The sequence below is a fragment of the Oncorhynchus clarkii genome, chromosome 13 (assembly GCF_045791955.1).
Source record: "Oncorhynchus clarkii lewisi isolate Uvic-CL-2024 chromosome 13, UVic_Ocla_1.0, whole genome shotgun sequence".
Lineage (NCBI taxonomy): Eukaryota > Metazoa > Chordata > Actinopteri > Salmoniformes > Salmonidae > Oncorhynchus > Oncorhynchus clarkii.
Genome location: NC_092159.1, coordinates 25,857,153 through 25,979,048, shown reverse-complemented (window position 1 = coordinate 25,979,048; position 121,896 = coordinate 25,857,153). Strand labels below are relative to the sequence as shown.

The following is a 121,896-nucleotide window of genomic DNA, read 5'->3' as shown; positions in this document are numbered from 1 at the left end:
TTACACCTGCATCTCTAGCTGTGAATAGCCACCGGAAAACGATATGAGGGGGAAAAAGTCAGTCACTCACCCACTCCTCCAATGGCATGACATCCTCCTAGCAGCTAGCTATCTAGATAATCCTGCCTATTAGTCACGTTATGACTGACTTGTGATCATTGCCCTTGCTAGTTTGATTGATGGGGTATTGACATTCCCAACCTTGGTTACATTCGTCCGTTTTTGTCCAGAATATTGAGTCATTGAAACTGAAACAGTGCTTCCCGAATGGATGCAGCAAACCATGTACCAGGCCAGCAATATTTTTTGGACAACCAAGAAATGTATTGGCTTAGTGTATGTTATAGGTTCTATTTAACTAAATTTTTAACCTCTTATAAAGTTGATTTTGTAGCATAAACTGGGAATTTTATATTTTTGACTGATATTATGATTGTCTGTTTCATATCCGCAAAGTAGTTAAAACGCTGTAAATACCACTTTAAACTTTAGGTCACCGGTTACAATGTATTTTTGCAATGGGATGTAATAGATGTTAATATAAAAACATTTTTAAACCACATCAATGTGATTTGATGGGCCTGTCATGGCCTGGTTTCTCTGTGGGTGGGCCTCTCCACCCAGGCCCATCCATGTCTCCGCCCCTGATGACAATTGCGCATCACAAATAGACTACTAACCAACATTTCGGACTAAACTTTTGCAATACCTGGTTTGCATAGCCATTGTTGCCTTAGTTAGCATTTACTGGTAGATAACATGAACTGAAACGTCTTTCTTACCCTACCGATGTTAAAACCAGTCGAGAGCTGCACACTTGCTGCCTGCGGATTGATTATATTCCGCTGAACTAGACTATGGGAATATATTTCACGCGCTTTGCGATTGTGTAGGCTACTTTGTGCATGATTTCACAATTGTACTACGTAAATGGTAAATCGTATACCTCCACCACGCTACTTTGATACGCATCAGTAGGGATTAAGAAGTGAGTATAAGCAATGACCACTGAAAAAAATGTGGGTGTAAGGCTTCAGGGCTCCCGAGTGGCGCATCGGTCTAAGGCACTGCACTGTTTCGATTCCAGGCTATATCACAACCGGCCGTGATTGGGCGGCGCACAATATAGCCCAGCGTCGTCCGTTTTAGGGTTTGGCCGGGGTAGGCCGTTATTGTAAATAAGAATTTGTTCTTAACTGACCTGCCTCGTTAAATAACAAATATATACCTGCGTATACCCTCCAATAGATTGGTGCGCTGGTATTACGGTTGCTGTCCTTTCAGAATCTCGAACCTGTCACACACTGAAGGCCTATAGGTTCGCCACTGCGCAAGCATGTCTAATATATTTAAAGACTTTTAAAATGTTCATGTTTCAAGAAAGGAGTATGTATATTGGGCCTGGCGAAATTATGAGGCCTCACTGTCCGAGACTAAATGTATCCGACACGGAGCCAGTCAATATGTGGTCTCAAGACGACAACACTGGGCAGAGGCAGTAGAAACACTCGCATACAGTGTCACATTTATTTTTGAAATAACTTCAATACCTACACAAATATATTTCATTGACAATCAGCTTGAATATTGTTCTTTATCAATATCACAAAAATTAACAATAGTTTTTAAAGGATTCATGTTCAGCATTCTACAAAGAAAACAACAGGAGTACAGCCCTCCTTCGCCCGTAGTGTGGTGGTATAAACTTGTATGACACCTAAACAGTAGTGCCTGGCATATGTGTATTGTGTACACTCGAGTTGTGTGTAGCAAGCTAGCTAGCTACTTGGATGTGGAAACGTTTCATACAATCGTCGGGCGCCCACGTTACGATTGGTGAAAGGTACTAGACGTCAAATGCGACGGTTAAGAGGATAGCTAGCTACCTTTCCCGGTTTTGCCAAATTCAACAGCCACTTCCTGTATCACATCTGGCGGGTTTTGACCGCAGTCCAGCAGTTAGCTAGCGTTAGCAAACTAGCTACAAGTAGCTATCTAGCTAATACGTCTACAATTAAGCGAGGATTTAAACAACTTTAATTCTAGAATATAGCTAGATGTTTTGTCGTGTGTATTTTTTGCATGTATTGTAAGACTACCTTGCGTACTATTTAACGTTAGAACGTTGTTGCAGTGGCTAGCTTTTTTTTGTCCTTTCCAGTGTCGGCCACGATCGTCACAAAGGCAGTTTTAAAAGATTGCCCCAACAATCGCAGCCTCATCCTGCCATGAGATCGCCCTAACAATAAATAGTGGGGTGAAGATGGCTGCAGAGCTCTTTTCCACCAAGAAGCTGGGCCCGGCAACCTCAACCAACACAGTTGTGCAGCAATACCAGCAGCAGAACCGGAATAACAACAACACCATTCACAGCTGCAACTGGCAAGGGCTCTATCCTACCATCCGAGAGAGGTAGGTGACCCTAGTAAGCAGTAGTTAAACTGGGAATCTAATGCCTTTTGAGGAGAGACGATGTGTACATTTGAATAGATTTAAAATGGCTCATACGTGCAGATACTAAAGTCTGAATGTGATGCCATCGACACTGTTTGCTAATCATATGACTCATGCTTTCACAGGAATTCAGTCATGTTCAACAATGAGTTGATGGCAGATGTTCACTTTGTCGTTGGCCCCCCAGGAGGGACTCAGCAAGTACCTGGGCACAAGGTATTGTCACCTTTAAACCTGTCCAATGTATGTGAGTAATTAACTGAGCAAGACCAGGCACAACATGTACAGACAGATTTATCTGTTGCATCTGCTAAATGACCAAAATGTAAAATAAAATACAATAGGCTGATATTTCTCCACACCCGCCTCTTTATGCTAAATCCTTTTGCAAATCTCTACATTTCTTACATAATTCATGTGTAAATGTATATTCTCTCCACCTTCTGTCCCTTATCCGTCCTCCCACTATAACTTGCTCCTATTCTTTTTATCATGTGACTCCCTATCTTCCATGTTGTCCCTCAGTATGTGCTGGCTGTGGGGAGTTCTGTGTTCCACGCCATGTTTTACGGTGAACTGGCAGAGGACAAGGAAGAGATCCGTATCCCTGATGTGGAGCCTCCCTCGTTCCTAGCCATGCTGAAGTAAGTGGACGGCGCCTCCTGACGTCTCATTAGATGCAGTCCGAGTGTTCATTGTACATTTCAGAATGACGTATTCAGGTTAGCATGTCTTCCTTTGACTAGTCAGCAGACAATACAAGGGCATGTGAAATTATAAAGTTAGCCTTCCCATAAATGAGAAGTTGAAGTGAACTTGTCGAGCCCTCATCTGACTCTCCCCACTCTGTTCTGGCAGGTACATCTACTGCGACGAGATTGACCTGTGTGCCGACACGGTCCTGGCTACGCTCTACGCCGCCAAGAAGTACATTGTGCCCCACCTGGCTCGGGCCTGCGTCAACTTCCTGGAGACGAGCCTGAGTGCCAAGAACGCTTGTGTGCTGCTATCCCAGAGCTGCCTGTTTGAGGAGCCTGACCTAATGCAGCGCTGCTGGGAGGTGATCGACGCCCAAGCCGAGCTGGCGCTGCGCTCCGAGGGCTTCACAGACATCGACTCGGTGACCCTGGAGAGTATCTTGCGCCGCGAGACGCTCAACGCCAAGGAGATGGTGGTGTTCGAGGCGGCATTGAGCTGGGCCGAAGCCGAATGCCAGCGCCAGGACCTGACGCCCACCATTGAGAACAAACGGCTGGCGCTGGGCAAGGCCATCTACCTGATCCGCATCCCCACCATGACGTTGGATGACTTCGCCAACGGTGCGGCACAGTCGGGTGTACTGACTCTCAACGAGACCAATGACATCTTCCTGTGGTACACGGCCGCCAAGAAGCCTGAGCTGCTGTTCGCCAGCAAGCCGCGCAAGGGCCTGGCGCCACAGCGTTGCCACCGCTTCCAGTCGTGCGCCTACCGGAGCAACCAGTGGCGCTACCGGGGCCGTTGCGACAGCATCCAGTTCGCCGTGGACAAGCGAGTGTTCATCGCCGGCTTCGGCCTGTACGGCTCCAGCTGTGGCTCAGCAGAGTACAGCGCCAAGATTGAACTCAAAAGGCAGGGCGTGCCGCTGGGCCAGAGCCTCATCAAGTACTTTTCAGACGGCTCCAGCAGCACATTCCCAGTGTGGTTTGAATACCCTGTGCAGATCGAGCCCGACACATTCTACACGGCCAGCGTAGTGCTGGACGGCAACGAGCTCAGCTACTTTGGCCAGGAGGGCATGACTGAGGTGCAGTGTGGCAAGGTCACTTTCCAGTTCCAGTGCTCTTCAGACAGCACCAACGGGACAGGTGTGCAGGGGGGGCAAATCCCTGAGCTCATCTTTTACGCTTGAGGTGTCGAACGTGAAGGAAACGTAACACTACTTCTTTACGGTCACAGTAAATGCACCCCTCCGGATGTTCAGAAAGCATCATCTCTTAACTATGGCTTTAAAAGTGTACCTGGTTTGGAAAAAAACAAACATCCAATTTAGTTCAATATTCAATTGCCTTATGAGTATGCCGGACCTAGTGTAGGACTGGGTTGAAGTGACCAAAAATGTTCTTATTTTAAATTAAGGATAGGCATTTGTTCACATTTAACTGTTTACTCATTTGTTTTACTGTTCTCATTTAACAAGATTATTAGTATGTTGTAGGTAGCTTTTTTTGTTGTTTTTACTTCAAACATTCATATAATTTTAAGGAAAACACCAACTTCAATATAGGATATTTCAACCTGTGCAAAAATCGACGTTGATGTAGAGGATACTTAGGGTATAATCAAATATTTTTGTACTTTGTAACTTGATAAATAGTTTAAACATTTTTGATGGTGCAATTTCTAAGATTTTGTATGGTTAATATTGTTACCTCCAAGTTTCCCCTTGGGTTTTCTGTGAGATTAATAAACTGAGAATAGACATCAAACGGAAATGTAAACCTGTGCTGAGGTTTAAAATACTTGATGTATGTTGCTGTCTCAGTGTCGGCCCTTGTGTGTATATAGCTAACTTTTGTTTGCACTACTATTGTTCCTCTTTTCAAAATGGGACTGCCTTTTTGTATCTTGCTTCCTTGTATACACTTTATTTTTGACCTTGTTTTCTCTGAAAATCAGTATAAAGTGTCGCCGTGCTGTGAGTTTGACAGTGTCAATGGACCTATGAATGTGTACTGTTGTTGAATATCAAAAATAAAATGAACCAGTTCTGTAAAATTGTGTGAAGTGTCTTTTAATATATAAGTATTTTTAAGGGCTCAGACTGGGGCTATAGAGCAGGTTTGTATAATTTAGCGCAAGAGTAAAAAATACTATTCAGAGATCCATGAAACCACCATTTACTGTTGGCAGTCCCCCAGAACATGTTTTATACAAGTGTCTCAATGTTAATTAGCATATTACACATTCAAACTATCTTCAACTTCGTGTTCCTGATTAGGCCTCTTGTAGAGTGATAGTTCAAAATAAAAGTGGGCAAGGCTTGTCTCAGGCCTCTCTCACACACACACACACACACATACACACACACACACACACACACCAACAGTCGCTTCAACACAAAGAGATAGCGTAAGGCTGCAGTCTATAGCTTTTCACCCAGAAACGTAGTCCCCAATAGTCCAGTTAGAAATGCCTACATTGTCTTCTGTTTCTTTCGTGCTTGAAACTGCTCTGTTTTGTTCTTAATAGACTTGATAAGCATGGACAGTCCGGGGTCCATTTTCTTGGTGGCTTCAGCCACCGCCTGGCCACTGGCAATTGGTTCCTGTGTGGGCGGGGCCTGTGAGCTCCTGAGTGCCTTGTCCTGGTCGTGCTGGCGCTCCTCCCTGAGGCGCTGCTTCTCGACCTGGATGCTCTGGGTGGCCTTGGTCTTCTTGTAGCCCGGGTCGGACGGGTCTAAGTTGTAGAGGTGGGAGGTAAACATGGCCTGGAAACGAGGGTCCTTCACGTCCACCTGTCAGTCAGAGAGAAGGGATTGGGGGGGGTTGAGATTTCATTGAAGTCTACAAAAAAGCCTTGACCGTAAAACCAATTGTGCCACAGAAAAATGGTACGCAAAGTTGTATGTGTACCAATTCCACCTTATTCAACCTAAATCCCATATCAATATCAATGTGTAATCATGAAGCTTCTGATTTGAGACTTTTACGAAATCATTCATTGATGTCAATGGGAAACAAGTCAAAATACAAGCTATTTCTTTGCCATGAAAAGAAACCAAAAGGTTGCTCCGACCTGGAAGTCGTCCTCCTCCAGACTCGTGTTGTCCTTCTTCAGAAGCTTCTTCCTCTTCTTTTTGCTCAGGTTCTGCTCCTCTACGATCTTGTCGTAGTTGAAGTGTTTGTGCTTGTCGTCGTCCTCGTCGTCCATGAGCAGGGCCATCTCAGCCTGTGGGTTCATTTTGATTAGCTTACTCACAAACCGTGTCTAGACATCTTCTCACAAAATGTAATGTGCAGAGTTCTGAATACCAGTAACAGTATTAAGTCCATTGCATTAGTGTAAAAGAATCCTTTCAATAACACGTCATTGACACCTACCTTTTGTTTCTCCAACTCCTCCTTCTCTTCAGGTGTCCTCTCCTCCACCTTTTTGTTTTTCTTGCTCTTTGCTTTCTTTTTCAGATCTGGGAGATTAGGAAAAAAACAAGTCATGGTCAAATCATGCATAAAAGCATATTGTGATACATTTTACCGGTGCACTTGAGTAAATGTGGCAACTGATTGAGTATGATTCATGACACAACTCACCTGTAGAACCAAGCTCTTCAGCAAAGAAGGGGTCATCAAAGTCAACGTCTGGAGGAAGCGCATCGTCACTGAGGTCCGAATCATCTGATTCCTGAAGGAAAGAAAAGTCTGTCACTCTCCAGTACAGTGTGTGTGAGACATTTAACAATCTTTAATCTAGTGATCTCACCTGCTTTCCTTTGGTCATCTTCTGCTTTTTCTTGTCCTTTTTCTTCTCAATGAACTCTTCCCAGGGTGTCAGCTTGTCCTTCCCTTCTAGCTTCTTCTTCACCAACTGTTCAGTTGTCTCCTTCAGTCCTGAGGTGAGGAAAATGGTGGCATTATGAGGCTGCACTGCCATAATGGAAAGTTGCACCACTGACAATGAAAAAGTCGATCTGACACAGGGAAAAATATATATTTTGGCCCTACCTGGCACCCATGTGATCTCCATCTCCATGCCCTTGTCCTCCTCCTTCTTCTTGTCTTTCTCCTGGATGCTCTTCAGCATCTCTCTGTATTTCTCTATCTGCTTGCCGCTGCTCTGCTTCCCTTTCCTGGCCTCCTTCTCCACCTCCTTGCTGGCCTCTTCTGGCTGTTTAACTAGGTGACCAAAGGGAAGATAAAAGTCAATGCAACAAACATATAAAATATACATAAAAACAAGTTAAATAACATCTCTCCTTTAAATTACAGTAATAGTGATTTTCCTCAGGGGCAATAATCTACCAGCACAAAGAAAAATAACCTTTAAGTGAGGTTTTGTTCTTCAGGTATACAGTTAGAAGGGTATTCTATAAAAGCAATTCAAAATCACTTCAATCACTTCACTTTTTCTTCTTACCCTCTGGAAGCTCCTCTTCCTTCTCCATCTCCACTCCATCCTCATCATCATCGTCGTCGCTAGAGGAGGCCAGGTAGGCGTTAAAATCCATCTGCAGCAGCTCGTCCTTGTTGAACTTCCTGTTCATGGCAGTGACACGCTCGTGGTCCGTCTCGTCCCAGGTCAACTCCACCTGGGGTGGAAAACACACAATAACTCAGAATGTAAACATCCTGAAATAACTATAGAGTCCTTTCTCAAGTAAAGAAGCTGATAGGACTTGGGGGAAATGTACGAGATCCCAAAATTCTGCACAAAAAAAATTATCTACTAATTTCAATCTGAACAATTCATACTTATTTATTCCGAACAAAAATATAAAACGCAACATCTAAAGTGTTGGTCCCATGTTTCATGAGCTGAAAAAAAAATCCCAGAATGTTCCATATGCACAAAAAGCTTATTTCACTAACATTTTTGGCAAAAATGTGTTTACATACTTGTTAGTGAGCATTTCTACTTTGCCAAGATAATCCATCCACCTGACACGTGGTAAGCCTGGGACCGACCATGGAGGAATTAATGCTGTGACCATAAGAGTTTATAAGACGAAGTGTGCCTAACCTTTGACGTGGCTGCTGCTGTGGAGGTGAAGAGCTTGGGGGTGTAGGCAGACAGGTCCACGTCTGTGGCCAAGTCCTTTGGCTCCTCGTCAAACGTCACATCATCAGGGATAAACCTGTTCCCACGGAAGGGAGGAGGGACCACCACAACAGTTAGCATGGGAGTATAGCATCATCCTAATGTTTAGAATGAACCAGCAGCACAGATAATGGTATCATGCTAAGTAGTTAGCATGTACAATACCTTGATGTACAATTATATACTGGCAATATATTAAGCAAGGATGAGATTCATCACTATGTATTAGAGGTCGACCGATTAATCGGAATGGCCGATTAATTAGGGCCGATTTCAAGTTTTCATAACAATCGGAAATCGGTATTTTTGGACACCAATTTGGCCGAACATTTTTTTTTACACCTTTATTTAATATATATTTAACTAGGCAACTCAGTTAAGAACACATTCTTATTTTCAACGATGGCCTAGGAACGAATGGTGGGTTAACTGCCTCGTTCAGGGGCAGAACGACGGATTTTTACCTTGTCAGCTCAGGGGATTCAATATTGCAACCTTACAGTTAACTAGTCCAACGCTCTAACCACCTGATTACATTGCACTCCACGAGGAGCCTGCCTGTTACGCGAATGCAGTAAGCCAAGGTAAGTTGCTAGCTAGCATTAAACTTCTTATAAAAAAAAAAATCAATCATAATCACTAGATAACTACACATGGTTGATGATATTACTAGCTTATCTAGTGTCCTGCGTTGCATATAATCGATGCGGATCGTTGCTGCAATGTGTACCTAACCATAAACATCAATGCCTTTCTTAAAATCAATACAAGGAAGTATATATTTTTAAACCTGCATATTTAGCTAAAATAAATCCAGGTTAGCAGGCAATATTAACCAGGTGAAATTGTGTCACTTCTCTTGCGTTCATTGCACGAAGAGTCAGTGTATATGCAACAGTTTGGGCCGCCTAATTTGCCAGAAATGTACGTACTTATGACATAACATTGAAGGTTGTGCAATGTAACAGGAATATTTAGACTTATGGATGGATGCCAGCCGTTAGATAAAATACAGAACGGTTCCGTATTTCACTGAAATAATAAACGTCTTGTTTTCGAGATGATAGTTTCCGGATTCGACCATATTAAATGACCTAAGGCTCGTATTTCTGTGTGTTATTATGTTATAACTAAGTCTATGATTTGATAGAGCAGTCTGACTGAGCGGTGGTAGGCAGCAGCAGGCTCGTAAGCATTCATTCAAACAGCACTTTCGTGTATTTTGCCAGCAGCTCTTCGCTGTGCTTCAAGCATTGCGCTGTTTATGACTTCAAGCCTATCAACTCCCGAGATTAGGCTGGTGTAACCGATGTGAAATGGATAGCTAGTTAGCGGGGTGCGCGCTAATAGCGTTTCAAAGGTCACTCGCTCAGAGACTTGGAGTAGTTGTTCCCCTTGCTCTGCATGGGTAATGCTGCTTCGAGGGTGGCTGTTGTCGATGTGTTCCTGGTTCGAGCCCAGGTAGGAGCGAGGAGAAGGACGGAAGCTATACTGTTACACTGGCAATACTAAAGTGCCTATAAGAACATCCAATAGTCAAAGGTTAATGAAATACAAATGGTATAGAGAGAAATAGTCCTATAATTCCTATAATAACTACAACCTAAAACTTCTTACCTGGGAATATTGAAGACTCATGTTAAAAGGAACCACCAGCTTTCATATGTTCTCATGTTCTGAGCAAGGAACTTAAACTTCAGCTTTCTTACATAGCACATATTGCACTTTTACTTTCTTCTCCAACACTTTGTTTTTGCATTATTTAAACCAAATTGAACATGTTTCATTATTTATTTGAGGCTAAATTGATTTTAATTGATGTATTATATTAAGTTAAAATAAGTGTTCATTCAGTATTGTTATAATTGTCATTATTACAAATAAATAAAAAATATAAAAAAATTGTCAGATTAATCGGTATCGGCTTTTTTTGGTCATCCAATAATCGGTATTGAAAAATCATAATCGGTCGACCTCAACTATGTATGCTATTATTTTATTCTATGTATTGATAAGTTGTTGTGTTCATCCACCTCTCTTTTGAGGACATCTCCATTACCATGCTTTACGTTATCAAGTTATACAGTACATTCTATTACACTTTCATTGAACACATTTTCCTCCAGTGTACACTTCAGTATAAACGAGTGTCTGTCTATTTCCTCACCGGAGGTCCAGGATAGAGCAGCTGCTCTCGTACTCAAAGCCGTCACACTCCTGGTAGATTTTAGCGGCTGTGTCGAGCGATTCGCACTCCACCACCGCATAGTAGTACTTTAGCCGCTTGAACTGGTAGTCCCGCATCTTCTCTCTGTAAATCCTTCAATACACACACAAACACACACACACCAATTATCTGGTTCATTTTTGGTTGAACAATACAGGGAGGATAGGGAAGTGTTAATGGCGTAGCTAGATCATACTTCTCCTCCTCTGTGTCTTTGTCCGGATCCTCCGGCAGGGCCATCAGCTCCAGGGGACCCTGGGTCTGTTCCTGCTGAACCCGTTCCTTCCCAAACTCTGAGGGGTAGATCTAAACAAACACACAGTGTTAAACATACACAACATTTGTGACTTGGTCTGGGGAAGCAGTGTCACATCCATCATAATTGAGTGACAGCCAGCAGACAAATTAATGGAGCCTTACCTTCACAGAGAGCACAACCCCTCCTTTAGGCTTGAAGGAGTTAAACAGAGCCAGCAGGTCCTTGGCTTTCATCCGGTCCCAATCCATGTTACACACGGCAAGCCTTTGGGTTACCTGTTGTAGAAAAAAAAACGACAACATTGTAACATGCAATTTCTTATGCCATTTTAGATGATGAAATGAAATGAGTAGAAGAAGTCCCTCTGGACAATTGAGACACAGCCTTAGAACTCACCTCCTCGCTCCGCGGCGCATCCTTGCACAGCTCGCCCCAGTCGTGCTGGATCTCCTCCTCCTCGCATTTCAAGATGGCCTCCACGTCATCATCGTCGTCCTCGTCTGAGCTGGTCTCCACATTGCCTTTCCCCCTGGCCAGATCTGGCCCGCTGCCGTCACTGTCCTCGTCTAACTCTGAACCGGACTCGTCCTCGGAGCCGCTCTCCATGTCACTCTCCACATCTGCTTCATCTTCGTCATCATCTTCGTCATCCTCACTGCCGTCTGAGATGCTGGCCGCCTGGTCCACATCGTCCCCCTCAATGTGAGGCACCTTGTCATCTTCCTCTTCGTCATCTGTAAAAACAGCATGTATTGATGGCAGCAACAAACTTCAAAACAATGCATAGATTGTATGAGCATATACTGTATATAAAAATAAGGTGTTTCTGTTTTGTTTTTTATACATTCGCAACAATTTCTGAAAACCTGTTTTCACTTTGTCATTATGGGGAATTTTATGTAGATTGATGAGGATTTTTTATTTAATCCATTTTAAGAATAAGGCTGTAACGTAACAAAATGTGGAAAAAGGGAAGGGGTGTGAATACTTTCCGAATTAACTGTATAAAGTCTCCACTTGGCTGCAGCAGCAGCAGCTTTGCTAGGACTGAGCAAGCAGGTCAAAGGAAAAACCATCATCATCATCCTCTCTAGAGCTATATCTTAATGCAGGTCTTCAATCCAACTCATCGCCCAATGTTAATAAATGTTTTTGTACTGACTACGCACACTCACAGGACTATACATACTCACACTCCAACACACATACCTTATTTGCTCACACAAACATAACACGCACACACCTTCATACTGACTCACATACAATCATCATATTCGCTGCTTCTGCTACTCTGTTATTCATATATCCTAATGCCTAGTCCCCTTATATCTATACATAGACCCTTTTCTAGTACATGACGCATTGATGTCACGGACAGGTGCGCGCGGCAGCCATCGCCATCTGCTCCCACTCAACATAGCTTAGATTTACGTATTCTTAACTAAATAACTTTTTGGGGTTCTCATACTCTTACAATGATGTTTTGATTATTGCATGAACATTCACTAAGATTATATTTGGTTGTGTTCTTTGGAAAATAACAATTTGGGATGCAGCAGTTGTTTGCTAGAATGCTAAGGCTCATTGATATAGGCTGTAGCAACAGCTAGCCAAAGAGCCATTTTACTAGTTGAAGTCTTTTTTTAAAGTATAATGCAGTTGATTTGCGATGATGACACAAACATTATATTAAGAGGGACGTTCATACAAGCCTTAAAATCCAATTACAATCCAAAAGTAGTGTGAAATGCACTCATAAGCAACATGTAAATAGAGTTTTTTTTGCTGGTGTTCAATAAGAGCTCCCCCTTGTTCTGCCACCAACTTGCACGCATCGTCCTCCTGCGGCAATGTTTGTAAACACAGAAAGGGATCTATATTTACCCCTGGACATTGTAAATATGGTATTGGCACTTACCCTGTATATGTATATATATATATATATTACTTTCTTGTACTCTTCTTCTTATTTCTTGTGTGCTTTTGTTCTACTTTACTTTATAGTGCAACTGATATTGATTACTGCATTGTTGGGAAAGAGCTTTCAAGAAAGGCATTTCACTGTACATGTGCACGTGACAATAAAACTTGAAACATTTGTTTTTAACGCATTTGCTTTAGCAGGGGCCCTAAGGTGTAATTGATGTTATGGGTCATAAGGTCAGACAATAAGGTCCCCTCTTCTACTTTACCCTCCTCACACAGTCTGACTCCTCTGATAGGCTGGTCTCCTTTAGGTCCACTCTTAATGGACTGTGAAGGCTTTTTGGGCTCATCCACTACCTTATCCTCTCTCTCCCCAGTGTCCAACTTTGCTTGTGTCTTCTTTTTCTTCTCTTTATCCTTTCCATCCTCCTTTTCCTCCTCAGAGTCAGAGAGATTGTAGAAACGTTTCAGGTCCTCGGAGGAGGTGTGGTTGACGGGTCGGCCGCGTTTGTCGACCGTGTACTTGAGCTTGAAGCGATCGTCGTGGAACATGGACTGGAAGCGCTTGTCAATCTTGATTTTGTGCTCTTTCTCTGGCATTTCCCAGAAGCGTGGGTCCTTTTTCACTTTTTGGAAGCGGTCATCGGCGCTTTGGCCCTTTTTGGAATCCATGATGACTAAGTCGTCGGAGGAGTATCTGTAAAGAGGACAGACAGTTTGTCAATGGAAGTTATTAGATAACATGGAAGGTAATGTTGCACAAGATTAGAGATTAAGAAAAAAAACATGAGTTATTATCCTTTCTACATACACACTACTCTCTTACTTACTAATACTATCATACTTGTCGTAACAACCAAGAACAGCCTACCTCACATGTAAGCTTATTAGAGCAATTCTTGTGCTCAGTACTCAATTCTGATTATGCAGATCTGTTGATGTCCAAACTGAACTGAATAGAAGTATTCAATATTGCAGATCAGATGCTAGTAATGCAGTCTACCGCTATTTACTTTTGAAGCGCATAAATGTTAAATCTCTAGCGAGCTACTCTAACTACAGTAAGAGGTGGTAGATTTGCTCCAGTCTATTGATATCCACCAAAAAAAATATGAAAGTAACTAGCTAGGGACAATTCCATGGTAACAGAATTATGCAGTCTCCCATTTTTCACTTTAAAGTGTATGCTAAACAAAAAAACATTGATTTCAAAGCATAAACTATGCACAATGACTACTTTGAACAATTTACACAATAAAAAAATAAAAACATTTACTGAAAACATTTTGCAGATGCAAAGTTTGGTAACAGAATTGCATTAATGTCAAAATGACCTTTTGGCCACTAGAGGCCTCTATCATTCTTTATGTGCACTACAGGGACTGTAGTGACGCAACCTGCACTGAGATGCAGTGCCTTTAATTTAATTAATTCTATGTAATTTATAATGACATAGGGCAAAGAAAACCACATTTTGAATTGCCTCGTTTTTCTCTACATTGTACAGCAGCAAGTGAACGCCCTACATTATAGCATCTGTGACAGGGCCATTGTAACATGTCTTATTTAACTAAGCTAGTCAGTTAAGGACAAATTTTTATTTACAATGACGGCCTACCTGGGAACAGTGGGTTAACTGCCTTGTTCAGGAGCATGAAAGATTTTTACCTTGTCAGCTCAGGGATTTGATCCAGCAACCTTTCCAGTTACTGGCCCAATGCGCTAACCACTAGGCTACCTGCCACCCCATGAGGTCATCTCAACTTTAAAAAGGTCAAATTTCTTCTCCACGATTGGCTGAGTCCTTCTGATGACGCAGTTGAACATGCCTCCAACCGGATCATCAGGAGGGATCAGCCAATGAAGTTGGAAGTCCCACCCAGTTGACTACATTAAAATGGTGGAAGCCCTCAACGGTGCTTCCCATGCTAAAAATGACCTTTTGGCCACTAGAGGCCTCTATCATTCTTTATGTGCACTACAGGGACTGTAGTGACGCAACCTGCACAGAGATGCAGTGCCTTAGACCGCTGCGCCACTCGGGACATAAGCTAATTCCTACTCTCTATTAGTCGTAGTAGGTACACTGCACCACAGTGCAATATTGCCCTGGGCGCATACTATTCTAACAAGTGAGTGTTTTTTTGCATGGGTTAGTAAGCAAGCTAACACGTTAGATACATGAGTCAGACATGTAAACAACACTTGAGGAGGGCCATTCCAAGAGCTGCAGTTAGCATAAAGTACACAATTCAAAGCGTAAACAAATAAATATTTGGCAGAGATAAAGCGTGCAAAAATATTTTGGTGAATAGAGCCTTACCAAAACAACTTTTCCGATTAAATTGTACCGCTATCCACGTGTTCTCCCAACATGCACCACTTTCGTGACCTTTTTCTTGTCCCACCCCTTTTTGCATACGGCAAGCCAGGCAGTACCAAACCACAGTTCAGTCCATATTCAATACGTAAGGCAAGCCAGGCAGTACAAAACCACAATTCAGTCCATATTCAATACATCATGTATTCAAATTCAATAAATACATTTACCAATATAAATTTATCATTTGAGCTTTAAAATTAAATCCGCACTATATGCATTAGCCTTTACAACAAGAAGAGGCGGTAAAACGAGTGAACAGACTGAAATCCAGTTCCACATTTTCTATCAAACGAGGAAAAAACAGTTCCATGTTTTATGTTTGTCCACTGTGTCGAGGTCATTCAATGTGGATGACTGGAAGAACACACCAAACATTTATTTGTTATGCAATGGTTTGCAACATATTAGCGCGATAGTCGGTTAACAATTTGTAAAAATGAACAATGCAATAGGTAGTCGTTTTCTCAATGGTAGTTGTGTCTGCCGGAGAGTCTTGAAAAAAGGCAGCGTTAGATTGCTGGTCCCTCAACAACATGATCCAGCTCATTCGCAAAGAAATGTCATGACAGCTCATTCAATGTTTCTACCGGTGAGAGAGTTGTCTTCTAAAATTCGGTGTTCTCAATGGACTGAAATTCAGAGGCAGTTGTCAGGCAGGGCTGGAGGTACAATGAATGTATTTGACAGGACTATGAAGAGGAGACAGAAGAAATGGGCTGCATCGCTACAAGACAGTGACAAATATGACTATCTGAGAGATGAGGTATACTGTAGCTGTATTTGTATGACATATTTAGTCTTATCCTAGCTCTCTTTTATCCAAGGAAATGTATGTGTTCTGGTACTGTTCATATTCATTTGCAGGTTGGAAGCAGAGTTGCAGACAGGGTCTATGACATTGCAAGGTAAGGCAACAGAAGTTGTGATGCATAGACATAGTGTATGATAATTGTCACATTCATGGCACTGTTGTTGAAATTAAAGTTTATATTTGTGCATGTGAGGGTGTGCATTTTGCTGACATTTTGGACTTATTTTCACAGGACATTTCCTTTGGCATTGGACATTGGCTGTGGGAAAAGTCACATTGCTGAGCATTTGCACAAGGTAGCCTTCAATGGTTGTTCATAAACAGGCGGGGAGCATTTTAAACAATAACAGCATTCCCCACACGTTTCGGTAGAAAGTTGGAGGCTGTAGAAATTTAACCACTCTCAAATTCATAGACAGAGCTATGCAATATATCCATGATATCAAAATTATAGTTTTAACCATGTTTTAAGGCTATATCATGTTTGTTTACATTTACTTTGTTGACAAACATTATAGTAAAATAAGCTTTTAAATGTTTTGGGTTCTGATGGGGTACAACAGAACAAAGCTTATGCTATATTTGTCAAGAATCAATGGGTACATAACATACATTTATAAGTCCAAAATGGATGTAGATTGCCCCTTTAAGGTAGGGAAAACATCAACTCACAAGATGTATGGCTTTCTGAATATTGAATTGTGCTTCCACTTTCAGGAAGTAGTTGAGCAGCTCTTCTTAACTGATATCTCAGAAAAGTCTTTGGTGAGTTATATCCAATTAAATTACTAATAGGAATTTATAATATGTAATTCTGTTAGAACACCCATAGTCTAAGTGGAATGATTGTGTTTATGAGCAGAGACCACTAACTATAGATCAATAGATTGATGGAATATTCTGTAAAATCAGAGGCATGTTATGGAGGGACTTCTGTTTTTTTTTCTGGATGATCTAACGCTCTTCTCGCTCCTCAGAGAAACACAAGACAAAGTGAGATCCCTACCCACTGTGTCATGGCCGATGAAGAGTTTCTGCCCTTTAAAGAAAACACATTTGATCTGGTGGTCAGCAGCTTGAGGTGATTTGGCCCTGTAGATGAATCTGACATAATATTAAATTTGAGCCCTCCGAGTCATATTCCCCAGGGTTTAGTATGGCTTGCTTGCAACACAAAATGATCTAGTACTGTATGTTTCTCCTGTTTAGCCTACACTGGATCAATGATCTCCCTGGAGCCTTGAGACAGGTAACTGACAGACTCATATTATTCTTTTTTACATCTGTACTTTGTCTATTGCCTTTTGCCGGCTGTTTTTCCAAATACGTTACCTTCTTATAACATCACAATTACACATAGGATTCAGGATTACAACAATCCTGGTTCTTCCGTCTGTATCACTGTGCTGTCATTATAATCCCTCTCCCTTCCCAAAGATCAACCAGGTCCTGAAGCCAGATGGGGTGTTCATTGGGGCCATGGTGGGCGGGGAGACCTTGTATGAGCTGCGCTGCTCCCTGCAGCTGGCTGAGCTCGAGCGGGAAGGGGGGTTCTCCCCCCACGTGTCTCCCTACACGGCCGTCACAGACCTGGGCAACTTGCTGGGCCAGGCAGGCTTCAGTATGCTCACAGTGGTGAGGCCTTGGGTGTCCATGGCCATAGATTTACAATATAGTCTAATATGAGTGTTCTATTTAATTCTGTGGTTCTGGCTGTGAATCTAGCGATTAGCTAGAAATTATAATGATGCCGCAATATTTGTGTTTGAGGCAAGCGATTTATATTACATTTTGTTTTCTGTAGGACATTGATGAAATTCAAGTGCACTATCCTGGAATACTTGAGGTCATGAGTGACCTGCAAGGTAGGCCTACTGTATACCGCAGTTATACTGTTGTAGATCTGTGCTTTTTGTTCATACTGAGTTTTTATAGTTTAATTGTTTCTATTCATCTTCTCATAGGAATAGGCTCCTAGGACAGGCAGTTGAATAATATTTAGTGCCTGAATGCTGAGTTTTCACCGTTGTCTCAACTCTCCAGGTATGGGGGAGAGCAACTGCGCTTGGAACAGGAAGTCCATGTTGCACAGAGACACCATTTTAGCTGCAGCTGCAATCTACCAAGGTGAGCTACATGGTAGATAAATACATACTTGAAATGAAACCGTCTTATACTATTATTATCATCCATACATACTGTTCCGGACTGGGAGCATTCTGGATCATTGCTACTCTAACTTCCGCAATGCATACAAAGCCCTCCCTCGCCCTCCTTTCGGCAAATCTGACCATGATTCCATTTTGTTGCTCCCAGCCTATAGACAGAAACTAAAACAAGAAACGCCCGTGCTTAGGTCTGTTCAACACTGGTCCAACCAATCGGATTCCACGCTTCAAGATTGCTTCGATCACGTGGACTGGGATATGTTCCGGATAGCCTCAGGCAACAGTATTGATGTACAGTTGTGGCCAAAAGTTTTAAGAATGACACAAATATTAATTTCCACAATGTTTGCTGCTTCAGTATCTTTAGATATTTTTGTCAGATGTTACTATGGAATACTGAAGTATAGTTACAAGAATTTCATAAGTGTCAAAGGCTTTTATTGACAATTACATGAAGTTGATGCAAAGAGTCTATATTTGCAGTGTTGACCCTTCTTTTTCAAGACCTCTGCAATCCGCCTTGGCATGCTGTCAATTAACTTCTGGGCCACATCCTGACTGTCGGCAGCCCATTCTTGCATAATCAAGAATGGGAATTTATGGGTTTTTATTTGTCCACCCGCCTCTTGAAAATTGACCACAAGTTCTCAATGGGATTAAGGTCTGGGGAGTTTCCTGGCAATGGACCCAAAATATTGATGTTTTGTTCCCCGAGCCACTTAGTTATCACTTTTGCCTTATGGCAAGGTGCTCCATCATGCTGGAAAAGGCATTGTTCGTCACCAAACTGTTCCTGAATGGTTGGGAGAAGTTGCTCTCGGAGGATGTGTTGGTACCATTCTTTATTCATGGCAATGTTCTTAGGCAAAATTGTGAGTGAGCCCACTCCCTTGGCTGAGAAGCAACCCCACACATGAATGGTCTCAGGATGCTTTACTGTTAGCATGACACAGGACTGATGTTAGCGCTCACCTTGTCTTCTCTGGACAAGCTTTTTTTCCGGATGCCCCAAACAATCGGAAAGAGGATTCATCAGAGAAAATGACTTTACCCCAGTCCTCAGCAGTCCAATCCCTGTACCTTTCGCAGAATATCAGTCTGTCCATGATGTTTTTCCTGAAGAGAAGTGGCTTCTTTGCTGCCCTTCTTGACACCAGGCCATCCTCCAAAATACTTCGCCTCAATGTGCGTGCAGATGCACTCACACCTGCCTGCTGCCATTCCTGAGCAAGCTCTGTACTGGTGGTGCCCAGATCCCGCAGCTGAAGCAACTTTAGGAGACGGTCCTGGCGCTTGCTGGACTTTCTTGGGGCGCCCTGAAGCCTTTTTCACAACATTTGAACCGCTCTCCTTGAAGTTCTTGATGATCCGATAAATGGTTGATTTAGGTGCAATCTTACTGGCAGCAATATCCTTGCCTGTGAAGTCATTTTTGTGCAAAGCAATGACAGCACGTGTTTCCTTGCAGGTAACCATGTTTGACAGAGGAAGAACAATGATTCCAAGCACCACCCTCCTTTTGAAGTTTCCAGTCTGTTATTCTTAACTCAATCAGCATGACAGAGTGATCTCCAGCCTTGTCCTCATCAACATTCACACCTGTGTTAACAAGAGAATCACTGACATGTCAGCTGGTCCTTTTGTGGCAGGGCTGAAATGCAGTGGAAATGTTTTTTAGGGATTCAGTTCATTTGCATGGCAAAGAGGGACTTTGCAATTCATCTGATCACTCTTTATGACATTCTGGAGTATATGCAAACTGCCATCATACAAACTGAGGCAGCAGACTTTGTGAAAATTCATTTGTCATTCTCAAAACTTTTGGCCACGACTGTATACGCTGATTCAGTGAGCGAGTTTGAGCAAGTGCATCGGAGATGTACCCACGGTGACTATTAAAACCTTCCCCAACCAGAAACCGTGGATTGATGGCAGCATTCGCGCAAAACTGAAAGCGCGAACCACTGCTTTTAATCATGACAAGGCGACCGGAAACATGACCGAATACAAACAGTGTAGCTATTCCCTCCGCAAGGCAATCAAACAAGCGTCAGTATAGAGACAAAGTAGATTCGCAATTCAACGGCTCAGACACGAGACGTATGTGGCAGTGTCTACAGTCAATCACGGATTACAAAAAGAAAACTAGCCCCTTCGCGGACATGGACGTCTTGCTCCCAGACACATTAAACAACTTCTTTGCTCGCTTTGAGGACAATACAGTGCCACTGACACAGCCCGCTACCAGATCCTGCGGGCTCTCCTTCACCGCGGCCAACGTGAGTAAAACGTTTAAACGTGTTAACCCTCACAAGGCTGCAGGCCCAGACGGCATCCCTAATTGCATCCTCAGAGCATGCGCAGACCAGCTGGCTGGTGTGTTTATGGACATATTCAATCAATCCTTATCCCAGTCTGCTGTTCCCACATGCTTCAAGAGGGCCACCATTGTTCCTGTTCCCAAGAAACCCAAGGTAATTGAGCTAAACGACTATCGCCCCGTAGCACTCACTTCCGTCATCATGAAGTGCTTTGAGAAACTAGTCAAGGATCATATCACCTCCACCCTACCTGACACGCTAGACCCACTCCAATTTGCTTAACGCCCCAATAAGTCCACAGACGACACAATCACACTGCCCTAATCCATCTGGACAAGAGGAATACCTATGTAAGAATGCTGTTCATCGATTACAGCTCAGCATTTGACACCATACCACCCTCAACTCGTCATTAAGCTCAAGATCCTGGGTCTCGACCCCACCCTGTGTAACTGGGTCCTGGACTTTGACGGGCCGCCCCCAGGTGGTGAAGGTAGGAAACATCTCCACCCCGCTGATCCTCAATATTGGGGCCCCACAAGGGTGCGTTCTCAGCCCTCTCCTGTACTCCCTGTTCACCCATGACAGCGTGGCCATGCACGCCTCCAACTCAATCATCAAGTTTGCAGATGACACTACAGTGGTAGGCTTGATTACCAAAAACAACGAGACGGCCTACAGGGTGCGCCGCTGGGCCAATTGTGCGCCACCCTATGGCCGGTTGTGACACAGCCTGGGATCGAACCCGGGTCTGTAATGATGCCACAAGCACTGCGATGCTGTGCCTTAGACCACTGCGCCACTCGGGGGCTGTTCATCTTTCCCTCGATCCTGACTAGACTCCCAGTCCCTGCCACTGAAAAACATCCCCACAGCATGATGCTGTCACTACCATGCTTCACCGTAGGCATGGTGCCAGGTTTCCTCCAGACACCATGCTTGACATTCAGGCCAAAGAGTTCAATCTTGGTTTTATCAGACCAGAGAATCTTGTTTCTCATGGTTTGAGAGTCTTTTGGTGCCTTTAGGCAAACTCCAAGTGGACTGTCATGTGCCTTTTACTGAGGAGTAGCTTCCTTCTGGCCACTCTACTATAAAGGCCTGATTGGTGGAGTGCTGCAAAGATGATTATCCTTCTGGAAGGTTCTCCCATCTCCACAGAGGAACTCGAGCTCTGTCGAAGTGACCATCGGGTTCTTGGTCACCTTAGCGTCCGTCAGGTTCTTGCTCAGTTTGGCCGGCCGGCCAGCCAGCTCCAGGAAAAGTCTTGGTGGTTCCAAACTTCTTCCATTTAAGAATGATGGAGGCCAATGTGTTCTTGGACCTTCAATGCTGCAGAAATGTTTTGGTTCCCTTCTCCAGATCTGTGCCTCGGCACAATCCTGTCTCGGAGCTCTACGGACAATTCCTTCAACCTCATAGCTTTGTTTTTGCTCTGACATGCACTGTCAACTGTAGGACCTTATATAGACAGGTGTGTGCCTTTCCAAATCAATTGAATTTACCACAGGTGGACTCCAAGTTGTACAAACATTTAAAGGATAATCAATGAACACAGGATGCACCTGAGCTCAATTTTGAGTCATAGCAAAGGGTCTGAATACTTATGTAAATAAGGAATTTCACTTTATGTATAATGTACAAAAATGTATAAAATCCTGTTTTCACTTTGTCATTATGGGGTATTGTGTGTAGATTGGAGTTAAAAAAAACAATTAAAAAAAAAAACATTTTAGAACAAGGCTGTAATGAAACAATATGGAAAAGGGAAGGTTTCGGAATACTTCCCAAATGCACTGATTTTATATATATCACACACTACATGACCAAAAGTATGTGGACACCCCTTAAATTAGTGCATTACGCTTTTTCAGCCACACCCGTTGCTGACAGGTGTATCAAATCGAGCACACAGCCATGCAATCGCCATAGACAAATATTGGCAGTAGAATGGCCCTTCCTTAAGAGCTATATGACTTTCAACGTCATAGGATGCCACCTTTCCAACAAGTCAGTTCGTCACATTTCTACCCTGCTAGAGCTGTCCCCGACAACTGTAAGTGCTGATATTGTGAAGTGGAAACGTCTAGAAGCAACAGCGGCTCTGCCGCAAAGTGATAGGACACAAGCTCAATGGGACCCCAGAGTGCATAAGTGCTCACAGCGAATTGGATTCTGGAACAGTTGAAATGCGTTCTCTGTAGTGATGAATCACGCTTCACCATCTGGCAGTTCGACGGACGAATCTGGGTTTGGCGGATGCCAGGAAAAAGCTACCTGCCTGAATGCATAGTGCCAACTGTAAAGTTTGGTGGAGGAGGAATACTGGTCTGGCTGTTTTTCATGGTTCGGGCTAGGCCCCTTAGTTACAGTGAAGGGAAATCTGAACGTTACAGCATACAGTGACATTCTAGACAATTCTGTCTTTCCAAATTTGTGGCAACAGTTTGGGGAAGGTCCTTTCTTGTTTCAGCATGATAATGCGCCCATGCACAAAGCAAGGTCCATACAGAAGTGATATATCGGCTTGAACTCAACCACCTTTGGGATGAATTGGAACACCAACTCTAAGCCAGGATCGCCCAACATCAGTGCCCGATCTCGGTAATGCGCTTGTGGCTGAATGGAAGCAAATCCTCACAGCAATGTTCCAACATCTAGCCAAATCTAGCCAAATACATTTAAACTCAGTTTTTCACAATTCCTGACATTTAATCCTTGTAAAAATTCCCTGTCTTAGGTCAGTTAGGATCACCACTTTATTTTAAGAATGTGAAATGTCAGAGAAATAGTAGAATGATTTATTTCAGCTTTTATTTCTTTCATCGCATTCCCAGTACGTCAAACGTTTACATACACTCAATTAGTATTTGGTAGCTTTGCTTTTACATTGTTTAACTTGGTTCAAGTAGCCTTCCACAAGCTTCCCACAATAAGTTGGGTGAATTTTGGCCCATTCCTCCTGACAGAGCTGGTGTTTGTAGGCCTCCTTGCTCGCACACGCTTTTTCAGCCCACAAATGTTCTATAGGATTGAGGTCAGGGCTTTGTGATGACTACTCCAATACCTTGACTTTGTTGTCCTTAAGCCATTTTGCCACAACTTTGGGGTCATTGTCCATTTGGAAGACCCATTTGCGACCAAGCTTTTAACTTCCTGACTGATGTCTTGAGATGTTGCTTCAATATATCCACATAATATTCCTCCTCATGATGCCATCTATTTTGTGAAGTGCACCAGTCAGTTTGTTCCATCAGACCAGAGGACATTTCTCCAAAAAAGTACAATATTTGTCCCCATATGCAGTTGCAAACTGTATTCTGGCTTTTTTATGGCGTCTTCTTCCTTGCTGAGCTGCCTTTCGGGTTATGTCAATATAGGACTCGTTTTACTGTGGATATAGATACTTTTGTACCTGTTTTCTCCAGCATCTTCACAAGGTCATTTGCTGTTCTGGGATTGATTTGCACTTTTCGCACCAAGGTACGTTCATCTCTAGGAGACAGAACGTGTCTCCTTCCTGAGCGGAATGACGGCTGCGTGGTCCCATGGTGTCTATACTTGCGTACTGTTTGTACAGATGAACGTGGTACCTTCAGGCGTTTGGAAACTGCTTCCAAGGATGGTCTAGGCTGATTTCTTTTGATTTTCCCATTATTTTAAGCAAAGAGGCACTGAGTTTGAAGGTAGGCCTTGAAATACATCCACAGGTACACCTGCAATTGACTCAAATTATGTCAATTAGCTTATCAGAAGCTTCTAAAGCCATGACATACATTCTGGGAATTTTCTAAGCTGTTTAAAGGCACAGTCAACTTAGTGTATGTAAACTACTGACCCACTGGAATTGTGATACAGTGAAATCTGTCTGTAAACAATTGTTGGAAAAATTACTTGTGTCATGCACAAAGTATAGATGTCCAAACCGACTTGCCAAGACTATAGTTTGTTAACAAGAAATGTGTGGAGTGGTTGAAAAACCATTTTTGACTCCAACCTAAGTGTATGTAAACTTCCAACTTCAACTGTGTGTGTGTGTATACAGTGGGGCAAAAAAGTATTTAGTCAGCCACCAATTGTGCAAGTACTCCCACTTAAAAAGATGAGGCCTGTAATTTTCATCATAGGTACACTTCAACTATGACAGACAAAATGAGAAAAAAAATTATGGTGGTAAATAAGTATTTGGTCAATGACAAAAGTTTATCTCAATACTGTTATACTGTTATATACCCTTTGTTGGCAATGACAGAGGTCAAACGTTTTCTGTAAGTCTTCACAAGGTTTTCACACACTGTTGCTGCTGGTATTTTGCTCCATTCCTCCATGCAGATCTCCTCTAGAGCAGTGATGTTTTGGGGCTGTTGCTGGGCAACACGGACTTTCAACTCCCTCCAAAGATGTTCTATGGGCTTGAGATCTGGAGACTGGCTAGGCCACTCCAGGACCTTGAAATGCTTCTTACGAAGCCACTCCTTCATTCCCCGGGCGGTGTGTTTGGGATCATTGTCATGCTGAAAGACCCAGCCACGTTTCATCTTCAATGCCCTTGCTGATGGAAGGAGGTTTTCACTCAAAATCTCATGATACATGGCTCCATTCATTCTTTCCTTTACACGGATCAGTCGTGCTGGTCCCTTTGCAGAAAAACAGCCCCAAAGCATGATGTTTCCACCCCCATGCTTCACAGTAGGTATGGTGTTCTTTGGATGCAACTCAGCATTCTTTGTCCTCCAAACACGACGAGTTGAGTTTTTACCAAAAAGTTATATTTTGGTTTCATCTGACATTCTCCCAATCTTCTTCTGGATCATCCAAATGCTCTCTAGCAAACTTCAGACGGGCCTGGACATGTACTGGCTTAAGCAGGAGGACACGTCTGGCACTGCAGGATTTGAGTCCCTGGCGGCGTAGTGTGTTACTGATGGTAGGCTTTGTTACTTTGGTCCCAGCTCTCTGCAGGTCATTCACTAGGTCCCCCCGTGTGGTTCTGGGATTTTTGCTCACCGTTCTTGTGATCATTTTGACCCCATGGGGTGAGATCTTGCGTGGAGCCCCAGATCGAGGGAGATTATCAGTGGTCTTGTATGTCTTCCATTTCCTAATAATTGCTCCCACAGTTGATTTCTTCAAACCAAGCTGCTTACCTATTGCAGATTCAGTCTTCCCAGCCTGGTGCAGGTCTACAATTTTGTTTCTGGTGTCCTTTGACAGCTCTTTGGTCTTGGCCATAGTGGAGTTTGGAGTGTGACTGTTTGAGGTTGTGGACAGGTGTGTTTTACACTGATAACAAGTTCAAACAGGTGCCATTAATACAGGTAACGAGTGGAGGACAGAGGAGCCTCTTAAAGAAGAAGTTACAGGTCTGTGAGAGCCAGAAATCTTGCTTGTTTGTAGGTGACCAAATACTTATTTTCACCATCATTTTCAAATAAATTCATAAAAAATCCTACAATGTGATTTTCTGGATTTTTTTTTTCTCATTTTGTCTGTCATAGTTGAATTGTACCTATGATGAAAATTACAGGCCTCATCTTTTTAAGTGGGAGGACTTGCACAATTGGTGGCTGACTAAATACTTTTTTGCCCCACTGTATGTAATGCCAAAACCCTGTTTATAGATTGGGTTATTTTCTTCAAAATCTTAATCTAACAAGGTAAAAAGCCTATGATTTTTTCCATTTACTTTAATAACAAGTATGTCATACCTTCTCATACCTCAATTCGAGTCGTTGTTTTAACTTAACACCCCTTCACTGACACGGATGGGTGGAGGAATTGACCAACAAATCTAGTAATAGCAGCCAATATCCTAATTTTGTCCATCACAGGTAGGCCTCCCAATTATTTCTTAAATAGGAATAAATAGGCTCCAACACAAAGCCCTGTTAGTGAAGTGTAAATAAAATGAAGACGTTGAAATGAATTGCGCCTACTCGAATTTGCCTATTTTCATCACCTTGAGCTGTCCATTTCCGATTAATAGTACCCCGGCTGCTGCTTCAAATTTCAGCACCACGATGTAGGTTACTCGTACCTGGCTTATTGTGAGGGCGATAACTCTGATAAATAGGCCTACATTATGGGCAAGAAACATTTTATTTTTAATAAAGTCAATTATAGAATTATCAGTTGAACTCCGGTTCTCCTTTTATATACACCTTCCCAGCAGCTCTCTGTTTCTGTGCTTTTCGAGAATGCTCTTCGTAGCCTATAGGCTATGGATTATTTGATTGATACCGTACTAAATAGCCTGTAGGCGCACTTGATATTGCGCACCCAGCAGAGAATCAGAGATGAGGGGTGGCATCGGGCACACATTGATATATAGCCTAATACTCCACTGATTCTAAAACCCTGAGAAATATTGACATTTCATCAATTACATTACCCTCCCCTGGACTAGTAAAAAACAAAAAAAAAAAATAAACCCTCCCCTTGACTGAAATTGAAAAAGCATGACCCTCCCCCATTTTCCTCTAGGTACCCATTCTGTACATTTCTATCCATCCCTAAGTAGAAGTAACTGTTATCACACTTCTGCTTTAGAGAAGTGATCACCAACTCTGGTCCTGGAAAGCTACTGGGTGTAGTGTTTGCTCCAGCCCAGCACAAACACACCTGATTCAACACATCTCGAGCAGATGAATCGGGTGTGTTTAGCGCAGGCTTGGAACAAAACCATGCACAATCAGCAGCTCTCCAGTGCCAGTTGTAAACCCAGTCTGTCCCCTGCTTTAGATGCTGATACTCTATTTGATTTGATTTCCCTCAGAGATGTATGGGAGTGAGAATGGGTCTGTTCCTGCAACATTTGAGATCCTCTACATGATTGGTTGGAAGCCTCATGACTCACAGGTGTGTGATCTTCGCAAATGACATTTGCAGAAAAATAATGTAAATGGCAATGGTGAAGATGTTGAATGCTGTTTTGTTCTTGGCAGGCGAAACCAGCTAGAAGAGGCTCTGCGAATGTGTCTTTTGGGGACCTCTCGAAGATCGGCCAGCCATCAACTAAAGACAAGTCGTAGAAAAAAAACATCGGCAGCCATTGCATAAAAAAAATTATAGTATGGGGTAAGTTCCCCAATGAAGGTATTGGCGAACGACTAAAGTAGATAGGTGACTGGTTCCCGAGAGATGTCCACTCAATGACATGTCAGACGTCACTTTTTCACTGATACGAAACGACACAGATTCAGTGTAAGCCAGACAGTGATTGAGAAAGGCTACAACACTGTGTGTTTTAAGTGACTGATATGCATGCTGTATGACAGAATTAGTTTCTCACCCATTAATAGCAAATGCATACAGTTCTACATTACATTTATTATTTTGTGTCTTGTGTTCCTGTCTTACCATGCTTCATGTTCTTAAAATAAATGCAATGATATAAATCTCCACTTTGTCTGATGATGAACTGTATGTATACTGTTTATACAGTATTTACATCTGAAGGTAATGCTGTTTGTCAGAAGTGGAATTCAAAATATTAACATATTGGACTCAAATGCCAAACCCACTACTGGTGTGCGTGGTCAAAGAGCTATATTTTCATGTCATCTGACCATAGCACCGCCTGGAGTTTGATAAACAGCATTGGTATTTGGACCAGTGAGAGCATCCTGACCCGTTGCATCACAGCCTGGTATGGCAACTGCTGGGCATCCGACCGTAAGGCGCTACAGAGAGTAGTGTGTACAGCCCAGTACATCACAAGGGCCAAGCTTCCTGCCATCCAGGACATATATACTAGGCAGTGTCAGATGAAGGCACAAAAAATTGTCAAAGACTCCAGTTACCCAAGTCATAGACTGGTCTCTCTGCTACCGCAGGGCCAGCGGTACTGGAGCGCCAAGTCTAGATCCAAAAGGCTCCTTAACAGCTTCTACCCCCAAGCCATAAGCCTGCTGAACAATTAATCAAATGCCCACCCAGACTATTTACATTGCTGCTACTCACCGTTTATCTATGCATAGTCACTTTAACCCTACCTACATGTACAAATTACCTCGACTAACCTGTACCCCAGCACATTGACTCGGTACCGGTACCCCCTGTATATAGCCTCGTTATTATTTTGTGCTACTTTTACTTTAGTAAATCTTTTCTTAACTATTCTTGAACTGCATTGTTGGTAAGCATTGCACGGTAAGGTCTACCCCTGTTGTATTCGGCGCATGTGACATAAGATTTGATTGCAACCGGTGCTATGGTCAGATGGTATGAAAATAGAGCTCTTTGGCCACACACACCAGTTGTGGGTTTGGCGTTGAAAAACAGAAGTATATGCCATACCTGCGGAAAATATGGTGGTGCATTTTGATGTTATGGGGCTATTCTGCTACCACTGGTCCGGAGGCCCTTGTTTAAGGTCTACGGCATCATGAACTGTACCAGGACATTTTACCCAAAACCTTGCCTCTGCCAGGAGGCTCATACTTGGGAGTGTATCTTCAAGCAAGACAATAACCCCAAGCACACATCGAACCCAATTGAAAACATATGGTTTGAATCAGATTTCCGAAACTAGGGTACGCGCAATGCCGTTGGGGGTACGCCCCAAACAATATTTAAAAATATACACTGCTCAAAAAAATAAAGGGAACACTTAAACAACACAATGTAACTCCAAGTCAATCACACTTCTGTGAAATCAAACTGTCCACTTAGGAAGCAACACTGATTGAAAATAAATGTCACATGCTGTTGTGCAAATGGAATAGACAACAGTTGGAAATTATAGGCATTTAGCAAGACACCCCCAATAAAGGAGTGGTTCTGCAGGTGGGACCACAGACCACTTCTCAGTCCCTATGCTTCCTGGCTGATGTTTTGGTCACTTTTGAATGCTGGCGGTGCTTTCACTCTAGTGGTAGCATGAGACAGAGTCTACAACCCACACAACTGGCTCAGGTAATGCAGCTCATCCAGGATGGCACATCACTGTGAGATGTGGCAAGAAGGTTTGCTGTGTCTGTCAGCGTAGTGTCCAGAGCATGGAGGCGCTACCAGGAGACAGACTGTTAAAGGAATTAAATAGCTCTATGTTTTAATACCCAATTAAAATTAAACACTGTCAATTCATAAGGATTTGTAATTATATAATGATAGACAGAGCCCAGTCATAAAATCAGACAGCAGAGTTTATTCAAGAGACTACTCCCACAATACAGGTTTACCACAGGTTATAAACTGAAAATGACATCCTTAGTTCCAGCCCCAATCCGTGCCATCTCCGTTCCAGTACAAAGGCTGTCTCTCCAGCCTTCCCACATCCGCCTCCCTACCAATTTAATATAATTTATGACTCAAGGCCTTCTCGAGTAGATAAGCATTCAAATAGCAGTCTGAAGATTTGTACCAAGGAACAGACAGTCATTGTTCTAACTTTTGCCCACGTTCACACATTATTTTCAGTACTGGGGATCAAGAAAGAAAACTCATACATATATAGGATAGTATTCGGATTAGTACATATACAGTAACATAATAGTATTCGGATTAGTACATATATAGTAACATACTAGTATTCTGATTAGTCAGTCCTGATTTAAATGTATACTTAATTAGTCATTGATAAAAATTCCCTTAACATATCCACCCTTTGATTAAATATTATACATCCAATCACACATGTAGTTATATTGTAATATTAAAAAGCCTATTTCTATTTTTATTAGAGATATTTCTTGTCATCAAAACATCACCTAAACATAACCCAATACTTGCATTCGCCATATATGTGGCGAATGCAGGCCTACATCAGAATCATAACTCTTCTTATCAGGGTTTTCGTTACAATCTTCATAAAAAAGTATATTATTGAAACGGGATACAACCTAGCCTCCCTAAACATCAAAAATGGTCTCCTCAAACATAAATTCCCTGCAAATGAAGGATCCAGATTCGTCCACTTGTTCTGTAGACATACATTCAGCACTCCACGGGTCAGAACCTGGAATCCACTGGTACCTCACCATCTATTGTCATCAATTTCTCCAGAGTCCTGGAAATAAGGCCTCATACACAGGGAATTAGACAACAGCCCCTTAAAACTAAAACAGTCACACAGGTGAATGCAGCCCACAATACAGTGATCATAATATTTTTTCCATTTTCCGAACATACTATCAAAACAATTAGTCAGAGAAGTATCCACCCCAGAGTTTTCTGCCAAACCGTGAGCCAGGGTGGTCAAACCAGCTGAGGCTTCGGGCACTGATTCGTCCGGAGATGTGTTATTTGGGGTGTAAGCACAAACATGGTCCCGATAATCATGCATACTTCTCCCTTTTCAGCCAATAACATGTCTAATGCAATTCTATTCTGCCAAGCCATCAGACTGGTTGCTTCAGTCTGTTCTGCAAAACCTTTAATAGCATCTCTGGTATAATTGTTAAAGCGCTGTTGATTATAATAAATATAATTAATCCAGTCCACGTTCTTATTGAGAGTAGACCACCCGGAAATGCTTAACTCTAATCCTGCTAGGATCTGATTTCTTGCTTTGAACTCATCTGGCACCCCCCGTGGAACCCCAATGTTATCAATGTATACTTTGTCATCAAGAGACCCGGATGGAGTAGCTCTTTTCTCCCATTTGGCTAAACTTCATGTCTTGGTGTTGAATGAGTGTGAAAGGCATTCCCAAATGTACAAGGGAGCATAATTCTGTCCAATCTGCCTGGTAAAACCTCGCCCTGACATCATTTCCCAAGAGTACTGTACCAGGCCAAACGGTAATAATCTCCTCCGGTCACTGTAAAGGGAGGAACCTGTGGATATAAATTGTGCAAGTCAATGCAACTATCATTATCTGGCATTCCTGCTTTCGTGAACAGCTTTACCATACTGGCCTAAACTCCTCTACCCAGAACCGTACTAGGGTGTCGACCAAGACCTGGTCATATCCATCATACCACAACCCTAGAACCTCCTTCATTTCTGTTTAAAGGGTTAGGCGTATCTTTATGCAATTACATCCCTCTCTCCGGAGTACAATCAAAAACTCTCACCTTCACCATACTCCACCTCCTTCCATACTGGGTGAGTGGATTCATATAGCCCTCTCTCTCCAAATGAGCTATGACCTGTGTCCACGATCAATATGGGAACCTGCACTGATATATGCCATAATGGCTCAGAGTCCTAGACTGCCATGTAGTTAGAGACCCCATTTGGTCTACATAAAACCCCATTGAGAGATCCTTCCCAACCTCTACTCTAACTTCCTGTCTACCCAGATCTAGGAATCTCTTATGCTTGTTTTTGGAACGAAATCCTCATCGTCTAAACCATGGGTCAAATTACCACTCTCCGCATACTCAAGTAGGACGTGCTGTATCAGGAATATGGCACCCACGATAAGACAGCTCAGACGAACAGCTTCCATGTGAAGCCCCACCCTCTCCCCGAGAACACATCACTAGCAAGAGCCAGACACACCTTCACTTCTATGAACAAAAACAGGGGTGATAGGACAGGGAGGATTACTTCATTCGAGAGATGGCCCCCGGAATTCTGTTAATTCCAGTTCTCCTCTCGAACACTGTTTATTGTTCGACAGTGTCAGTGTGTCTTACCCTCCCGCCGTGCGATATGAATCCGGGTAGCTCTTTCAGCTAGCTGTCACCAGGAGTCCTTGGTATGGTCCCCCCAACAAGCCTCAGGGACTGGATTGAGTGACTTCACCTGTAGTTCACCTGTAATGCATAAAATCCTGGACATACAGGCTTGGTTAACAAACAGTTTCTCATATGTTTTATCTAATTATATCTTTAACTTCTATGCCTATTTCTTAGCTAAACATTTTTTTTAATTATTAGTTTCTTATCCAATAGGCCACTAACTTACCCACCCCCCTTTTTGATACCTGGCTCTGCCCAGGTAACAACCTTATATACCCTAAATAATGACTTAGGTAGGATTAGTAAATTATCCTTATTTTCTGACATTATCATGTAAGTCCAATTCTCCCTTGGGCATCCATTCATCCCAATCCTGTATCAATTCTCTGTCCAGTGTCTTATCTGGTTTAAGAAGTATCTGTGCTATTTATATATGTTCTTAAATATATATATATTTACCGATTTAAACAGTAATTCCTTTCTCTCCTATCTCTCAAAATGCCACTAAGCGTCTCACTGTTTGACTATCTAAAATCATTGATTTTAGAAAAAAAACATGTCTATAAGTGGCCATCTCTAAAGTCCTTACATTTCCTTAATCAATCTATCTTAATCCTTACAATAATCCTAAATCACCACAGATGTCCTATATTCCTGTTAAATGTAATAATGTTTAAAAAACCTCCTAATAGTTAACCAGAGCCTAAACAAATGCTAACCATATCGAAATCCTTCCTACACTTTACAAGCTCTTTCCTTCAGGGATCCTCAGTATTCTATCTGACAATAACATGAATTTAATATATGTTGCATAGTGTGGAATACCTTATCTACAGTAATTTATCGCCCCTATTTATTCTCAATAAATATAAATAAATAAATAAATAAATAAAACTATTTTCTGTTGTAATCAAATCCATAATAGCCAATTCAAAAACTTCACAGCTAATATTGTAAATCAGAATCCTGAAAACACTTTCTCTTCAGTGATTCAAACAATAATTCTAAACCCCAAACTAAAACTCCATTATAACTAATTTACCTTAAAATTAGTAACCCAACTGGCCACAATTCATTATACAAATGGCTCTCCCCCGGGGCTGATCAGACCCCAAAAGATAGCCATGATAAGGTCAATAGGTCATACCACCCTTTTATGGTCATGTTCCATCCTACATTAGACATATTAAAGAACCCTTTATCCTCAAGAAAAAAAACAACTTGCCCCTGTTACAGATGTCTACGTATCAGGGGAAAAGCTCAAATAACCAAATTCAAACTAGCTAATTTCCCGAAACATATGCAATTATGTTTTTCTATAGAGGTTGCTTTTCAACATTAGACATATTAAAGAACCCTAACATGGTTCCACACAATGGAAACTGCTCAAATTCACTGGTGTTACATAAACAATCAAACCCGGAATCGACAACCATCAGAATCCATTATCCCGATGTTTTACGATACAGACATCCAGTCTCCCTTTCTCATAGCCTAATACAATCCAAATAAACGCCATAAGTCTATGATGCCCACCTAGCGTATCAGCTGCTAGTTTTTAGCATCTTTCCTGACTATCCTGGCGACTCTCAAATTACTTTTAAAAATGTATTTTGTAATTTTTATCAACTTCTGAAAAGTGACTCAAAACAATAATGCACACATGTTCCTTCTAAAAGACAAACAATTTTCTCCGTTACCCCCCCAGTCACAACATAATTTCCGTGGCGACCAAAAGTGCTTTGCGAGTGACGTCATCAACAAGCGCTCAACCTCGGCCCAATCCGTAACGACTTTCAATGAATTGTAAATAATTGTTGGTTGTTTGCAACAGTAGGGTTCGACAAACCAAACCTAATTTATCACATCTGTTCAAATCTTGAATTATAATTTACAACACCAACCAATATCTCTAAATTCGCTAATTTTATAAAACATTTCGATAGGCATAAATCGTAATTGTCTCTTCGTTATTTTTTAGAATTCATTTTGATTTAAATAACTGTCTCGTCTTTGACTATTCCCAATACGTTATTCACTTGTCTAATTAAAACTCATAATAATCCATATGTGAGTGTACCCCTTTAAAATACCTTGTCTCTGGGAACAGGGAAATCCCCTTAACCCAAACTTTTACTACAACGACGAAACCTAATAATTCTGATAATCCTTTCACATCATTTGTTTCAAATCTCTCGATGTTTCATGTAACTCATTCAGTCTATCTTCAAATTGTCGTCCCAAAATATTTTATACACTGCCATACACTCAAACCACTGTGATAAACGTGCACTGTCCCTTTAAGATAAGACATTAACTTGCTCCCCGTAATGAAAAACAGATAGTATTTTTAGAATACGTTAACTTCTTGTTCGAATTCACTGGCGTTACCTAACCAAAAATCAATACTCGGGAAAACAATCACAACTTTTTACGATTAAACTATTCTTACCTATTTTATAGTCCAAAGCGTTGCACTATATAGCCCCATTGAATGCCTAGCAATTCCGTTGCTAGCTGTAGCATCTTTTCAGACTATCTTTACGACATTTCTCCTTTTTTTTAAAAATGTATTTGGAACTTTTAGCCACTTTTGAAAAGTAATTCTAAGCTATAATGCACGCATTTTCCCTCTAAATGCCACAACCCATTTTCTCTGTTTAAATTTGTAACTCCGGCCTCTGGACAACAGAAAATAGCCCTAATTTAACGACCCAAAGTTTTCCCTCAATTAGGATTCTCCTTAATCTCGCTCTCTTTGTATCTGACCCTTCCTTTTTTTTTACCCGATTGTCGCCTCTGATTTTCCCCTCAGTTAAATTACAACCTTGTTGACGACGTTTGCAGGGAGTGTTACACTCCCGGGCGAAATGTCCAATTTCGTTACAATTAAAACATTTTATATTTTTCTTTTGACTCACCTTATCCACTTTTCTTGACTTTATTCCCTTCTCTAACTCCATTATACCTCCCTCGGCTTCAGCGGGACCCACATACATGGGTGGTAATTTCACAGGTAGCTCCTGCAGCCGTATTCTTACAACCACTATTTCGTCGACTGGATTACCTCTGTATTCTTGGTATAATTGAGAAGGATACAGTTTGTTACCCTCACCTCCACCCAATTGGTTAACTTTTTCATCTGCGGGAGCGGAGGGCAGCGCCTCTTGACTCTTGTTAGATTTTTTTTTTTAATTCTGCGCCTCCAACTCTCTTTTTTGCTTCTGAAAGCCAAACTCCGGCTGTGTATAACCCCCGTTTATTCTGATTTTTCACAGTATTTCCACATTCCTTATGTATCTGTTTTATAAGTGATTCCAGCTTTTCTACATTTAGACGGCCATCAAAATCGTATATCTTTCTCCATCTTAGACCGAAATCAATGTTTCTCTTGTCTCTCTGTTCCATATAACGCTCGTCTCCCGTTAGTTCCGGCACTTCTTTTGAGGCATTTCCAACCATTCTTAATCCTTACTAGTAGCTATGGTATTCAATCACTTATCTATGCCTTTCTATATTTAATTTTTAATTCTATGTGCGTGTATTTCTATGAATTTGCAATTTACCGTTACTTAGTTACTTTAGTTCCTTTTCTGTCTGACTATGTGTGCGTCTCTTTAAAGATTATCAGTATGTATTTTCCTTCCTGTGAACCACGTCTATAGATGACTTTTGATAGGACATTACATTTCACCCGTAGGATATTCTCCTTGACTTTCAACGTTAATATCTCATATCTCACTACTCTAGACTAAGTTAACCTCTCCTTTTGGATATTAATTTATTTCAGCATCGTACAGGTTCAATTATTCTGTTCGCCTAGAATTACCCTGCCTTCTCACCAAGCCTAATTTATCCTCACCTGTTTTATATATATATATATATATCTTATCTGCTACTTCTTGATAGTCAGACTACTTCCCATATACAGATAGACTACTCAGGTTCAAACTTTATTTAGGTATGTTTTTTTGAATTAATGGCTATCCTATTTGTACGGAACAAGCGTCCTAATTCTCCAATGCGTACTATATCCCTCCTTAATAACCTTCTGGCTTGCAAAACCAGGATTTATTAAGCTCTAGTTTATTTATGGTAGTGCACCTTACAACAGGTCAATTTCAGACCTGTTTCCTTCCTATCGATTTTGGTTAAAACCCAAGGTAGAAACCCATTGTATTTGTTCAGAATATTCAAGCACCTATTATTGATCAAATCCAACTCCTTTATAACATTTAACCAATAAATATCCTAAACAATCCCTCCCAAATTCGAGAATAAAGGCTACTGACCTGCTGCCGACTGGGAAAAGCACTGTTCGTTTGGATCTGTCACCTCCCTGTCAGCTGAGGTGTATACCGGCCTGTTTTTAACCTCAATCCAGAAGCCAGGTCTTAATAACGGGCCCAGACCAGGTCGTGCACGATTTTTCAAACAAAACATGACAATTTGAAAAATAAGCCACAGGAGTTTGAGCGATAATAATGACAACTTTTGAGTAGTAAGACATGTATAAAAACAACAGATACCATTAATAAGAAGGGGCTAGAAGCGTCTTATATGGTGAGCTACCGAGTGGCTAGGACAGGCAAGCCCCATACTATTGTGGAGGACTTCATTCTTCCTGCTGCCGTGGATATGGCTGGGACAATGCTGGGGGAAAAGGACCCAAAAAACTATACAGACAATGCCTTCATCAAAACAACACTGTTTCACAACGCATCAGTGACATGTTTTGAAACAATTACTGCTTCGCATACAAGCCAGTGAATTATATGCATTACAGCTGGATGAGTCAGACGTGGCGGGCCTGGCACAGCTCCTGGTATATGTCCGTTACGTTTATGGAGGGGTCAATTAAGGAAGACATCTTCTGCAAACCAGGACAACATGAGAGGATATTTTTTTAAGTACTGGACAGCTTTGTGACATCAAATGGACTTTGGTGGCCAAGATGTGTTGGTATCTGTACTGATGGTGCAAAAGCCATGACAGGGAGACATAATGGAGTGGTAACTCGCATGCTCCCGACGCCACTTGGGTACACTGCAGCATCCACCAACAGGCTCTTGCTGCCAAGGGAATGCCTGACAGCTTGAAAGACTTGTTGGACACTACAGTGAAAATGGTTAACTTTGTTAAAGCAAGGCCATTGAACTCGTGTATTTTCTGCATTATGCAATGATATGGGCAGCGACCATGTAACGCTTTTACAACATGCAGAAGTGAGCTGGTTATCAAGGGGCAAAGTATTGGCACGTTGTTTTGAATTGAGAGACGAGCTTAAAGTTCTCTTTACTTGTCTGACCGCTTGCACAATAATGAGTTTCTCACACGACTGGCCTTTCTGGGTGCTGTTTTATCCTCGCCTGAATGATCTGAATCTAGGATTACAGGGACTCGCAACTATATTCAATGTGCGGGACCAAATTGAGGCAATGCTTAAGAAGTTGGAGCTCTTTTCTGTCTGCATTAACAAGGACAACACACAGGTCTTTCCATCATGGTATGATTTTTTTTGTGTGCAAATGAACTCAAGCTGACGGACAATGTCAAACGTGATATAGTGCACCGGAGTGAGCTGGGTGCGCAACTACGCAGGTACTTTCCCGAAACGGACAACTGGATTCGTTATCCCTTTCATGCCCTGCCTCCAGTCCACTTCCCGATATCTGAACAAGAGAGCTTCATCGAAATTGCAACAAGCGGTTCTGTGAAAATTGAATTGAATCAGAAGCCACTGCCAGATTTCGGGATAGGACTGCGCTCAGTTTTTTGCCTTTGCAAATCGCGCTATTAAGACACTGATGCCCTTTGCAACCACGTACCTGTGTGAGAGTGGATTCTCGGCCCTCAATAGCATGAAAACTAAATACAGGCACAGACTATGTGTGGAAAATGATTTACGACAGACTCTCTCCAATACAACACAGCATTGCAGAGGTATGTTCATCCTTTCAAGCACACCCTTCTCAATCTGTGGTGAGTTATTCACCATTTTTTATGAACAAATAAGGTTTTAATGTAAGATGGCTAAATGAAAGAGCAAAATTATTGATTATTATATTATAATTTGTGCCCTGGTCCTATAAGAGGTTGTGACAAAAACACACTCATTCTTATGTTTAATAAGTGTCTTGTATAGTGTGTGTGTGGCAGGCTTACAATGATGGCAAAAAAAAATACATTTGAGAGTGTACACAGCTGGAGGTTAACTGTTTGAAGGGGTATGGGACTATAAAAATTTTGGGAACCACTGGTTTGAATTGAAGAGGGCAGTCCATAAGCACAGACAAATGATACCAAGGATCTGGAAAGATTGCATGCATGAATGGTCTAAGATCCCTCCCCAATGTGTTCTCCAATCTCATTAAACATTTTAGAAAAAGGCTGTGTCGTTATCCTCGCAAATGGTAGGGTGCTGGAGTACTGAAAATGGATGCCAATATATATATATTTTTAGATTGAGTCATTAGAAGACAAAAAGGATCCAAACGCATATGGTGTGTCATGGTCATCTCTGACTTGTGGCCAGACTCGCTCAGGTGGAACAAACTTGCAAATTTTTTCAATGCTGAATTGAATGTCATTGATACAACAGAAAGGTGCCAATATATATTTGTTCGCCAACATCCTTTGTGAATTTCAAAGTAATCCCAGAGATAATCATCTAGTTGTTTTTTTTTTTATCTAAAACTTTCTTGTCCTTGGGTATTTCTGCAATGCCTATTCTGCGAAGTACATTTTGAATTAAGTTCAGAGGCCATGTCCATCTTTGACGTTGTGGTGCGTGAAAGTATTAAGCTGTGGTGTTATCGCTAGCTCAGTATTTGGAGTAAACTACACAATTGTCCACCATCTATTGTTGTATCCTTACATCTAGACTCGAGATACAGAAGTAATTCTTAATTAATGTTCCTTGTGAGAGATAATGAAGCAAGAGGACAGTGCCTGAGAAGAATGCAGCTACCCTGAGCTTGTAATCACCCTGTGGGGAGTAAGGTAACATGGAACAGAGAAATAGATGGAAAAAAGGTAGACATTCCTACTGTTCAAGATGAAGTCTATGTCAAACACATTACTGATCCATGCAAACATGGTTCAACAACAGACAAAGGCATTGGTTATCGTTAGAGTGAAAACCCCAGACTCCGGTACATACTAATGCGATAGGCAACTAATAGCAGATCTAAGAGTGACATAAAAATCTGCAAAAGAGGTCCCAACCTACCCCACCACAAAGAGTGGAACCAATATGAATGTACAAAGCAGAACAAGAAAGTAGAAGGCCAACAACCTCCCATAGCCCATTGGAAAGTGTGTGTTGCTTTGTCCAGTGGTTCCCAAACTCTTTATAGTCCCGTACCCCTTCAAAACATTCAACCTCCAGCTGCGTACCCCCTCTAGCACCGGGGTCAGCGCACTCTGAAATTTTGTTTTTTGCCATCATTGTAAGCCTGCCACACACTATACGATACATTTAAACATAAGAATGAGTGTGAGTTAGTCACTTCCCACGAGTCAGATTGTGACAAAGAGCTCTTATAGTACCAGGGCACAAATAATAATCAATAATATATCTTTATTTAACCATCTTACATATAAACCCTTATTTGTTCATAAAAAATTGTGAATAACTCACCATAGGTTAATGAGAAAGGTGTGCTTGAAAGGATGCACATAACTCTGCAATATTGGGTTGTATTGGAGAGTCTCAGTCTTAAATCATTTTCCACACTGTGCCTGTATTTAGTTTTCATGCTAGTGAGGGCCGAGAATCCACTCTCACATAAACCACAATTCAAAAGTTTGGGGACACTTAGAAATGTCCTTGTTTTTGAAAGAAAAGCAAAATTTTAGGTCCATTAAAATAACATCAAATTGATCAGAAATACAGTGTAGACATTGTTAATGTTGTAAATGACTATTGTAGCTGGAAACAGCAGATTTTTTTAATGGAATATCTACATAGGCTTACAGAGGCTCATTACCAGCAACCATATGTTCCAATGGCACCTTGTGTTAGCCAAGTTTATCAGTTTAAAAAGCTAGTTGATCATTAGAAAACCCTTTTGCAATTAAGTTAGCACAGCTGAAAACTGTTGTCCTGATAAAGAAGCAGTAAAACTGGCCTTCTTTACTGGTTGAGTATCTGGAGATCAGCATTTGTGGGTTCAAATACAGGCAAAAAAAATGGCCAGAAACAAAGAACTTTCTTCTAAAACTCAGTCTATTCTTGTTCTGAGAAGTGAAGGCTATTCCATGCAAGAAATTGCCAAGAAACTGAAGATCTCATACAACGCTGTGTACTACTCCCTTCACAGAACAGCGCAAACTGTCTCTAACCAGAATAGAAAGAGGAGTGGGAGGCCCCGGTTGCACAACTGAGCAAGACGACAAGTACATAAGAGTGTCTAGTTTGAGAAACGGACACCTCACAAGTCTTTAACTGGCTGCTTCATTAAATAGTACAGGCAAAATACCAGTCTCAACATCAACAGTGAAGAGTTGACTCCGGGATGCTGGCATGCTTTAATCAATGATTTTGGAGTGCTTGTGAACGATAATGATTATCTTCATATTGAGATATTGGTCAAAAAGGAGAGCTGCAGCCATTGGTGAAACTGCTATTGAGGACATCAAGATGTGGCCCTGAAGAGGTCATGACCACCTTGGTAATTGTATTATCTTGGTCAATTTCAAGATTGTTAGTTGTTGTATAAATGAATAATCCCTTGTTTATGTTAGAATATGAAAACGATAAGAAAAGATTACACACGAGCTAGCCTCGTCTGCCCCTCGATATTGTGCGCCAAATTGCAACGTGGCATTTCTTCAACTTGATATGTGCTGCGTCCAATTACATTTTCTTGTACTAATACTACAGTGCATTCGAAAGTATTCAGACCTCTTGACTTTTTCCACTTTGTTAAATTACAGCTTTATTCTAAAATTGATTAAATAGTTTTTACCCCTCATCAATCTACACCCCATAACAGCAAAACAAAAACAGGTTTGTAAACGGAATACCTGCTTCAGATCACTCAGGACCTCAGACTGGGGCGAAGGTTCACCTTCCAACAGGACAAGACCCTAAGCACACAGCCAAAACAACGCAGGAGTGGCTTTGGGACAAGTCTCAATGTCCTTGAGTGGCCCAGCCAGAGCCTGGACTTGAACCAGATCGAACATCTCTTGATAGACCTGAAAATAGCTGTGCATCAACACTCCCCTTTCAACTTGACAGAGCTTGAGAGGATCTACAGAGAAGAATGGGAGAAACTCCCCAAATAGAGGCATGCCAAGTTTGAAGCGTCATACCCAAGAAGACTCAAGACTGTAATCGCTGCCAAAGGTGCTTTAACAAAGTACTGAATAATGGGTCTGAATACTTATGTAAAATGTGATATTTCAGTTTTGTATTTTGAATACATTTGCTAAAATGTCTAAAAACCTAGTTTTTCTTTGTCATTATGGGGTATTTTGTGTAGATTGATGAGGGGAAAAAACTATTTAATCAATTTTAGAATACAGCTGTAACATAATGTAGAAAAAAAAGTCAAGGGGTCTGAATACCTTCCGAATGCACTGTAATTCATAATTCTAAGTATTAAAGATCACACCCATTTGAACATGAGTTATGCAAGAATTGTTTCACCTCCCACACGTGGTCTAAATAATGTCTCTAGAGACAAAACCTCTCATCGTCACTCAATGCCTAGGTTTACCTTCACTGTATTCACATCCTTGTCTGTACATTATGCCTTGAATCTATTCTTCCGCGCCCAGAAACCTGTTCCTTTTACTCTCTGTTCTGAACGCATTAGACGACCAGTTCTTATAGCCTTTAGCCGTACCCTTATCCTACTCCTCCCTAACTATAACATCTTCCGACAAGATAGAACTGCCAAAGGGAGCGGAGTTGCAATCTCCTGAAGAGACAGCCTGCAGAGCTCTGTCATACCATCCAAGTCTGTGCCCAAACAATTCGAGCTACTTCTAAAAATCCACCTTTCCAGAAACAAGTCTCTCACTGTTGCTACTTATTATAACCACCTTCTGCCCCCAGCTGTGCCCTGGAGACCATATGTGAACTGATTGCTCCCCATCTATCTTCAGAGCTCATACTGTTAGGTGACCTAAACTGGGACATGCTTAACACCCTGACCGTCCTACAATCTAAGCTAGATGCCCTCAATCTCACACAAATTATCAATGAATCTACCAGGTACAACCCCAAATCTGTAAACACAGGCACCCTCATAGATATCATCCTGACCAACCTGCCCTCTAAATACACCTCTGATGTCTTCAACCAGGATCTCAGCGATCACTGCCTCATTGCCTACGTCCGTAATGGGTCTGCGGTCAAAGACCACCCCTCATCACTGTCAAACGCTCCCTAAAACACTTCAGCGAGCAGGCCCAGTTATTCTGGAAGGATATTGACCTCATCCCGTCAGTAGAAGATGCCTGGTTATTCTTTAAAAAGTGCTTTCCTCACCATCTTAAATAAGCATGCCCCATTCAAGAAATGTAGAACCAGGAACAGATATAGCCCTTGGTTCACACCAGACCTGACTGCCAGTGACCAGCACAACAACATCCTGTGGCGTAGTGCATTAGCATCGAATAGCGTCCGCGATATGCAACTTTTCAGGGAAGTTAGGAACCAATATACACGGGCAGTTAGGAAAGCAAAGGCTAGCTTTTTCAAACAGAAATTTGCATCCTGTAGCACAAACTCAAAAAAGTTCACCCAAATTCAGATAGCTGATGTTCTGAAAGAGTTGCAAAATCTGGACCCCTACAAATCAGCTGGGCTAGACAATCTGGACCCTCGCTTTCTAAAATTAACCTCCGCAATTGTTGCAACCCCTATTACTAGCCTGTTCAACCTCTTCTGTATCGTCTGAGATCCCCAAAGATTGGAAAGCTGCTGCGGTCATCCTCCTATTCAAAGGGGGAAACACTCTAGACCCAAACTGTCACAGACCTCTATCCTATCCTGCCTTTCTAAGGTCTTCGAAAGCCAAGTTAACAAAAAGATCACCGACCATTTCGAATCCCACCATACCTTCTCCGTGATGCAATCTGGTTTCCGAGCTGGTCATGGGTGCACCTCAGCCACGCTCAAGGTCCTAAAATTATATCATAACCGCCATTGATAAAAGACAGTATTGTGCAGCTGTCTACAACGACCTGACCAAGGCTTAGGACTCTGTCAATCACCACATTCTTATCGCCAGCCACAAAAGCCTTGGTTTCTCAAATGACTGCCTCGCCTGGTTCACCAACTACTTCTCAGACAGAGTTCAGTGTGTCAAATCGGAGGGCCTGTTGTCCGGGCCTCTGGCAGTCTATGGGGGTGCCAGAGGGTTCAATTCTCGGGCTGACTCTTGTCGCTCTTGCTGCTGGTGTTTCTCTGATCCACCTCTACGCAGATGACACCATTCTGTATACATCTGGCCTTTCTTTGGACACTGTTAACTAACCTCCAAACGAGCTTCAATGACATACAACTCTCCTTCTGTGGCCTCCAACTGCTCTTAAATGCAGTAAAAGTAAAAGTAAAACTAACTGCATGCTCTTCAACCGATCGCTGCCCGCACCACTACTCTGGACGGTTCTGACTTAGAATATGTGGACAATTACAAATACCTAGGTGTCTGGTTAGACTGTAAACTCTCCATTCAGACACACATTAAGCATCTCCAATCCAAAATCAAATCTAGAATAGTCTTTCTATTTCACAACAAAGCCTCCTTCACTCATGCTGCCAAGCATACCCTCGTAAAACTGACAATCCTACCGATCCTCGACTTCGGCGATGTCATTTATAAAATAGCCTCCAACACTCTACTCAGCAAATTGGATGCAGTCTATCACAGTGCCATACGTTTTGTCACCAAAGCCCCATATACTACCCACCACTGCTCTCGTTGGCTGGCCCTCGCTTCATATTCGTCGCCAAACCCACTTGCTCCAGGTCATCTATAAGTCTTTGCTAGGTAAAGCCCCACCTTATCTCAGCTCACTGGTCACCATAGCAGCACCCACCCGTAGCACACACTCCAGCAAGTATATTTCACTGGTCACCCCCAAAGCCTTTTCCTACTTTGGCCACCTTTCCTTCCAGTTCTCTGCTGCCAATGACTGGAATGAATTGCAAAAAAAATCCCTGAAGCTGTAGACTCATATCTCCCTCACCAACTTTAAGCATCAGCTGTCAGAGCAGCTCACAGATCACTGCACATAGCCCATCTCTACTTGCACATTCATCTTCTGCACATCTATCACTCCAGTGTTTATTGCTAAATTGTAATTACTTCGCCACTACGGCCTATTTATTGCCTTAGCGTCCTAATCTTACCTCATTTGCACATATATAGATTTTTTATATTGTGTTATTGACTGTATGTTTGTTTATTCCATGTGTAACTCTGTGGTGTTTGTGTTGCACTGCTTTGCTTTATCTTGGCCAGGTCGCAGTTGTAAATGAGAACTTGTTCTCAACTGGCCTACCTGGTAAAATAAAGGTGGAATAATTTTTTTTTTTTTAATTAAAAAATAGTTTGATATGCTTGCTGTGTATTACACCAGTAAGTGTATTTCTCCTGTAAGATATTCAAGAGGTCATAAACTGTCCCTATTGTTTTTTTTTTACATGCGCTGCATCCATGTTATACACACAATGCCACAGCAAAATATTTTGCAGGAGTTTTATCAAATGTATTGATTTTGTAAATGTGTCAGTTACAACTTCAATAAAATGGTACAACTAATCCATTTCTTGCTGTACATTATTTTGCAGATAGCCAAGTGTTTTTACAGGACATAAATACACATAAATGTCAGTTATGAAAATCAATATAATCCTAATTATATTCCAGTTCTAAAAAATTATATAAAACAAACAAAAAAAAAGTTTACTACAGTACTTCCATATGACTGACTTTCAATCCCTCAACTTGGAGTCTCAAAATGGACACCAGTAAAGCAAACTGGTCCTCCTCTTACATCATTACGATATCAAAGCCTTTGAAAGCGAAATCAGTTATAATATACAATCCCTTTTATGACATTCAATGTCAATAGTTTACATTGCGTGTGTACAAGCACTTCGTGTAGAAAACTATGCACATAAACATTCAAATATACATTATATGTATACAATATGCTTTACAAAGGGAGTGATTAAAGATCTTGCACTATGCTACATTTAATGTGAAACTGTAGTATATTTGTACCACCTTATTACTTATTTCAGAAATAATTATATTTTGTTACAGATTTACAAAGACATAGTAAGTCTAACCCCAAGTAAACTGTTTGACATCCACAACACAAGTATTAGCACAGTATGTCCAGTTATGAAAGTGTTTTGTCAAGTGTTGAATCCGCAACCGTGATTGTATTAAGTGTGAAACTTGGAAGACATGTGGTCAACAAAAGTGTAACTCTATTACCCAGTCAGAAACATGGAGAACAACACTGTCTTTCAGGACCAGTAGGCACACCAACTGCCTAGGCCCAAACATACCCAATTAAGTGTTGACGTCTTGAGAGATGTGCCACACTTAGTTCAACAATTATTCTCACAATCCTGAATACTATGATTCAACCTGCACAAATGCCATATGTGACATCAGCTTGACTTTTTTTTTTTTACTGTAGTAGCTACCATTAAAGGTGAAGTCAAAGACTATTACTTCGACAGCTCACCAAAATGACTAAACTCAACATTTCTCTGAAAATTGGGAGTGATCATGAGTCCTTGTTATTGCACTCAAAAGTGCCTCTCCTCAGACTATTTTCAACTGATACATTGTACAATAATGAGACATGATATCAACATTAAAAGGGGAAGTTCAGTTTTTTGGTTTCTAACCAAGAAAGTAATCTATGGGCTAGAAGAAATATAACCCATGGTTGGGTTAGTCTACTTTTAGGATCAGTAACCGTCTAACATTAAGTCATAAAATACTGAACATCCCCTTTAAGCAAGTTTGAGAAGCCATGACCCATACAATACAGAAACAGCCCACCCTTATCAACACTACAGGTAGTGAAGAGTAATTCCTTCATGGTCAGTTCCCATAGATACAGCACATGTCAGTCTCAATTACATATCACCAGAAATGGTAGAAACTAGAGTTGCCATCGAAATTATAGCTGCATAAAAAATTGTTTTTTTGTAAAGCCTCCCTTCAGAACATTATGTCTGAGTAAACTGTGGTGAACAGGAAGAGAGCAGAGTAGATGACTTAGCAAGTCACTAATGCCAGGACTTTGCAATGTCTTCTAGATTGGCAGCGGTTGCATTGCCTTTCTGCGAGGCCCGCTTAAGAACCATTTTGTGTCACTGTAATAGCAAATATTCTACACCTGTTGTCATTACATTACTTACTTGACTTATAAGATAAGACTATTTCTCATGCGTTTGGTCCTCATAAAAAAGTACCATTTCCAAATGCACTGGCCTAACAAGAAAGGAAGGAACGTGAGTAGGAAGGGAAGAGAGTGAGTAGGAAAACAGGAGAGCTAGAAGATGAAAAAGTAGTAAGGTGAGTAGTAAGTTAGATATCTGTTCCTTGGTGCCCCTGATAACTTGGTTGTACAGAGGTCAATACACACTTTGGTTTTGGGATTAAAGATGCTCCATCGTAGCCTGGTCACAGATCTGCTGGCGCTGTCTTGTCAACTCCAATGGTCAATGCATGACAATGACTGTAGGAAATGGCAAAACAGCAGAAAAATATCCAGGGCCAGACTAGCTCCAACCCGTCCTCATCCAAAATGTTTTCAACCAGTTCCGTGGCTGCTGTAGTCAAAGACGCCCTTCTTAAAGAACGGGGAGAAGTCACAGATGGCGTGCTTGGACAGCTGCAGACCACCCTCAGAGTCTGAATCAGTGCGGAGTGGAGAGCCCGAGGAGGGCGACATCATAACCCTGAAGAAGTTTTTCAGATATTTCTGGAGGAGCAAAAAAATTGAGCAAAAAATGTAAGCACATGCAACATTAACCTAATAAAAACAGTTCTGTAGGAATGAGGTTTGTGCACTAATACATTATCACAACATATTGGCTATGCTTGGCCTTCTCAGACTATATTATATTTCAAAACTTGAGCTTTGATAACAAAATAGATCAGTTGTTGTATCACTTGCAAGGCACAGCTGAGTATGAATTGAATAATTTGCAACTAATTAACTTTTGTATTTTACTATACTGATGCTACCTGCATCTGATGGTCAGTCTCAGCGGAGGGAGAGAGCAGCAGAGGGTCTGCCCTCTCAAGTTCCCTGCTCTCCCTGCTCGCTAAAATATCAAACTTTGCTTTGGGGTCGTTGAAGCTGCAGGCACAGTGATTTGAGCTATCCGATTGGCCAGCGCAGTAGGCACACTTGATATAGCTCTCTTGGCCTGCAGGGTAGGCAGAGTATGTCCCTTCAGACAAATGAAATGGTTCAAAATGAGAACACTAATACAAAATAAATGGGCTTTTCTACAGAAATGTTTGGTGATCGACTAGGAACGCCTTTGCTATCGACAGTTTGGCGACTACTGCGTTACATGTATGACAAGGAACAAATAGGTCTCTGAACTGACGGATGAGAATGACAAACCTTCAGACTTTTGTCACCGACAAGACTTCGATAACCCTGTCCAATCATTACAACTTAAATTATACTACTGTTAAGAAACGCAATAGTATGTGTCAATGCCAGCACCCACCTCCAAGTGACTCTGCCGCTCAGCAACCATTCTCTCATCTCGGTTTCCAAAGAGTTTTTTGGGAGGGAATTCTAAAGCTGCAAGCTGGTATGGAAGGAGGTCATTAAGATTGTACCAATTCTATGACTATTATCTACAATTAGGAGAGGATGTGTAGTATGTGGTAATTCCTAGTTCAAAAGTATTTTACCTCTGGGAATTTCATCTTGAGAGTTTTGTGCATTTCCCGAAAGCGGCTGTATCTCCTGAAGACTGTCCACGTTTCATCCATTACAGTGATCTAAAGAGAGAGAGGGAAATAGTGAGTACAAGACTGATACAACTAACTCAACAATGGAGAAGGGATATGGACCTGTCAGACATGTATTCAAGACCAGAGGCAGCAAAGCCATGATGCTGGATCTTGAGAGGTACTTAACAAGAGAAGCTTACCTTGACTTCAAACTCAAAGTGCTCATCTTTCCCTTGCCCTCTGAGAACGTAGCGAGGAATGCTAATTTTAACAGGGTCCTTTAGGCAGTCGGAGTTGGTCCCAAGAGGGACAGAGACAAATCGATGCTGGGAAAGACATGGGTGGAATGAAAGGAAAACGGGAGAGAGAGAGAGAAACATGGACAGGAAGGTGTGGTCTTATTTATATGACAACAGTGAATAGGTACGAAACAGAACAGCTAGATACAACCAGGCAACAACGTGTTCTGTGTAAGCCTATCTTTATTTTTTTGTTGAAACAATTAACCATCTTTTATTAACATTATTGCAGTGATCATAGTCAAGTCATATTATACTTCAGACATTCTTCATATTACTATTCATACATATTCCTCAAAATCATATTGCACATTACCATATGATGAATATGCATAAACGTATACACAAACATATTGAAGAAAACACATTCTACCAGCCATAAATGATTGATGTGAGCATTCATGTAAGAACAGAGAGGGAGAGCTAAGCTGACTAAACAAAAGGTCACTCTATTCCCTGTAGTAGGAAAGAAAATCTATGAAATGTCCAATTAATTAACTACACCAATACAAAACACTTAGGTTTGTGAGTAAAATTGTTCTTAAAAGTGACAATTAAGGATTGACTAGGATTTGATTAAGGTGTACCACAATGGCAGTATGTTAAGAAGAGAAGCATTCAAATATACTATAAAATACTTTAAAATCAATAGCAGCCATTGGAGTTAGACCTTTAGATTTTAGTATTTGATCTATATTTATAATATGGACATGTATTTTCTTATAACACAATATTCATGAGGATCCTGTAGAAGTTTCAATAAAATGTTTACTGACATTATGGACATGCATTAACAATTACAAAAGGCCATGTTACAAGAATAATGTTTTTTTGGAATATGATTTTCAACTAATCAAACAAATCATTTAAACTTAAATACACATTGGAAGTGGTAGGATGGTACCGTCATGCTCAAACAAAAAAAGATTTACAAGTGAAATCTTTACACCAATGTTGCTCAACTCTTGTAGTAATGCAAACCCTAATGTTATCAGACTAGCTATCTGAATACTATACTCAGAAATGCAGTTGGCTGACAATACCGAATGTAGCTAGCTAGCCAACTCACCATGGCTTTCTTGCTCAAGTGCAATACAGAAAGAAAACAAGAGGAGTTCAGCGGGACGGCACAGTCATTACGCTTCAGGCTTGCAGTGGCCGTTAAACTCCGTTCCATTTATTACCTATTAGCATTACATCCTTTTATGACCTGTAAGCACAGCCTCAAATCAGGTTGACAGGTGATTCATTAGGATTGCTGCATCCGAGGTAGAGCTGAAAGTTAATTTCCAGGAATCAGCTGGGGGCCTGCAATCAGAAGGTAGAGGGACAATGCCTAAGCCTTTCCTGGTTTTTCTTTTGGTCTCAATCTGCCCTTTGTGAGTCACGGAGAATACGATGTCAAGCACCATACATCTATCGCTGTGTCTCACAAGCACACATCGGATGTCTGAGCGTCTGCGCAGTTCTACTCCCTGAAACTGGGGCTGGATGGGAACCAGAGTTGAGCCTCGAGGTTCCGGGTGGAACACAGCATCCTCTTGCACCAGGCCTATGTGATTGTCGGTGAGAAAGAACTGGCAAAGGACAACTTGGCGCGAGGTGGAATAGTTTTCCACCTTGATGGAAGTGTAGAGAAGAAGGTGTATGTTAGCCAAGGAGGGCTTGTTGGGTCCTTCCATGTTGCCGTGCAGGATGTAGAGCAGATCAGCCATGATCCTCTTAAAGCGTGAGGTAACACAGAGGCCACTATCCAGCAGGAGGTCTGGAACGTGGGACCTCCAGTCCAGAGAGAGGCGCGAGAGGTCTCCACAAAGCAAGGGGTGGGCTCCTGGGCCTTCCTGAACCTCTGCTGGGGCAAGGATCTTCAGCAGGGTACAGCATAACGCCTGGGTAAGCTCTTTGCTGTGGGTGAAGATGACCAAGATGGTGTCTTTAGTGGAGCCCAGGAGTCGTAAATGCTGCCCGGCAAAGCTCACTTGGATCTCTTTGATGTGCAAGAGACTGAAGTGCTGAAAAACTGCCAAAGGTTGGTTGTTACCTAAACCAGTACCAGCGGAGACTGCATAGAGGTCAGTTTCAGATAACAGTAAGCAACTTGGTTGTGGTGTAGGCTGTTTGCAATTGGCAACGCTTAGCCAGTAGATACCCAAAAGGTGGTGGGAAATGGCAGCGATTTTGGGCGTAACACAGTAAAAATGATAGAGCATCTTCTGAAGCGGAAGAGACTGTAATTCAGAAAGGCATATGGGAAACTGTACGAGCGTCTGACAATAAATTACAGGCTCCCCGTCTTTGTATGTAGTCATAGAGCCTTTAGGCCATAATGAAATGTCTGGAATTGGAGACACATTACCTTTCTCAGGTACATTGAAAAGGCAATTGCCTGTCAAATTGGCAAAATGAACTTTATTCTGCCTTGAGTCAGGTTTCATTGAAGGTTCAAGCTGCTTTTTCTGAGCAAGTGGAAGATCTTTTGTAACTATGGTCATGCACTGAGAGAATGTACTAGTCAATGCTGAAGTCTCTCCTGCTCGAACCTGCCGAATGATATCCCGTGTACTCTGCAGATATCGTCCAGCGTCATTGTAAACTCCAGACAGCTTGCCTGCCAAGTATCCAAGGACGTAATTCTGTTTGGCTCCCAGTTCGTTGGTTAATAGATCCGGTTCTGAAGTTCTCGGATTCCTTTGCACCTGCCCATTTACAGACTCTTCAGGGATCTTGTTGAGACCAAAGTAGCCCTCGATGGTGATTTGTCTCTTTGAACTTCGTCTCAGTATGGGGAATTCAGAATTTATCACGGTTGCAGTGTCGTTACTTGTCTTGCTTGTGTTCTGAACTTGGTCCTTAGTTCCTTCTAGAGAGTCAAACTGTGAGAGCAACAGTGGGTTTTCTGTTCTGGTTTCTCTGGACTGATAATAAGATAGACTTTTCGTCTTGTCATCAACAATGTAGCAACTAAAATTGGTTTCTTCCTCATCTGGCCTACATTGGCTGTTATTTCCTTCCTCGCCGACTATGGTGTTTATAGACCTAAATCCACAGTCCTTGGTTTTAAAATCACAGCTACTCTTCTCGAAGTCAGCTTGGTCAACCTTCCCCTTCACTTCCACCCGCCCCCATTTTGCTTTGTCACCCTCTTTATAAGGCATTCTATCATTTTCTGCCAAGACTTTGGTTTCCCTTTCTGGATTGCCAATTTTATCTAATTCAGAGCGGTCTTTGCCGCCTTCTTCTTCTGAACTTGTTGTAGCCCCTTCCAGGTGAGTGCTCGTCTCACGTTCTGGGACACACAGGAAGCTACGCCACAGCAAGGGCATGGAGTCTTTCTGTGTGGACAAGGGGGGATTCCATGACTATAACTTCAAACCAGAGATCACAGCTCTGAATTATAGTCTTTCATGTATTCCTTCTCACCCCAGTAAATTAAGATCTTCCTCCACCAAGTGTAAAAATCCAGTTGTGATTGAACTAAAATCCAGATGAGCAAGATTACAATTTAAAAGGCAATTAAAGAGACTGATGATTGTTATGCAGCATGAATACAAAATGACACATCCCAGACTTCCATGCAATATTGACCTTTCCTTTTTGCTTACAAAACCAGATATCAACCCTGTTTGGTTGGACATTTCTAATTATCCTGTTCTACACTTATGTCGACCTCCTCTGTCAGTGACTGGTTTCCTTTAGCCAATTGAGTATTTTATCCAATTTCCTGCTTCTTTTATATTCTTATGTTTTTGCAATTTCTTTATAAAAGGTCTTACGTTCTTGGTTTAGGAATCTTCTATGTTTATCAGATACAAAGTTGGGATTCATGTGAAGCAGGATGTTCCCTAAAGCGCCTTTTATATAAACAGCATGCATTTTTTCATAGTTGGTGTGGTGGTTAGTGAAGATTCAGAATGATTTCCAGTAAAGTTAAATTATTGTTTAAAAATGTCTGGTTGGTTTCTTCATCACCAACAGAAAAAAACTCAAGCCTTACCTCATATTTCAATTTCCTAGGGTTGACAAGGTTTTGCAGCTTGTCATCATCCTGTAATGAATAAGACCACACTTCTAAGCAATGACTAACAATTCCTAAAAAGATACATTGCAATGTCAAATTCATTTCAAACCAAAATTGCATATGCTGTGGTAAATGGACAACTGCATATGCTGTGGTAAATGGACAACTGCATATGCTGTGGTAAATGGACTGTAAATGCATATGCTGTGGTAAATGGCAAGCAAGAGTTCCTCTCGTATTGGGGAAAAGAAAAGCAAACCAGGCAAAACATCATCCACATACCATTTTTTTTGAGAAAAGTTGGGAAAAGACCCCACTTGATTGGTCCATGTAACCTCAATAGAGAATTATCAGAAATGCATGCAGATTATAGTCCATTCTGTATACCCTGTGTCGAGGACCTGGGCTTACCTCATCTGTTAATCTATCAGAGCTAGATTCATTAACTTCTTTGTCCTCCTGTAGGATTGAAGAACTTCATATAATTTCTATTTTATAGCAATCCTAATATTGCCAGGCAAACAAAACAAGGTATCGCTGATGCTTACCTGCAGAGATTCAGATGAAAGCGAGAGCTCAATGCTTTTGTCACCATTGAAGAGGTTCAGCTTCTGTAACCTTCTCTTAACCTCCTCCTCAATGTATGCATTTATCCTGCCAACGGATAAGGAAACTTATTAGATACTCAACATCGGCAATGGTCAGGTCAACCCTACTGTCCAAAAATAATGCATCTTTATTATGATCTACATTTTGTCATTCTCCTCCACCTACAACACATTTGCCTGTGCTGTTTCTGGCTCATTGTGAATATTACATAGGATGGCACATACAGTGCCTTCAGAAAGTATTCACACACATTTACTTTCTCCACATTTTGTTGTGTTACAAAGTCAGATTAAAATTGATTTGCCAACGATCTACACAAAATGTCAAAGTGGAAGAAATGTTCTAACATTTGTAAAAAAAATAATAATAATTAAACCCACATGATTAGATAGGTATCCAATAAATGCTAGAATCCTGATTACAGCGGTGAGTCTTTCTGGGTAAATCTCTAAGAGCTTTCCACACATTTTCCCATTATTCTTTTCAAAATTCTTCAAGCTCTGTCACATTGGTTGTTGATCATTGCTGGCAACTATTTTTCAGGTCTTGCCACAGATTTAAGTCAAAACTGTAACTCGGCCACTCAGGGACATTCACTGTCTTCTTTGTAAGCAACTCCAGTGTAGATCTGGCCTTTATTGTCCTGCTGAAAGGTGAATTCATCTCCCAGTGTCTGGTGGAAAGCAGACTGTACCAAGTTTTCCTCTAGGAGATTTTGCCTGCGCTTAGCTCAATTTCGTTTCTCACCACTCACCAGTCCTTAACGATTACAAGCATACCCATAACATGATGCGGCCCCTACTATGCTTGAAAATATGGAGAGTGAACTCAGTAATGTGTTGCATTGGACTTGCCCCAAACATTGTGACACTTTGTATTCAGGACAAAAAGTGAATTGCTTTGCCGCAATTTTTTACAGTATTACTTTACTGCCTTGTTGCAAACAGAATGCTTGTTTTGGAATATTGTTTATTCTGTACAGGCTTCTGTCTTTTGACTCTGTCAATTAAGTTAGTTGTGGAGTAACTACAATGTTATTGATTCATTCTCAGTTCTCTCTTAACACAGCCATTAAACCCTGTTTTAAAGTCACCACTGGCCTCATGGTGAAATCCCTGAGTGGTTTCCTTCCTTTCCGGCAACTGAGTTAGGAAGGATGCTTGTATATTTGTAGTGACTGGGTGTATTGATTCACCATCCAATGTGTAATTAATAACTTCACCATGCTCAAAGGGATATTCAAAGTGTGCTTTTTTTTTTTTTTTTATCTACTAATAGGTGCCCTTCTTTGCAAGGCATTGGAAAACTTCCCTGGTCTTTGTGGTTGAAGCTGTTTGAAATTCACTGTCCGCTTGAGGGACCACATAGATAACTGTATGGGCACAGAGATGAGGTAGTCCTTTAAAAATCCTGTTAAATCACTATTATTGCTCACAGTGTGTGCATGCAAACATATATGACATGTTAAGCAAATTCTTACTCCTGAACTCATTTAGGCTTGCCATAACAAAGGGAAAGACCTCCGCCACGGCACAACCCCCCCTTGGGTTGTGCCGTGGCGGAGGTCTTTGTGGGCTATACTCAGCCTTGTCTCAGGATGGTAAGTTGGTGGTTGAAGATATCCCTCTAGTGGTGTGGGGGCTGTGCTTTGGCAAAGTGGGTGGGGTTATATCCTTCCTGTTTGGCCCTGTCCGGGGGTGTCCTCGGATGGGGCCACAGTGTCTCCTGACCCCTCCTGTCTCAGCCTCCAGTATTTATGCTGCAGTAGTTTATGTGTCGGGGGGCTAGGGTCAGTTTGTTATATCTGGAGTACTTCTCCTGTCCTATTCGGTGTCCTGTGTGAATCTAAGTGTGCGTTCTCTAATTCTCTCTTTCTCTCTCTCGGAGGACCTGAGCCCTAGGACCATGCCCCAGGACTACCTGACATGATGACTCCTTGCTGTCACCAGTCCACCTGGCCGTGCTGCTGCTCCAGTTTCTTTCAACTGTTCTGCCTTATTATTATTCGACCATGCTGGTCATTTATGAACATTTGAACATCTTGGCCATGTTCTGTTATAATCTCCACCCGGCACAGCCAGAAGAGGACTGGCCATCCCACATATGCTCTCTCTAATTCTCTCTTTCTTTCTCTCGGAGGACCTGAGCCCTAGGACCATGCCCCAGGAATACCTGACATGATGACTCCTTGCTGTCCCCAGTCCACCTGACTGTGCTGCTGCTCCAGTTTCAACTGTTCTGCCTTATTATTATTCGACCATGCTGGTAATTTATGAACATTTGAACATCTTGACCATGTTCTGTTATAATCTCCACCCGGCACAGCCAGAAGAGGACTGGCCACCCCACATAGCCTGGTTCCTCTCTAGGTTTCTTCCTAGGTTTTGGCCTTTCTAGGGAGTTTTTCCTAGCCACCATGCTTCTACACCTGCATTGCTTGCTGTTTGTGGTTTTAGGCTGGGTTTCTGTACAGCACTTTGAGATATCAGCTGATGTACGAAGGGCTATATAAATACATTTGATTTGATTTGAATACTTCTTGACTCAAGACATTTCAGCTTTTAATTGTTTTGTTTTTTTGTAAACATTTCTAAAAACAAATTCCACGTGGTATTGTGTGTTGGCCAGTGGCATTAAAAAAATCGCAATTTAATCCATTTGAAATTCAGGCTGTGCAAACAACAAAATGTGGAAAAAGTCAAGGGGTTTGAAAACTTTCTGAAGGCACTGTACCCGTCATCGGTGATCGGCAGCACTGGGGGTAGGCTCTGGATTGGGCTGACAGGGGGGGTGCCGAGACTGGTCTTCTCATCTCCGCTCCCAGTGTGACTCCTTCCACTTCCCTCAGGTTTACTGATCCTCTGCTTCAGCTTCTGGATCTCCCGGTCCACCCTGAGGACGTGGAGAGAAGATGGAGTCGTCATGTGTCTATCGACCCACAGAGTCATGCTAAATACGCTCATTCCGCAAAACTACTTTTTTTTATTTAACTAGGCAAGTCAGTTAAGAACAAATTCTTATTTACAATGACGGCCTACACTGGCCAAAACCAGACGACGCTGGGCCAATTGTGCGCCGCCCTGTGGGACTCCCAATTTACAGTGGGGCAAAAAAGTATTTAGTCAGCCACCAATTGTGCAAGTTCTCCCACTTAAAAAGATGAGAGAGGCCTGTAATTTTCATCATAGGTACACTTCAACTATGACAGACAAAATGAGAAGAAAAAAATCCAGAAAATCACCTTGTAGGATTTTTTATGAATTTATTTGCAAATCATGGTGGAAAACATGTATTTGGTCAATAACAAAAGTTTTTCTCAATACTTTGTCATTGCCAACAAAGGTTATATAACAGAGGTCAAACGTTTTCTGTAAGTCTTCACAAGGTTTTCACACACTGTTGCTGGTATTTTGGCCCATTCCTCCATGCAGATCTCTTCTAGAGCAGTGATGTTTTGGGGCTGTTGCTGGGCAACACAGACTTTCAACTCCCTCCAAAGATTTTCTATGGGGTTGAGATCTGGAGACTGGCTAGGCCACTCCAGGACCTTGAAATGCTTCTTACAAAGCCACTCCTTCGTTGCCCGGGCGGTGTGTTTGGGATCATTGTCATGCTGAAAGATCCAACCACGTTTCATCTTCAATGCCCTTGCTGATGGAAGGAGGTTTTCACTCAAAATCTCACAATACATGGCCCAATTCATTCTTTCCTTTACACGGATCAGTCGTCCTGGTCCCTTTGCAGAAAAACAGCCCCAAAGCATGATGTTTCCACCCCCATGCTTCACAGTAGGTATGGTGTTCTTTGGATGCAACTCAGCATTCTTTGTCCTCCAAACACGACAAGTTGAGTTTTTACCAAAAAGTTATATTTTGGTTTCATCTGACCATATGACATTCTCCCAATCTTTTTCTGGATCATCCAAATGCTCTCTAGCAAACTTCAGACTGGCCTGGACATGTACTGGCTTAAGCAGGGGGACACGTCTGGCACTGCAGGATTTGAGTCCCTGGCGGCGTAGTGTGTTACTGATGGTAGGCTTTGTTACTTTGGTCCCAGCTCTCTGCAGGTCATTCACTAGGTCCCCCCGTGTGGTTCTGGGATTTTTAATCACCATTCTTGTGATCATTTTGACCCCACGGGGTGAGAACTTGCGTGGAGCCCCAGATCCAGGGAGATTATCAGTGGTCTTGTATGTCTTCCATTTCCTAATAATTGCTCCCACAGTTGATTTCTTCAAACCAAGCTGCTTACCTATTGCAGATTCAGTCTTCCCAGCCTGGTGCAGGTCTACAATTTTGTTTCTGGTGTCCTTTGACAGCTCTTTGGTCTTGGTCCATAGTGGAGTTGAGTGTGACTGTTTGAGGTTGTGGACAGGTGTCTTTTATACTGATAACAAGTTCAAACAGGTGCCATTAATACAGGTAACGAGCGGAGGACAGAGGAGCCTTTCAAAGAAGAAGTTACAGGTCTGTGAGAGCCAGAAATCTTGCTTGTTTGTAGGTGACCAAATACTTATTTTCCACCATAATTTGCAAATAAATTCATTAAAAATCCTACACGTTGATTTTCTGGATTTTTTTCCCTCATTTTGTCTGTCATAGTTGAAGTGTACCTATGATGAAAATTACAGGCCTGTCTCATCTTTTTAAGTGGGAGAACTTGCACAATTGGTGGCTGACTAAATACCTTTTTGCCCCACTGTACGTCCGGTTGTGATAGAACAATATAATTATAAAAAGGCAGAGTTATTTATTTATCATGTCCATAATCATATTACCAATTGAGGAACACCATTTTAGACAGGAGGGATTGACCAATGTGGTAATACCATCATCACTCATCGACAACACTCATTTACCATCCCTCGTCATCCATCATCTCTTGAAACTTTCTGACATCAGCTTATCTACATTTTCTATAATTATGTGGATAGCAATGGGTCTACTGCACACCTTCTACTAGAGGACAAATGTTGTACTATTCATTGATTCTACAGATGTATCTGTAATGACAGTGAATAACAAGCGTGCGCACCTCTCTTGGTCGAGTTCCCGCGCGGGCCCCAGAACGGAGGCCTTGTGCCTGGATTCCACACTCTCTGGGTCCTGTGAGACACTGCGCCTCAGCGCTGAGTGCCTTCTCTCCAGGCGCGCCACTGCCTGCTCCAGGGACTCACGCTGCTGCTTCTCCCGTGACTCCAGGATCTCCTTTTCCTTGCGCCGCACTTTTTTCTCCTGGCGCGCCACATTGGCCGTGAACTCGTACGTCTCCTGCAGCTTCTGAAGCTGCTCGGCGCTGGCGCAGTGTGAGGTAAGGCGCTCCTCCTTCTCCTCAAGTTCCTTTTCCACCTGGTACAGGGTGTTGTCTAGTCCCAGGGAGATGTTCGAAATGCTGCCAGCGCCAGAGGAGCTTCCGAGTTTCAGCAGCTCCTCAGCCCTCTGCCTTTCCTCAGCCACCGCCGGCAGGAGGCTGTCGGTTAGGCTGGCTAGCCGGCGGTCCTTGAAGAGGAGGCACTGCTCGGCCTGTTGCATCCGCTGCTCCTCCTGGGAGAGTTCTGAGGAGTCCTGTGCCCCCTTCTCCTGGGTCTCTCGCAGCTGTCGCTGCCGCTCCTTGTGGGCGTGGACCAGGACAGCCAGGGCTGCGCGCTCTGACGCCACCTCCTTCTCCAGGCACTCCTTCTGCAGCCGGAGACCCTCCTCCAACTGACCCAGCTCCTCCACCTGCGCTGCCTTGAAGTCCGTGTAACGGACCTGGGCAGCGCGCCCGGCCTCCTCGCCCATTCCGTCGCAGTCAGAGCGCCCGCTGGCCTCCTTGGCGCGGAGCAGGGCGGAGCGGATCTCGGCCAAGGCACGTCGCCCCTCTTCCAGGCGCCGGGTGTCCTCGCGGGTCAGCCGGGCAGCCGCCGCTTCGTGGCGCTCCCTCAGCTGCTCTTCTAGGCGCCCCACCAGGCCTAGCTGCTCCATCTCGCGCTCCTCCAGCCTCCGCCTCTCTGCCTCCAGCCGCACCGCCTGCTCCTCGTGCTCCCGCTTCAGACGCTCCAGCTCGCGGAAGATCTCCGCCTGCTCGGCACGCTCTGCCGCCTCGCTATGGTGTCGCGCCTCCTCGTCCTGCGTCTTCTCATCCTCGTGCTCCTCCTGCTGCTTTCGCCGCTGGCGCCTGTGTAGCTCCAGCTCCTGGGTCTCGCGGTGGCGCTCCTCCTCAAAGCGCTGCTTCTCCGCCAGGAGGTCGCGCAGGCGGCTCTCGATGTCCTGGCTGCGGCAGCGGAGGGTCTCCTCCTGGCGGCGGATGCGCAGCTGCACCTGCTCCGACTCCTTGCGCTGGGACTCCACCTCCTGTTGCAGGCGCTCCAGCTCCGCCTTCTCACACTTCTGCCTGTCTTCCATCTCCTTAATAAGCCTCCTGCAACCCAAGTAAATACAAACAAATCATGAAACACTATGCAATACGCTATGGTCATTCGCCAAACACATGCATAGTAAACAAGGCATTTTTTTTGAACGATTGGTATTAACAATAAGAGTCTACAATAATCATGTGAGGTCAGCATATTTGCTTTTAAAGCACACCATTCCTACAACGTGGTGCATTACAGGTGACTAGTGAGTAAGCATTATTGGCCTTATGTAGTCAAAATATGAGCATGTGTGTGTGCGTCTCCCCTCGCACCTTTTGTGTTCCAGCTTCTCCAGCTCTTCCCGTTGCTGTCTCTCAAATTCCAACCTAGGCAAGTACACCATTATCATTTAGCTGGCTTAATAACAATGACACAGACTGGACACACACACACACACACCAGTATTACTCAACGAGACAGCACGATAACAGAAATGAAGGCTGCAATTGGCACATGGAATGACTGAAGAGCTTCATACAAGGCAATGGATGTCAAAGCTTGATGTCATCATTTTGTGTGAAAACAGTGATTGAAGCAAGCGAGGCGACGTGCAAAATCATAATAAAAACCAAGACGAGACGATGACGGCTTATGTTCAAACATGGTGGTGGCGGGACAAAGTGAAAATGATGTTTCACAAGCACTGTTAAAACAAAGCAGTGAACATTGAACACTCTGGTTGGGTCTACCTGAGATAGATAGGCCCCTTTTCAGTGAAGAGACTGCCGAGGGAGGGGTCAGAGATGCATTAGTTACTGTACTTATAAAATTAGAGACTCAATGAAGAGCAATAATCACACAAAGAGAGTTAAAACAACACAGCCATAACCATTACCAACGTTCACTAAATACGGGCTGTGTATTCCTCAGAATATCCATGGTTGCTCTGGACCTATTAATAATCGGGGGGTTTTGTCTGTGCGTGCATATCTACCTAGTAGATACCTAGTTGGTGATACTAGGTTTTGTTTTGTAAAAAAAAAAAAAAGAATAAAAAAAAAAAAATCAGGTTTAGGTCTAAATAGGAGTAAGTGCTATGGCATCACTTGTTGTACTGTACAAAATGTAAATGAAGACTAGTTGCATCCTCCACAAGGGGTGCTGTACAACAACAAAACAAACGTATTGCTTAGCGGTTCTGTACAAGCAAAATTCATCTCTGGCTCAGATTTGGAGAGTTAGTAATAGAATCAATGAAGGCCATACAGTTTGAGTGATGTGGCATTTGTGACGTGCAGCATGACCAGCTCACATGATTTTGGCTTGAGTCACAGCAATTGCAATGTTACAGACCTCCTCCATTCCAAAGTAAATATTTTCCCCATTTCCACTTTGATCTACACATAAACTACCAGAACACTGATGTATTTGACTGGGCACTGTAACATTGTATTTCAGCCCAATTGTTTGTTGTTGTATTTTTACAACCAATCCACTGCTTCAGTCTGTGGTCACGCGGGTGAGCAGCAACGGACTGAAGCGAATGGAGGAAAAGGAGCGCTTACGAACTCCTGAGAAGGCAAGGGGAACTGCGCAGAGGGAGTTTGGGAGAATCATTCATGCCCTGGAGCATACATTTGACTAATCCCAAACCAGCCCTACTGCCTACTCCCCATGCACTTCTGGAGATCTGAGAGGAATAGATAGCATAAGCAATATGGGAATAGCTTCATCCTTGCCCTCTGATAGGCTAGGTGGAGTTTTCGCCATATTGCCTACACCTATCCAATCCTCTCAGATCTCCACAAGTGCATAGACAGTAGGGGCTAGGGGCCGATCTGGGATTAGGTGATACATACACTCACCCTGGGTTGTAGAGCATTACTGTGGAGAGGTTCTCACATGATTTGTTGAGATCGGTCATGGACAGACTAAAGGAAGAGAGCAGTCCACTCTGGAAAAAATTACCAACACTAAGTTCAACATGATCATTGACCTCATAATGACTCATTGGTCAAGTCGCCTGCATCCTACAACGCTTACAGTAAACGTGCCCTTCCACTAGATGGTTACTTCAAATCAAAGTTTATTGATCACGTACACAGATGTTATCGCCGGTGCAGCGAAATGCTTGGCTACATAATAAGCTATACGAGTCATGACTTACTTGATTTAAACCCATAGGTCATCCACACATAATAATAACAAATTAATAATACCGCCACTAATAAGCTTCTATAAAAGGCCTTCGAGAGGCATAGAGCCTTTGGTGTTACCTTCCTCTTTTCCCTTAGTTTAGCTGCTTCTTTAGGGTGGTTGAAACGGAACATGTTGGTTCTCCCCAGAAGGATAACAGCACCTTTCAAACACAATAGAACGATAAACATGGAATAAAGATAATAAGGGGGAAAAAAATACATAGGAAGGGAAATGCACATGGGTGGGTTTTACTACTGATTGGGCATTCACAGAACAATCATTGTGTTGGCTGGCAGGAACTGGAACACGCTGTCATACATGTCGATCCAAAGCATCCCAAATATGCTCAAAGGGTGACATGTCTGGTGAGTATGCAGCCCATGGAAGAACTGGGTCATTTTCAGCTTCCAGGAATTGTGTAGAGATCCTTGCGACATTGGGCCGGGCATTATCATGCTGAAACATGAGGTTATGGTGGCGGATGAATGGCATGACAATGGGCCTCAGGATCTCATCACGGTATCTCTGTGCATTAAAATTGCCATCGATAAAATGCAATTGTGTCGGTTGTTCATACCATAACCCCGCCCCGGGGCACTCCATCACAACGTTGACATCAGCAATCCGACACCATACACGTGGTCTGCGGTTGTGAGGCCGGCTAGACGTACCGCCAAATTCTCTAAAATAACGTTGTAGGTGGCTTATGGTAGAGAAATCAATATTAAATTCTCTGGCAACTGCTCTGATAGACATTCCTGCAGTCAGCATGCCAATTACACGCTCCCTCAAAACATCTGTGGTATTGTGTGACAACACTGCACATTTTAGAGTGGCCTTTTATTGTCCTCAGCACAAGGTGCACCTTTGTAATGATCATGCTATTTAATCAGCTTCTTGATATGCCACACCCTTATTCTAAACCTAACTCTAACCGTAACCGTAAAAAGCAGTTGCTTATCAACAGTTTGTTGATAGTAGCCTATGACCATCTGTAGAGCATCTACAGATGGAAAATCAAGACAGTCAAAATAACATGCCACCAAAAGCGTATACCTTGGTTTAGTGGGGAGGCTTCTGTCACTTGCACTCCATTCACGGAGCACTGGGCCCCATTGAGTGGAACCAGTGTGACGGTGCCGGTCTGGTTCGCAAACATGCAGTGTTCACTCTCTAGGTCCAGCCCATGGAGAACTAGGGAAGAGAGAGTATGAGAGGGAAAGACAGTGTGTGTGTGTGTATTAGCATTATCAATTGTTTCTTTGTCGTGATTTGTAGCAAAGTACGACAGCGGATAGAGTATGTAACAGAGGCCACTCACCAATGTCCTGAACAGTCGACGCGTCGTCTCGACCAACATTCGTCCTGCCCTCCTAGAAAAACAAATGAAAGCGATAGAAGGTCCATGTACCTTCTATTTAAGTTTAATAGGAGGACAAATGAACTTATGTGAAGCAATCTGAGAAAAAACAACACTAAGTGTAAAAATAACTAAAGAGTCAAATGAATAACCTTTAGATGGTAGAGGATGATGCCAGTACTTAGGAGGTCATCGTCGATACCAATTAGATGAGGCAACTCCGAATCGAGGACGACACCGATTCCCTCTTTCCTCAGGGCAAGGGTTTCTTCCTGTAAAGACGAGATCAATTGTCAGTCATTAGGAATTGATTGATGATTCTGACTTAGGTCAATTAAATTTCACAGCTGACTAGAATATAAAAATGCATATAACCAGAGTGCTTCTGTGAACTAAACTACATTTGACATTTTATACAAATATATACCTACTCACCTTGAGAATGTTCTGAGTTTCATTCCACTTGTTAGTCCACTCCTTGGTTAGCTCCAACACCTATGACAGAAAGTGCAAAAATGAATATCAAAGATGAGGTCACATTATTAACTTGCTGTAACGCTTGACTTGTTTGTTTATGGATTCGAAGAATAGAACACTGCACTTCCAAAGTATAAATAGCTTATTTTGGGTAATCGTGTTCATTTTTACTCGTAAAAGAACCATCCACATGGCCTTACTCGGGCTTCGTTCTGGTGTAGTTTCTCCTCCATGCTCAGAGCGGTGGGTGAGTCAAGAAGTGCAATCTGAGAAGGATGAAAACAAACCAACAATCAATACATTATTGAATCACACATCAATACTCCCTAAGTCAGTGTGACCTAGTTAGATAAGATGGGACATTTAAAAACACAAGGTCATAGGCCAGCAGCTGGAAAGGTGGACATGTTACATTTGAATAAAACATAATGTACTAGTTATGCATTATAAAAAAGTGCTCATAAGTTAACAAAACGCATTTTTGCTATACCCATGTGTGTACTATCACAGTTTTTTTTTTACATAACTTGTAAGGCAGTGTATTGTAGAGCGGTTTTGTTTTTTTAAATAAATAAATAAATAAATAAAAGAGAAAATGTTGTAGTGGACAGGATAGTTGAGTTCCAATGCCCTAAACCAGTGGTCCTCAAACCTGGTCCTGGGGTTTTTGTTTTTGCCCTAGCACTACACACCTGATTCAAATCATCAAAGCCTGACGAGGAGTTGTTGATTTGAATCAGGTGTGTAGTGCTAGGGCAAAAACAAAAATGTCAGTGTGACAAATCCCCACCTGGTTTCCCTGGACCAGAAGGGCCTTCAGTCGGGCAATTTCGGCCCTGAGCTCTCGGATGAGCTTGACGTTGCAGTCCTCATTGATCGTGGGCTTGTTGATGATGTTCTTGGCACGGTTGGCGTAGCGCAGAGTGCTCAGCGTCTCGCCGTAGTTGACGTCAGCAGGTGAAATGGCTGGAGCAAATGAGAGCAAAACATCTTTGAAACCTTTGTCGTACTACAAAACACTTCTACATTTGCAGTGTTTCTAATGCTACATCTTTGACTGTAAACATATCACAGATATTTAATTTATGGCCACTCACCACACTTAAGCCTCATATACATAAAGTCAGCCTTAACAAGGGTTTAGAAAGCCATGTTCACAAATTCTAGCACCAAGTATACTGGACTAGGAACCCAACAATGTCTGCAAAGCACATTCATGATTCCTGCTGTGGTAAAATTGTAAAAAAATTGGGGCCCCTATTGTTTTATGGCTGAAGATCTCTAGGTAACCGTCCCCATCATCCATTTTACCCTGAGCTGGAGAGCCAAAACACAAATGGTTCTGCACATTCTTGGAGTGCCAGAGTTAAATCAGTTAAATTAACTTCGTAATTTTAGTGAGTTGAAAACACACTGAAAACATATTGTACAATGCCATGTAAGAACCATGTTGACTGTAGGTTTCCATCCAATTGGCAACAGATTTTAATGAGAATATTCAAACATTTTCAAAGAAAATTAGCATATTTTCACACCAGTGGTGTGTTTCCACCAAACGGACTTGTTGCAGATTTTTTTTTAAATCAGTGCGTGATGACGTAGTGCACACAAATTTCACTTTTTCGCTTAAGTTTTCATGCACCAACATTTTTTTTCCTAAAACTTAGACTTTCCATCGCATTTTCAAATCTACGGACAGTTTTGTCACAAAACCTGTGGTGTTAAATAGCAAATGTGCCTTCTCTGGTCTTGGCACGTGCGCTCTAGTCAAAAATAGCATGTGATTATTATGGATAAGAGCGAAAATATTTTTAATTGTCAAACGGCAGTCGAGCATGGATCATGTCACCAGAATCAGACCCTTCAACATTCATTTGGAAGGAGCATCAAGCTCATACTGTGCACTTTCACCACGCTTTGAAGTCCATCATAACTTATTTCATTTGTAGCCTAATAAACTGCATGGTTTCCTGAGTTGTAGTGGGAGAACCACACACCATGTCATCGCATGACTCCCAGGTTTACTTCCATATGATGGTTATTATATCAATTAATGACAATCCAGGGTTTCCCATATATACTGAAGTAGACAGGTAAAAACCAGGGTTCCTAGTCCGGTGTATTTGGGGCTTTTCAAGGGAAGGATTGGAAACATTTGATTAAATGCAAGACATTTTCCATTATTAAGGACTTACTAGCGATCATGATGGTCTTGGAGTTGCCTCCGAGGCTGTCCTTGAGGAGCCACGTTAGCACAGAGTCTCTGTAAGGCACAAACACCTGCTTCTTCTTCAGGTTGGTGTTCACTCCGTCCTGGCTCAGGTCCGCTGGACCAAGACAAGGAAAAGATTTCAGATCAATCAATCAATAAGAAAAATAATTGGCACTTCAGGCAGGCTAGAGCAAACACTCAAGAGTATTTGAAAGATTTCAGTAGTATTTGAATCCAGGTCTGATCAATGGGAAAATCAACAGACATTGGAACACTGCTGTGGTTCAAATATTGTAAAGGGGAAAATGTATTATTGTGGCCTGCATATTCAAGCTAAAAGACATTGCCAGATAATGGGTTTCATTCCATACAAAAAAATAATATTATGAGACTTCAACGAATTCGTCTTCATATCTGCTGTCTCAATGATATAACAGTTGGTATAACAGTTACCCACCTAAAGCGGAGATGACATTGCCCAGGGTGACCAGTGACTTGTTGATGTTGCCGCCCTCCTTGAGCCGGACTCCAGTGGCACCGGTGGCGTCCGCTCTCTCGCTGCCCGCCAAGTCCACCAGGTGGATTTTACTGATCGTCTCGCAGGGCATCTCCGCATCAAACTTAGCCTGGAGAGGAGGGAGAAAACACGTAAAAACCCTGAAGGATTTCAAAGAGGCTGAAAGGCTAATATTGTTAAGTTTGATGAAGAACTTTGAGTCGAAACTTTGCACTTAAACTGTGGGTGCAATCAACACTGTATGTATCTAATTTTTCCTAATATGGATAATGGCCATCACAGATGCTATTAGTGGCAACCCCTTTAAGGGTTAACATACAGCATATAATGCAGCATACAGTCTTCCAAAGCCACAGTCCCGCTACTTTTTATTTCTCTCAATCAATGTCATTGATTGGCTAGGAGTCCACTCACTTGGTAACTGAATCAGTCCCTAACTAATAAACAAGGACTACTACACTGCGGCCTTTGTATACTGGAGTTGAGCATTCCTGGAGTAGCAGTACCATAGCTAGCTAGCCTAGCGGTAGCTGTAGCATTAGCTTGCCTAGCAGCCCACCTGGGTAAAGTTGATGGTGAAGATGGCGTGCGAGCGGCTGCTGGTGTCGTTCATGCCCGTGGCGGCAGTGGTACGGTTGATGTTGCCCGCCTCCATCAGCTCCTCCACGTCGTGGTAGTTCTGCACCAGGTGCTTGGACAGATCTGGGGTCAGATTGGATTAACATTTGAGTTTATAATACAGAGCGATATCCACTGTTATAATGAGCTTAGGAGCCACCATTCTGCCTTACAGGACAGGTGTGGGATCGGTCTCAGAATGGAGAAAATACCAAATTAGGTCCCTTATGCGCCTATAATCTCATTCATTATGATCTAAAAAGCATATTGTTGTCTTACCTTCCACGTAGGGTCCATCTTTTGGGTGCTCCCTCACCCTCAGGTTGTAGGTTTGGGTGGACTTCCTCCTGAGCAGGTCCCTGACACGTTCATTGTAGATCTCCAGGTAGCTGATGACATTGAGAGGATATAAAGAGGTCATTCAGAGGTCAAGTTTAGCCTGATGATATCTACCAATTATTATTAAGGGACCCTTTTTGTCATCTCTTGGATGAGGTACGAATTGCTGGATTGTCTACTGATCATGTGCAATCACTTTTTATTACATTTTAAAAAAGGATCATTGAGCCACCATTAAAAAGGAAAGATTATCCAATTTTTTATGTTATATCTTTTTAGTGCATCTCTGAGCAATAATCTATCGATTCCCAGGGTAATTCATGTGTATTGGACTTATTGCCGTTCAAACAGGTAGAAATACAGTCAGTGCATCATATGATGCAAAACGCATCACGCCGGCTGTGAAAATGTGTGTTTGGAAAATTATATAAATCTTGAAAACTTTATTGCTGACATGCACAACATTTTGTCACAGTATCAACAGTGGACTAATGCAACAAATACCAAAAGTACTGTTTTTGAGTGGATTATTCCTTTAAGCTTCTTAATTGAAGCTGGAGACATATCTCCCTCTCTAACTTTAAGCATCAGCTGTCAGAGCAGCTTACCGATCACTGTATCTGTACGCAGCCAATCTGTAAATAGCACACCCAACTACCTCATCCCCCTCATCCCCATGTCATTTATCTTCTTGCTCTTTTGCACCCCAGTATCTCTACTTGCACATCTACCACTCCAGTGTTAATGCTACATTTTTATTATTTCTCCTCTATGGCCTATTTATTGCCGACCTCCCTACATTTACACACAACGCACATATACTTTTTTTCTACTGTGTTATTGACTGTACGTTTGTTTATGTGTAACTCTGTGTTGTTGTTTGTGTCGCACTGCTTTGCTTTATCTTGGCCAGGTCGCAGTTGTAAATGAGAACTTGTTCTCAACTGGCCTTCCTGGTTAAATAAAAACGTTTTTGTTTTAGTTTTTTTTGTTATTCCAGAGAATGACAATGGACAGAGTTCTCTTACCTGACCTCGGTGCGGAAGGAGGCCTCATCCCAACGAGTCATCCCAGCAATCCGGCTGAACAGACCCTCACATATCCGTGGAATGAGACCAGCATCTCCCTGATGAAAAATAAATCCATAGATCAAACACTTAATCAATCGCAGACGATAATTTGACGTTAAACCTGACAATAATTGACCCTGTTCAGTGGAGGACTGGATTGAGGAAACCTGTTGATATGTTACAGAATAGATCTTAAAATGACTCATTACAGGGAAAACTCTAAATATGTCACATGTTTGGCTTTAGTCTTTCTCCAAAACAATCCAATACAAGAGGCCGCAGATAAAACTGACACTGAACTTTGACTTGCACTTTCCCCTAATCACTTTCCCCTAGACTTCCCCTAAACAGGACTGTCAGAGCCCTGCTTCGTCACTGTGATATTTGCTTAGGGTCTCCACGACTGATTGAAGTCCCAATAGTCTGATAATAAAAACAACAGCTCTGTTGAGTAGGCAAATGCTGTGGAAAGTTCCAGAAATGTCATGAACAGAGTAGACCTGATTCCTTATCTCCATGTCAGAGAGGCATGATTGTTGTACGTTATACAGTTCCAGTCAAAGGTTTGGACACACCTACTCATTCAAGGGTTTTTCTTCGCTGCAGAATGCTGTGGTAGCTCTGCTAGTTAAGTGTGCCTTGAATTCTAAACCAATCACCAACAGTGTTACAAGCAAAGCACCCCCACACCTCCTCCATGCTTCACGGTGGGAACCACACATGCTGAGATCATCAGTTCACCTACTCTGTGTCTCACAAAGACATGGCAGTTGGAACAAAAAACATCTCAAATTTGGACTCAGACCAAAGGACAGATTTCCACCGATCTAAATGTCTATTGCTCGTGTTTCTTGGCCCAAGCAAGTCTCTTCTTATTATTGGTGTGCTTTTAGTAGTGGTTTCTTTGCAGCAATTTGACCATGAAGGCCTGATTCAGACGGTCTCCGCTGAACAGTTGATGTAGATGTCTGTTACCTGAACTCTGAAGCATTTATTTGGGCTGCAACCTGAGGTGCAGTTAACTCTAATGAACTTATCCTCTGCAGCAGATGTAACTCTGAGGATTATTTTCCTGTGGCGGTCCACATGAGAGCCAGTTTCATCGTAGCGCTTGATGGTTTTTGCGACTGCACTTGAAGAAACTTTCAAAGTTCTTGAAATTGTCCAGATTGACTGACCTTCATGTCTTAAATGGACTGTCGTTTCTCTTTGCTTATTTGAGCTGTTCTTCTCATAATATGGACATCGTCATTTACCAAATAGGGCTGTCTTTTGTATACCACCCCTACCTTGTCACAACACAACTAATTGGCTCAAATGCATTAAGGAAAGAAATTACACAAATTAACAAGGCACACCTATTCATTGAAATGCATTCCAGGTAACTACCTCATGAAGCTGGTTGAGAGAATGCCAAAAGTGGCTACTTTGAACAATCTCAAATATAAAATACATTGATTTTTTTAACCCTTTTTTGGTTACTACATGATTCCATATGTGTTATTTCATTGTTGTAATGTCTTCACTATTATTCTACAACGTAGAAAATAGTACAAAAATAAAGAAAAACCCTGGAATGAGTAGGCGTGTCCAAACTTTTGACTGGTACTGTACATTTAATCATTCCACAACATTGTGAACTGCTGAACACAGCCCAGTCTTTGATTTGGGCCTGTATTCATAAAGCGTCTCAGAGTAGGATAATTATGAACAAGATTATATAGACAAGGGAGACCTGATCCTAGATCAGCGCTCCTACTCCGATATGTTTTATGACCACAGGCCAAGAAAGGGAATATTTGTCTCACTGGATTTCCCATCATGGTGTAGGACTTCCCCGAGCCGGTCTGGCCATAGGCAAAGATGCAGGCATTGTAGCCTTGGAACGCAGCCTTGAGAACATCTGAGCCCAAGTCTTTGAACACCTGCAAAGAAAGAGGGCAAACATGGGCTTGCTCAATAAGGTGAAATGTTCAGAGCTTTGGCAAATTGGAATGTAATGTAGCTGATACAATTCACAATGACAGGCACTCATTTGTTCCAAACAGTACATTTAGATCTGAATGTTCTGTAAAGTTGCGACCTTCTGAACAGGCCCCAGATCTAACTACCTCAAACAGATCTCACTGTAAGCAGTCAGTGAAAGAAATAATCTAGCCAATACAGTACAAAGTCAAAAATATGGAATTCATGTATGCATAGTTTTAAAACACATTTATAACAATTAGCTCATAGGCTGTGTTACTATTGAAACTGCACTGACATGATGCCAGGGGTGAAAGTAAGCCGGTAAGGTCCAGGACAGAGAACCGTCAAAATAAATAGTGGGGGTACGCTGTACCGGTTGAACATATCACAATAATTAAAACAAAGATTCCAAGAAAACTGTAGACCTCAAAAAAATTATTTATCATTACCGCATGTCATCCACATGAAAAGTTGGCAATTGTGTGAAATACGCTTCAAAATGCGATGTGGTTTGGCGATAACACATTTTGCAAAGGCAGAGGTGAGTGGCTGTGACCCGATGTCACAGGAAGGCCATAAAGATCATCAAGGACAACAACCACCTGAGCCACTGCCTGCTCACCCCGCTATCATCCAGAAGGCGAGGTCAGTACAGGCGCATCAAAGCTGGGACCGAGAGACTGAAAAACAGCTTCTATCTCAAGGCCATCAGACTGTTAAACAGCCACCACTAACATTGAGTGGCTGCTGCCAACACACTGACTCAACTCCAGCCACTTTAATAATGGGAATTGATGGGAAATGATGTAAAATATATCACTAGCCACTTTAAACAATGCTACCTAATATAATGTTACATACCCTACATTATTCATCTCATATGTATATACTGTACTCTATATCATCTACTGCATCTTTATGTAATACATGTATCACTAGCCACTTTAACTATGCCACTTTGTTTACATACTCATCTCATATGCATATACTGCACTCAATACCATCTACTGTATCTTGCCTATGCCGCTCTGTACCATCACTCATTCATATATCTTTATGTACATATTCTTTATCCCCTTACACTTGTGTCTATAAGGTAGTAGTTTTGGAATTGTTAGCTAGATTACTTGTTGGTTATTACTGCATTGTCGGAACTAGAAGCACAAGCATTTCGCTACACTCGCATTAACATCTGCTAATCATGTGTATGTGACAAATAACATTTGATTTGAAGATGCACGTGGACAGTGGACGCATCAATTCAGGTTACAAGTGTAAGCCTAATCAAAAACAAAATCACTGAATGTCATTCATTACACCTCTTGGTGTTTTGTTACTGATGTCTCCTTCCATTCATCAAATGGCGGGTGCACACAGTACGCATTCAGGAATTATTTTATAGTGGAGGAACGTGCGCAAATAGCCAGGCTTGCAGGAGCATTGTCCTCTAATTGTTTGATAATCAGATGAAAGCGTCATGACTGTTTATGTTAATGCCACATTAAAAATGCAATACATTCAAATGAAACAACAAATCTGTACTTTTAGGCCCACAGAGATCTTAACGGGGATTCTAAAGCAATTCTGTTTCAGCCTCCCAAAAAGTGTGTATGTGATAAGGTACTGTACCAGTAAGAAATTACATCTACTTTGACCCCTGTATGATGCAATATTATGATTTTTTTTTAAAGGTTGCGCAACAGTAAGTCATATCTTATGTCAACATTGGGAGTCAACATGTAGACTAGACTATCAGAACATTAGCCAACTGTTTTGACTCAATGAACTTCCATCCATAACAAAATATCCTACAACTAAAAAAATGTAAATGACCGCTGAACAGAGGCAAATGTAAGCTGCTTTGACTATAATCTGATTTGGACAACAACCAAAAAACATTTGAACATTTTTTTTAAACAGAAAGTGTTAGTCCAGATAACATTTTCCGACTGAAATATGACATTTACCTTTTCCTGAGAGATAAAGGTGTTGCTTTTACTGTCGGCGGAGTCATAGGAGAAGTCATAGGTGAAGGTCTTTTTACTCTCCCTCATCGAATCCCCGGTAATGCCATCTGGTATCTAATTAAATACAACAAAATAGGATGAAATATACTGTAACGACAAAGTGGAGTGAAATTGTATTTAACTAGGCAAGTCAGTTAAGAACAAAGTCTTATTTACAATGGCAACCCCGGTCAAACCCTCACCCGGACAACGCTTGATTATTATTGCAATAGAAATGCTGTTTAAAACTTAAAATGACCTTCAAGTTTGTAATGGTGGTCTTGTCCCCTTTCATTTCAATTATGTTTTTGGCAGTCAAGTCCTTCTCCCTGTAAAAATCAAAACATAAAACAGGTTAATACCTCCAAACAACTAACCTTCACCTTCCTTTGAGCCAAACCAGGATGCAACAGAGACAGTGAACCAATGAAGGAGCATCAGAGTAAAAAAAAAATGATTACCAAAATGCAGTACTTTGTGATTCACAAATTGGACCAACAAGAAAGGTACCAGTTACATTAGCAACAAAAGACAACATACATTTACTGTGATTAATTAATCAGAAGACTACATTCTCTCTAAGATCGGGCTAGTGTATGCCGTCTGGGGTCGGGAAGAATGCCAACTGAATCCTCTTAGTTCCGATTTGCTTAATTGATCACTAAAAGTCTGGAGGAAACATCTCTTGGTATGACTATTCCTAGTCTCTCTGTGGAAGTATTCAGTTCAAGCTTTTATTATTAGTGGCCTTTCCAGTTTGACATACTGTAACGAAATAAAACCGTACTTTCTGGTGCCTAACAGATTACCATTAACACAATGCCAACTGGATCAGGTTATACTCTAGGCCAATTGGTATAAAAAAGTGTCAAAGGTCACTTCCTTCAGAATCCTTCCTTGTTTTTCCCCACAGGTTCATTAGTGGATCTTATTTGGAATCTGTACATAATATTTCACACATCTACATTTAACATTTGTATTTTATTTAACTAGGCAAGAACAAATTCTTATTTACAACGACGGCTTAGGAACAGTGGGTTAACTGCCTTGTTCAGGGGCAGAACGACAGATTTTTCATTATCAGCTTGGGGATTTTGATCGTCAACCTTTCGGTTACTGGCCCAACGCTCTAACCACTAGGCTACCTTCCACCCCAGCATAGAGGTGTAGAGTAAGTGGCAGGGTGGTTGTCTTCTATCGTGCAGCTATGTATGCATCCTATTTACTGTAGGAAATAGTTTGTGATTTAAAAAAAATGCCATGCAATTCTTGATAGAGATCAGAAAATGATTAAGGTATCCCATAATCCCTGGGTGGCTGCTAATACTAACTCCCAATACCGGACACAGCACAGCCATGGTAGCTCTAGTTCCTATTCTTCGTGTTTGTTTTGTTGGTTAACCTGTTCACCAGTCACCTTGCCAGCTGTCTGCTACATAAAATAATGTGTGTTTGTGCCAACCTCCAGGCGTTCTTATTGGTAGATTAGCAATGGGGTGTGTGGTGGGCCCGTGCTCCTTTGAGTGGGGTTGGCATTTAAATCCCAAATGTTGTCTCCCTCTAAATTTTGGAAGACCCCGTTGTGGCAACGTCAGTGCTTGTTATGACAAAATATAATACGCAGTGTTACTGCAACATGAGCATTCTAATTAGAATGTGTTAAACTGGTAGACGTTCGAAATGGTTACAATGTATCACAGTGAGCCAGTGTCCAGCCGGGCGCCTCTCTTCAAAGGAAACAATATAACCAGTAACAATAGCATCATTTGGCCGTTTTTGTTTAGCATGTTTTTTTTCTTTACTTACCGTCTGTTCATAGGCCTGAGCCGGACAGCCACCCGCACGGATGCCATTGCACATCCCTGTTTTGTCGGCGTCACCTGCTACTAGATCCAGGTATCCTTGAAAGGAACAACCCAATCGTGAGAAGTACAAATAAATGTGGCTAGCACCCAAAACCAGCTGGCTAAGCGCGATTCGGTATCTTGAGTCTGTTTCCAATTTCCTTTGTACCACCCGACCGGTTACACACAGAGCCAAGTTTACTTTCAAAAGAAGAGGGCTAGCTACTTTATGCGCCTCCCTGAGACTTGAGCGTGCACTTTATATTAGCCTGCTAACATTACCGTCACAGAAAAAAGAATCAAACACACAAAGTGTCATACGATAGTAAATCACAAAGCTGATACGGGTACTCGGTGAGGACAAATTACATTCGTGGGGAAAATAGTTACACTCCTGTACAGACGGTGGCGGTAGAGAACTGTTGATTAACCGAAGAAGAACCATGAACCAGCGCGCACACATTTACTTCCTGTGTTTTCTTGAAAGTGTGTAGAGAGAGGTGAGTGTTTTCACAGTCTCAAGTCAGTTTATCTGCAATCAGGGCTCAGGAAATGCTCTGTTTGCACACATATAGATCTGTTTAATCTGTACATTTGTCTGGTCAGCGGCACCAGCTATCAGTTCGAGGTGATCAAGCTTACTAGAAATGTTAAATAGCTAGCTAATGCTAGTTAGCGTGCCTCACCGCTTCATTCATTGTACTAGCTAGCCAGTAGTAGCTAAAGGTAGCTAGCAAGCTAAAGTACCCCGCTTGTTTTTCATTTATTTCTTTATTTGTTCATTTTGTTTAAAAAAAATAGTGCCCAGCTAATGTGGCTATGTTTTTGTTTTGTTGTTCCAGGTGAAAGAGCGCCAGGGGAAAGTTGTTAATCATGGATATTCGACCAAACCACACCATTTACATCAATAATGTAAATGATAAGATCAAGAAGGATGGTAAGAATCACAGTGCAACTTTGTTCCAAGATCATGTCTCTAGCTACAGCGTTCCTTCAGGAATAGATAGCTATTTATCCTCTTGTATTGGAGCTGTAGTAAGTTTACATATATTCCTTTGTCAGTGTCAATTGTCTATAAGTAACAACAGTTAAGTAACATTTTTTGTTGTTGCCTTCTAGAGCTGAAGCGGTCACTCTATGCCCTGTTCTCTCAGTTTGGGCAAGTCATGGATATTGTTGCCATGAAAACCATGAAGATGAGAGGGCAGGCGTTTGTGGTGTTCAAAGAGCTTGCCTCGGCTACGAACGCACTGCGTCAACTTCAAGGTTTTCCTTTCTACAATAAGCCCATGGTAAGTTACTACTTAGTTTCACAAATGGGAGTAGTACAGGGTGGTATTCATTACCATATATGAGCAAAACTTTTTGCACCGTAGCAGCTAAACTTTTTGCTGTGAAAATGGGGAGTTTCTTAGTGGACAAGTTCAGGCAGTTCCTCAGCTTTTCGTTCTGTTTTCTACCATTTGTTTTCTAGTGAATACGACCCAGGTCTGTGCTAAGCAAAAATCTTATTGTACTTGTCTCTTATTTTCAGCGCATTCAGTATGCTAAGACAGACTCTGAGGTGATCTCCAAAATCAGAGGCACATTTGGGGACAAGGACAAGAAGAAGGACAGGAAGAAGAAGGCTCAAGATCAAGTGGCCAACGTGGCCAAGAAACCAGCACTGGTGAGACTAGTATAGTATATCAAATCACATTTTCAAATGTTATTTGTCACATACGCCGAATATAATAGGTGTAGACCTTGCAGTGAAATGCTTACTTTCAAGCCTTTTAACCAACAATGCAGTTTTAAGACAAGTAAATGTTAAGTGAAAAATAAAAGTAACAAATAATTAAAGTAGTAAAATAACAGTAGCGAGGCTATATACAGGGGGTACCGGTACAGGGTAATGTGCGAGGGTATCAGTTAGGTGAGGTAATTGAGGTAATATGAAGGTAGCGTTTTTAAAGTGACTATGCATAGATAATGAACAGAGAGTAGCAGCAGCATAAAAGAGGGGGCAATGCAAATAGTCTGTGTAACCATTTGATTAAATGTTCAGGAGTCTTATGCCTTTGGGTAGAAGCTGTTAAGAAGCCTTTTGGACCTAGACTTGGCGCTCCAGTACAGCTTGCCGTGCTGTAGCAGAGAGAACAGCTGTAGTGGTAGTGGTGCAGCTGTAGAACCTTTTGAGGATCTGAGGACCCATGACAAATCTTTTCAGTCTCCTGAGGGGGAATAGGTTTTGTCGTGCCCTCTTCACGACTGTCTTGGTGTGTTTGGACCATGATAGTTTGTTGGTGATGTGGACACCAAGGATCTTGAAGCTCTCAACCTGCTCCACTACAGCCCTGTCGATGAGAATGGGGGCGTGCTCGGTCCTCCTTTTCCTGTAGTCCACAATTATCTCCTTTGTCTTGATCACGTTGAGGGAGAGATTGTTTTCCTGGCACCACACAGCCAGGTCTCTGACCTCCTCCCTATAGGCTGTCTCATCGTTGTCTGTGATCAGGCCTACTACTGTTGTGTTAACGTTGGAGTTGTGCCTGGCCATGCACACATGAATGAACCTGGGCTACAGGAGGGGACTAAGCACGCACCCTTGGTGGGCCCCCATGTTGAGGATCAGTGTGGCGGATGTTTTGTTACCTACCCTTACCACCTGTGGGCGGCCTGTCAGGATGTCCAGGATCCAGTTGCAGAGGGAGGTGTTTAGTCCCAGGTTTCTTAGCTTTGTAGGCCCAGGTTTCTTAGCTTTAAGGGCACTGGTGTTGAACGCTGAGCTGTAGTCAGTGAATAGCATTCTCACATAGGTGTTCCTTTTGTCCTGGTGTGAAAGGGTAGTGTGGAGTGCAATAGAGAGTGCATCTTCTGTGGATCTGTTGGGGCGATATACAAATTGGAGTGGGTGTAGGGTTTCAGGGATAATGGTGTTGATGTGAGCCATGACCAGCCTTTCAAAGCACTTCATGGCTACAGACGTAAGTGCTACGGGTCTGTAGTCATTTAGGCAGGTTACCTTAGTGTTCTTGGGCACTGGGACTACGGTGGTCTGCTTGAAACATGTTGATATTAAAGACTCAGTCAGGGACAGGTTGAAAATGTCAATGAAGACACTTGCCAGTTGGTCAGCGCATGCCCAGAGTACACGTCCTGGTAATCCAGCCTTGCAGCCAGATGAATGTTGACCTGTTTAAAGGTCTTACTCACATCGGCTACGGTGAGCGTGATCACACAGTTGTCCAGAACAGCTGATGCTCTCATGCATGTTTCAGTGTTGCTTGCCTCGAAGCGAGCATAGAAGTCATTTAGCTCGTCTGGTAGGCTTGTGTCACTGGGCAGCTCTCGGCTGTGCTTCCCTTTGTAGTCTGTAATAGTTTGCAAGCCCTGCCACATCCGATGAGCGTCAGAGCCGGTGTAGTATGATTAATTCTTAGTCCTGTATTGACGCTTTGTCTGGTTGATGGTTCGTCGTAGGGCATAGTGGGATTACTTTTAAACTACCGGGTTAGAGTCCTGCTCCTTGAAAGCGTCAGCTCTACTCTTTAGCTCAGTGCGGATGTTGCCTGTAATCCATGGCTTCTGGTTGGGGTATGTATGCTACAGTCACTGTGGGGATGACGTCGTCGATGCACTTATTGATGAAGCCAGTGACTAATGTGGTGTACTGTTCAATACCATCGGAAGAATCCCGGAACATATTCCAATCTGTGCTAGCAAAACAGTCCTGTAGCTTAGCATCTGCTTCATCTGACCACTTTTTTTATTGACCGAGTCACTGGTACTTCCTGCTTTAGTTTTTGCTTGTAAGCAGGATTCAGGAGGATAGAATTATGGTCAGATTTGCCAAATGGAGGGCGAGGGAGAGATTTGTATGCATCTCTCTGTGTGGAGTAAAAGTGGTCTTGAGTTTATTTTTATTTTTTTATTTTTTATTTCTTCATTTGATTGCCCATTTAACATGCTGGTAGAAATGAGGTAAAATGGATTTAAGTTTCCCTGCATTAAAGTCCCCAACCACTAGGAGTGCCGCCTCTGGATGAGTGATTTCCTGTTTTCTCATTGAGCACTGTCTTAGTGCCAGCATCGGCACATAGGCTATATGACTGCGTCCCAAATGGCATCCTATTCTCTATACCATATATTATAGTGAATCTTTTTGACCAGAGCCTATAGGGCAGGGGTCGGCAACCTGCTCAACTGCTGGCTTTTTTTGGCCCCATTTGTTTGGGTAAAAAAGACTGTAGAATCACCAGGAATTCAGCTAAAATTCGTTTAATTTAGGAAATATGTTCCCAAGAGACCTACAGTTGAATTCGGAAATGTACATACACTTAGGTGGGAGTCATGAAACAAAGATTATTTCGCTTATAATTCACTGTTTCACAATTCGTGGGTGAAGTCGCCCGATTATGATTTTAACGCCGATACCGATTATTGGAGGACCAAAATAGCCGATAGCCGATGGTTAAAAAAATAAATAATAATAATAAATCAAAGTAAAAAAAATTGTTTGTAATAATGACAATTACAACAATACTGAAATAACGCTTATTTTAACTTAATATAATACATCAATAAAATCAATTTAGCCTCAAGTAGATAATGAAACATGTTCAATTTGGTTTAAATAATGCAAAACAAAGTGTTGGAGAAGAAAGTAAAAGTGCAATATGTGCTATGTAAGAAAGCTAACGGTTCAGTTCCTTGCTCAGAACATGAGAACATATGAAAGCTGGTGGTTCCTTTTAACATGAGTCTTCAATATTCCCAGGTAAGAAGTTTTAGGTTGTAGTTATTATAGGACTATTTCCCTCTATACCATTTGTATTTCATTAACCTTTGACTATTGGATGTTCTTATGGGCACTTTAGTATTGCCAGTGTAGCAGTATAGCTACCGTCCCTCTCCTCGCTCCTCCCTGGGCTCGAACCAACAACACAACGACAACAGCCACCACATCGAAGCAGCGTTACCCACGCAGAGCAAGGGAAACAACCACCCCAAGTCTCAGAGCGAGTGACGTTTGAAACGCTATTAGCGCGCACCCCGCTAACTAGCTAGCCATTTCACTTCGGTCAAACCAGCCTCATCTCGGGAGTTGATAGGTTGGAAGTCATAAACAGCGCAATGCTTGACGCACAACGAAGAGCTGCTGGCAAAACGCATGAAAGTGCTGTTTTAATGAATGTTTACGCGCCTGCTTCTGCCTACCAACGCTCAGTCAGATACTTAGATACTTGTATGTTTATATGCTCAGTCAGATTATATGCAACGCAGGACACGCTAGATAATATCTAGTAATATCATCAACCATGTGTCGTTAACTAGTGATTATGATTGATTGTTTTTTATAAGATAAGTTTAATGCTAGCTAGCAGCTTACCTTAGCTTACTGCATTTGCGTAACAGGCAGTCTCCTTGTGGAGTGCAACGAGAGAGCGGCAGGTCGTTATTGCGTTGGACTAGTTAACTAAGGTTGCAAGATTGGATCCCCCGAGCCGACAAGGTGGAAATCTGTCTTTCTGCCCCTGAACGAGGCAGTTAACCCACCGTTCCTAGGCCGTCATTGAAAATAAGAATGTGTTCTTAACAGACTTGCCTAGTTAAATAAAGATTAAATAAAAATAAAAAAAAATACCGATTTCTGATTGTTATGAAAACTTGAAATCGGCCCTAATTAATCGGCCATTCCGATTAATCGGTCGACCTCTAGTCAGAAGTTTAAATACACTTTGACTGTGCCTTTAAACAGCTTGGAAAACTCAAGAAAATGATGTCATGGCTTTAGAAGCTTCTGATAGGCTAATTGACATATTTTGAGGTGTGCCTGTGGATGTATTTCAAGGCCTACCTTCAAACTCAGTGCCTTTTTGCTTGACATCATGGGAAAATCAAAAGAAATTAGCCTCAGAAAATAAATTGAAGATCTCCACAAGTCTGGTTCATCCTTAGGGAGCAATTTCCAATCGCCTGAAGGTACCACGTTCATCTGTACAAACAATAGTATGCAAGTATTAACATCATGGGACTACACAGCCGTCATTCCGCTCAGAAAGGAGACTCGTTCTGTCTCCTAGAGATGAACGTACTTTGGTACAAAAAGTGCAAATCAATCCCAGAACAACAGCAAAGGACCTTGTGAAGATGCTGGAGGGAACAGGTACAAAAGTATCTATATCCACAGTAAAACAAGTCCTATATCGACATAACCTGAAAGGCTGCTCGGCAAGGAAGAAGCCACTGCTCCAAAACCACCATTAAAAAAAGACAGACTACAGTTTGCAACTGCATATGGGGACAAAGATTGTACTTTTTGGAGAAATGTCCTCTGGTCTGATGGAACAAAAATAGAACTGTTTGGCCATAATGACCATCGTTATGTTTGGAGGAAAAAGGGGGCGGCTTGCAAGCTGAAGAACACCATCCCAACCGTGAAGCACAGGGGTGGCAGCATCATGTTGTGGGGGTGCTTTGCTGCAGGAGGGACTGGTGCACTTCACAAAATAGATGGCATCATAAGGGAGGAAAAATATGTGGATATATATTGAAGCAACATCAAGACATCAGTCAGGAAGTTAAAGCTTGGTCACAAATGGTTCTTACAAATGGACAATGACCCCAAGCATACTTCCAAAGTTGTGGCAAAATGGCTTAAGGACAACAAAGTCAAGGTATTGGAGTGGCCATCATAAAGTCCTGACCTCAATCCTATACACAAATTGTGGGCAGAACTGAAAAAGCATGTGTGAGCAAGAAGGTCTACAAACCTGACTCAGTTACACCAGCTCTGTCAGGAGGAATGGGCCAAAATTCACCCAACTTATTGTGGTAAGCTTGTGGAAGGCTACCCGCCACGTTTGACCCAAGTTAAACAATTTTAAAGGCAATGCTGTATTTAAACTTTTGACCCACTGGGAATGTGATGAAAGAAATTGAAGCTGAAATAAATCAATCTCTCTACTATTATTCTGACATTTCACATTCTTAAAATAAAGTGGTGATCCTAACTGATTTGTCTAAGGTGTATGTAAACTTCCGACTTCGACTGTATGTGATCGTGTCTCAATGTATGACATTTTTCAAGTTTTATTGTCATGTGCACAAGTATAGTGAAATGCCTTTCTTGCCAGCTCTTAACCCAACAATGCAGTAATCAAGATCAATGTAGTACTAAAAATAACATACGTTAGAACAAAAACAGAAATAATATGAACACAGGAAAGTAAGTAAGCTATTTACAGGGTCAGTTCCAATACCATATTTACAATGTGCAGGGATACTGGAGAAATAGGTAGTAGATGTGTTTAGGGGTAAGGTGACTAGGCATCAGGATATATGATAAACAGAGCAGCAGCAGCGTATATGTGTGTACGTGTGTCAGTATAGACGTGTGTATGTGTTATATGTGTTAACAAATGAAGTGTGTGTGTCCGAGTGTCATGGTGCATGAGTGGCGGCAGGTAGCCTACTGGTTAGAGCCAGTAGCCGAAAGGTTGCTAGATCGAATCCCCGAGCAGCTGACAAGGTAAAAATCTGTCATTCTGCCCCTGTTCCTAGGCCGTCATTGTAAATAAGAATTTGTTCTCAACTGACTTGCCTAGTTAAATAAAGGTCAAATAAAAATGAGTGTGTAGAGTCCTGTGAGTGTGCGTAGAGACAGTGCAAAATCAAATAGAAGGCACTACTTAGATTATTATAATTATGCTCTGGCCCCCGACCATCCGCTCTGACAAAATTTGTCCCGGGGCTGAATATCGTTGCCTACCCCTGCCATAGGGCACGAGTATTTGTCAACATATTGCACATAGCCACCCTGTACGCTTTTGAATGTAGTCAGAAATTGTACTCCAACGCTATTTTCATAACTTGTTTATCCTTTCTATTAACAGGGATCAGCCAACACAAACAATGCTCCAACAACCATGCAGGTAAGCCTTTCTAGCCCTATCAAGAATTATAACCTAGTTTGCTGAGTAAACTGTTTGTCCTGTGTAACTGTTCTTTTCCTGCTGCCATCTATCAGTGTTTGATAAAAGATACAATTTTATGTGACGTCTGTCAGATTGCTCTGTGTAATCCACTGTTTTCCAATAGAATATGAAGTTAGTGACTTCGAACATGCGCTATCACGTGATACTTCTATAAATGATTTAATGCTAAATGCTTGTCCTGATTTGTTATAGAGTTGGAATCCATAGTTTTTGATAAGAAATCACATTCTATGCATCCCCTGCCCCCCCCCAAAAAGAATCAGCCGTGCAGTGACGTGGCTGCGCCTTCTCCGTTGACAAACAACGGCTCCCTGGGCGGCGGTCGCGTAAAATGCTGTTTAAAAAAAAGAATAATAAATATGATTTGCACCACCCAAAATAACGTAGTTACACAGGAGAAACATAGGTACAAGTTACACAGTAAAGAATGCATTTTTCACTGATACCGACTGTAATAGGGGGTACACTCCGCCGACACGCGTCGCAACTCAACCCCATTTTGAGATGTATATGGAGTTGTGTTTACTCAGCAAACGTCCCTTGTGTGTGACGGACTAAATCACTAGTGATGATGGACTCTTAATAAGCTCAATGTTGAAGTGACTTGTATTGTTGCAAAAAATCTCTTCTCTCACTACTTAAGGAGCCTTTTACTGTTTTGATACGCCCTGTTTGGATTAACTGTTGGAGGGCTACAGATAGTCTGGTCTGCTTATTGACTAAGCTGCAAAAATGTTCCATGGGAAGGTTTTATGTGACAATCACAGACTGATTTCTTTGTCCTTTTAGGTTCCAGACAATCCACCCAACTACATTTTATTCCTTAATAACCTGCCAGAGGAAACGAATGAAATGATGCTCTCCATGCTGTTCAATCAGTGAGTATTGAATGATCTTGTTGTCAAATGAGTAAACTCGCATAGATGCCTGATTTGCGTTCATTCTTCGGCAGCAATTGTTATTGAGTCTGGCTCGTGAACTTGTGAAATATACAGTAGTTGCTTTATATCAGGGTTTCTTAAAATATGGGTAGGAGCCCTTGGGCATGTGAGAGAGGTAGGTTGTGAGTTATGAGAATACACGTATAATCACACACTATTTCTTCTTAATTTGGGTCGTTGGAGGACGATTTGGGTCACAGGAGGACGGTCAATTTCTCATTTTGGTCTCCGAGCTGTAAAAGTTTCAGAACCTCTGCTTTATATAATTCAGACTTCACCATTGCCAGGTGGGGAAGTCTTTGATATATGATATTTTGAGGAATGGCAACTGGGGCTCTGTTCAAGAGGGTGCAAAACTACAGAACGTTGAGATAGAAATGCATTGTGTCGAACAAACCTGCTTATCTACCATGTAGAAAAGGGAGATCATGTCAGCTCTATTCATTACATTTCTGATTTCTGAACATTTCACCTCTCTCAATATACCCATGATTTCTCTTTCTCCTCATAGATTCCCTGGTTTCAAAGAGGTGCGACTCGTCCCTGGCAAACACGACATCTCCTTTGTAGAGTTTGAGAGCGAGGGCCAGGCGGGAGTGGCCAAAGATGCACTGCAGGGCTTCCGGATTACGGCCCAATGCGCCATGAAGATCACTTATGCCAAGAAGTAGTTCCCACGATGACGTCACTGGACAGGGAACACACATTGGACTCTGGGTTAGAGATGGGTTGGACCCCCTGATTTTTGCTTTGTTTTTTGTATCGGCTGTGGAATCTCCCAGGAGTTTTTTTTTTTTTTTTTTGACTGATTTCTGTGCAGTCGCTGTGAGGTGGACTGTGAAGAGAATCCTCTCTATTTTGTATGGCACAGTAATAAAGAAGTTTTGTGCAACTGTGGTGCCTAAGATGCTTCCTCTGACATGTTCCAAGTTTCTATCCCTGGTCCTGAAGGCCCCAAAAGGACAGATGGTGATTGTAGATTCAAGCCTAATAACATGTAAAAATGTCATGACATCCTTATTCTCTGAAAACATATAAACGTGAAATTTGTTTTCTTTGCAAATTCACATAGTTGGGGATACCAATCATTGGTCCAGTGATGAAGTGTGTAAATTGTCATAGTTCCCATCCCAGTCATATGCTAACAGCCTGAATACAGTTATTACAGCTCAGTTGAAACTTCAGAAACCCCTCTAACCAGTTCTGTTGTTGGGTGAAACATCTGGCCTCTCCTGCAGTCATTAGCCCAAAACAATACTTAAAAGTGGCTGGATTGACTTCCTAAATTTGAATTGGAGGTTAATAGAAAGCTCTGATCAGCATTCCCAGCAATTCACCGCCATTCAGACTATTCGGATCTAGCGCTGTCTGCGTGCCTTCGCAATACTTCAGCATCTCAACAGACAGGCACATCAATAATGTTGTCTACGAGTATATAGTCAGAACACAACATATTGATCAAATGTTTGATGAAAGCTAGTGCAGACAATGGGTTCAGCAATTTCCCAATGAATAATTATAATTTTGGTGTCATCAAGTTGTGTATGGAGCTATGGAGAGAGAGACGGGTAAAATGAGAAACAGATTTATCTCCCAAAGATTTATAAAACGTGATGACATGAGTCCAGATGCTTTCGATTGTCGCATGCCTCGTGAAGATAGGACACATTTTCCATGACGGGGAATCTCTGGTAAATGGTCCAACTGGTTTAAGATCATTTTCATAAAGATCATACTGTATGTCCATGTCCCAAATGGCACCCTATTCTTGTATTTAGTGCCTGTCTTTTGACTAGGGCTCCAGTCAAAAGTAGTGCACTTTTTAACATAATCGGGTGCCATTTAGGACATTGGATATTGATCTGCTCCACTTCTAACTGGTCTGCTTGAGCTGTAGTTATATATTCTGCTCTATATTAGCACTGACTGGCCTCAAAGAGAGTCATTTCCCCAAAGCTAGTCCTCAGGGTCATTTAAACTTTACCAGGCAGGTACCACAAAAACATACACACTCAGTTGTTGGCTCAAAGTGCAGGCCGGGATAGGGTGCAATCACAGTGATTGATGGTATGGGTACCACTGCTTATTCTCATTATAGTGCACTACGTTTTGACCAGGACCCCATAGGTTTCCATTTGGGACACATCCTTTGAATGGGCTTGGAACAATGAATCTGCATGGCTGTCAGTGACAGCGCAAAGAACTGTAGCCTAGTAGAGAAAGATCGACCAAATGGTTAGAGAGACACTGTTACCATCTGAGAAATACCTCATTTATCTTACTTATTCAATTAATAGCAAACTGCGTCGGGCTAAAATGTCTAGCACCCTTTTCACACTACTGAGCCAGGCCATGTTAAACCAACCCAAGTTGTAGGCTACTGTGCCGGCCTGGATACGCAATCCACCAGTTTCAGGAACCGTATTTCAAATAAAAATGTACAAGAAACAGTATGGGTTTATTTGACTATGAAAAGGGTTTTTTTCCAATCAGAATTGTTCTATATACCCAATTAGAATGCTCACACTACTCCTCTGTCAGCCCACCAAGTAAATCTTGTGCCACCTGTCATGAGATATAAGCCGCATGCATAAACATGCGTATGAACAATACTGAAGCTATTTTATTACCCAATGCATAAAAATCTATTGGGTTTTGGTATCAAACGGGACATAATGTGAGGGCAAAATGCATTATTTCAGTCAGCGATGTGTGGCAAAAATGGCCTTTGACAGAATATATTGTATTATAAACCGTGTGGTTCGAGCCCTGAGTGCTGATTGGCTGAAAGCTGTGGGTATGACCACAGGTATGGCAAAAAAAAAGTACTGTTTACTGTTCTAATTACGTTGGTAACCAGTTGATAACCATGTACTACACCCTCTCGTGCCTAATTGCTTAATTATCTCAGTGCTCCAGCCCTGTTTCCTGTGTGGATTGCTAATGACTGAAACTCTTTAGTAGTTCAACTATGAGGAAGATGCTACACTGTATTATTTTTAATTGAAAAGGGTACTTACCTACAACTGACATGCATGCTGTTTTAGTTTGAGTATCCCTTTCAGGTTGGGGTTTCAGGAATTGAATTAGACTCTTAATGGGAAGATGTCCAACTCAAGAAAGTGCAATATACCCTAACACTGATCCATGAGGAAAACGTGTTCATTAGGCATAACATTATTCATTCTTTTAATATCCAATCCAATGTATATACATTTTTTGAAGAAATAAGTTGTTCACTTTATTTATTGTTTATACTTAACGCGAACACTTTCCAAAAATCATTAAAGGGGCAATGCAGTTAAAAACATTAATATTGTTAAATGATATTTCCACACTATGAGGTTGAAATAACACTCTGAAATTGTGAAAATGATTATAATCCCCTTTCTGTGTAAGCTATTTGAAGAGGAAAAAAATGCCTGGAATTTCAGCCTGTTTAGGTGGGATGGAGGGTTTGGCCCGCCACATTACGTCACAAGGCAATCTGATTATAATAGAACAATTACTGTTCCCATGTCCTTGTCACCTCCCTTATTATTTTGTGTATATTGTATAGTACTAGACCGCTAGCTATCTTTTAATTTGTTTTTAGGCCTTTATTAAAGCTTTTTTATTTTAATGATTGCTCTCAATGTAAAGAGCTTTGTGATTTACGTCTGTAAATGAAAAGTGCTCAACAAATGTAATTTATTATTACACTGCTCAAAAAAATTAAGGGAACACTAAAATAACACATCCTAGATCTGAATGACTGAAATATTCTTATTAAATACTTTTTCCTTTACATAGCTGAATGTGCTGACAACAAAATCACACAAAAATGATCAATGGAAATCAAATTTATCAACTCATGGAGGTCTGGATTTGGAGTCACACTCAAAATTAAAGTGGAAAACCACACTACAGGCTGATCCAACTTTGATGAAATGTCCTTAAAACAAGTCAAAAAATGAGGCTCAGTAGTGTGTGTGGCCTCCACGTGCCTGTATGACCTCCCTACAACGCCTGGGCATGCTCCTGATGAGGTGGCGGATGGTCTCCTGAGGGATCACCTCCCAGACCTGGACTAAAGCATCCGCCAACTCCTGGACAGTCTGTGATGCAACGTGGTGGATGGAGCGAGACATGATGTCCCAGATGTGCTCAATTGGATTCAGGTCTGGGGAACGGGCGGGCCAGTCCATAGCATCAATGCCTTCCTCTTGCAGGAACTGCTGACACACTCCAGCCACATGAGGTCTAACATTGTCTTGCATTAGGAGGAACCCAGGGCCAACCGCACCAGCATATGGTCTCACAAGGGGTCTGAGGATCTCATCTCGGTACCTAATGGCAGTCAGGCTACCTCTGGCGAGCACATGGAGGGCTGTGCGGCCCCCCAAAGAAATGCCACCCCACACCATGACTGACCCACCGCCAAACCGGTCATGCTGGAGGATGTTGCAGGCAGCAGAACGTTCTCCACGGCTCAGTGTGAACCTGCTTTCATCTGTGAAGAGCACAGGGCGCCAGTGGCGAATTTGCCAATCTTGGTGTTCTCTGGCAAATGCCAAACGTCCTGCACGGTGTTGGGCTGTAAGCACAACCCCCACCTGTGGACGTAGGGCCCTCATACCACCCTCATGGAGTCTGTTTCTGACCGTTTGAGCAGACACATGCACATTTGTGGCCTGCTGGAGGTCATTTTGCAGGGCTCTGGCAGTGCTCCTCCTGCTCCTCCTTGCACAAAGGTGGAGGTAGCGGTCCTGCTGCTGGGTTGTTGCCCTCCTACGGCCTCCTCCACGTCTCCTGATGTACTGACCTGTCTCCTGGTAGCGCCTCCATGCTCTGGACACTACGCTGACAGACACAGTAAACCTTCTTGCCACAGCTCGCATTGATGTGCCATCCTGGATGAGCTGCACTACCTAAGCCACTTGTGTGGGTTGTAGACTCCGTCTCATGCTACCACTAGAGTGAAAGCACCGCCAGCATTCAAAAGTGACCAAAACATCAGCCAGGAAGCATAGGAGCTGAGAAGTGGTCTGGTCACCACTTGCAGAACCACTCCTTTATTGGGGGTGTCTTGCTAAATGCCTATAATTTCCACCTGATGTCCATTCCATTTGCACAACAGCATGTGAAATTTATTGTCAATCAGTGTTGCTTCCTAAAGTGGACAGCTTGATTTCACAGAAGTGTGATTGACTTGGAGTTACATTGTGTTGTTTAAGTGTTCGCTTTATTTTTTTGAGCAGTGTATAATGTTGTGGAAATTCTTACACAGGGACACTCAAAGTCAATTTTAATATGAATCATTGTTTATTTGCCAGCGCACCGGAGAGGTTCCAACCAACTCAATCCACCATAGTACACATGTCAATCAGGAGCTCTGCTTGGGAAATCCCAGCAGTTGTCCTATATACGGCTATACACAGACAAATTATATTTGCGTGATTTAGCATAATTCATTCATCATTATCGTTTTGTTTCATTCATGTCACCAACCAATACTGGTTCATAACATGTGACAGACCAATACCTCAAGAGGCTTCTTCTCTCTAAGCTGAGACCTTGAAACTGAGATATCTTTCGTTCTCAAAACAAGGTCTGGGCATACTGCCAAATTGCAGCTACTGATAGTGAGGATTCGTTCAGTAATCCACTTGCATCAACACAGAAATCTGTTTATAGAACAGCACATGAATAGAACACAGAAATGAGTTATAAGAAAAGCACATGTACAACATTTCCATCACAATAACTTTGATACAATATGTAATTGGGTAGAGTTGATACAAATGTAGGCTAGCTTTGGGTGAAGGGATAGCTAATTGCCTATGCAGTAGGCTAACTATCTAGATGGTAGCTAAAACTAGATATTGTTCATTTATAGCCCAGGTGTTTTTCACAAAGAATAGACTAGATCACGCATTACAGCTTACCAAATGATGGAAATGATAGAAATAATGTTGTATTGCGTGTGTTTCCCTATTTCCACACTGTTTCACCCAACACATCCAGTACATTGCATGTAGATCACAGTTTGGACTGTACTTTATCATAGGTGCCTGTCATGACTTCCACCGAAGTTGTTCCCTCTCCTTGTTCGGGCGGCGTTCGGTGGTCGATGTCACCGGCTTTCTAGCTGCCACCGATCCACGTTTTATTTTTCCTTTTGTTTTGTCTGTTTACACACCTGGTTCCCATCTCATAATTGTGTTCCTTATTTAACCCTCTGGTTTCCCTATCTGTTTTGTGCGTGATTGTCTTTCGTGTGTTGGAGTTGGAGTCCTGTTTTGTCCTTGTTTTGTAACGGGATTTTTGTTACGTTCTTGGATTGAGTAAATACAGTGTTTTTTTACTCTTAAAATACAGAGCGGTTTTTCCTGTGAACCCTGTGTCGTCTCCTCAGGTTCCACCACTACCTACTGGGATGTCCGCCTCTCCATCATCAGGATCCGGTGGGATTCAGCTCTCACTCCCGCCAAGGGCGTATGATGGGACAGCTGCCTGGTGTTAGGGGTTCCTACTCCAGCTGGAGCTCTACCTGGCATCTGTCCGGCCAGCTCCTTCGGGACGGGAGAAAGTGAGCGCCCTTATCTCCTGTCTGACCGGTAAAGCCCTGGAATGGGTCAACGCCATCTGGGGCAGGGAAGGTCAGACGTTGGATGACTATGAGGAGTTCGCCCGCCGTTTCCGGGCGGTATTCGATCATCCCCCGGAAGGGAGAGCGGCGGGGGAACGCCTATTTCATCTACGTCAGGGGATGAGGAGCGCTCAAGATTTTGCGCTGGACTTTAGAACTCTGGCGGCCGGCGCGTGATGGAATAAGCGGGCCCTGATCAATCACTACAGGTGTAGCTTACGAGAGGATGTTCGTCGGGAGCTAGCCTGCAGGGACACCACCCTTACACTGGAAAAGCTGGTGGACTTATCGATCCGGTTGGACAACCTGTTGGCCTCCCGCGGATGTCCTGATGGGGGTCCGTCAGTTCCATCCCCCAGCGCTCCTGATCCAACACCTATGGAGTTGGGAGGCGCTGCAACGAGGGGGACCGGAGGGGGGACCATTCCCTGCACCAACTGTGGCCGCAGAGGGCACACTGCTGGTCGGTGCTGGGGGGATTCCCCAGGAGGTAGAGGTAGCAGGCGGAGTGCTGGTGGGTCATCCCAGGTGAGTAGGCACACCCCTCACCAAGAGCTCCCTGTTGCACACGTGGTTGTTGATTGAATTTCCCGACTTTTCCCCGCGTTCCCAGCATAAGGCGCTAGTAGATTCAGGTGCAGCTGGGAACTTTATTGACCGCTCCTTTGCTATGAGATTAGGGATGTTCCCTTTCCTATACATGCCTTAGACAGTCATCCTTTGGGGTCGGGGCTAATTAGGGAGGTCACAGCTCCGCTCACTAAGATAACGCAGGAGAGTCATAGGGAGCAAATTAGTCTCTTCCTAATCGACTCTCCTGCGTTCCCTGTTGTGTTGGTAATTCCCTGGTTGGCTTCACATGATCCCACTATTTCGTTGCAACAGAGGGCTCTCAAGGGAGGGTCCCGTCAGTGCTCAGGGAGGTGTGTAGGTGTTTCCTTAGGTGCCACTACGGTGGAAAGTCCAAACCAGGTCTCCACCATGCACATTCCCCCCGAATATGCCAACTTGGCACTCGCCTTCTGTAAAAAGAAGGCGACTCAATTACAACCCCATCTGCAGGGGGATTGTGCGATAGATCTCTTGGTAGATGCTGCTCTTCCTAGGAGTCACGTGTATCCTCTGTCACAGGAGGAGACGGCGGCTATGGAGACATATGTCACCGAATCTCTGGGACAGGGATACATTCGGCCTTCCATCTCACCTGTCTCCTCAAGTTTCTTTTTTGTGAAGGAGAAGGATGGAGGTTTGCGCCCGTGTATTGAGTATCGAAGTTTAAATAAGATCACGGTACAATACAGTTACCCGCTACCGCTCATAGCCAGTATGACCGAGTCATTACATGCATGCTTCTTCACAAAATTGGACCTCAGGAGCGCTTACAACCTGGTGCGTATCCGGGCGGGAGATGAGTGGAAGACAGCATTTAGCACCACTTCTGGGCATTATGAGTACCTTGTCATGCCGTACGGGTTAATGAATGCTCCATCAGTCTTCCAATCCTTTGTAGATGAGATTTTCAGGGACCTGCACGGGCTGGGTGTAGTGGTGTATATAGATGACATTCTAATATACTCCGCTACACGCGCCGAGCATGTGTCCATGGTACGCAGAGTGCCTGGTCGACTGTTGGAACATGACCTGTACATCAAGGCTGAGAAATGTCTGTTCTTCCAACAGTTCGTCTCCTTCCTAGGGTATCGCTTTTCCGCGTCAGGGGTAGAGATGGAGAATGACCGCATTTCAGCTGTGAGTAATTGGTAGACTCCAACCACGGTAAAGGAGGTGCAGCGGTTTTTAGGGTTTGCCAACTACTACCGGAGGTTTATCAAGGGTTTTGGTCAGGTAGCGGCTCCCATTACCTCACTGCTGAAGGGGGGACCGGTGTGACTGCAGTGGTCAGCGGAGGCAGACAGGGCTTTTGGTCACCTGAAGGCTCTGTTTACCTCGGCTCCCGTGCTGGCTCATCCTGATCCCTCCTTAGCTTTCATAGTTGAGGTGGACGTGTCCGAGGCAGGGATAGGGCCTGTGCCTGTGCTGTCTCAGTGCTCGGGTACGCCACTAAAGCTCCGCCCCTGTGCAAGAAGCTCAGCCTGGCAGAGCGAAACTATGATGTGGGGGACCGGGAGTTGTTGGCTGTTGTCAAGGCTCTGAAAGCGTGGAGACATTGGCTTGAGGGGGCCAGACACCCTTTTCTCATTTGGACTGACCACCGCAATCTGGAGTACATTCGAGCAGCGAGGAGATTGAACCCTCGTCAGGCAAGGTGGGCCATGTTTTTCACCTGCTTTTCTTTCACCCTCTCCTACAGACCAGGTTCCCAGAACGTTAAGGCACTGTCCCGGATGTATGACACAGAGGAGTGGTCCGCAGATCCCGCTCCCATTATATTCCAGCTTCTTGCCTGGTGGCACCAGTGGTGTGGGAGATGGACGCGGACATCGAACGGGCGTCACGTTCAGAGCCCACTCCTACCCAGTGTCCGGTTGGGCGTAAGTCTGTTCCGCTCGATGTCCGCGATCGTTTGATCTGTTGGGCCCACACTTCACCCTCCTCTGGTCATCCTGGCATCGGTCGGACAGTGCGCTGTCTTGCTGGGAAGTACTGGTGGCCCACGTTAGCCAAGGACGTGAGGGTTTATGTGTCCTCCTGTTCGGTGTGCGCACTGTGCAAGGCACCTAGACACCTGCCCAGAGGGAAATTACAACCCTTCCTGTTCCACGATGACCGTGGTCACACCTCTCGGTGGATTTCCTGATGGATCTTCCACCCTCGCGGTGTAACACCACGGTCCTAGTTGTTGTGGATTGGTTTTCTAAGTCCTGCCGTCTCCTTCCATTGCCCGGTCTCCCTACGGCCCTACAGACTGAGGAGGCCCTATTCACCCACGTATTCCGGCATTACGGGGTGCCTGAGGATATAGTTTCTGATCGGGGTCCCCAATTCACGTCTAAAGTCTGAAGGGCGTTTATGGAGCGCCTGGGGGTCTCAGTCAGCCTTACCTCAGGTTTTCAGCCCGAGAGCAACGGGCAGTTGGAAAGAGTCAACCAAGAGGTGGGTAGGTTTCTGCGGTCCTATTGCCAGGACCGGCTGGGGGAGTGGGCGGTGTTTCTCCCCTGGGCAGAGATGGCTCAAAACTCCCTCCGCCACTCCTCCACTAACCTGTCACCTTTTCAGTGTGTGCTAGGTTACCAGCCGGTCCTTGTGGAGTGCAACAAGAGAGAGGCAGGTCGTTATTGCGTTGGACTAGTTAACTGTAAAGTTTCAAGATTGGATCCCCCGAGCTGACAAGGTGAAAATCTGCCGTTCTGTCCCTGAACAAGGCAGTTAACCCACCGTTCCTAGCCCGTCATTGAAAATAAGAATGTGTTCTTAACTGAGTTGCCTAGTTAAAAAATGACTTTTTTTTCTCTTAATCTGCAAATCGGCGCCCAAAAATACTGATTTCCGATTGTTATGAAAACTTGAAATCGGCCGATGAATCGTTCGACCTCTACTATAGACCTATATCTATCCTGCCCTGCCTCTCTAAAGTCTTCGAAAGCCAAGTTAATAAACAAATCACTGACCATTTTGAATCCCACCGTACCTTCTCCGCTGTGCAATCCGGTTTCCGAGCAGGTCACGGTGGGGGTACCACAGGGTTCAATTCTATGTATATATCAATGATGTAGCTCTTGCTGCGGGTGATTCCCTGATCCACCTCTACGCAGACAACACCATTCTGTATACTTCTGGCCCTTCCTTGGACACTAACCTCCAAACGAGCTTCAATGCCATACAACACTCCTTCCGTGGCCTCCAACTGCTCTTAAACGCTAGTAAAACCAAATGTATCCTTTTCAACCGTTCGCTGCCCGCACCCGCCCGCCCGACTAGCATCACCACCCTGGACGGTTCTGACCTATAATATGTGGACAACTATAAATACCTATGTGTCTGGCTTGACTGTAAACGCTCCTTCCAGACTCATATTAAACATCTCCAATCCAAAGTCAAATCTAGAATCAGCTTTCTATTTCACAACAAAGCCTCTTTCACTCACACCGCCAAACTTACCCTAGAAAAACTGACTATCCTGCCGATCCTCGACTTCGGCGATGTCATCTACAAAATAGCTTCCAATACTCTACTCAGCAAACTGGATGCAGTCTATCACAGTGCCATCCGTTTTGTTACCAAAGCCCCTTATACCACCCACCACTGCGACCTTTATGCTCTAGTCGGCTGGCCCTCGCTACATATTCGTCGCCAAACCCACTGGCTCCAGGTCATCTATAAGTCTATGCTAGGTAAAGCTCCACCTTATCTCAGCTCACAGGTCACGATAACAACACCCACCAGTAGCACACGTTCCAGCAAGGTATATCTCACTGATCATCCCCAAAGCCAACACCTCATTTGGCTGCCTTTCCTTCCAGTTCTCTGTTGCCAGTGTAACAGTATAACTTTAGTCCGTCCCCTCGCCCCTACCCGGGACCCTCTGCACACATCAGCAACATTCACCCACGAAGCATCGTTACCCATCACTCCACAAAAGCCGCGGCCCTTGCAGAGCAAGGGGAACCACTACTTCAAGGTCTCAAAGCGAGTGATGTCACCGATTGAAACGCTATTAGCGCGCACCACCGCTAACTAGCTAGCCATTTCACATCGGTTACACTCACCCCTCTTTAGACCTCCTCCTTTTCCGCAGCAACCAGTGATCTGGGTCAACAGCATCAATGTAACAGTATAACTTTAGTCCGTCCCCTCGCCGGGCGCGAACCAGGGACCCTCTACACACATCAACAACTGACACCCACGAAGCATCGTTACCCATCGCTCCACAAAAGCCGCGGCCCTTGCAGAGCAAGGGGAACCACTACTTCAAGGTCTCAAAGCGAGTGATGTCACCGATTGAAACGCAATTAGCGTGCACCACTGCTAACTAGCTAGCCATTTCACATCGGTTACACTAGTGACTGGAACAAATTGCATAAATCGCTGAACCTGGATACTTTTTTTTCCCTCACCAACTTTAAACATCAACTATCTGAGCAGCTAACCGATCGCTGCAGCTGTACATAGTCCATCTGTAAATAGCCCACCCAATCTACCTACCTCATCCCCACACTGTTTTTATTTACTTTTCTGCTCATTTATCACGACAGTGATAATCTACTAAATTGTAATTCTTCGCTACTATGGCCTATTTATTGCCTACGTCCTCATGCCTTTTGCACACACTGTATATATACTTTATTTTTTTTCTACTGTGACATTGACTTGTTTATTGTGTTACTGGCTTCTTTATTGTTTATTCCATGTGTAACTCTGTGTTGTCTGTGTCACACTGAGTTGCTATATCTTGGCCAGGTCACAGTTGTAAATGAGAACTTGTTCTCAACTAACCTGGTTAAATAAAGGTGAAATAAATAAATAAAATAAAAATATGTATTTAATTCCACAGGTAAACATAATTGGCTCATGTCTGTTATTTCCATCTAGGCTGGTTAACTCTGGAGAGAAAAAACTGGCCGTTATTAAATTGTGAAATTATTTGATTGAGCTTTTATTTTTATTTTTATTCACTTAGGGACTTACTTTTTAAAATGTTTATGTTGTTGCATTGTCGATTGGTGAACCTGCAAGTAAACATTTCATTGCACTGTGTACTCCATGTATAACATGTAAAGTACCAGTCAAAAGTTTGGACACACCTACTCATTCCAGGGATTTTCTTAATTTTTACTATTTTCTACATTGTAGAATAATAGCGAAGACATCAAAACTATGAAATAACACATATGGAATCATGTAGTAAGCAAAAAAGTGTTAAAATACATTTTATATTTGAGATTCTAGCCACCCTTTGCCTTGATGCCAGCCTTGCACACTCTTGGCATTCTCTCAACCAGATTCATGAGGTAGTCACCTGGAATGCATTTAACAGGTGTGCCTTGTTAAAAGTTAATTTGTGGAATTTCTTTCCTTCTTAATGTGTTTGAGCCAATCAATTGTGTTGTGACAAGGTAGTAGTGGTATACAGAAGATAGCCCTATTTGGTAAAATACCAAGTACATAATATGGCAAGAACAGCTCAAATAAGCAAAGAGAAATGACAGTCCATCATTACTTTAAGACATGAAGGTCAGTCAATCTGGGACATTTCAAGAACGTTAAACATTTCTTCAAGTGGAGCCGCAAAAACCATCAAGCGTTAATGTTGAAACTGGCTCTCGTGAGGACCGCAACCAGGAAAGGAACACCCAGAGTTGTAGCACAGCCTGGGAAATGAACCCAGGTCTGTAGTAACACCTCTAGACCTCTGCGCCACTCAGGAGGCCAAGACAGCTCTGTTGCCCACAGGTATTTGTGTTGATCTGCACTACTTTGTTGGTGTCCTCTGTCTCCTTGGAGATCTGAGACACTCAAGTGGGATCAGTCAGCCATTCACCTGGAGGGCATGGTTTCATTCTGTCCCAGCATGATAGAGCACAGTCTTTGCCTGAGCAAAAGCAAGAGAAATTGGCCATTCAAACAATGCTACATCCGAACAATCACTTTGTCTGATAGGGCCAGAGAAATTCACTTTGAATTGGACTGCATTGCAAATCAAGATATATACACACGTGGAATTGCCAGGAGATTGATCCTCCATCCTGTACCCGGCAGTGGCAGCAACCATTTAAGAAGTAACCCACTGGGCACACCACGTCACTTCAACGTGGACAATTGGGTAATATTTGAGACGTTGATCAATTTGATTACAACCTATATTCACCCACTCAAAAAGACAGCCAAAAGTTAGTTGAATTTCCAATGTGTTATCACTATGCTTTCAACCATCTAAAAGCACAACCAAATTCCAATGGAAAAACAATGTCTGATTTTTTGTAACGGCCGTCGTCGGTGGAATAAGGTGAGGACCAATGCGCAGCACGTGTTCATCTTTTTAATAAAGTAAACTGAACACTGAATAACAAAGAAACAACCGGAACAGTTCTGTCTGGTGTCGACACACAAAGACTGAAAACAACCACCCACAAAACACAATTGAAAACAGGCTACCTAAATATGGTTCTCAATCAGGGACAACGATTGACAGCTGCCTCTGATTGAGAACCATACCAGGCCAAACACAGAAATAGAAAATCATAGAAAAACTAACATAGACAACCCACCCAACTCACGCCCTGACCATACCAAAACAAAAGACAAAACAAAGGAACTAAGGTCAGAACGTGACATTTTTGGTTTAGCTGTCACCCAAATGTCTGCCACTGTGCTTTCAACCATTTAAAAGCACATCCAGTTCAAATTGGAATACAATGTAATATATTTTGTGTATTTATACAACTGATTAATGGGTTATCATTGTGCCTCATCTAATAGCAGAACCAAATTATCTGGATTGCAGTTGAGATTACATTAAAAGTACACGGTGCAAGTGATCAATGCTGTTTGAGATTCTGTACAGATCATTACAGCTATTGTGAAGATCTCCACAGACCTGTGATAACCTATGCATGCTATCTTGAACATGCACCCTTTTTTGATTACTTAAGGAGCCATTTATATACTGAACAAAAATATAAACGCGACATATAAATGTTGGTCCCATTATTCATGAGATGAAATAAAAGATTCCAGACATTTTTCCATTTGCACAAAAATACAATTTCTCTCAAATTTTGTTTACATCCCTGTTAGTGAGCATTTATATTTTGCCAAGACAATCCATCCACCTGACAGGTGTGGCATAACATGAAGCTGATTAAACAGCATGATCATTACACAGGTGTGCCTTGTGCTGGGGACAATAAAAGGCCACTCTAAAATGTGCAGTTTTGTCACACAACACAATGCCACAGATGTCTCAAATTTTGAGGCTCGCTGACTGCAGAAATGTCCACCAGAGCTATTGCCAGAGAATTGAATGTTCATTTCTCTACCATAAGCTCAACCAATGTAATTTTAGAGAATTTGTCAGTACGTCCAATCGGACTAAAAACCACAGACCACGTGTAACCACGCCAGCCCAGGACCTCCACATCCGGCCTCCTCACCTGGACAGCTGATGAAAAACTGGAGGATTTCTGTCTGTAATAAAGCCCTTTTCTGGGGAAAACCCATTCTGATTGGCTGGGCCTGGCTCCCCAGTGGGTGGGCCCATGCCCTCCCAGGCCCACCCATGGCTTAGCCCCTGCCCAGTCATGTGAAATCCAGAGATTAGGACCTAATGAATATATTTCAATTGACCGATTACCAGATTACCATTATACCTTTGTAAAATATTGCGTTTCTATTTTTGTTCAGTAGTTGTAGTAACCTCAAAATGTGGCCATGGATGTGTTACTCATTTTAAGGTTGAATGTTACATAAGTTTGTAAGATAGGCTATTTACTGTATTACAAAAGTAATATTAAATTGTGTTCGGTTGACCACGCAACCAAATATCAACATTTAGGATTTGGTTCCTTCTGATCCACTTGTTTAAAATCCTTTAATGCAGTGGGCTAAATCAGGGTCATACAGTGTGTTTCTTGATAGTCTTAAACAGATCTACTTTGAAACAAAAGTATACATCTCACACACACGGTATACATGCTCACTACACCGGCTCCGACACATGTCGGATGTGGCAGGGCTTGCAAACTATTACAGACTACAAAGGGAAGCACAGCCGAGAGTTGCCCAGTGACACGAGCCTACCAGATGAGCTAAATAACTTCTATGCTCACTGTCACGAACCGGCTCAAAGCCCGTAACAAAAGGGAGACAACGTGGCGATAAGGAGTAACAAAACATATATTTATTAAATAAAGTAAACTAAGTACAATATACAATGGTGTGTGTAATCAGTAATCAGTAGTGTAAGTGAGTTTTGCATGCATGAATGTGATAATGCAGGGTGTTGAAAGGTGAAATTGCAAACAACCAAAAACCACCAAGATACACAACTAAATCTATAAAGGTGAATGGGGAAGTGGTGTATTTATCCTGGGACACCGGGTCCAGGTGTTTCCAATGTAGCTGACGACCCTCCCAACTCCGCCCACCGGCATCCTAATAAGGAAACAAGAACAAAGAGAATATGTCAGACAGAGTGGGAGGGTTGTGTCCCCCCCCCATAAAATCGGGGACCAACAAGGACCCCGGAACAACATAACGGCCTGTGCGTCCCAAACTGACACAGCCTCTGCGTCCCAAATTGACACAGCCTCTGCGTCCCAAATTGACACAGCCTCTGCGTCCCAAATTGACGAGGTACATGTTCACACTTCCACTTGCCCCAGCCAACCTCCTCCTCCCCAGACCTCAGCAACCTTTGCGCACAGGAAGCAAAGTTTAAGAGGAAAGAAGAACAGACAGGAAAGATAGAACATGACACCAGTCACGTAAACATTCAGGAACAGGGCACAAGAGACCGCATCAGCTACAAACGCCAACGAAAAGAACATCAGGGTCCTTCTTAATTTTTACAACAACTCCCAACGATTCATACTCACTTCCCAACGTAACAGAATTTCATTAATTTCAATCATTCAACCTTGTAGTGTTCAGCGATCTTCAACAGCTGTTCTTTAGTACATAAGTCTAACAGCTCCTCAGATGGAAAGCGAATGAACTCGTCTACATAAGACGCCATAGTCATAAGTAAATAATCTTGCTCAACCCCTCTGCTGAGCACATCAAACCACAACCAGAGAAATGACAATCACCCTGAGCACCACAGAAGAGAGATGATATGGAGCTTCCCCAAAATCTACAATAACTCACTAGTCTTCGTGCAGATTTGTGGTGGGTATTTACGCACTGTAGCCTGCTGACAAGGAAATAAAACTCCCCAGCATGCTGGCAAACTCCACCAAGCCACTGATTTGCCCCTGAGACAACTGCTCAGTCCACAAACACCACACAAAAATAAAACATTTATCCATGCCCAACATATTCCAAAAATGAAACACATTGCTAAGCCTATCAGGGGAAAAAGGCTATAGCTCCGGGTAGCAAGTTCCACTACCCTACCCAAATCTCCCATGAGGTACACAGCCGATTTACTCACATCCTCAGACCAATGTCCCAACAGAAAGTAGAACAAGAGTTTCCAGGCTGGGCAGGGCCTGGAAACTAACCATTATACTCTCTCCAACGCAACACACAAACCAAACCACAAAGGCAACCAATACTGGGCCTATCAAAACTCAAACAAAATATGCAAACCAAACATGTACAGAATTTAACATTACCTCCATGTTCTCCCAAACTAATACGTCGGACGAGCGCCCACTTGTCACGAACCGGCTCAAAGCCGTAACAAAAGGGAGACAACATGGAGATAAGGAGTAACAAAACATATATTTATTAAATGAAGTAAACTAAGTACAATATACAATGGTGTGTGTAATCAGTAATGTAAGTGAGTGTTTTGCATGCATGAATGTGATAATGCAAGGTGTTGAAAGGTGCCAAAGCAAACAACCAAAAACCACCAAGATTTTTTTTTATTTTGTTTTGAAAAAAATAATTTATTACATTCAATACCAGGTCTCAAAATGGACCCCGAGAATCCTCAGGGCCCCCTCACAGAGAGATAACCCCCCGGGCACATCCGTCCTACCGCGCCATCTTGCAAAAAACTTTGCATGGTTCAGATCCGCTCCCGACGCTCGGGTGAAATCCCCAATGATGGCAAGGGACCTTGTCAGGCACGAGTCCTTGCACAGCAGCAAGGAAAAGCCAAGAAAAGCCAAGAAAAGCCAAGGCTAGCTTTTTCAAGCAGAAATTTGCTTCCTGCAACACTAACTCAAAAAAGAGAATAAGAGAATAAGAATAAGAACACCTCCTCCCAGCTGCCCACTGCACTGATGATAGGAAACACTGTCACCACTGATAAATCCACCATAATTGAGAATTTCAATAAGCATTTTTCTACGGCTGGCCATGCTTTCCACCTGGCTACTCCTACCCCGGTCAACAGCACTGCACCCCCCACAGCAACTCGCCCAAGCCTTCCCCATTTCTCCTTCTCCCAAATCCAGTCAGCTGATGTTCTGAAAGAGCTGCAAAATCTGGACCCCTACAAATCAGCCGGGCTAGACAATCTGACAACCGTTTCTTTCTAAAATTATATACAGATATACAAAACCTTGCAGAGAGCCTATTTTTAATTATTATTATTTATTTATTATTATTATATTTTTTTAAGTAGTGATGGATCAGCTTTAATATTGTGGATAGATTGATGCTTCCATCAATGTTATTGTCTGCATCATTTCCAATCCCCCATATATTTTGGGGGTAAATATATATCCATTTACATACATACATACACATACCCATATACATAAACATTCATACATATACACATACAGTTGAAGTTGGAAGTTTACATACACTTAGGTTAGAGTCATTAACTCGTTTTTCAACTACTCCACAAATTTCTTGTTAACAACTATAGTTTTGGCAAGTCACTTAGGACATCTACTTTGTGCATGACACAAGTCATTTTTCCAACAATTGTTTAGAGACAGATTATTTCACTTATAATTCACTGTATCACAATTCCAGTGGGTCAGAAGTTTACATACACTAAGTTGACTGTGCCTTTAAACAGCTTGGACAATTCCAGAAAATGTAATGGCTTTAGAAGCTTCTGATAGGCCAATTGACATCATTTGAGTCAATTGGAGGTGTACCTGTGGATGTATTTTAAGGCCTACCTTCAAACCCAGTGCCTCTTTGCTTGACATCATGGGAAAATCTAAATAAATCATTCTCTCTACTATTATTCTGAAATTTCACATTCTTAAAATAAAGTGGTGATCGTAACTGACCTGAGACAGGGAATTGTTATTATGATTAAATGTCAGGAATTGTGAAAAGCTGAGTTTAAATGTATTTGGCTAAGGTGTAAATAAACTTACGACTTCAACTTGTCACGGCTTTCTTCCTGGGAAGGAGAGGTGGACCAAAACGCAGCGTGGTTGTAGTTCATGGTTCTTTAATAAGAAAACTCAAACGTGAACAAACTACAAAACAATAAATGTGAAAACCGTAACAGTCCTAACTGGTGCATAAAACACAAAGACAGGAAACAATCACCCACAAAATACCCAAAGAATATGGCTGCCTAAATATGGTTCCCAATCAGACAACGATAAACACCTGCCTCTGATTGAGAACCACTCTAGGCAACCATAGACTTACCTAGACAACTGAACACAACCCCATTAATCTAATAAACCCCTAGACAAGACGAACACAATAAATCACCCATGTCACACCCTGGCCTAACCAAAAATAAAGAAAACAAAGATAACTAAGGCCAGGGCGTGACAGTACCCCCCCCCCCCCCCCCCCTCCCCCAAAGGTGCAGACTCCCGGCCGCACACCTAAACCCATAGGGGAGGGTCTGGGTGGGCGTCTGTCCGCGGTGGCGGCTCTGGCGCGGGACGTGGACCCCACTCCACCATAGTCTTAGTCCGTTTTTGTAGAATCCTAGGAACGGCGACCCTCCGGACTGAGGTAGCTCAGGACTGAGAGGTAGCTCAGGCTGGTTGACGGCTCTGGCAGCTTCTGGCTGAATGGCGGCTCTGGCGGATCCTGGCTGAATGGCGGCTCTGGCGGATCCTGGCTGACTGGCGGCTCTGGCGGATCCTGGCTGACTGGCGGCTCTGGCGGATCCTGGCCGACTGGCGGCTCTGGAGGATCCTGGCCGACTGGCGGCTCTGGAGGATCCTGACAGACGGGAGACTCTGGCGGCTCATGACAGACGGGAGACTCTGGCGGCTCATGACAGACGGGAGACTCTGGCGGCTCATGACAGACGGGAGACTCTGGCGGCTCATGACAGACGGGAGACTCTGGCGGCTCATGACAGACGGGAGACTCTGGCGGCTCATGACAGACGGGAGACTCTGGCGGCTCATGACAGACGGGAGACTCTGGCGGCTCATGACAGACGGGAGACTCTGGCGGCTCATGACAGACGGGAGACTCTGGCGGCTCATGACAGACGGGAGACTCTGGCGGCTCATGACAGACGGGAGACTCTGGCGGCTCTGGACAGACGAGGCGCACTGTAGGCCTGGTGCGTGGTGCTGGCGCTGGTGGTACTGGGCCGAGGACACGCACCTCAGGGCGAGTGCGGGGAAGAGGAACAGGGAGTACTGGGCTCTGGAAACGCAAAGCCTGGTGCGGGGGGCTGCCACCGGAGGGCTGGTGCGTGGAGGTGGCACTGGATAAACCGGACCGTACAGGCGCACTGGAGCTCTTGAGCACCGAGCCTGCCCAACCTTACCTGGTTGAATGCTCCCGGTCGCCCTGCCAGTGCGGCGAGGTGGAATAGCCCGCACTGGGCTGTGCAGGTGAACCGGGGACACTATGCGTAAGGCTGGTGCCATGTACGCCGGCCCAAGGAGATGCACTGGAGACCAGATGCGTAGAGCCGGCTTAATGGCACTTGGCTCGATGCCCACTCTAGCCCGGCCGATACGAGGAGCTGGTATGTACCGCACCGGGCTATGCACCCGAACTGGGGACACCGTGCGCTCCACAGCATAACACGGTGCCTGCCCGATCTCTCTCGCTCTCCGGTAAGCACAGGAAGTTGGCGCAGGTCTCCTACCTGGCTTCGCCATACTTCCTGTGTGCCACCCCCCAATACATTTTAGGGGCTGACTCTCTGGCTTCCTACCGCGCTTCCGTGCTCGTTTCTCCAACTACATTCTACTATAACCCTCCTCGCACTGCTCCAGCGAATCCCAGGCGGGCTCCGGCACTCTCCCTGGGTCGACCGCCCACCTGTCTATCTCTTCCCAAGTCGTATAGTCCAGATTTTGCTCCCATGTCCAATAATCCTGACATCGCTGCTCCTCCTGCCGCTGCCTGTCACCACGCCGCTTGGTCCTGTTGTGGTGGGTGATTCTGTCACGGCTTTCTTCCTGGGAAGGAGAGGCGTACCAAAATGCAGCGTGGTTATAGTTCATGGTTCTTTAATAAGAAAACTCAAACGTGAACAAACTACAAAACAATAAACGTGAAAACCGTAACAGTCCTAACTGGTGCATAAAACACAAAGACAGGAAACAATCACCCATAAAATACCCAAAGAATATGGCTGCCTAAATATGATTCCCAATCAGAGACAACGATAAACACCTGCCTCTGATTGAGAACCACTCTAGGCAACCATAGACTTACCTAGACAACTAAACTGAACACAACGCCATTAATCTAATAAACCCCTAGACAAGACGAACACAATAAATCACCCATGTCACACCCTGGCCTAACCAAAAATAATAAAGAAAACAAAGATAACTAAGGCCAGGGCGTGACACAACTGTACATACATATAATCCTTTTTTTAGAATATACCTTTATTATTCACCGCTAATCCTACCATATCTCCCCCGATTGGAGTAAACTAATAAACAATAACACTTAGGCTTCTACCTTCAGTTTATACATATTATACACATTTTACAGACACAATCTATATTACAATAGTTAGATTTAGTTTGTTTTTAGTCCTTCCTCTATTTCTGATGTCCATCCAGTTTGATTTCTATTTGTAACTGTGCTATTTCACAACATTGTTGTGTATCTTATCTATCATATGAATATCCTTTTCTGGCTCAAATAGGATTCCCTCAAGATTGCAATCATGCCCAAAAGATTTCAAATCAACCTTAAGTTGCATGTATTTGAAAATATCTCCACTGGTCAGTCCAAAATAGATTTTTAATTCTGTCATGGAAATAAATGTATTTCGTACTAACAAGTCATGTACAGTTTCTATGCCTTTAGTTTTCCATGTGGACCAATTTATAGGAGGATTCTGAGAAGCTATCCAAAGATTGTTTAATCAGTTTGTGTTTTTAAGGAATGATATTGGTTCTTGTAGAATATGTTTCATTTTCTTCTATATTGTTATAGTGTTCTTAACTATGATGTTGTTAATGTTTTTACATAACGACACAGGGCGAGACCCAGATGCAGACATGGGAGGCAGATTGTTAGAGTCTCTGATATTTATTAAACAACAAGGGGCAGGCAAGAGGCTGGTCGAGAACAGGCAAAGGTTCATTAACCAGGTCAGAGTTTCAAACGGTACAGGGAGGCAGGCAGGCTCAAGGTCAGGGCAGGCTGAATGGTCAGGCAGGCGGGCTCAGAGTCAGGGCAGGCAAAAGGTCAAAACCAGGAGGACTAGAAAAACAGAGACAAGGAGAAAGCAGGAGCACGGAAAAAAACGCTGGTTGATTTGACAAGACAAACGTGCAACAGACAAACAGAGAACACAGGAATAAATACCCTGGGAATAATGGGGAAAACGGGTGACACTTGGAGGTGGGTGGAGACAATCACAAAGACAGGTGAAACAGATCAGGGCGTGACATTTTAGATATATCCTCTGAAAATAGGCACCTGAAAAGATTCTGGGAATGAGCATGCGCAAATTCAATATGTACCCTTTGTTTCCTCTTTATTGCATTTAACTGTCACAAGTAAAATTCTTGGGTGGCGAGTTCATACAATTCCAATTCTGGAAGGTTAAAACCACCCTCAGACTTAGGAAGATTTAAAAATGTCATTTTTATTCTATGAGTTTTATTTGCCCATAAAGTCTTATGGCCAAGTATACCGTTTTATAGAACATCTTCGGTGGGGTAATTGGTATTTTAGGAACCATGCTATTCTGAAGAGGTTTATTGTACCTGTAAGATTTATGGGAAGATTGTTCCATTTAATTAGATCTGCTTTCATATTGTTGAGTAATGTGATAAAGGTATCTTTATACCGTATGGCAATTCCCACAAGTTCTGGGGTAAATTTGACTAATGGTTTATGTTAAGTTTTGTGAAATATTTTTAGTGTTAGTGTATAGGTCTATTGCGGAAATCTTTGAATTCTAGGACTTTATTTTCTCAAAATCTGTTTGTGTAAATGATTTAATCTCAGTTGGTACACTCCACATTGGTCACGACTTCCACCGACGGTGGCTCCTCTCCCTGTTCTGGCGGTGCTCGGCTTTCGTCGTCGCCGGGCCTACTAACTGCCACCGATGCATTTTTCCTTTTCGTTTGTGTCTGTGTGTTCTTGTTATCACCTGTGTCTGATTAGTTAATTTCGGTGGGTTTATTAACCTCCGCTGCCTGCTAGTCTTTTGTGCGGGATTATTTTGCTGTGTTAGCTCTGTTAGGGGTGCGTGGTTGCGCCACAGGTTAAAAAAAAAAAAAAAATATTCCTCACAGTCGTTGTACTGTTGGTACTCTATTAAGAGTAGAGGTTTCTCTTCATTGTGTTTCGTGATTTTCCCCGCCTGTTGTTGGTGGGTTGGGATTTCTAATAAATGACTGTGCCAACTGGAATTCCTTGCTCTCTTGACTCCTGCACCTACCTCTTCTTAGGAGGCACCTAACAACATTAGCGTTCCAAAATACTTTCACAGCTGTAATACGCTGACTGCGCAAGCGGTAGGATTTCCGGTTTCTAAGTTTCCTGAATAAAATATCCACTTTTCACTACATTCAGACCACATAATAGGGCAATAATATGTGATTATACAGATATACTAAATACGATATTTCACACTGGTCATCTGCATGATTTAAATCTCACATTAATTTGCATGAGACAAAGTCCACTTGATCAAAAGTTATTGCTCTAGTATCCTGTGGTGCCACTGGTGCCAATGACAGCTGTAGTGCCACCAACTGGTCTTTATATTCACAAAGCTTCTAAAGGACATATACATAAGTTTTACATACCAAATGTCATGGCCCCATGTCCATTGGTTAAGTTCTTATAGCCCTAGTGTGATATAGAACATCTTCGGTGGGGTTATTGGTTTTGGTATTAGGGGCAGCAGGTAGCCTAGTGGTTAGAGCATTGGGCCAGTAACTGAAAGGTTGCTAGATCAAATCCCTGATCTGACAAGGTAAAAATCTGTCATTCTGCCCCTGAACAAAGCAGTTCTGCCCCTGAACAAAGCAGTTCTTCCTCTGAACAAAACAGTTCTTCCTCTGAACAAAGCAGTTCTTCCTCTGAACAAAGCAGTTCTGCCCCTGAAAAAAGCGGTTCTTCCTCTGAACAAAGCAGTTCTGCCCCTTAACAAAGCAGTTCTGCCCCTGAACAAAGCAGTTCTCCCTCTGAACAAAGCAGTTCTGCCCCTGAACAAAGCAGTTCTCCCTCTGAACAAAGCAGTTCTGCCCCTGAACAAAGCAGTTCTGCCCCTGAACAAAGCAGTTCTGCCCCTGAACAAAGCAGTTCTCCCTCTGAACAAAGTAGGTCTGCCCCTGAACAAAGCAGTTCTGCCCCTGAACAAAGCAGGTCTGCCCCTGAACAAAGCAGTTCTGCCCCTTAACAAAGCAGTTCTGCCCCTGAACAAAGCAGTTCTGCCCCTGAACAAAGCAGTTCTGCCCCTGAACAAAGCAGTTCTGCCCCTGAACAAAGCAGTTCTTCCTCTGAACAAAGCAGTTCTGCCCCTGAACAAAGCAGTTCTGCCCCTGAACAAAGCAGTTCTTCCTCTGAACAGAGCAGTTCTGCCCCTGAACAAAGCCGTTCTGCCATGGAACAACGCAGTGGTTTAACCCACTGTTCCTCAGCCGTCATTATAAATAAGAATTTGTTCTTAACTGACTTGCCTAGTTTTAAAAAATGTGGTGTAGTGTGGCTGACTTTGATTGCAGCAACTAATCATCCTCATATTTGTTAGAGACTAATTCATTAAGTCTATATACCAAATCTGGAGTCAATCTGACTCATGGTTCATAAGAAGGTCATTCGTAAAGTATTTTTAGCATTAGCATATGTGCATCTATAGGTAAAGTGCGGCCATATTTGAATGCAGCAACTATTTAAAGACGACTGCAATAAGTCTAAATACAAAATCTGGAGTGAATCCTGCATATGGTTCATGAGGAGAAGATGATTGCAGATGATTTTGAGCATCAGCGTTACACATGCAAAGAATTAGTTAATAGTTTCCTTGTTTTTTGAGATATCATTACCAAATCCAGCCTGGTTCCTTTTAGGGACATCCATAATAGCGATGCCAAGTTTCAAGTTGATAGGCCACTGTTTAGTGGATTTACAGTGGTTCAAATTGATACCTAAAATCCGATTTTATATTTGTCATTGACTTCGCAACTTTGACCAATCCCTTAGCTCTTCTAAAGGTTAAGCCATGTACCATTGGTCATGTGGTTCATTTTGATTGCATGTCTTTTTTGCATGTTTTAGTATATTAGCGAATGTACTAATATGCATCTACTGGTAGTGTGGCAATCTTTGAATGTGTCAATGTTATTTTCTCAAACTCTTTAGGGACTATTGTGATGAGTCCAAATACCAACTTTGGAGTGAATCTGACTTTTAGTCCATGAGAAGATTTTATGTGATTATTTTAAGCTTTTTAACGTTAGTCAAAAAAGGTTATTGTATAGTTTCCTTATCTCTTAAGATGTCAATACCAAACTTTACAATTTTCATCATGGTAATGTTTTTGATTGCCCTAAAATGTTTGAAATTGATAGGCCATTGTGGAGTAGATTTACAAAGGATTTAAATGGACAAGAAAAATCGGATTTTCTTATTTATCAATAACATCTCTTAACCAATCCCTTAACTTTTTTTAAGTTAAGAGATGTGCCATGGGCCGACAAGGTATTTGGAATTATGGTCCATGAGACATTTTTCAAAGTTTTTCCAAAATGTCCAAGATGGAAAAAAATATATCCTGATGGACCTTATGTGTCCTTGATCCAAATTTGTTCAGCATGAGGAAAGATACGTCTACAAAATTTGAAGTCTACGTCAAATGGGGCAATGGATATAAGGGGGATTAGAAATTATGCAAACAATTAAATATTAAAGCTGATTCAAATCATCAAAGCTTGATGAAAAGATGATGACTTGAATCAGCTGTGTAGCGCTAGGGCAAAAGGACCAGGATGAAGGAAAAAAACACGGATTTAAATGACCGAAAACGTCTGTAAATATCAGTGGGCCTTTAATGTACTACTACACTCTTGCCTTCTCTCTGAAGTAAATGTTATGGTGGGTTTACACAGCTGTTCACAATAGAAGTGAGTGCGGTGGATGATTGTTGTTTATGCAGAAATGTATTTTTGTATCAAGGTACCCACACGCCATCTGCAATATGTCTGTTGTTACTTCTCACCACAAGCTCCAGACACACACACACACACAAACCAGCAGGCTCCAGACTCCGTAGGGTAAGAGTTGAATACCTCTGCTACACAAAGTGTGTGTGTGTGTGTGTGTGTGTGTGTGTGTGTGTGTGTGTGTAGCAGAGGTATTCAACTCTTACCCTACGGAGTCTGGAGCCTGCTGGTTTTCGGTTCTACCTGGTTGCTGCACCCACCTGGTGTTCCACGTCTAAAAGCAGTCCCCGATTTGAAGATAACAATGAAAAAATGCAGTAGAACTGGCTTCAAGGTCAAGAATTGAGTTTGAGAGGTATATACAGTGAGCACCAAAAGTATTGAGACAGTGACAAATGTTTTGTTGTTTTAGCTCTGTATTCCAATACTTTGGATTTGATATGACACCATGACTATGAGTGCAGACTGTCAGCTTTAATTTGAGGGTATTTTCACCCATATCGGGTGAGCCATTTAGAAATGAAAGCACTTTTTGTACATAGTACTGGGACAAAAGTACTGGGACAAATTCACTTATACTGTATGTGTATTAAAGCAGTCAAACGTTTAGTATTTGGACCCAAAGTCTTAGCACACAATGATTACATCATGCTTGTGACTCTACAAACTTATTGGATGCATTTCCTGTTTGTTTTGTTTGTGTTTCAGATTACTTTGTGCCCAATATAAAATAATGGTAAATAATGTATTGTGTTATTGTGGAGTCACTTTTATTGTAAATAAGAATAAAATATGTTTCTAAACACTTCTACAGAGAGAGAGAGAGAGAGAGAGAGAGAGAGAGAGAGAGAGAGAGAGCAGTAAATGTACTTTTCACCACCCTCCTTTATCGTTCTCTGACCTAGCAGAGAGAAAAAGAGAAGGGAGAGAGAGAGAAAGGAAAGAGAGCAATAGTCTTCTTTTCACGACCAGCTCCCCCCATCCTCCCTACACCCCCCCCCCCCCTCCTTCCCCCATTGTACCATGGCCTTGAACCTCTCTGAATGAGACTCCACTTCAGAGAGAACACATCCCTTGTGCTTTGGATCCATCTATTTGTCTTAAGGCTACGTGCACTTAAATTAGGCTGGATGTCATTTATAAATATAAACACATGTAAGGTGTTGGTCCCATGTTTCTTGACCCGAAATAAAAGATCCCAGAAATGTTTACAGCCCTTTTAGTGAGCATTTCTCTTTTGCCAAGATAATCCATCCACCTGACAGGTGTGGCATTTCATGAAGCTGTTTGGTCCCATGATTAAACAGCATGATCTTTACCCAGGTGCACCTTGTGCTGGGGACAATAAAAGGCCACTCTTAAATGTGCAGTTTTGTCACACAACACAATGCCACAGATGTCTCAAGTTTTGAGGGAGTGTGCAATTGGCATGCTGACTGCAGGAATGTCCACCAGAGCTGTTGCCAGAAAATTGAATATTAATTTCACTACCATAAGCCGCCTCCAACATCGTTTAAGAGAATTTGGCAGTATGTCCAACCGGACTCACAACCACAGACCCCGTGTAACCCCATGGTGGCAGTGAAGTTATGGTATGGGCAGGGATAAGCTACGGACAACAAACACAACTGCATTTATTAATGGCAATTTAAATGCACAGAGATACCATGACGAGATCCTGAGGCCCATTGTTACATTCATCCGCCGGCCATCACCTCATGTTTCAGCATGATAACGCACGACCCCATGTCGCAAGGATCTGTGCATAATTCCTGGCAGCTAAAAATGTCCCAATTGTTCCATGGCCTGGATACTCACCAGAAATGTCACCATAGAGCATGTTTCAGATGATCTGGATCGACGTGTACGACAGCGTGCATGAGGCAAATTGTGGTCACACCAGATACAACTGGATCCACACCCATACCTTTTTTTTTAAAGGTATCTGTGACTAACAGATGCACATCTGTATTCACAGTCATGTGAAATGCATTGATTAGGTTCTAATGAATTTATTTCAATTGACAGATTTCCTTGCATGAACTGTAACTCCGTAAAATCTTTGAAATTGTTGCATGTTATGTTTATATTTCTGTTCATTGCCCATGAAGGATGTGATTTATTTCCATGCAGAACATTCCGTCCATTTGTCCAGATGACACTAACCATGGTTGTTTGTATAGACTGTTCTACTGCCACAAGCGCAATTCAAATACCAGGGGAACCACTCATCTGGCTGTATTCACTCACAGATAGAAGTATCACTAGTGTGAACACATCAAGTAGGTTGATTAATAAACATATGGTTGAAGACAGTTCCTGTTCAACTGTAGCCTGCTCTATTGCCATATACTATTTCCAAGGTCATAATACACACACACAAAAAAAAAAGTATTTTGTAGTTATTTGAAAGCACTTTCTAGATGAGTAAATGCCATTTAATACAATTATATAAATGGGTGATTTAGCAAATACGTGTGTCTCAGGGTTAGAATCTTAATTAAGATAAAATGTTAATTTATTTTTTATTTTTTATTGTACAGCCATTAAGTACAGACTAAAATAAACCTTAACCTTTGTTTTTCAGCTTTCAATATGTTTCTAAAATGTAATTTTCTAAAGCATTTCATGTCTGGATTTCAACTGTTTTGCACCGTTTCTGTCCTGTCTCACGCGCATACTTTTGACATTCTTCTATGTATTACACGTGCAAAAGTCTTGATAATTACAACATATTTATGGGACCAGTTAAAAAGAAAAGGTATAATAAATGGAAACTATATACATATTAGATGTGCATAAGCCATTTGATACTTAAAAAAAATAAATACAAAACACAATCCTTTCTAAGTATTGTGTTATTACCACCAAGACAAGCAAATTACAAGAAAATAACCTTTTTTTCAAAAGTTTGTGTACTTGGTTACCATGGATATGAATAGTGACAGTGACATGGGTGTCATGGAGGGGAATTCCAATTTGGATGCCAGGAAATTAAAAGGTAAAAAATAAAGGTAAATATTACTTGAGATAATATTTTTTTATTGTATATCATTAGAAAATTGGCTATAATTACATCAAATTATGTTAGATTTTAGAAATGATGTTTTAATTATGATTATTTGGATAACATTGTATACTAGCTGTTCAACTGGAGTTAGTATGCTAGAATCCCTGCTATTTATGACCAAATACTGTAAAAAAAAAATCATTCCCACCGCACCTCATTACCAGCACATAGAGAACTGTAATGGTAAGGACAGAATGTGGTGGTAATGACTAAATGTATTAGCTCATACAATTTTACTTACCTTAAGACCTGAAAAGACACAAATTACATATATGATCATGGTTAAGTTGAAATTGAACACTTCTTTGCTAAGTAAGACATGCATGTTGGGATGATTGAGTGATTTTGATGTCTAATTATGTGACTTACTATGGTTATTACTGATTCAAATTATTTATTTACATTTGTTCTATAAGATGCCCCCTAAATCAACCACATTATATATACACAAGTATGTGGACATCCCTTGAAATTAGTGGATCGAATTAGTGGATTCGGCTATTTCTGCCACACCCGTTTATTGAAAGGTGTATAGAATCGGGCAAACAGCCATGCAATCTCTATAAACAAACATTGGCAGTAGAATGAACCATACTGAAGAGCTCAGTGACTTTCAAAGTGGCACCGTCATAGGATGCCACCTTTCCAACAAGTCAGTTGGTCAAATGTCTGCCCTGCTAGACCTGCCCAGGTCAACTGTAAGTGCTGTTATTGTTAAGTGAAAACGTCTAGGGGTGCAACTCAATAATTGGACGGTGTTGCTAATGTTTTGTACACTCAGTGCACGGTGGTTGGAGAGTGGAGTTGACACTGGTGCGCGCACTGACTGAATAGCATGGCATTGCCACTAGAGGGGGAAAGGAGGGTTACAATCTACAACAACAGAGATGATACCCAACCGCCGATTCCAACTTGAGCCCATTCTCCTAGCAGGAATGGAAAGAGCGCATCCGCGCTGCCTCAATGTTATTTTTTCCATAGAATACGCGGTGCTTTAATATGAAAAGAAAAGTCACTTCTGGCTGGAGTTTTGGTGAGTGTGATAGAATATTTCTCTGGTCTCAACTATTTTAGCACTTTCACAGTTTTGTTGACTCTCAAAGTTTGAACATATCAATTGAACGGATCAAATATGCTACTTTATGTAAATAACAAAACGTATTTTGATTAATTTAGTCTGCAAATATTTTCCCCCGTATTCAGATCGATTATGATGAAATAAATATGGAAACGCAACTGGTAACCTAATTTAGATACCTTGGATTTGGGATCACTCTAAAACATTTTGATTACGTCTGACACAAGGAACACAGCATAGGTCTACCTCATGCTTTAAAACTCAAGCAAATTCAGGAACAAACGATTGTGTGGTCTTTAAAATGTCAGTCCATCCAAATTTGGTTTCCTCAACATCTGAGAAATGTTATGTTGCACATCATCATGTTCTCTCTCCCAACATATTTATTATATCACTGATGTTAAAATACTGTGCCACCTAAAATGTTGTGCCACTATGTCATTGTAAGATCTCTATGCTAAACCTTCTACACACATTCAAAGGGGGGCAGTGAATGGAAGCGGTATTAAAATCCAGGCATCATTTTCTTCCTATTTTTTTTACTGCAAAGTTGAAAAAGTCATTATGTGTAAATTATGGATGTAGTTATAATTTTAGCATATAGGACATATCTCCTGGGAAACATAAATTACCCTAAAGGTTTAGTTGGTGTTTATAATTGAATTGTTGTAGTTTTACTGGCATTTTTCCCTTGTGTAGGCAGGCTAGAATGCAAACCAATTGAATTTCACTTTTTTTTTTATTAAACCAAAATAACATCGTTGTGATTTGCCTTGCAGTTAACCTTGGTTGAATATGTTAATCCAACATGGGTGAATGTCACAATAACAGCAGCTTCTCCATGACGCAAGACCTGCCGGAGAATTGTCCTGACTCTTTCAATTCCAGCGCATACGATCTGGACTATGGAGTTCCACGGGAGGAGATCCCCGATACAACGCAGGGATGTGCTTTTTTTGTGGCTACCATTGTCATAGCCATGGTCCTGGTCTGTATCATATTAGTCTGTGGCATTGGCAACTGTCTGTTCATTGCCTCTCTGGCGCGCTACAAAAAACTCCGTAACCTCACCAATCTCCTCATTGCTAACTTGGCCGTGTCGGATATTCTGGTGGCTGTAGTGTGCTGTCCGTTTCTGTTGGATTACTATGTGGTGAAGCAGCTGTCATGGGACCATGGGCTTGTCCTGTGCGCCTCAATCAACTATTTACGCACGGTGTCCCTGTATGTGTCCACCAACGCGCTGCTGGCAATCGCAGTGGACAGGTGGGTGAGGCGTTTGCAGGTTCATCCCTCTCCGACACAGAACATAGCAAACATTTTATCCATATTCACACAACAGAAAATTAATCCCACTATTACCATTCTGTCAACTAAATCTTCATCTGATTTTTTGTTGTTGTCAATTTCAAGACCATATCTCCTCCTTGTTGTGAACTTTTTATAGTTCTCATAAAACCTAAACCTGTAGAGCTATAACATGTAATACAGTATATATGCACTTTGAGCATATGGAAATATATAAATGCAATCAATTATTATTATTATTATTATCATTGTTATTAATATCAACATATCCTATATTGTAACCCTGAATAGTTACAAAGTCAACCCACACACATGTTCAGTGCTCTCATATCCTCAGGCCAGCAGCAGTGCGCATCTTCAACCGTGGGGGTGTGACAGGAGGATATTTGCCATGTTTATGCTCCCTCATAAGCCTCTCTATGTGTGTATGCGTGATGTGTGCATTGCAATGAGAGTCCTATTTTTTTTTAGGTGGTTGTAAACAGTTTACGTAAAAATACATGCATGCAACATCAAATCTTATATGTCACATGCTTTGTAAACAACAGGTGTAGACAAACAGTGAAATGCCCACTTTTCCCCGGGCACCGAAGACATGGTTGTCGTTTAAGGCAGCCCCCCGCACCTCTCTGATTCAGAGGGGTGGGGTTAAATGCGGAAGACACATTTCAGTTGAAGGCATTCAGTTGTACTACTGACTAGGTATCCCCCTTTCCCTTACTTATGGGCACTTCCAAGCAATGCAGAGAGATGGGAAAAAAAGAGAAATAATAGAAAAGTAAATTATGTAATAATAAAAGCAATAATACACAATGAGTAACGATAACATGGCTATATGGGTACCAGTACCGAGTCGATGTGCAGGGGTACGAGGTGATTGAGGTAGATAAAGTGCATTTGGGAAGTCTTCAGACCCCTTGACTTTTTCCACATTTTGTTATTTCACTTTTATTTAACCATGTAAGCAAGTTTGCGACCTGGCCAAGATAAAGCAAAACAGTTTTGCACATACAACAACACAGAGTTACACATGGAGTAAAACAAAAATACAGTCAATAATACAGTAGGAAAATAAGTCTATATACAATGTGAGCAAATGAGGTGAGAAAAGGGAGGTAAAGGCAAAAAAAGGCCATGGTGGCAAAGTAAATACAATATAGCATGTAAAAAACTGGAATGGTAGATTTGCAGTGGAAGAATGTGCAAGGTAGAGAAAGAAATAATGGGGTGCAAAGGAACAAAATAAATAAATACAGTAGGGGGGAGGTAGTTGTTTGGGCTAAATTATAGATGGGCTATGTACAGGTGCAGAAATCTGGGAGCTGCTCTGACAGCTGGTGCTTAAAGCTAGTGAGGGAGATAAGTGTTTCCAGTTACAGAGATTTTTGTAGTTCGTTCCAGTCATTGGCAGCAGAGAACTGGAAGGAGAGGCGGCCAAAGGAAGAATTGGTTTTGGGGGTGACCAGAGAGATATACCTGGATGGTGCCAGGTTTCCTCCAGACGTGACGCGTGGCATTTAGGCCGAAGAGTTCAATCTTGGTTTCATCAGACCAGAGAATCTTGTTTCTCATGGTCTGAGAGACTTTAGGCCTGATTGGTGGATTGCTGCAGAGATGGTTGTCCTTCTGGAAGGTTCTCCTAACTCCACGGAGGAACTCTGGAGCTCTGTCAGAGTGACCACCGGGTTCTTGGTCACCTCCCTGACCAAGGCCCTTCTCCCCTGATAGCTCAGTTTGACCGGGCAGCCAGCTCTAGAAAGTGTCTTGGTGGTTCAAAACTTCTTCCATTTAAGAATGATGGAGGCCACTGTGTTCTTGAGGACCTTCAATGCTGCAAACATTTTTCAGTACCCTTCCCTAGATCTGTGCCTCGACACAATCCTGTCTCAGACATCATGGCTTGGTTTTTGCTCTGACATGCACTGTCAGCTGTGGGACCTTACTGTTACATGTGTGTGCCTTTCCAAATCATGACGTGTGTGCCTTTCCAAATTTGAATTTACAACAGTTGGACTCCAATCAAGTTGTAGAAACATCTCAAGGATGATCAATGGAAACAGGATGCACCTGAGCTCAATTTCAAGTCTCACAGTAAAGGGTCTGAAAACATATGTAAATAGGTTATTTCTGGTTTAAAAAAAACATCTTTAATACATTAGCAAACATTTCTAAAAACTTGTTTTCGCTTTGTCATTATGGGGTATTGTTTGTAGATTACTGAGGGAAACAATTGATTTAATCGATTTTAGAATAACAAAATGTGGAAAAAGGGAAGGGGTCTGAATCCTTTCCTCATGCACTGTATGTACATAGAACTAGGAATAAGGTGACAGATAATGAACGGACAGATAATGAACGGAGTCAAAAAGGTTAGTGCAAGAAAGGGTCAATGCAGATAGGTTTGCTAGCTATTTGGTTAACTATTTAACTATTTAGCAGTCTTCTGGCTTGGGGGAAGAAGCTGTTCTGGGTCCTGTTACTGCTCACGATACATGCCAGCAAACATAGGCTGAAAACTTTTGAACATGAGTGTGACAGTTAATCTGCTTTCATCACATCAATTTACTTATTTTCATTTCACTCCAAACTAGACCAAAAGCCAGTTGAAACAACGTTTTCAAAGTGCCATCATGCTGTTAAGTCCCCTCCAAAATAATCAAGTTAAAATAATCATGACCAAAAAAAGGTTCCGAACTTAACCTAGATAAGAAAATCACCTTACTGTCATCACAGAAAGCACACGTCATGCATTAATAGGAATATACATCTTTATCCAGGGTAACTAAGATATGATATAACAAAGTATTTGTTTAATAACAATGACATATGGCCATGTTCTGTGGTAACATAACATTCCCTGTGAAGTAAGAGCAATTGAGCAACACCAATGGGTTGCCCACCAAAAATCCATCACCTGCTTTTAGTTAGTCCTATCACACTGCCCTTTAAGGATCATATGGGAGGAAGTTACTTGGACAAGGTTACGTGCTCCCATAAATCATTGCTGACATGCCCAACTATGTAAAAATAGCCATTTATGAAGATGGATAATCTCCCGTCATCTCAAAATGCTAAAGCATTTCCAAATTCCCCATTATTGCTATGTGCAGAGTTTGCTAGGAAGCCAAGAGGCGGTAAGCTCCATAATATAACTTCAGGTTCCGGATATGAATCATTTACCCTAGTCAACAGTCCCAACAATTAAGTTCTTCTACATTGTGACAGATCCAAGATCGTCCTAGAACTTCCAAGATCATTCAATAACCTCAGAGAGATCACTTGGTCTTTCCAACTCCCTGGCATATAAAGCTTGACATAAAACACCTTGACACTCATAACTCAAACCTTCCAACTAGTTTCTTTGCATTGTCTGTCTTTTCCTTGTGTTCCCAGGTACATGGCCATCGTCCACCCTATGAAGCCTCGCATGAAGTACCAGACGGCCTACAGCCTGATCCTGGGCGTGTGGATCGTACCCATTGTCATCTCCATCCCCTCTGCCTACTTTGCTTCCGAGATCACATACCCGCGCATCTCCAGTCAGAGCCACAAGACCTTCTGCGCCCAGATCTGGCCTGTGGACCACCAGCTTTACTACCGCTTCTACTTCCTCTTCATCTTCGCCCTGGAGTTCGCCGGGCCCGTGGCCATCATGGCCGTGTGTTACGCACAGATTTTGCGGGAGTTGTGGTTCAAGAGCGTGCCTGGCTTCCAGACAGAGCAGATCCGGAAGCGGCTGCACAGACGGCGGAGGATGGTGGTGGTGCTGATTCTGGTGTTGGCCGCCTACGTGCTCTGCTGGGCACCGTACTACGGCTTCACACTGGTACGGGACTTCCACCCTACCCTGATCTCCAGGGACAGGAACTCCCTGGTGGCCTTCTACATTATCGAGTGCGTCGCCATGAGCAACGGGATCATCAACACGCTGTGTTTCGTGAGCGTCCGCAACACTGCCAAGTGCATGCGGACAGTGACCAGGCTGCGCTGGAAGTCTGTCAAATGTGCAACGGGAAAGACGGTGGAGGAGCACACCTCGTCTTTACGCGTGACAGAGGATGTTGAGTGCACACGCCTGAGATAGAGGCCTGATCCTGAGATGATCGTCTCTATTGAAAGGTAGAACCAGCAGTAGACCAAGTGGATTCTGGGATGTTGCACACTTTTCCCATTTTTTTTAAGATCCAAAATGGTGAGATATAAGATTGAGTCAAGGGAACGGTTTGGCGTTGGACAAGAGATCCAGACTGCTGACAGAGTAAAGGCAAAAAAATCGAACAGCGATTTTTTTGGACCAAATATTGCGATTGCAATTTGGCTTGCGATAAACAGTAGATCAAAAGAACTTGGTGAATTATATAAATCAAATAAAATGATTTATATTAAGAAGCAAAGTGGAAAGCAGCATTGTTCTTGTTTGGAACAATGCATTGACTGCATTTGACCTAACAGAACAGCATGCAACCTTAGAGTGAATCTAACAGTGAGGAGGAAAAACGGCACTGTTCGAGTGACAGGGGGCAGGGCTTTGTATGTGGGAATAATTTTGAAGTGAATTATATGAATTGTGCAGCCCTAAAACAGAGTGACAATGTCCTGCCAAGTTCATACTGGCACAATGCCTCTCATCGTCACTGCTATCATACCATGGAGGCCATTTTGAAAAAACTTGAAAGTTGAATGGAATTAGAACTTCTTCACAATGTGGAATTACTCACGAGGGCATTTGACTTTGAAAGGATTTTGCCTGTATTTATTCAAGAGGCTTGATTTGATGTAATCCTGGAGGTTACTAAACAAACAGGTTATTACAAGTCTCTATGTCTAACAGTAAATAATTGATCAGTTTATAGTGTTTTATAATACACATTTGTATATGAAATATACATCGTTTAAAAAAATAATAATAAGAGTGCTCTCTATTCTTATTTTAAAATAAATAATTCAACCGAAACTAGCACACTTATCGAATCAAAGAATCTAAGATAAATCTATTGTGGCGTGGGGATAGCTAGACAATTAAGAGTTAGGATAGATCCAGATGGATCAATTCATTAAGAGATGCTTTCTCGTTTGAGCTTCTTTTTTTTTTTACCATACATACTCTCAAAACACATGACTGAACAACATTCCATTCACAAATCCAGACACATTACTTTACCTTGACATTTTCTAACATGCCATTCCCCACCAGCACCTACACGACAGTGCTCTTAAGAGCAAGTAATCATGAGACCAAGTGGAGAATACAGTGTAGTGGTGCACCATTAACAAATAGCATAAACCCATAATTAAAGTATCAGTCTACCAAGCCAGGTACCAAATTTGCGCAACACCAAGTAAGCATTTCACTGTAAAGTCTGCACTCGTTGTATTCGGCGCATGTGACAAATACAATTTGATATGACCATGGCTATCGGAGTGGGTCACACTGTAAAGCCTAGCATGTGATAGGAGTGAGATTGGGAGGGGGGAATAACCACGGAATAACCACTCCAAGTTGGTGCTGGTCCCAGATCAGCTTCAAAAGCATGGGAGGATATTATGGTTACGTCGTCGCTGCTTCTCTCGCTATCAGTTCACCTGTTTTAATCTGTAACGTCAAATAAATGGCTCCAAGAAATTCCCTAATGATAATCTGTTCAAGTAGAGGGTGAAATAAAAAAAAAAGGTGATTTTAAGTCTTGAAACAAGCAGGTTCATATTGGCGTTGAAATTCCTCAGGCTACTTTTGAGTTCTCACTGCTACCTTTTGGGATCTCAACGATGACGATAACTATAATCCATTAGGTTTAATCAAAACGACATTTTAGGAGTAAATCAATTACGGAAAGCTTGTCGCTTTTGTTGCCTGCCAGTTTTTCATTCTCTTTTACAAAATTGCTGTTAACGTTTTCATATGATAGCGCCATACGTGGGGGCTCTTACATTTGTAATAGGATGTTTTTTTGTTTGTTGCCTTGCTTGTTATGCTACGAGACCAACAGTTAGCTTGTACTTGTTATGAGACATGCGCTTGGCATTTGCAGTAATTCAAGTCAGAACCCTTACCACTTCTAGGCTCGAATTAGTCATAGAAGTCCAACAACCTGCCTCCACAGTATGTATGTTTTTCCAGCAGGTTCCAGAAAATGTGAAAAGAGAACATGCCATGAAGGCTAATTTCATTATTTTCCTATTATATTTTTTACAATGTATGGAGCTGTGTTGACCTGTTTTTGTTACGCTGTCCACAAAAGAGGGTGAAGAGGGAGATGTTATTAAAACCGCTACCCGGATAAAAAACACGAGGCCGCCAGGCTGTGTTTTTGTTTATAATGCATGTGGATCAGATCACAAAATGAGTGGTCAAACTGGACGACAAAATAAATATAAATTTGCTCACAAAATTTAAAAAAAAACATGTATAATTAAACACTATTACACTCTGGGTTCTCATGATCCCAGAGGTGATCATGTAATTGGATCCATGAATAAGGAAGTGAATGTGTCAGGTTTAGAATGCTTTACAGTGACCAAGTGAGGGATCATCATTCAGCATACAACAAAGATGTTCAAACTCATGTACAACTGCATTCCCATCTTGTGTATTTTTACAAATCTTTCTACATTGAGACAGACAATGAATATTGTTCTATAAAAGCATATGTACTGTAGAAAAAAACATGACACTGGCATTGATCATACAAATCATGACAAACTACTGTCAATTAAAACACATAACTACTGGTATGATACATTATTTATAATGCCTTCAGAAAGTATTCACATCCCTTGGACTTCTCCCACATTTTGTTGTGTTACAGCGTGAATTTAAAATGGATTAAAGAACTACATGTTGTGTCACTGATCTACACACAATACCCCACAATGTCAAAGTGGGTTTTTAAGAATGTTTTACAAATGAAAACAAAAATGTCTGGAATAGCTTGAGGCAATAAGTATTCAACCCCTTTGTGATGACAAGCGTAAATAAGTTCAGGAGTAAACATTTGCTTAGCAAATCACATAAGTTGCATGGACTCACTGTCTGCAATAGTGGTTAACATGATTTTTGAATGACCAGCCCGTCTCACACATACAGTGGGGCAAAAAAGTATTTAGTCAGCCACCAATTGTGCAAGTTCTCCCACTTGAAAATTACAGGCCTCTCTCATCTTTTTATCATACTTCAACTATGACAGACAAAATGAGAAAAAAATCCAGAAAATCACATTGTAGGATTTTTAATGAATTTATTTACAAATTATGGTGGAAAATAAGTATTTGGTCACCTGCAAACAAGAAAGATTTCTGGCTCTCACAGACCTGTAACTTCTTCTTTAAGAGGCTCCTCTGTCCTCCACTCGTTACCTGTATTAATGGCACCTGTTTGAACTTGTTATCAGTATAAAAGACACCTGTCCACAACCTCAAACAGTCACACTCCAAACTCCACTATGGCCAAGACCAAAGAGCTGTCAAAGGACACCAGAAACAAAATTGTAGACCTGCACCAGGCTGGGAAGACTGAATCTGCAATAGGTAAGCAGCTTGGTTTGAAGAAATCAACTGTGGGAGCAATTATTAGGAAATGGAAGACACACAAGACCACTGATAATATCCCTCTATCTGGGGCTCCACGCAAGATCTCACCCCATGGGGTCAAAATGATCACAAGAACGGTGAGCGAAACTCCCAGAACCACACAGGGGGACCTAGTGAATGACCTGCAGAGAGCTGGGACCAAAGTAACAAAGCCTACCATCAGCAAGGGCATTGAAGATGAAACGTGGCTGGGTCTTTCAGCATGACAATGATCCCGAACACACCGCCCGCGCAACGAAGGATTGGCTTCGTAAGAAGCATTTCAAGGTCCTGGAGTGGCCTAGCCAGTCTCCAGATCTCAACCCCATAGAAAATCTTTGGAGGGAGTTGAAAGTCCGTGTTGCCCAGCAACAGCCCCAAAACAT

General features: G+C 42.4%; 6 protein-coding genes across 18 annotated transcripts; 4 read left to right on the top strand and 2 right to left on the bottom strand.

The window, feature by feature from the left end:
- The first annotated feature begins 647 nt into the window (after positions 1–647).
- Positions 648–5,211, top strand: LOC139424713 (BTB/POZ domain-containing protein 3). Of its 3 annotated transcripts, none has more exons than XM_071176797.1 (5): positions 648–988; positions 2,162–2,412; positions 2,580–2,670; positions 2,980–3,098; positions 3,313–5,211. In XM_071176797.1, the coding sequence occupies exons 2-5, from the start codon at positions 2,264–2,266 to the stop codon at positions 4,343–4,345; spliced, it is 1,392 nt and encodes a 463-aa protein (XP_071032898.1). In that variant the 5' UTR covers positions 648–988; positions 2,162–2,263; the 3' UTR covers positions 4,346–5,211. The 3 variants fall into 3 exon arrangements, with proteins under 3 accessions (XP_071032898.1, XP_071032901.1, XP_071032899.1); XM_071176800.1 differs by lacking the exon at positions 648–988 and adding an exon at positions 1,755–1,843; XM_071176798.1 differs by lacking the exon at positions 648–988 and having other exon boundaries at positions 2,071–2,412.
- On the bottom strand, positions 5,212–15,073 carry LOC139424712 (ESF1 homolog). Its single transcript, XM_071176796.1, has 14 exons — positions 14,986–15,073; positions 12,929–13,359; positions 11,133–11,470; positions 10,898–11,011; positions 10,674–10,783; positions 10,418–10,570; positions 8,173–8,287; positions 7,570–7,741; positions 7,158–7,328; positions 6,916–7,043; positions 6,747–6,837; positions 6,537–6,622; positions 6,232–6,384; positions 5,212–5,950 (listed from the first exon to the last, which is right to left on the bottom strand). The coding sequence occupies exons 2-14, from the start codon at positions 13,332–13,334 to the stop codon at positions 5,630–5,632; spliced, it is 2,358 nt and encodes a 785-aa protein (XP_071032897.1). The 5' UTR covers positions 13,335–13,359; positions 14,986–15,073; the 3' UTR covers positions 5,212–5,629.
- A 293-nt stretch (positions 15,074–15,366) lies between these two features.
- LOC139423864 (arginine-hydroxylase NDUFAF5, mitochondrial-like) lies at positions 15,367–27,748 on the top strand. The gene is made up of 11 exons (XM_071175507.1): positions 15,367–15,808; positions 15,910–15,950; positions 16,089–16,152; positions 16,574–16,621; positions 16,834–16,937; positions 17,066–17,105; positions 17,294–17,491; positions 17,661–17,721; positions 17,900–17,983; positions 27,121–27,203; positions 27,290–27,748. The coding sequence occupies exons 1-11, from the start codon at positions 15,482–15,484 to the stop codon at positions 27,374–27,376; spliced, it is 1,137 nt and encodes a 378-aa protein (XP_071031608.1). The 5' UTR covers positions 15,367–15,481; the 3' UTR covers positions 27,377–27,748.
- A 16,935-nt stretch (positions 27,749–44,683) lies between these two features.
- Positions 44,684–73,999, bottom strand: LOC139424719 (kinesin-like protein KIF16B). 7 transcript variants are annotated; one of them, XM_071176808.1, is made up of 28 exons: positions 73,782–73,999; positions 72,235–72,304; positions 71,937–72,050; positions 69,810–69,926; positions 67,960–68,057; positions 66,872–66,981; positions 66,534–66,676; positions 65,915–66,083; positions 65,441–65,572; positions 64,036–64,211; positions 63,446–63,511; positions 63,204–63,263; positions 62,921–63,040; positions 62,730–62,781; positions 62,465–62,602; positions 61,486–61,568; positions 61,075–61,163; positions 59,959–59,991; positions 59,542–59,595; positions 57,910–59,274; positions 55,606–55,764; positions 52,812–52,917; positions 52,675–52,722; positions 52,240–52,290; positions 48,147–48,272; positions 47,905–47,994; positions 47,715–47,798; positions 44,684–46,951 (listed from the first exon to the last, which is right to left on the bottom strand). In XM_071176808.1, exons 1-28 carry the CDS (start codon positions 73,826–73,828, stop codon positions 46,781–46,783), a joined length of 4,071 nt encoding a protein of 1,356 aa, XP_071032909.1. In that variant the 5' UTR covers positions 73,829–73,999; the 3' UTR covers positions 44,684–46,780. The 7 variants fall into 7 exon arrangements, with proteins under 7 accessions (XP_071032909.1, XP_071032910.1, XP_071032913.1 ...); XM_071176809.1 differs by lacking the exon at positions 52,675–52,722; XM_071176812.1 differs by lacking the exons at positions 52,675–52,722; positions 59,959–59,991.
- Positions 73,129–85,176, top strand: LOC139424720 (U2 small nuclear ribonucleoprotein B''-like). Of its 4 annotated transcripts, none has more exons than XM_071176816.1 (7): positions 73,129–73,146; positions 74,662–74,756; positions 74,939–75,111; positions 75,354–75,488; positions 81,697–81,735; positions 82,588–82,676; positions 83,251–83,545. In XM_071176816.1, the coding sequence occupies exons 2-7, from the start codon at positions 74,693–74,695 to the stop codon at positions 83,408–83,410; spliced, it is 660 nt and encodes a 219-aa protein (XP_071032917.1). In that variant the 5' UTR covers positions 73,129–73,146; positions 74,662–74,692; the 3' UTR covers positions 83,411–83,545. The 4 variants fall into 4 exon arrangements, with proteins under 4 accessions (XP_071032917.1, XP_071032916.1, XP_071032914.1 ...); XM_071176815.1 differs by lacking the exon at positions 73,129–73,146 and adding an exon at positions 73,766–73,871; XM_071176813.1 differs by lacking the exon at positions 73,129–73,146 and adding an exon at positions 74,160–74,319 and having other exon boundaries at positions 83,251–85,176.
- Positions 85,177–110,943: 25,767 nt separating this feature from the next.
- Positions 110,944–118,028, top strand: LOC139423863 (prokineticin receptor 1-like). 2 transcript variants are annotated; one of them, XM_071175506.1, is made up of 3 exons: positions 110,944–110,963; positions 113,525–113,902; positions 117,338–118,028. In XM_071175506.1, the coding sequence occupies exons 1-3, from the start codon at positions 110,944–110,946 to the stop codon at positions 118,026–118,028; spliced, it is 1,089 nt and encodes a 362-aa protein (XP_071031607.1). The 2 variants fall into 2 exon arrangements, with proteins under 2 accessions (XP_071031607.1, XP_071031606.1); XM_071175505.1 differs by lacking the exon at positions 110,944–110,963 and having other exon boundaries at positions 113,444–113,902.
- The last annotated feature ends 3,868 nt before the right edge of the window (positions 118,029–121,896 follow it).

Excerpts from the sequence above, each read along its gene's own strand:
- LOC139423864 (XM_071175507.1), top strand. The coding sequence starts at position 15,482 with ATGAACAATGCAATAGGTAGTCGTTTTCTCAATGGTAGTTGTGTCTGC. Across the intron at positions 17,492-17,660 it reads GCTTCAGTATGCTCACAGTG|GACATTGATGAAATTCAAGT; the intron begins GTGAGGCCTTGG and ends TGTTTTCTGTAG. Across the intron at positions 17,984-27,120 it reads TGCAGCTGCAATCTACCAAG|AGATGTATGGGAGTGAGAAT; the intron begins GTGAGCTACATG and ends GATTTCCCTCAG.
- LOC139424713 (XM_071176797.1), top strand. The coding sequence starts at position 2,264 with ATGGCTGCAGAGCTCTTTTCCACCAAGAAGCTGGGCCCGGCAACCTCA. Across the intron at positions 2,671-2,979 it reads AGCAAGTACCTGGGCACAAG|TATGTGCTGGCTGTGGGGAG; the intron begins GTATTGTCACCT and ends GTTGTCCCTCAG. Across the intron at positions 3,099-3,312 it reads TCGTTCCTAGCCATGCTGAA|GTACATCTACTGCGACGAGA; the intron begins GTAAGTGGACGG and ends CTGTTCTGGCAG.
- LOC139424712 (XM_071176796.1), bottom strand. The coding sequence starts at position 13,334 with ATGGATTCCAAAAAGGGCCAAAGCGCCGATGACCGCTTCCAAAAAGTG. Across the intron at positions 11,012-11,132 it reads ATGCGCCGCGGAGCGAGGAG|GTAACCCAAAGGCTTGCCGT; the intron begins GTGAGTTCTAAG and ends TTTCTACAACAG. Across the intron at positions 7,742-8,172 it reads CAGCAGCAGCCACGTCAAAG|GTGGAGTTGACCTGGGACGA; the intron begins GTTAGGCACACT and ends TTTCCACCCCAG.
- LOC139424720 (XM_071176813.1), top strand. The coding sequence starts at position 74,693 with ATGGATATTCGACCAAACCACACCATTTACATCAATAATGTAAATGAT. Across the intron at positions 74,757-74,938 it reads TGATAAGATCAAGAAGGATG|AGCTGAAGCGGTCACTCTAT; the intron begins GTAAGAATCACA and ends GTTGCCTTCTAG. Across the intron at positions 82,677-83,250 it reads CTCTCCATGCTGTTCAATCA|ATTCCCTGGTTTCAAAGAGG; the intron begins GTGAGTATTGAA and ends TTCTCCTCATAG.
- LOC139423863 (XM_071175505.1), top strand. The coding sequence starts at position 113,445 with ATGGGTGAATGTCACAATAACAGCAGCTTCTCCATGACGCAAGACCTG. Across the intron at positions 113,903-117,337 it reads CTGGCAATCGCAGTGGACAG|GTACATGGCCATCGTCCACC; the intron begins GTGGGTGAGGCG and ends TTGTGTTCCCAG.
- LOC139424719 (XM_071176805.1), bottom strand. The coding sequence starts at position 73,828 with ATGGCATCCGTGCGGGTGGCTGTCCGGCTCAGGCCTATGAACAGACG. Across the intron at positions 72,305-73,781 it reads CTCAGGCCTATGAACAGACG|GGAGAAGGACTTGACTGCCA; the intron begins GTAAGTAAAGAA and ends TGATTTTTACAG. Across the intron at positions 52,723-52,811 it reads TTTCATCTGAATCTCTGCAG|GAGGACAAAGAAGTTAATGA; the intron begins GTAAGCATCAGC and ends TCAATCCTACAG.